This window comes from Anas acuta, chromosome 2 (genome assembly GCF_963932015.1).
Source record: "Anas acuta chromosome 2, bAnaAcu1.1, whole genome shotgun sequence".
NCBI classification, from domain to species: Eukaryota; Metazoa; Chordata; class Aves; order Anseriformes; family Anatidae; genus Anas; species Anas acuta.
In genome coordinates, this window is record NC_088980.1 from 85,148,690 (window position 1) to 85,270,585 (window position 121,896).

The window sequence follows — 121,896 nt, forward strand, 5'->3', positions numbered from 1 at the left end:
AATCCGTGTAGTATTCGTGATAATATGTCTTAATTCCATGCAATTCTAGGTAAATATTTCCTGTCTAAACTTCCTCTGATGTGAGCTGAGCTCTTGCAATTTTAAAGATGTGTTCTGCTGCCATTAGGAGACAGAAATGCATGAAAAATTTCTCCTCTCACATTGCTGCTGACCTGCAGGCAATCAATATGAACATCTCTCTTGCCCTTTGTTTTTCATGAGGAGGTACTGGTTTCATATGATCTCAGTAAGAAGTTACTCAGACTCTGAAAGTATTTGTCCTTGGAGATAACACTATTTAAAAATAAATACATAGAAAGATAAATAAAAAATAGTATACCTTACCTTAGTCTCTTCAGATGCTTAGAAGCACAATTTATATGGCACTCAGTGGGCTTCTCTGATCAGGACACTGCATGCTGCAAAGATCCAATACATGGAGAAATTACCCAGCATTCTGGTATTTTGAAATCTTACAGGAATATGAAATAAATATATATATAGAGAGAGAAAGATTTTTTGTTTAGTTTTTGTTGTTATTGTTTGTTTGTTTGTTTTTGTAAATTGAAGTTCATATGAAAACTTTCTTTTGTACTTTTAGATAAAGGCAAGGACAACAGCATAATTGGTAGTACCAGCCAGAGCTACCTGCAGGCTCTGCTGTTGCCATCAACCACCTGAATCTATCCAGTAGCCAAGGAATTCGTGGAGCATGGCTCAGGCCTGACAGCCATCCTGGATGTGCAGCACAGAGCAGAAAAACCGGGCCCCACTCAGGTGAGCTGTCATGTGTTATATTAATATATATCAACTGATATATATTAAAAAAAAAAAAAAAAAAAAAAAAAAAAAAAAGCTTTGTTAAGGCAGAATCCACATAAACCACAGTGAAAAGCAGAAAGCAGTGAAAGACACTTGCATTAAATCATGCAGAGAAAAAAACACCATCCAAATAAATGATGAAATGGGTTGACATTGGTGTGTTTGATGTTGCCTAAGATCAAGTTAAATATAGCAAAACCTTTACATTAAAAATTTATTGGTAGTTCCAAAACGTTTCAGGGTACTGCAGGTACCGATAGCCCTCAGCAGCACTAATCAGCTTTATCTGTAACCTCCACCCACCCCTTCTGTTCATGTATCCAAGCCCATTTAAACTTAGTCCTGGGTTGTAATCCCATTTAAACTCAGCCCGAGGGTGTCAGGGAAAAGCTAAATATGAAAACCACATTAGGTCTCAAAAATGACTCACCACCATGTCCTTTTGTTTCATAGTGTTCCTTAAAGCAAAACATTCATCCTCAAGAGACGCATTGGTCAGATCAGAACTTCTTATAGTAGTCAAGAAGTTCTAGATTAGAATTTTGAATACCGACAGAGGTCAGGGAGGAAGGTGCTTCTACTTTTGTGACATTGAAGGAGATTTTGAATACTGTGTGAAACTGCGCTTTCTGAAACTGGAGAGTTCTTCAAGCATAGAAAAGGATCCAGTGCATGCTTTGATATTATTCAATCACTTTTTTTTTTTTTTTTTTTTTTTTTTTTTTGTGCCTCAACCTTTACAGAATCTAATTGGTTAAAATAAGCGGACAGGCATCTCATTTACTTAAATATATATAAGCAGTTATTCTATATAATTTTTACAATTCATAACAGCTGCAAATCTAGTTATCGGGCAGTCTGTCCTTCAGTCTACATAGGACATGTATTTCTTTCACTCTTTAATAGGTAACTTTGTTTTTATCAGATGGCTCAGATGGTGGACTGTTAAGATTTACTGCTCTTTGCAGAAACCTGGCTGTAATAACAATGGAAAGCAAAACAGACAGTTTTCATTGCCTGTACCTGAAATCTTTTCTTCTTTTCTTTATGCAATTAATGTCAATCCTTCCTTATAAAAAATAGATTATTTGGACTGAGGAAGAAAATTATCTAGCTATTCTATTATCCTAATCTTCTGTTTTTAGAAGAAAAAAATAACAATAGAAAAAAAATCATATTTTTTTCTAAACAAAACAAGGTGGTTTCTATCAGTGCAATCTGTGAAGGCAGCATTCACAGTCATGGGATTCTTTACTGTACATGTTATTTCTTTCTCTGTACTGCACAGTTCTTTACTGAACTGTAATTTCTCAGTTTAGGATGACATATCCTTCTTTTTGAAGTAAAAATAGCAGCTGATAATATTTATCTAATGTTTATGTAATATTTATTTACAGTTTCTTCCAACTTTCTTTGGCCAACACCACAAGTAGGGCTGTGAGGTTCTATGTGATGATATTCTACAAAGCACAGACAGAAGTTACTGGATACATTCAGTTCACAGGATCCCATTCAAAGAATTATAGAATACTTTGGGACAGAAGGGACCTAAGAAGGGCATCTAGTCCAGCCTCGTCCTCTAAACAGGACTAGCTTGCAAGTTGTATCAGGCCTAGTCTCATCACTTTTCAGAAAGCTCTTCAGAAAGCTCTCAGGGGTTGCAGAGGGGAAAGTAAGGGGCAACTGTGAGCCAGAATGAAAACCTGTGGTATTGTGTAAAGAACGAAGCACCCAGCTGCCAGTGAGGAAACGCTTTGTGCAGAAAATCACTTTATCTCTCAGTCTGGAACCTCAAGGGAGTCTTACAAAACACTGTACACAGATGCACCTGGGAATTAAATGTGTAGCACCAGGACATCAAAACCCTTGGATTCAATAGAGATACTTGTTATGGCATGTTATAGCCTCTGTCTCCCCTCCTCCAACTTTTCTGTGCTCTACAGAATACAAAAACTCTCTCCCCCTCTTCCCCTTTCCCTCCAGCACTAATATCCTACCTACTCTGAAGAATCCAGATACATTTCCTTTTGAGGTTAGCCTGACAAGCAGCTGGCTTCAGAGTAAGTGTTCAGAATTCACAACAATATCTGAAGTCTGCTGCTCCTAGAGAAGGAAGTGCTTGCTCAAAGCTCATCTATTTTTTCCTTATTATACCACTTTAAGAAGATATTAATACCTATACACTGTATCTTGATTATATTTTAAGAACATTAGTTTTATAACAAAATGCAATATTTTGGGTTTTTGTTCATTTGTTGCTTTTGTTTGTTTGTTTGGCACCCACATGGGATGCAGCTGGGATGTCAGAACTCCATTTTTGAACAACGCTCTGATATTTTCCAAATTTGCTTATGGTGGGCAGTAGCCCAGTGCAGCAGATGATTTTAGGCACTACTCCCAGGTCATGCCAACTTAGTCTACCCCTGAACTTCTAAAATACTTCCAGCTACCTTGTGTACATATGTAGAAGTCTGGTTTAAAACTTTGGCCACACAGGAATATTGAGCGAGTACTCAAAAACAGAACCCAGACTCTCAAGTATCCAGAATATTATCCTTCAGTAGAAGAATTCCTTAATTATCTTTCATTTCCATGAAAATCTGTTGGATAACAAGTGCAGGAATCCTGTTGTTCACAGACAGTGAATTAAAGTGGAAAATAATACTCATTTGATACACTGAAAGGCACAAATATGTCTTCTTGCCGTTCACTTGTTTTATGGCTTACAAGTAACAAGTGAAACATTGTGTTTTCACTTTTGTTAATTTTATTTACATAAAACATTAGGTAAGATTTTTCAGTGATATTCTGACACAAGAAATGAAAATAAGGAAAAAACATACAGTGGTATTAATATTTTTGATATGCACTTTCTTTATGTATAAAGAAACAGCATGTGGTTTTAATATGAATCTTAATGGATCTAATTTAAAAATAAAAGAAATATGGATACCTTAGTTGTATTTATGATGACCAGACAATATGGGAAACCTACGGTACAAGTAATAGCTACTTTATTTACTTAAAGTTACCATAAGCCCAAAACTGAATGCCGATGTATAAATATGTATGGGAATTGTTGTGGTAACCTTCCTTTTTCTGAATATATGCAAAGAAACTACGTTAATAAAGAACAAAGCTTTCATTACTCATAAGATATTTAGAAGAACACTAATGATTTTATGATGATCCACAAGCAAGAAAACAGGAAAATCAGAGTTAAAGTTAGAAGAATTCCAAAAGTATTTCAGGATATGGTTCAAGTACCCACACTTCCTTAGCTGTCCTTTAGTGACTAGTTATGACAAATGAGCTTTAATTCTCAAGGAGTCAAACATTTTTCAGTGGACTAGGGTAGCAGAATCTGTTTTTTCCCATGAACCTTTTCACAAGTGGGAGCAAGTACTGTTGTGAGAAGGACAAGCCTGCTCACACTGCAACATTTGCAGAAAAAGAATAGCTCTGATATATTATATAGCTCTGATAAAAAATTCAAGAAACTCAGCCAACATTTCCTTTTGATGCTTGACATAGACCATGCAAACCATTGTTTTGATGATCCATCCTCCAGCTTCTTCATCAGCACAGAGACAAGTGGAAATGGTACACAGCTCCCTAAAAAATGGACATGTTTTCAAAGGTTTCTCTTCCGTTTATATATACACAGAAAAAGAACATATGAGACAAAGAATGATGACCCTATAGGTGCTTTTCAAATAGCTCAGAGGTTGAAAGAAGTTATTGCACTTCTTCTTGCATACCTTCTTTCAAAATAAATGTGAATGCAATCAACAGCCACAGCCCTATTTCAGGTTACATATTACTGCTACAGGTATCAGCAAGAAACAAAATTATGAACAGCAGCAAACCAAGTACCTTCCAGATTCATAGAAAACTGGCCAGGCAAACACAAATTTCCTACCATGAAACAAAATGAACAGTGATTAGGGAAGATAATATCAGTATAGGAGGTATTAGTGCACAAAAAAATCTCTCATAATCTTATTTATTCATGTCCATTAAAATTATTATAATATTTAGGGATCGTAGGTTTTAATTTTAACAGTGACATCAGCAAGTTACACATGATGCTGTTAAGCATTCAGAAAGGCAGAAATTAAGAACAGAATCAAAGGAATATTCAAAGATCTATCTTCCTCTCTAGACAGAAGTTCAGGAATGATACAATTAGGAATGATACAAGTGCTGTCTTACACTATTTGCTCAATTAAATGAACTTACTTATTCTACATGTCCATGAAATGAAACAAGAGAATCACCCTGTGCCCAGGTACTTCTCTCACAAGTGAAACCAATATAAAATCTTCATTTTACTGGCACTGAGAAACTAGAGTAGCATTCATCTCTTTCCTTCTTGTTTCACTTATCAGCTTCAAATACCACATATCTTAAACAGGCAAGTTTGTTTGTGAATGACATCTTTTGTTTCTTCTGTAAAAATAATTTTACAGTTAAGTGCACTTTAAGATAATATTTAGACAACTAATAGTGTTGATAACTTTGATAACATAGAAAATTGTAAAGATCCACAGTCCCTGATGAAACTGCAGTGGAGTGGGATCCTGGAGTGGGATCAAAGTAGTGTGGATTTAAGGGAGCCAATTCCCCATTAGTCTGTTTCTCCTAAGTCACCTGTTGCCAGAACAGAACCACGACGACTGCCTCTCCCCAGCTCATATCAAGCATGGACACAACAATTAATATAATAAATATTAAATATTAATATGTCTTGAATTTCCACTATAGGAAAGATCTAGTGAACAGAAGTTTTTCTTTCCTAAGGTGCCTTGTGGATGCAGAAGGAAAAGGAAATGGAAAAGAACACAAAACTTTAGGAAAGAGATGTGGACATGATACACATTGACTTTAGGTGTTTCCTCCCACAGCAATTTCATTTGAAAACTGAGGATGTGTACCTGGATGAGCAGACTCTTAAGTGGGCTTAACATAGTCAGGACCACCATGCTCAAGAGGCAGTGATCCACGTCCAACTGGAAGTCACTTGCCAGTAGCCAGGCTGAGCATGTACTTGAAACAGGCCACACACAGGCACATGTGTGTACGCCTCACACCTGTGTATACACATCTGGATGCGCAGATCAACACAGACACACACACAAACACAGGCAGCAGCAACAGCCTCATCCTGTTTCCCTCTCTGGTTGAGTGGGATGGAGGTCCACTGGTAAGAATATATATACACAGGGATGTATGTAGAATATATATCCTGTACATATACAAGAATATATGTATAGCACGGATGGCTCCACCACCTGGGCTCACTGGTAGCTGCCTCTAGATGCCTGTCTCTCCGTTATCTGTTGCCTGAACATAGATGACTCCAAGGCTGAAGCTGTGCTCCAGGTGCTGGTATAGATCCCCTCACATGTATGCACACCCCCAAAATGTGTCTCAAGGAGACCCCAGTACCCCACAGTCTCTCTGGCAGTTGGCCTGGACCCCTTGCTTCTCTCAGAAGCCAGATCCTCCAGTTATCCCACTCACAGACACATGGACACACACAGCTCCCAGACAGCGTCACCTACACACCAGGTAGTCCAGCTTGGTCTTCCCTAATTGTCACATACTCACTCATACACCCACACAGCTTTCTGGCCCCAGGCATTGCAGGCAGCTCCCAGACCCATGGTGCCCCAGGAAGGAGTGTGGGATAGGTCCGCAGCAGCCAGCATCAGCCAGGAGTTCAGATCATCTGGCTAATTTGTGTTGATGAGGCAGGTCTGAGGTTGAGCCACAAAGTCAGTCCACAAGTCAGGGTCAGGTTTGGTGAGGGTAAATAGACCAAATGGGGCTTCAGGGCTATGCTTGGAAACATGTCCCAGGTGAGGTTGGTAAGGGCCAGTAAGGTCAGTGCCCGCATGGCTCCTAAAGGAGGCTGAACTGGTGTTCACCTCTGGTGCCTTCCAAACAGTATTTTTGTGGTTCTTCAGAAGCATAGCAACTGTGGTGCATGGTTTCTTGGGGATAGCAGCCATATAGCCTCAGTCACCATTATTCCAAACTATATTACTGGAGTCATGAACCAAGTCAGAAAACCAAATTTCTCTTACCTTTCTTTCCATCCACCAAAGCATATGGAGAAGTGTAAAGAACCTGCCTAATCTGATTTTGATAAAGGAAATCTGATTATGTAAATAGTGAGTGCTTGCTAATGCAATCAACAATTCAAAATACACATGATTTAATGAGTAAACCCAACAAAAGGTTCTTAATTATGCTTTTGTGCATACACTCATCTTCAACTTTCTGTATTCCCATAGTCTCTGCAGTGTGTTTTCTGTCCTAATGTGTGTATTCTTTTGTATTCCCTCTTGACTTCACTGTGAACCAAGGGCATTTCATCATCTAACAGGGAAAAAAAAGAAACACACACCCCCCTCAAATGGCAACAAGGAAAAAAAGAAGAAAAAAAAATGAGAATTACCTAGTAAACAGTATGAGAAATACAATTTGGTTTTGGTTTCAGAGTAAAAATTGTAAGCACAAAGGAACAAAGAAAAAATAAATAACTCCAAGTGATTAACTACTCAAAACTATTGAGAGAGAAGGGAATTCAAATGAATGATGAGGATGTGAAAGCAAGATCTGCAGTGGTGCATGAAAGAACTTACGCAATGAGGGGCAAAAAGATAGGCAATTTTAGAGCTATGTGAAAAGAAAGGTATAAATGAGATATATCAACAAAATCCATTATACTGGAGAAAGGAAAACATACAAGGAGAACCAGGGGAAAAAAATGAAATACAAAAGAAAAAAAAGCTGAGAATTTACAGAATGAAAGGTGATGTACAATAATGAACACATATGTAAAAGTGAAAAGCAAAACCTTTAAAAGTCATAGGTGAGTAGAAAAGGCACAATGAAATTAGGAAATCATAATGAAAGTCAGTTATGGAAGAAGATGAGGAAGAAGTATGAGAAATGCAAAAGATATCACAGACTAATGTGTAATAAAAAAAAAAAAAAAGTAATCAGGAGGAAATGCATATAGATAGATTAATTCAGAAAGAGAGAAAGAGAGAGAGAAGGAGAAGGAGAAGGAGAAGGAGAAGGAGAAGGAGAAGGAGAAGGAGAAGGAGAAGGAGAAGGAGAAGGAGAAGGAGAAGGAGAAGGAGAAGGAGAAGGAGAAGGAGAAGGAGAAGGAGAAGGAGAAGGAGAAGGAGAAGGAGAAGGAGAAGGAGAAGGAGAAGGAGAAGGAGAAGGAGAAGGAGAAGGAGAAGGAGAAGGAGAAGGAGACGAGAAAACAAAATAACCTGGGAAAAAGAGTATTTAAAATAAGGTGGGAGGAAAAAAAAAATGAAATAAGAGATAAAAATGAAAAGTGAGATGTGCAATTTAAGAACTAATCAGTTATAAAAACAAAGCAATGTGAAGTAAGAACATATTTAGCAACAGGAAAACCTGAAAAAATATGAGATGATGAACAAATAGATGATGAGGTGAGAAAAGATCACATCTGGTCAATATGAGGCTGCTCAAAAACACAAGCAAGTATCCAAAAGTTGAAAAATGCAACATAAACAAATATGAGTATGTGTAAAATTACTGATTTTATGTGTCATACTTTAAAGACAAGATGTAAATAATGGAGTTGCATAATGAAATGTAGAAGAGCCATAAGCATTAAAAAGGGAGATGCAAAATCTGAAACATGTAATGTTATACATCTAAGGAGGTTGTGCATATGTGAAAAAATAGAACCAGGTGATCCATGCTAAGATGAAAATTTCTAAGTCACATTTAAACTTGGGAAGAGACAAAAATAAAAATTGACTCTGAAAGGAGAAATTCATAAAGAAATGCAAAACTAAAAATGTGTGAGAAAGGAGAGAGAGAAGAGGAAGAGAAGAGGAAGGGAAGGGAAGGGAAGGGAAGGGAAGGGAAGGGAAGGGAAGGGAAGGGAAGGGAAGGGAAGGGAAGGGAAGGGAAGGGAAGGGAAGGGAAGGGAAGGGAAGGGAAGGGAAGGGAAGGGAAGGGAAGGGAAGGGAAGGGAAGGGAAGGGAAGGGAAGGGAAGGGAAGGGAAGGGAAGGGAAGGGAAGGGAAGGGAAGGGAAGGGAAGGGAAGGGAAGGGAAGGGACAAGATCAGAAATGTGTCATGAAATACAGAATAAATCATTAGAAATAAGCTGCATAATCACTTGCATTGAGTAAAGTGCAGAAATAGCTCTAAAAAGATCAGAAAAAGATGCAAAATCTAAAGAGTAAATGTGTGAGGATTTGCAGATAGGAAAATGTATGATAAGAGGCCATCCCCCCAAACGTTGCAAAAATTACAAAAATGGAAGTTTGTTATGCATTCTGTAAATGAAAACTTAGTATGAGATACAGAAATGAAATTTGCAATTAGATGAAATCATTTAAATGAGTAATGAGATACAAAAGAATATGTTTATTGAGGTGAAAAAGAAAGACGGGTTACTCAGGTGTAAATAAATGATTTGAAAAATCATATGCTAGCAGGGAAATATGAAATATATAAGATGTAGGAAGTTAATTGAAAAACGTGAGAAAAGGAAAATGCACAGAGAAATCTGAAACCTCTTGTTCAGAATGCTGTGCATAATCTGTAATGGGCAACAAAAAGGAAATTGAGTAATAAGCAATGATACATGAAATTCCTAATTAGATCCAAAAGTACATAATGAGACATTGAAGCAAAACCAAGCAGTGAAATAAAAATGAACGTGCACAGTGAAAACCAAAACTGGAAACTGGAAATGAGATGTAAAAAAGGTCTCATATTGAGATGCAAAATCAAAAAAGTGGGTAATGAGATGTGAAAAGGGAAACTCATAATAGGGTTTGACATCAGAAATGCATAATAAGTTGAAAATTTGTAATAAGCGATGAAATACAAAATCTGAATGAGTAATGATGGGCAAAACCAGAACTGCACCTTAAGATCAAAGAGGCAAAATGAAATAAGATGCAAAGCTAAGTAGTGAATCATGTAATGCAATAGGGAAAATGCATAATGAATTATGAAAGATTAAATGCATGATGAAATGCAAAAGGGAAAATCCATAGCAAGTTGTGAAAAATCTGTTTTTAAGGGAAGTAAACCCCCCAGTGTATGGTGTAATATGAACACTGAAATCCATAGTGAGGGTCTGCAAGATGAGTAATGAGATGTGAAATCAGAAATATAATGATTTGTGTGTGATAATGATCATTCATAATGACAAGCAAAAACAAGAATTGAAATGCTAATGCAGCATGACATGTGAAATGCCAAAGGAGATACAACAGCTGAAATGCATAATAGAATATGGAAAGAGAAATTTATAATGAAGTGTGAAAAAGAAAATGTACCAACACAGGAAATGTTCATAATGAAACAAGCATAGCAAAATATGTTGACCTACAAGTACTGAAGCACATAAAGCAGTGTGAATAAGGAACAGTACAGGTGTTGAATTGCCAGATCTGAAGTACGTGTGAGGATCTGAGCAGGAATTTTAATCCAATATTTGAATGATAGGTTTAATTAGAAAGTCACTAACTGTTGTGGGCTTGTTTTACCTTTTTTCTTTGTTTGTTAGGGTTTGTCCTGCTTACATCCTGTCAAATACGGGAAGGATCTGAACCTCTGTTCACACATGAGCTCTTGATACTCAGTGATATCATATCATAATGTGCCAGCTGCGTTTTGTATGGCATCATCTCTTATCATGTCACAGCAATTGGCTCCACTGTCAGATTACGTAGGAGAAGCAGCCTTGGGGAATTCTGCCTCAGGCATGTCAAGGCCACCAAGCAGCTTATTAATTGCAGAACAGCTTCAGCCTTACGGCATTTGTGCCCAGGCCCACCAGCAGAAATATGGATGAGTTTGTTAGGTGCAGATTACCTAAAGAGAATTAGACAGCAGCTACACAGTGATTTTGTACAAGTTAACATATGTAAACAATGGGTTTAAATGCTTAAAGAGAGGCAAACTATTGCACTACATTTTTACTACCTCCTGCTTTATTCATGCCAAGCAGTATAGATAAAGCTAAATCCCCCATGCACCAACAGCACATTTGGCTTTAAGGCACTGCTGCAAGCCTTGAGAACGTGCTCTGCTGAAATGAGGAGTCTGCTTGGCCCTGATATTCCCTTCCAGGGTGCCTCCAGCCCACAGGCGGTCACCTTTCACCTGTGAGTACTAAATGCTAATGCATCCCTCTTCTCCAGTATGTCCCCCAAAGGCGATGTGACATCTGCACCATGCCCCTGGGGGATTTCTGTCCCACAGATAGCTCATTTTTTCAAAACTGCATGGCATGGGTAGGATGCAGGGACTGCTCATACACAATGTCCATACCCCTCATAGAGGATGCCTACAAAGAGGAAAACCTCTGAATCACAGAGAGGAATAAGACTTGGACCATACAAGACTCGGGCTAGAGAGGAGGCCTACACAGCCATAGGCAGGCTGGGAGTGTGCTTCACTTTGCCAATGATGATCAGAAGGCTCTCTGGAATAACCTTGGGATGCAGAAGCAGTAACCCCAGCTGGCCCACACAAGGCTATCTTACCTCTAAGCCAAATACTTCACACACAGATCACACACACCAGAAACCCAGTGTAGCACAGGCCAAGTCATCCCTGGCCTCAGGAGAAGTCACTGCTCAAAACATGTGCTGCCTTCCCTCTGTTGCCTGTCATCTCTGTCACGGGCCATGGAAATGCTACTGCTCAGAAAAGATCTGGTATCACTGTTCTTTCTATTTGGGGTAGGTTTTTGGAGAAAGGGTCTGAAACTTTTCCAGGTCTAACGTAGAAGAGGGCAGTGTTGTCATTGTCCTCACTTTGCAAAATGTCTCTGTCCATTGTAAAAATACCATGGCATGCTATAGTGTAAACCAGCTGAGTCCTCAGTTCTGACTGTACAAGGGATCACCGTGGCATCCTGGTAATGCTAGAGAAGTGTCACACCTGCCAGGCAGAGAAATCTACAAAGCTCTCACATAGTACCTAGAGTATTTCTTTGTTTTAGTATCTGGCACTAACAAGAAGTGTTCCATCATCCTTGCCCACCAACATGTAGGCAGAAATTAGATCATCCATCAACATCATCTTGATCAGAGTCCCATAGCATCATGAGTTTCCTCAAGTCATATGTTGCAAGTCTTTGGTCACCCATATCTCTAACTGTTGTCATATGCAGCTAGCTATGTTATGATATGATAAATGCTATGCCTAGGGTTACTGAAGGGGCTGGACACCTTTCATCTTTGCCATCACTTGACAGGGCCAGATTACTACTGAGGTAGTTGTTTATTGTATCTACAACATATAACAGGGAAATGGCCTTTGTCTTGGCCCCTCTTCCAAAGCCAGCTATGTCTCAGCTCCAGTCAAAAACAGGATAAGAAGCTTGACTTCTTGAAATGGTGGCTGAGGAAAGATAGCTACCACCACCAAGTATGTGTGAGCACCCTAATCTTATATGGCATTTTCCTCTAAAGATGCCTTGTGCTGTAAGAAGACTGAAGAGGACTATAAGGATGTTACGAGGCTGTGCAGAGACAAAATTAGAAAGGCCAAAGCTCATCTGGAGCTCAATCTGGCTACTGCCATTAAAGACAACAAAAAATCTTTTTACAAATACATCAGTGCAAAACGGAGGACTAAGGAAAATCTCCATCCTTTACTGGATGTGGGGGAAAACCTTGTTACAAAAGATGAGGAAAAGGTGGAGGTACTTAATGCCTTCTTTGTCTTCAGTGGCAAAAACAGTTGCTCTCTGGATACCCAGTACCCTGAGCTGGTGGAAGGGGATGGGGAGCAGAATGTGGCCCTCACTATCCAAGAAGAAATGGTTGGCAACCTGCTACGGCACTTGGATGTGCGCAAGTCGATGGGGCCAGATGGGATCCACCCAAGGGTACTGAGAGAACTGGCAGAGGAGCTGGCCAAGCCCCTATCCATCATTTATCAGCAGTCCTGGCTATCGGGGGAGGTCCCAGCTGACTGGCGGCTAGCAAACGTGACGTCCATCTACAAGAAGGGCCAGAGGGTAGACCCAGGAAACTACAGGCCGGTCAGTTTGACCTCAGTGCCAGGGAAGCTCATGGAGCAGATCCTCTTGAGAGTCATCACACGGCACTTGCAGGGCAAGCAGGCAGTCAGGCCCAGTCAATATGGGTTTATGAAAGGCAGGTCAAACCTGATTTCCTTCTATGACAAAGTGACGTGCTTGGTGGATGAGGGAAAGGCTGTGGATATGGTCTACCTTGACTTCAGAAAGGCTTTTGACACTGTTTCTCACAACATTCTCCTCAAGAAACTGGCTGCTCTTGGCTTGGACTGGCTTTGTTGGGTTAGAAACTGGCTGGATAGCCAGGCCCAAAGAGTCGTGGTAAATGAAGTCAAGTCCAGTTGGAGGCCGGTCACTAGTGGCGTTCCCCAGGGCTCGGTGCTGGGGCTGGTCCTCTTTAATATCTTCATCGATGATCTGGATGAGGGCATTGAGTGCACCCTCAGTAAGTTTACAGATGACACCAAGTTAGGTGCGTGTGTCAATCTGCTTGAGGGTAGGAAAGCTCTGCAGGAGGATCTGGATAGGCTGCACCGATGGGCTGAGGTCAACTGCATGAAGTTCAACAAGGCCAAGTGCCGGGTCCGGCACCTGGGGCACAACAACCCCAAGCAGAGCTACAGACTGGGAGAGGATTGGTTGGAAAGCTGCCTGGTGGAGAAGGACCTGGGAGTATTGGTTGATAGTCGGCTGAATATGAGCCAGATGTGTGCTCAGGTGGCCAAGAAGGCCAACGGCATCCTGGCTTGTATCAGAAACAGTGTGGCCAGCAGGGCTAGGGAAGTGATCGTCCCCCTGTACTCGGCTCTGGTGAGGCCACACCTCGAGTACTGTGTTCAGTTTTGGGCCCCTCGCTACAAGAAGGACATCGAGGTGCTTGAGCGGGTCCAAAGAAGGGCGACGAAGCTGGTGAGGGGCCTGGAGAACAAGTCCTACGAGGAGCAGCTGAGGGAGCTGGGCTTGTTCAGCCTGGAGAAAAGGAGGCTCAGGGGCGACCTTATTGCTCTCTACAGGTACCTTAAAGGAGGCTGTAGAGAGGTGGGGGTTGGTCTATTCTCCCTCGTGCCTGGTGACAGGATGAGGGGGAATGGGCTTAAGTTGCACCAGGGGAGTTTTAGGTTAGATGTTAGGAAGAACTTCTTTACCGAGAGGGTTGTTAGGCACTGGAACAGGCTGCCCAGGGAAGTGGTGCAGTCACCATCCCTGGAGGTCTTTAAAAGACGTTTAGATGTGGAGCTTAGGGATATGGTTTAGTGGAGGATTGTTAGTGTTAGGTCAGAGGTTGGACTCGATGATCTTGAGGTCTCTTCCAACCTAGAAATTCTGTGATTCTGTGATTCTGTAAGGTCAGGACAACATTCAGTCTTGGTTTGGAGGCAAACATGAAAGAAGAATGCAAAGTGGCCTTCTTGGCAGAGATTTGCAATGATTGCAGTCAAATACTTTGGCACAAGTTGTTCAGGAGTTTCTCTGGTGGAGAATGGCCAGAAGGTTTTCTAATAGGGAGAAGCTTGTATCTTCTGTTTTCCTCCAGATGCTTCTTTTCTTTTTTCCACGCAAGAACAATCTGACCTCTGATTTCTTTAAAAGGTCAACACTGGATTTGAAATGTCCAAACCCTTTCATCTTAGACCCATCTTCCAGAGAGGAGAAACTCCTCACAGAAAGCTGACTTTTAGCTAAGCCTCAGAGAAAACTCTAGCTGACTGCAAGAGAATTAGGATTTCACTAATAACTCTGCTTCAGAATCTCTGATCCTTCCAGCACAATAACCTGTAAAATTTGGTCTGACAGGAGGCAAAACCTTTAATGGCATTAAGCATATTAGACTCATTCAAAAGCAAAAGTAATACTGTGATTAGTGTATATTGTATGCATTAAGACCATAATGAACAAGAATACAATCTGTTGCCAGAAGCAGCTGGTAACTTGTCTCATGCTGTAGAGTCATCATTCCAAATTATTCACTGAATGGCAGAACACTTTAAAATATGCTGGTATTGTTTTGGATGAGAAATTACACAGAAATAAGATTCTGATAGTAAAGATAAAGATAACAGTTAACAGCACATAGATACTGAACGCACATATAGATTCCCTTATCTTTCCACTGCATCTTTCCCTTCTATATACCATGCACCCTTCATTTATACTATCTAGTAAGAAACTATTAAAACCATGCTCAGTCAGCCAAAGAAAATGCTCACAGATTATTTTAAATAAATAAGCATTCAGCAGAACTCAGCTTTAATGGTGCAAGAAGCATTTTTTCAGAGCTAAAGAGCAACATGGGGATTGTATATCTTTTATACAAAATATGCCATACAGTTTCTTGGTGTTCCACTTCATAGAAATTTTGAATAAGTTGTTCTTTTTGAAAAAAAAAAAAATGCAAAATAGTTTACTTTTTAATTAAATTAAGGCAAATACAAATATAAGTCATCTTTATGCATTCTGTGGGTACATGTTATTTCTGCTATAAACAAAACAGGCCCAAATCCTGAAAAGACACATGCACATCTCAACTAAACCTACAAAAATTTTAAGGGGCTGTTGCCATAAGATTCCTTTGCAATTCATCTACATCTTGCCGTTTTGTTCTTCATCTGTATGATACTTATAGAGCCATAGAATCACAGAATGGTTTGGGTTGGAAGGGACCTTAAAGATCACCCAGTTCCAACCCCCTGACATGGGCCAGGACACCTCCCACCAGACCAGGTTGCCCAAAGCCCCATCCAGCCTGGCCTTGAGCACTTCCAGAGATGGGGCATCCACAGCTTCTCCGGGCAACCTGTTCCAGTGCCTCACCACCCTCATCTTGAATAACTTCCTCCTTATATCTAAGCTAAAACTGCACTCTTTTAGTTTAAAACCTTTACCTGTTGTCCTTCTAAATACTCCCTTCTAAAGAGTCCCTCTCCATCTTTCTTGTAGGCCTCTTTTAAATATTTAGAGACTACTGTAAACAGTCTGTAAGCTCCCTGGAGCTTTCTCTAGGCTCAGTAACCCAAACTTTCTCAGCTTTTCTTCACAGAAGAGATTTTCCACCTCTTCTGTGTTTCCCCTCCAGGACATTGCTCGAGTGATACATTGCAACACTACAGTCAGCTGAGCACTGATCAGAAAGCTGCACATAGGTTAGATGATTCAAAAAAATCTGGAGTCTTTGGTTGGGTATTCCTTATTGAAATGTGAAATTGGCTCTTACCTTCTTATATCATGTTACCGTAACTCGAGGATGTTGATAAGAGGAGTCTGGTATTAAGCAGTATATTCTCTGATACATATGTTCCAAGTGAGCTTATATTGGCTGGTAAAGACCACTTTGAAACTGATTTAAAATGAGTATAAAGGGTTCTCTAGAGGTCTCACAAAATAAGTAAAAATTAGATTTCCCATTAGAAGTCGTGGCTATCACATTGCACATTGAATGCATCCATGAACAGTTTATTGGAAGTGGGGGCAGGCTGACTTTTAAATTTTTCATGCTTATAAATAAGTAACAAAAGGGAAAATTTAGCATGTATTTCAGATGTGCTAACATTTTTTGTTATAAATCTTGTTTTCTCCTTATTACAACTTCGTGAATCTTAAGCTGTTTGGGCTTGAGTTCTCTCATCTATGTGCTTGCTTCAATCAACGTTTATCTTTTTCAATTTTTAACTAATGCAATAGAGCTTTTTCTGTGACATGTGCCAAAATACAAGCTCCCCCATGCTGAAAATAATAAGAAAAAGAAGAAGAAGAAAGAGAAAAAAAAAAAATAACTTGATAAATATTTCTATGAAAAGCTTTAGTACTTCTGCAGATGAAGAAGTTACTACATATGTAACAGGGAGGCTCTTGATATTTCCTAATTACATTCAAATAATAATCCTTTGTAAATGAGAAATCAAAAGTTCAAATACACTTTAAAGCTTCAAAACTCTCAAAGGTTGTGGCCTTCAAAATATACATGTAGTCCACCCCTTCACCATTTTACTTATCAAGCAAACAGCATGCGCTCTGTGAACCACAGAGTGGGTCTGAATATATCTCACTTCAGTGCTGGGCTGCAGGGACTTTTCCTGCTGATCCTTCTCCCATCTGACAAAAGAGAAAGGCTCTCTTTGAGTTTCCCAGTGCTTCCTCTGATGGCAAAGAGCATGGGGCGACAGGGGGAGAGGCAGACTCCTCCTCTGCTGGTCCTTCTTATAATGGGAGTCCTAGAAATGGAGAGGTGCAGAACATGTGTGTACATTGAGTGACAGAAGGGTCTTTGCATTTCTCTGCAACCATATGGCAATGCCACTAGCCATATTTTTGGTTTGGTTTGGTTTTGTTCGGTTGCTTTTTTTTTTTTTTGGGGGGGGGGAGGGGGGGAGGAAGGCAAGTTCATATGCAAGCATCCCTTTTAACAAAGAGACGGAGGACTGTGCTGTGGCTCCTCAGGCCCCAGCCAGCTGATGACTCATGCTTTAAGGAGGGCTGAATTCTTTTTAAGTATTTCCCACTAAATTCTAAGGCAAGTCTAATTACACTTTATGCTTTAGCGCACTTAGAAGAACAGCATGATTTGGAAATGGCTCTTTTCATAGAATGGCTTTGTAGAGCACATTTGAAACTGACTGCTTCCCTAAATGCAAATGTATGAATTCCTCTAATTATGTAACTGGGGGAAAAGAGGCTTTTTTTAGACTGCCAATATCTGAAGAAACCATGAAAGGACAGGACAGCTTCTCCCATCATTCCTTTTTAGTATGTTTTCTATTCTAGTTCTAAATAGTAATAACCAGTGAGACTTCCAGCACTTTCTTTTGTTATTTAGTAATTAGATGTCACTCTTAAAAACACTTTTTTTTTTTTTAATTATTATTTATTTATTTGTTTGTTTGTTTTAATTTTAAGTTTCAGCTTGTCAATCCCAATTACACAACACTGTCACACTGATGTCAGGGAGCTCCTAATCACAGTCACATGGAGTTCAGAGAAGTAGAAGGAACGTGTCTGGGATTTCCTTTTACAAGTCTTAACTTATCTTTATCCTGGCAGGTAAATAACATCCCTGTAGTAAGTACAACATCTGATTGCATGAAAAAGCAGTCATAGAAAGTGTATTTTTAGTTTCTTTTAATGCAATTTCACAGCAGGAAAGTGGAAAAACAAGCATCCAAGCTGCATCTGAGCTCCTTTATAATGTGATTTAGAGGCTAAAACAGCTTCTCACCCTCACTGCTTAGAGGTGGGAGCATCCTCAGGACTGAATCCACACACACCTCTGCTAGGTTTTCCAGGGGTGGGGGGCAGGTTCCACTAAAACATCGATTTAGCATTTTCAATGGGAAAGATTTAGCTGCATTCAGTTGGCCCCCCACTTATCTCACTGACCATTCTGTTGGCAGTATCAGGCAGAAAAAGATGGTCTGCCAGTTTTGCTAGCTGCAGGAGCAGATACGGTCCGTCGGTATTAGAACTCATACTCAATGTATACCCAGTACATGCGTGTCAGAAGGAGATGTATCTGTTCTTTCCGTGATTTGTACTAGAGAGAAAGCCCTGGTCTCTTGGCAAGTTCCCAAAATGGCTGCAGTGGGAAGATCAGGTACAGAAGGGGCCTGAAGCTCTCAGTCCTGTTCCTACTTCCTCATCTTCCAGCTGCTTCTCTTCCTCCTGTCACATTCTTCACTGTCATCTATACAACAGAACTATAAGCATTCATCAAGATTTTCTCAGCTAGAAACCAAGTCTCTCCAGGTGCCCCTGTTAACCTTCTCTTGATTCTGCTACTTCATTACTTTGTAAGCAATAGGACAGAAGGCAGAAGAGTGAGAGGTTTGCTCTGCATCTTACCAGACCTGTGCTTCCATGGTAGATGGGGTAGGATTTGTTGTGAGGATTTCTTTTCATATAAGAGGTCACCTGGTAAAGCAATTGGCTTGGATAGAGGAAAATGATGTCTACATCACTGTGTATAGACTAAGTTTTTTTTTTCAAGACCACCCTGAGCAGATGAATTGACAGTGTAGCAGCACTGGGAGCACTGGGGAATACTGGTGAGTCCCAGAGGAGCTGTGGCAGGGGCAGTGCTGAGGGAGATGCAACTCCAGCCCCCCAGACCAGCACTGGTGTCATGGTTAGGTTCAGAGCAGAGCAGAAGCTCATCCAGAAACTGCTGTGACTCCACCAACTTCTACTTAGAATAAATTATTAATAAAATAAAATAAAATAAAATAAAATAAAATAAAATAAAATAAAATAAAATAAAATAAAATAAAAATAATTAAAAAAAAGACCTAGTGGCTTGGTAGGAAACCTTTTTTTGTTCTACATCAGTACCCTTCAGCTATTAAATTTTAATCTCAACTTACAACTCAGTAGATGTGCCCATACTTACCAGGAAAGGTGTATTTATAACATGGATAGGTATACCCTGCTTTGCTGCAGTAGGCTGAGAGATTGTTGCTCTGACTCTGTATCCTGACTTTAGCTTATTCTTTTCCTCTCCCTGCCAGTTAACTGAACACAATATGCTATATTGCATATGTTCCAATTCACAAGACTTTGATTCTTTATTGCTGTTCTGTCAATTACAACCATATGAACATGGTGAGTACAAATGTGAACTCTGAAGGACTTGCCTCTAAGAGAACATCCCTCTTTGGTGGCAGAGTGCTAGAACAGATAAGGCACTTAGAAAAAGACCATTTCACTCTGATGAACCCTGATTTCAATGGTGATAGGAGTATTAGCAGGTTAGGTTGCAGCTGAGTAGAGGGCACGTATATTAGCAGTGTAGGAGGAGGTTTGAAACCATGTCTACAGGATTGCATCTGTTTTCAGACGAACAAGTAGAATGTTTGTTGCTAGAATAATCCTTTGGGCAATAATTAAAATAATATTACTGTTTTGTGAACTCACGCTGTTTTACTCACTTGGACTTACCTTGGTGTTCCCAATATCTATTTTAAAATTGTGCACAGATTTCCATGTAGCTGTAACAACATGTTCCTTACGCTGATAATAATTTAGGGAAAAGCACTATTAAGACAGTAAAGGCATTGTATTAAATTCTTTGTTCTCAAAATGATTTCTCTATTAAGATAAGATTTAAATTAACATTTATAAATACTAAATAGGAACAATTCAGTTCACAAATAACTTCACAAGCAGCTGAACTCCAAATATAGTCAGAAATGATGAATATTTCAGAAATAATTACATGCTTATTTGAGAAAAAAAACACTAGATAATATAATTGTGATGAACTCTCCTTTTCTGGGCAATGGAAGAAAAGCTCCCAACACATTTCCACAAGTGAATAGATTTCTTACTAACATTGGGACAGTTTCTGTCCTATCTATTCTTCAGAACCATCTACAATATTGTATGGATTTGACACATAATTAGTGCTTCTTGTTATAGGATCTTGAAGTCAAACTGAGGTCCTGTCTTGACTTTGGGCCCACCACATCGCCATGAGCTTGCCTGATGATCTGGAGTCTTGGTTGGACCTGGCTTGTTAGCTCGTCTCTGCTGGAGATGATCACTGGGCTTTCTTTGGGACTTGCTTTCACCACCCTGCTTGCCTGCCTCTGATGTGGAGGGATAGGCCCTGGCTGGTGAGGCCCCTGACATGTTACCACACTCAGTTCCCCAGCCCCTGGAGAGCAGCCAGACATTGCTGCTCCCCGACATTCTGGGTCATCCTACAGACTGAGGAGGGCTATTGCCTACAGAAGAATGGGTTTCTTATGGGATACTTGTTATGGGATATTTAGGGGAGAAGGTAAAGATGGGGAAAGGAGAGGAACCAGGTGGTTTGGGGAGAAACAAGTATGGGAAAATAGAAGGAAAGGGGATAAAAGGTACCAGTCATGTGATCGGGTACTGTGACTGATACCTGAATGTGATGACTGCAGTCTGTCCTGTCTTACTACAGCATGTGTGTGTGTGTGTTTGTCACCACAGCAGCCTCCAATCTATAGGGTTGGGCCAGGACTGCCCCAGGACTCAAGGCATGCTGGATTTAGTAGTCTTCTGAAAGCAAGGATGGCATGCCCAGAACACCCTGTTTTGATGGCTAGGTAACAGGCTCAAAAAAATTATTTCATTGCAGTTTTCATGGAAACCTGGACTGTCCTTGATGACTTGTTCTATCCTTTTGTCTCCCCAGATCTAATACAAATAAATCAATCAGTAAACAAGTGGCATGCCAAAGAAAGTGGTGAGTAGGTACATTTTTCAATTTATTACTAGTAGAATTGATGGGACCAAAGATTCTGGGAAGTGCTGCATATTTGCAAAGAAATTGTGCAAAGGCTTTGGGTTTCAAGAGACAGAAGAAACAGTTTCAAGAGACAGAAGAGACAGTATTAATAGTGGAAAATCATCCATACAGACACTGCTTTTGACGTATTTTATTGAAGACAGGAAGCTATTAAGGGAAAGAATTGCATAAAAACTGCAGACAGATAATTGATACTGTTTGTGAGCTTGAAATCCTTGTTCTCTTTATCTGCATACCTGAAGCCAAAATACTGATCTAAAGCACATTTCTGTTTCAATGAAAAAGTCTTTGACCTATGTTGAGTCATGTTAAAAACAGAGAACTTCTGCACACACTGAATATTTTGTTTGTTTTTCACAGAGAGACTTAACGGACACAGGAACACCTTTTGAGCTGTAGTTACTACTGCAGTTTAAGACACTCAGATAATAATGTTTTGTATGAAATAGCCCCTGCTTACTTTGATTTATCACTGGTATTTTATAGCAAGAAATACTTCCATTTCATCCAGGATGGACCTTAATCAGCCTTGTTTCTGCCATTCCAAAGTCTCAGATAGCCAAGAAGAAGAAAGTATTGAGGTGTAATTGTTGAGAATAGGAGGTGAAATGTGTCAGCAACATGCCAACATTACCTTACTTCATAGCAACATAAACCCCTACATGGAAGACTACCACACATCATATCATCTAAACAAACACACCCTACAATCCTTAATCAAGCAAAAATTACTACTGAAGATGATTGAGCTAGCTCAGGATTTAATGTACTCCATTGACTCACGTTCTTTAGTTTCAAAAAGCTTAATTCCCTGTGGGAAAAAAAAAAAAAAAAATCATTATTCATCATGACATTCAAGCACACCACAATTTTCTTTCATTCTGGATAAATAAGCTATAGAAATGAGGAGATTTAGTGGAAAGGGAAAAAATTTTGCATGCTATTTTAGTCATTCAGATTTCTAACATTAAGACTTGGTTTCAGTTTTTATTTTACTTGTATTTGAACAGGTCACAAAGAATAAGCAACAATTGCATTTGGTTGTGAAAATAAATATGTGCATTTGTCAACACAGGGTTTTGTTTTTTCATCAGGACAAGTATGTCGTTTTAGAAAGCTCCCAGGCTTCTGTTGCAATAAAATTTCTATCTGTCTTCCCAAAGGAAGATATGTGCACACTTGAAGAGAAACATAGATTTAGAGTATGATGTAACCAAGTAAAGGGGAAATAACTAAATGAAATTTACTAAATGTTAATAATAGCTCTTTCTCCATCTCTTCCTCAGTGTTAAAAGATGATACTACTGACAAAAACTGTAGATTTGCTGAAGCAAATGAAGGTTTGGGAGAGAGATGTGGGAAAAGAAAATGAACAGGAAGAAAAATCTGGGGGAAAAAAAGTTATCTTCCATATGTTCTTCCATGCAAAGAACTTCTATAAATTCTTAAGATATGTAAGGTATCATCACTTTGAGTCTTTTGGTGGCAACATAGCAGGCTGGAAAGGATGTAGAGAAAGAGGTCTCTTCTTCCCTGTGTGGTTGTTATGCCCACCCATCAATATAATTATGGAGAAAATAATTACAGCAATAATAGCTGTAAAGCAGGAAGAATGGCTTTATATCTGCCAGTTTCTTTCATGAAGAATTTCACATTGTATAGAATGAAAAAGTCTTGTTAGCATCATGTTTACATGCTGAAAGATCCCTGTGATGGTGCAGGCACCACTAGTGCATCTAACTTGTTGTTCAGACTCTGCGCATTTGTGTCCAGACATTTGAGATACACTTTTGAATGCTCTTCCTTTGGAACAGGAACGTGAAAAGTTCTCCTTGTTACTTTCTCCCATGTGTACTTCCTCCACATACACTACTCCCTCCCTTGTGTCTTGTCTGAGGTCCCCATCCTTGAGTATAGTTCAAGATTTCCTCACTATATTGCCACATCTATACACAGGGATGTTCTCGTTATTGTCAGGTGGTTGCCATCTTCTACTAGTAGATTTTCATCTTCATCAAATGATGCACCATGATCAAAGAAACCAAAGCTTGAAGACATCAGACAGTCAACCCTGCAGTACAGTGGGGCAGCTGCAAAAGAAACACTTTTGCAGAAAGGACCTGGTGGTCCTGGTGGACAAGTTGAGCACAAGTTAGTTAGCAGCACACCCTTTCAGCAAAGAAGACCAACCACAGCCTGGATTGTATTAGCAAAAAATGTAACCAGCAGGCCCAAGGAAGTGATTCTTCCCTTCTCCTCAGCATTTGTGAGACCACATCTGAAATGTTTCCTCTTATTTTAAGCTCCACATTACATGAAAAGTATGGACATATTGGTTCAAAATAACTGAAGGCCATGAACATGGTGAAGCAGCTGGAGAGCGTGACATACAAATAGTTGAGATAACCTGGCCTGTTCAGGCTTGAAAAGAGAAAGTTAAAGACAGACCTTATTGTTGTCTATAACTACTTGATCACGGGATAAAAAGACAGATGTAGAATCTTCTTGAAGGTGTACACTAACAAGATGAGAGGCAACAAGCACAAGCTGGAACATGAAAAATTCAAGTTAGATGAGATTTTTTTTATTATTATTTTATTTTTTAACCATTAAAGTGGCCAATTGCAGGAACAGGTTGCTCAGCAAGGTTGTGAAATCTCCATCCTTGGAGATTTTCAAGACTTGACTAGACAAGTCTCTAAGCAGCCTGAAAAAATTAGGCCTGCTTTGAGCCAGGCATTGGACTAGGTGACTTTTGGAGATCCCTTTCAACTTACCTTATTTGACTCTAGGTTCTGCTGTGCTAGATGTGCTTTCTCTTACCCAAGTCCCTCTAGATCTAAAGGACTGAGAAAGAGGTAACATTGCCCTCTCCCTTTACCCAGGGTCAATCTTGACCTGCTCCTGTCTTCTCTGGCTCTGTGGCTGGTGCCCAAATGGATTAGAAACACAGTAGGTTGAAATGACTGGAAAATTTCAAACAGAAGCCTAAGAAACAGCAAAAATTGAAATGACATAGAGACCATCTTGCTTATTCAGTGAATATTTTTATTCATGCTTAGCTCTTACAGACTCCACAGTATTTGCAAAGGAATCACTTAAAACACCAGCTTCTGTCTCTGTGAACAACAGTAGGGCATGCTGTTTTTACTTACAAAAATATTTCCTGCTCTGGGAGGAAAGTGTGTTGTGATTTGGGTCAGGGGTATAACTGAGAAGAAAGATACCAAAAGTGGAGGTGCAGTTCAGGAACACCAGCCATTACATACTAATTTCCCCCAAATGCTTACTAAGGAATGGAGTCAAGTATCTGAATTTGTTTACCTCAGCCATGGATAACTATGTGTATTACCTACATGCAGCCTAGAAGAGATACACAGACCACTTCAGTTTACCTGGCACAGAGACAAATAGGTTGCCGCTGCTGTATGCACTGCCAGAAAAGGAACAAACATCTCCCTTTTACCTAATAATTAAATCCTGACACCAGGATTTAGGCCTGTCTCACCCAGCCTCACAGTGACTTTCTAATTGCTTGTCTACAGAGTTTTCTGAGATCATCATGGGAAAATATATTTTTCTAAGTGCCTTCTTACTGCCTCTGTTAATAAATCATTCTCTGTTCCCAAAATCTACATGACCCAGCTCTTGTTCTTTTTGCAAAATGAATGTACTTAATCGTTTCCACAACTTCCTGTACAATCTTCTATTCATTTTTTATTAGTTTCCTTTTTTCATTTTCCATCTGCTTTAGCAGTGCTTTGTCATGCTATTACTTACAACTTTCTCCTTTACAGACATTTTAATACATATTTGGAACTTAAAATAATTCAATTTATGAGAGTATGAGTGAAAGTTTTCCAGTCTCCTCCTCTGACTAACATCAAAACTGTAGCTATAACATGATTTACAATTTGGATGCAATTTAGAGGACATATTGCCTGTGATATTTCATTTCAGCAAGCAATATTTTACACAGAACTGAAATAAATTATTAGCACTTTTTAATGAAGTTAATTCATAATAAAATGAATTTGAATAAAAATCCCCAAATTGTCACTAAATCTTTTCTGCTACTGTGACTGCATTACAAAACATATGTTAATTGAATGCTCATGAAAGACCATGAAAAGATAAACTCTCAGACTGTCCCCTTGTATTCCTTCCCCTGGTGGATAAAGTGCATTGCCAGGAATCAATGCACCTTTTCACTGTTCCACTGCAAAGTTAGACAAGCCATTCAGGTGAAGAAAGAAAAATAACATTCTGTTTACATACATATTGAGCTTCCTGCCCTTATACTAAACTGTGAAGAATGTTCACTAAAAAGCAGATACAGAACTATAGCAACATACTCTCATTCTTAATATTAACTGAGTTTAATATTGCAGCTGGGAGGTGAAAAAAACATAATCTCATTTTTCATTTGAAGAATCAGATTTTTCAGTCAAAGGTTGTTTTCATCATTCTGCAGTGACTGAGATTGTGTCAGTCAGAAAGTGTAAGGAAAGGGAATGGAACACTTTGGCTGAAAAGCCCTTTCTCGACTCCAAATGTACCTAGTTTTACAGATGATTTTGCCTTGCTGATAGTTTTTTAATTCTAATCACAAGTGGTCTGACAAACTAAACATGGCCTGGATGTATGTTAATGATGTAAATTAAAAGCACAGCTATTTAGGAAATTGTAGTCTTTTAAAAGATCACAATCCAAAGGAATAACAATCTATATTAAAAATTAGCATCAAATTGATATTAAAACTAAGTAATCAAAACACAGAATTCAGACTTTTGATTGGGTCCATTCCCTTGTGTTGCCATGCTGAGCCAAAAACAGGATTTAACTGCTTCAGTATCCAAGTTGTTAGGATACTAACTTGGGAGAAGGAATGGAAAAACAGAAGCATGATTTTAAATTATCAGATAACACACCATCAGAAGAACAAAACAGAACATTTCAGTTCAGTAGAGTGCACATTCAATTGCAATGTCAATTACGAAGCCTTCAGATTGACAGTAGTGGAATCTGAAAACAAACAAAGCATTGGATTTCGAGTCATAAGTTTAATTTCTTCCCTGTGCACATCCACCACATTCCCTGTTGTGGTCTGTAATTTGGGAATGCCTCATTATTTTCTTCCCCTAAAATCAACACCTAACATTTCTGTGAATCAACAGAGCTATCACAATGCTGCATGTAAACTCTACTGACCCTGTGAGTACATTGACAATTCATCCCCCCAAAAAACTCATCCCAAACAAGGGGAGGGAAGAAAAGCCCATCTTACTATACAAGCTACTTTGTAAATCAATTTTGAGAAATGGTAGAAGATGATGTCTTCCTGTCATATATGATATGAACTCTATTGTAAGATATCTGACAGGAAAAGATTATGGAGGAGATACAGGAGAGAATTCATCAGTCCTAGAGCTGGAGAAGTCTGATCATCAATAATTACACCTCATACACAGTTAATAGATTTCTCTGCACATAAGCTAAACTGATTGTATGATTAATGCATGTAGTGATGGTGTGTTGGTAGACTTGTCTATGCCACAGCTTCTGTTAGAAGGCTTTTACTGTTCTCCATGGACGACATGAAACTATCACCTCTTTGAAGCAGCTAAAAGGAAAATTCCCTCTCTGGACAGAAGCTAAGTGGCAAAGTGGCTTGCAAACCAAGAAACTTAAAACTTACATAAGGTATCAAGAAAGCACTGTGAAAGGAACAAGGTGATTGTGGTGGAGGTGAATGCACAAAGACAGCCACATGTGGTGGATGTTCAACAGTTTCCCAAACACAATGGTGGGGTTAAGTAATCTTCATGGTGGTAGGTGAAGCATGCCTGCTGCTGGCCTAAAGCAGAAAATGGGTTCAGAAATGGCCAGAACTTCATGAGCCCTTTTTAATACTGGCACACAACCTCAGAAATTACTGACCAGGGAAAAGATTTTTTTAAACCATCCTTTAAAAAGGTTTTTATAGTTTTATAACAATCACCACTTTGCTACTAATAATGAAGTAAAAGCCTCCATTGTAGAACACTTTAACAGGACACTCAAAAACAAGATGTGGAGATGTTTTAGAGCACACAATCCTTTTTGCTACACTGATATATTATCACAATTCATAAAGAGTTTATAACCACAGAACTATCACAGCCACAGAGTCTGTTGAAGTGAAACCTTTAAAATTGGGGGGGAGGGAGGGGGGAGCTTACATTAAAATTTACAATTTACAATTTACAATTTACAATTAAAATTTTAAATTAAATGTAAATTATAGAATCTGCACCTTTCCTAAAAATAATGGAGACAATGTAAGTGTGTCTGGAAGAAAAGAGATATTTGATAAAGGTTATAAAGCATTCATGGATGAAATTTTCAAAGTAGCTAAAATTGTGAAAAGGGAGAGATACCCATGTGCTGCTCAATAGACCACAGTCACAAAGGAATCAAAGGACCATTGTACCTATCAAACCTCTAAAAGTGAATCTGGGTAAGGGTAGAGTCTACAAAATTGAGAAAATCATTACTACAAAAGGGACAAGAAGGAAAAAGGAGGTGCTGAGGATATGCTATGATTCACCCCCAGACATTCAACAGCTACACAGAAGCCTCCCAACACCAGGACATCTAATGATCAGGCTGGCATGATGGAAAAAAAAAGATGGTGGACAGTTGTTTCTACCTCTCAATACTCAGCAACACCAATGCCAGAATTTTCCCAGAGAACACAATCCTAGACCTCGCTGTACATCTGGAGAGGCCCAAAGAGCTCACTGAGTGATAGGTGGGGCTAAAGGAAATATAGTACCTATACACCTGGAATAACACCATTGATATCATGAAATAGCTCTCCTGTGGAGTAAACACAGAAGTGTACTTCATGGAAAGAAAAAAAAGAAATCACATTTTGGCAGGCATCATCAGAGGGTTTATCTTGTTCTACATCCACATGTATCTTGCAGAGTACCAGCGTACTGGGGACTTTTTGGTTGCATTATTGCACCGTGTTCCAACCAGCAGTACTAACAATGAGATCATTTCTGCCATGGATGATAAGCTGTGACAGCAAAGTGCCCACACATTAGCACAATGTTGAAATGAAGACTGACCAGAACAAGTACATCTTATTTTACTTTGGAAAGGCAATGTAAAGTATCATCTGCAGCCCTGCAAGTTCCCGATATTTCAATAAACACCACAAACACAGTAGAAATACCTTGTTACTAGGACTCAGCCTTGCAAATGAATTACACAGTCCAGGCTAGCAGTGGTCTCCTGGGTTTTCAGGGCATTGCTATTATGTACGCCACAGGCATAGGATGTGTATTTGGTAGCCTGCCATTTATTCTGTGCATGCAGGAGGTACATTACATATACTCTAGCTGCAGACAGGGTCTATCATTTTCACAAAGGGGACTGGAAATTTTTTAAGTCACATGTTGAAAGCACCACTCAAAACATTGCAAAAAAAAAAAAAGCGTTTGGACACATTTCCAGACCATGCTGTTAACACCATCAAATCAAGAAGAGCTTGTGGCCTGTTTATATTTGAAGAAAAAGATTTAATGACAGAGACAGACAGACAGAGAGAAACTTGTCAAACCTCCACGGGGATGGCCTGTGCCAGTCCTTCAAAAGGGAAAGGACAGGAAGAACCAGGTAACCATCTGTCTGGGAAAGAAAGAAATAAAAACATAGGCCAAATTGTGCAAAAGGAACTGAAAGCTGAGAAAAATGGGGCCTGTTCTGCCACTAGAGAAGGAGCTATATTTTAACAGGGTTGGCTTGTGTTTACAGCTGCTCAAAAGAATTTACCAAATCCAAGCTGGATTTGTCTGAAGTGCCCCCAGCACAGATGGGCATTGATAAAAGCCTCCTTACTGAGGTGCCTGCTCTTTCCACTGTTGGGCCCTGCACCTGTGGACTTTGCCATGGCTGGGAATGGGGAAGGCTCCAGGGATCTGAACAACTCTTCAATGCCTTTGCTGCAAAACTGTGACTGCCAATGGGCCCCCCCTCAGCACCAGCGAGGCCCTAGGCCTTTCTGCCCTCTGTTTACCATCAGTTAGGTTGGGAAAACAACTTATTAAGCAGAGCAGCTGTTGCTGCCCCTCCTGCACACTACTAGTGTCGCTGGACACTTACAGCAGCGACACTGCCCACACATTTCTCCATGGGGCTGCTCTGGAAAGTCCCAGCCGAGCAGCGGGGAGCAGAAAGCAGAAAGCAGCTTAGGCAGCTCTGGTGGCCCAGAGCAGGAGGACCAAATGCCTGGGACTGCTCCACAGCAACCTGTTCTTTCAAGACATGATTTTGTTGAACAGTGCAGATGTAGAAATTAAGCTGATGTACAGCAAAGACAGCATTTGTTTGATGAGCTCCCTGGCAACAGGGGCCTGCAGGCCGCTTATTGCCCATGTCTTGCTGTTTGTGAGGAGTGTGTGGATGGCACACAGTGCTTTTGGGACAGGCTGAGCCTTTATACATGGACCAGTGCTTAATACCTGGTTGACCAGGAGGTCATGAAAGCATTCAACATAACAGGCAGGCAGCCGTGTCAGCAACCAGGAAAATTTGTTTCTGGGACAGCTGCCCAAGCTTGTTGTTATTGTGTTCATGGATAATGATTCTTTTAGCAGCAATTATGCTTAGAAGCCTTTCAACTTTAAACACTAAGATATAAATTTTATGGCTCTATATGTGGATGATGAACAAAACCTAATGAAACCACCGCAGCTTGGTTTTTAAGATCAGCTGCTGTGTAAGAAAACACCTGCAGCTCGTACAGAGGATCAGCAGCCATATCAAAGATCACATACACTGTCAACTAATGGGGAAGAGTTCATCCATGTCTCTACCCAGTTTGCCTTTGACCTGTCTCCAGATCAGGAACGTACTGATCACTATTAATTGATTAAAATAGCACACATTAGAGCAAAAAATACACTTTGCAGGGCCTTTGACAACCACGGTTAATATGATCCTGAACAGCGTATTTTAAATGTGGTGGAAATAAGCCAGAGAAGATATTTAACTTTTTGACTAAAAGTGAGGACACACAGCTCTCCTGTATTGCTTGTTGTTTTGTTGTTTTTGTTGTTTTGTTTTTCAGCGGGCACCTATGCCAGAGAAACATTTCTAGTCACATACCCAACTGACTGATGATGGCACAGCCCTGAGTGCACTCACAGACCAACAGCTCTCAGAGGGACAGGTCACTCTTCAGAAGAGGATGATACATCATGGACCTAAGTTTGCCCAGACAGAAAGGCAGGATGTTGATCTGGGTCCTTCCTATTTAGCAATGAGTGCGGGTGGGTTTTTTCAATATGCAAATGGCCAGCTGCACTGGTGGAAAAACATCTAGTCCTTAGCCTAAAAGCCACTGGAAGCATTTAAGCTGCCAACCAGGTATACATACATGTATAGTGCCTAAGTAGCAATTTCAGGTCCTTCTAAAATGAAGTGGACCAGGGACACATCTGCCTGACTAAGGACACAACATGGAGCTTATCTCAGGTGTTCTCGAATACTACAACATGTTTTGTACTGAGGGCCAAGAACAGCTCTTTTTATCCTTGCAAAGTGAATATTCTGGACAATGTAGAAGATGATAAATTCCTGTAATAGTAAGGGCTTTTTACTTTCATTTCTTTCACCAGTTTAGTTGAATCATCAGCCACAATCATGTTTACTTTTCTAGGAGGAACTAATCTGTTATCCCAGAACCACAGAGTAACAGAAGTTGGAAGGGACTTCTGGATATTGTTTAGTCCAGCCTGCCCTGATCAGCCCCCAGGGTCAACTACAGCAGGATGCTAAGAACTTTGTCCCGATAGATTTTGAATATCCCTACGGATGAAGACTCCATAACCTTTCAGGGGAACCTGTTTTAGTTTTTGTCCACCCTCCTTGGGGAATAAAATAAAATAAAATAAAATAAAATAAAATAAAATAAAATAAAATAAAATAAAATAAAATAAAATAAAATAAAATAAAATAAAATAAAATATTGAAATAAAATTAGGTTTAAATGGAATTTAAATTGATTTTTTTTTTTTTTGTATTTCACTATGCGTCCACCATTACCTCTTGTTATTTTTCCCATAGTTGCTGTGCCTTGTCAGAATAGCACAGAAGAGGGATGTTCCTAACAGTAGTTAACTGACCAGTGGTGCAAAACTGGCTGTTTAAATGTTTATGTCAGAGAGCATTTCCACCTCTTCTGAAAGGTCCTTGTTTCTGTCATGCCCTTCTCTTTGTTCTGGCAACAGAGCACTGCTCTGCCCTGATCTTTTCAGGTACATCAGTGTCTGGATTTATCTTGTAGATCAAGATGAGGTCCCTTAGCATCTCAGAATTGGTGTTTGCTGCTTGTTGCAATTACAGTATTGCCTTCAACTTTTGTACACACTGCAGGAAGCCATAGGATTTGGATCCTGACAATGCAAATTCAGTAATGTGCTCACTTGTCAGGTTGCCTAAATAGTCACTGAGCAGGGATGTTCCAGTCCCCTGAACAACTCATGAAATCTGAGTATGTGTTGTGATTAAGTCAATGGTATTACAGGGCACATAAGAGACCATAAAACTTCAGGTATACATATGCAGTGGTGAACCAAGCTATAAAATGTTAGTGCTGTGTTCCAGTATCACACCTCCTTTGGTGTGCTTCCATGAGACACTGGCCGCATGCCCATTGACAGAAACACGGGGACACATCACAAGTCAGGAAAAAGAGGTAGCCATACAACTCCTCTGCTTCTCTCACATGAGTAGTGTTGGGAGCATTTGCTGAGACCAGCGCACAGTAGGACATCAGGCTGTCAGAGCTCTCCATTTTGGGAAGTCCAAGACAATATTGTTTTGTTGTTGAAGTAATAACAATTAGTAAAGCCATAGTAATGTATCTTGTCATCAGCTCTGTAATACAGGCAAAAGGCATTTGTCCTGCTGCCCAAAAGCACACCTGTGGCAATCAGCAGAGCTTGCTCCTACAGCAGCTCACTCTTACCCCCACACAGATCCGATGCAAAAGCCTGCTCTCTTTGGGTGGTATATCTTTTGTTGTGTTGTGTAACACAAATACCCAAAGGTGGCCCCCATGAGGGGGTGTCACTCATTTCCATGGCATCATTTGAGACAACTGGGGGAAAAGCACCCATTAAATTCCAAAGCTGTCAGCACCTGGCTGTTGACTACATAGCCATCCAAGATATTAGGCAACCACTTTATATTTTCTTCTTTGTAATGTATGATGGATTTTAGTATTTTGGCCATGTACGTAAGTCACTGAACAGAAAGTGTGGAATATTTCTTTCTCCTCTGATGACCTCTGGATGGAAGAGCATTACTCTCTTAAGTTTGAGGAGCATAAACCAGTGTGTGGACATGCATTACAAGCCACTGTAGTACACTGTGGTATACTGAGAGGCAGTGTACCACCTCCCCTTTTCGCTCTTTCTGATAGAAGATGTGACAGATCAGCACCACAATCTCTTTCCTCTGTGATCCACAAGCCCCCCTCAAAATTTTGACATCTTGTTAGCAATAACAACTCAGCTCTTTACAGGTCAGACATATCCTCCTGATTAGCTGCATGCCATGCCAAGATTTGATCAGGGACCTAAGAGCACTACTAGGCCATAATCACAACAGCTTCGTCTGGGGCCTCCACTCACACCTGTGGCTCAGGATCTCCATTTAAGCTCAGGACGGGGAGATCAGTCCCTGCCTGAGCTATGTGGTGGATTTGCCTGTCCCAGGTCCTATTCCTGGAATGTTGTTTGGATTTCCTGGCTTGATCATGGACCTGTCTTGTTGCCTTCCCTCTGCCTGCTGGTCACAGTACAGCCAGTGCCTGTTGAGGTCAATGGGTCTGAAGATCACTAATTTCTTGATGGACAATAGTTTCTGGTTAGGTCCACTACACTTGCCTTAACCTGTATACAAAGCATGAAAGAGAAATATATATATATTATATATATATAAAAAAAAAAAAAAGCTAAGGCTAATTGTCAACCACAACAAAGCTCCACTATTTATGGTACGTAGCATAGATGTTGCTTGGAATTGGTGAGGCACAAGTCACACAAGTATTTTTAGCCACTCTGCAATGAAATAATCTATGGAACAAGTATGGTTTGTGGCTGTTGGAGAATCATGATTTCAGGAGATTTCCATAAAAATCAAACCAAGAAAGGACTTCACATGCCAGCCTGAAACAGTGCGAAGATCGATACCCTAGAAAAAACAAGCTCTAAGGCAAGGATTAGAGGCAAGTGTGAAAGCTGTCATAATTTGCATTAAATGACTTTGGGATAGCAATTTAGGAAAAGATTGTGGGAATATGGGAGCCTGCTAACTGATACAATTTTAAGTCATATTGGGCGCCATGACAGCTAGCATGATGTCCAAGGTTTAGGTAAGACTAAAATCACTTTCTGTACAGGCTCTTTGATAGCAATATACACACTTACCAGTCACTTGAAATGAGAGAGGCCACAGTAACCTTGCTGAATGCATTTCACCTCAAATTTTATTTTGAAATCTCACTATGCACTTTAACCTTTTAATGTCAGTCTTAGACTTCAGGAACACAAACTGAACATGAGCCTGCAGAGGCCAGCATCATGTGCTCAAAAGGGATCCATACAGCAGTCCACTTGCACATTTTTATCACCATCTTTCATAGCATGGAAGATGATCATCACCATATTCTCATTCCTGTAGCCTATCAAAATTTTCACCTCTTACTGGCAATAACTCAGTTCTTCCTTCAAGTCAAAAGTTTTCTCTCTAGCTGCTTTGTGCCATCCCAAGAACTCTTTTTTCTCTTTCTCTTTTTCTCTTCAGGCATTGATCAGTGGGCTCTTGCTTCTTGACCACAATGCCACCCCGAAACCCTAACCCTATAATAATGCAAAACAAAGAAATGGGTCCTGGGATATTAGAGATTGTCATCTGACAATGTTGAGAGCCCAAAACCATTTTTCCCTGCACACATCATCTGGATATATACTAATGCATAGCAGATTCTCAAACAATAGAATATCTCTTAGCATGGTTTTCCAATTCATGGAGCACCCCCATTGGTATGAAACTTTGTTAAAACTTTAAATTTTAAAACTTCTACATCTTTCAGTTCTGTCACTGCTTAGGGCTCTGTGAGACTACCATCAAAACTGAGATTACTGTCTCTGATACTTAGATTACATAGTACTGTTTCTTGACAGTAATCTTATAACTGAGGATAGACTGTGCAGCATCCCCATCTGCTTCTAGAACAGCAGTAGTCAAAAAAAAAAAAAAAAAAAAAGTGGATTAAAAAAAATATATGTTTACTGACCCATTTTGAAAATGTCCCTGCATTCAGATTGCTTAAATTGATTGTGGGGGAATATAACAAATCATGCATGCTGACAGCTTCAGGTCAGAACTGCTCAGAAATTCCAGGTTCAAAAAAATTGCATAAGCAGTTGGATATTTTATATATTACCCACACACCCACCATCACTTCATAAGTATTGTGAAACAATACCTGACCGAAATTACCAAATCTGTATTTGTCTATATGTTCTCTAACCATAACAACCGTAACTGTAATAATAATTATAATAAACAACAATTGTGGTGTTTTTTATGAGTTTCTTAATTATGGCAAGAATAAAGGTGACTTCCTTTTTGTCTATAACTATACCTCTAGTGGAACAGCAAGAGGTGGGAAGGATCCATCAACCCATGCTGTGAGAATGTCCTCATCAGAAGGGTACTTCTCTTCATGTAAGGGGAGGGGGCTGGATCAAGCATCTGATGAGGCTGCTGCAACTCCCTGTTTGATTCTGCAAATCCTGAGCCCTGCCCTGCAAGAGGATCTGAGAAATGTCTGTCTTGTACTGGTGATGCAAACCTCCACACACAGCATGTGAGAATCATACGCAGACGTCTGAGCCTAGTTGGCAGAGCAAAGGCGGTGAAGGGCCGCAGGTGTCTGAGGGACATGCAGGAGGAAGGAGAAGGTGAAAACAGGTGAGGCTGCTGCCCAAGGCTGCTTTGAGACTATGCTGAAACTGTAGGTTGTGTCTGCACGGGGTTTTGAGAAGAGAGAGAGGGACAGAGATTTGCCACATTAGTTCTTCCACTGAGTTGGGGTACGTCTATAAGTCAGCCACAGAAGTTGCTTCAATGAGCATGGTGGTGAAACTTTGTTCTATGGCCAAGATAAAAAACACCCGTTTTGGTGTTTTAGTGTTTATGTGCTCTAGTGAGGAAGGAGATTGCTGGAGTGCACCAACATGGGCAGCGTTGTGAGTCTGGATAGGAAGACAGGTGCCTGAGCATGTTTCTAGCCACTGCATTATTGTTTCTCAGGAGACAGCACTCCATTCTGTGAAGTATCTGGTTCCTATTCAGCCCAAATCCCTGGCAGCTGCTGCATCATCTGCTGTAGTTGCCAAGGGAGACTGTGATTTGAGGAGGGAGATGGTAGCTCTCCACCATCTCCGAAGGCCTGTGCTGTGTTTCAGCACAGGTTGCCCATTCTCACCAAGCATCTGATGTTAGAAAGGGTCCATGTTCCACCACCCCCCACTCCTCCCAAAAAAAAAAAAAAAGTGTAGAAACTTCACTTACACTCCATGCAGTTCTATTCCGGCCCACAGTTCACCGATGGCTGGGGCAGCAACAGCAGTGGTTATCTCCAGCATCATCTTTCCTAAGAGTTTTGTCAGCTGGGATACTATATCTGGAAGACGTTTCATATTCATAATGCCCCATCGCATATGCTTAGGAAGATTCATCTGATGCTACATGTACCTTCACACTCCTTGTCCACCTTTCCACACAGGGCCACCAAAATTGGGGCCTTCATTTCTCCGTGATACCGGCTGGCCCTGAGCTGTTTCTCTTATCAAAGGCTCAACAACACAGCCACTTCTGGCAATAGAGCTTTAACAACAAGATGCTAGGGGTGCTTTTTTCATGATGCGTTGGTCTATGTGGGCGCACAAGACCAAATGGAAAAGATCTGGAGGACTGAACCAAAAGGAGTGTGCCACGGTAGCATGACCTTTTTTATCTTGGACACTAGGAACTTTCCCTGGCTCACACTGTGACTGGGGACATTTGTAGGTGCAGTTTAATTCACTAATACGGTCATAGCCTAAGTGCCTGTACCCCAGACTTATATTTAAATCCCCAGCAGGGATCAGTACAGGGACATCAGCAGTTTCGAGAAGGAAATGCACAGTGAAGTCTTCAAGGTTCTGAATGATACTTCTTCAGAGGACCAGAGACCGGTTTAAATGTGGGGATTGTTTGTGAAAATGGCCATCATTTGCTTCCTGTTTTTTAACCAGCTTTAAAACTTTAAGACAGTTTTTCCTTCAAACCTGTGCCAACTTCATTTGTATCCATATGGCTGTCTCATACTCCATTTATCCAATATAAACACCTAAAAAGGATCCTGAAGGCAAAAGAGCAGAATAGTGTTAGCTATTAGGTGCTAACACACACCCCACTGCACAATCCTACCATCTTGCCCCTGAGTCGTGCCAATCAGCTCTCAGCTTCTTTCCAGTTTGTGTAGCTTTTTCAGACAAAACTATTCTCCTTAAATTTTTGGTTGTTTACTTCTCTCAAACAGGCATGTTTTAGCAAGTAAGATATGTAAAACTGTCTTCAAAACTGCTAAGTTCTGCCCTAAATACAGACTCAACCTTTTGATGATGCTAAATTTGCCACAAAATTACCTTGTTCTAATTCAGTGAATTTTGACCACAACTCTTTAGAAGCGGAAAGCTGTCAGTGAGTGCTTCTCCTTCCCTTGTATTTCAAGCTTGCCTCTTTTTAGAAGAGGTTATATGTACTTGTTTGTGAAATCTTTTCCATGAGGCTCCAGGTTGGAGGTCATTGTCTGCAGCCCAGTCCTAACTGCTTGAAAATTGAAGTATTAATTTTCCATTCTCCAGAGCCTCACAGACAGCAACTGGATCATGAAAAAAACAACTATTGCTTCTTACTTAATTTTCCAGGCATACATATCACCCACAAGGAAGCTTGGGGCTAAGTGCTGTGAGACTAAGTTATTTGTCTTACTTCTGGGACATATAAACAGATCCACTGTGATTTATTCCTACTGACAAACTAAATGAAATAGATAGGGAATTTCCATCTATGAGGTACTAAAAAGTGCAGGAGCAATGCACCAATGTGTGAATAATAAAAATGATCTATCAAGGTAGATTGTATGATGTAAAGGCAATTTGTTATTTAGTACAGTTAAAAAATCCAAATGTTTTCTTTCCTTTTTTTTTTTTTTTTTTCCCCCAGATACCTTTGCAGGGTAAAAGATTCAAAAATCAACAAAGAAATTGGTCTTTATCTTGATTATCAACTACATTTTTGACTGGATTCTGTTCTGCTGAACAATCCCATTCTTAGCTCAAAAATAATGTTTACTTTCTTAAGAGAGTTTGCTAGCAAGATGTCATTGAACAATTTCTTGCCTAGTTCATCACTGTCAATATACTGTATTTCCTCTGGTATTCTATGTCTGTTCATATTTTTCATCTCTATTATTGCCTTCTCTTTCTTCTGTGTATAGATGCTTTGAAAAATCCTCAAGCCTTAGACTACGCTTTCAATCTTGGCATCTATGTGTTTTTACCATTAGTTTAAAATTAAAAATATTTGCTAAGGTTTATTTGTTTCTTCATCTTTCCTGTTTATATGCAAATCCATCACAAAGTGTGATTCTTTTTGGAATACATTTCAACTCTTTGCCAGGTGTATTTAGTAACTTTTACCCCTTTAAGCATCCATTTTTCCTTTTCTATCAGGATCTAGCTGACATGCTCACCGAATAAAGTTGTCTTCTCAACCTTTTCCATGAGAAGGTGGTGACAGAGCAAAGGCACGCAGCTAAAGAATTTGGAACTATGAACTTAACTGTTGTCTCAAAGGGTGCTTCCAGTCAACCCACCCATTCACAGATTGTTTAGATGACGCCAGAAGACACTAGAGATATTGCTACATGTAATGAAGGGTATTTAGACTTTGACTATAGAAACTGGATGTGTGTTACATGCTGGCACAAAGTGCCATTTGGGCATGGGCGTACCACTGATCTGTTATCTTTAATCCCTTTTATTTCTTCCTCTACCTATGTTACATCCACTAATACCAGATTGCAATTCCAAATTCTCTGAGCCTGTCTGTGATGCTTAACTCTTAGTCTGACTGCACTCCTGTTATAGATGACAAGCGGAGAGATTTCCAGGAGGCATAACTCAGACATCCAGACTAGGAACAATGAATTGCAGAGAAAAGATTGAAAATCGAAACACTTGTGCAAAATCAAAAACTACACCAAAATCACCAAACTACAAAATGCATAATGAATTTTTCATCTCTTTAGACCCTTCTGCACTCAAAGTGGTGGGTTTGTGTGTGTGCGTGTGAAGCTTTGAATACTGTTAAGGAGATCAGAGGCCTGAAACACAAAATCCTAATGCTTCACATTCACATTGGCTGGCTGGATTTTGTGGGCCATGGCAATTCCCTTACTCCCCAAGTTCTAATGCTTCACATTCACAATTCACAAGTTTAAAAAAAAAAAAAAAAAAAAAAGGAAAAGGGAAAAAATTTTGTTCTCTCTGCTCTAACAGAAAGAGGTTGTTTTTGTACAGACAGCACAGCTGGAAGGCAACATATTCCACCCTGCCAAGAGATACCATCACCAGCATCATCTTATACAACAGGAAACACCATGCTGGCTGGGGTTATTACAAGAACAAAATATCCTACTACCTGGTAACTCCTTACTTGTAAGGCATTGTTTTAACTAACACCTAGCTGTAGCTGGAGTCACAAGCATTCACTACAGACACTGCTGTTAAGGAAGAGGCACAGTTCAGGGCTTGACGAGGACTCCGGGTAAGTAGACAACATATGAGTGGGAAAGAGTTTTTGGTCAGCAAGGGGACTGCGTGTGTCAGGCCTCTCTTAAATCACAGTTATAAAACAGTTCAGAGCTTATTTGATAGGATATTGAGGGAGTTTGCTGGAAGAAATGTCCGTCAGGATGCATAATCAGTAAATCCCTGGGTAAACTACTAATTCCCAAGGTTTTACATGTGGCTAGTTCTGTAGATTCAGTTTTTATGATTTTTTTTTTTTTTTTTGTCTGAATGTATATATGAACAACAAAAAATGCAGCATTACATTAAAATCTCACTTGGTAATAAATACACAAATGTAAGCTTAACTCCGATTAATACCACTCTTCAGCTTGTCATAACAAATGAAACTGTTAGGTCACATGCAGTCACAGGAGTTGAAAATTAGTCGTGGAAGTTGAAAATTAGTTGTGGATATGTAGATGTCTGGCATTTATGCTAGTGAGTAACTGAAGTAACTGAATGCTTCTTTATGTTGCTCCTAGTCATCTTTCCTCACTAGAGAGTAAAAAGAAGAGGTTGTTGTGGTCCTTAACAAGTAGAACATTTTGTTTTAATATTGAATAATACAGTTTTTCATTATTCTGCTATTTTAAATGTTTATTACTTCACAGTTTTTCATTTCCCTCTGAATTAAAAAGGAATCTCTCAACTGACCATTAAAATCTTATTTTCTTGCCAGTTTATTATATATAATCTCTTCCATCTATGTCATCTTCATAACTAACAGCATACATTTGGAATCCCTAAGGACATTTAGGGAGAGTGTCGGAGTAGACACTGTTTAGCATTGTCCTAGAAATGAACCATAGCTTTTGCATCAGACGTACGGAATAATTCGTCCCTTGCGGATAAATAATAAAGACAGATAGGCAAAGTCAATTTCTGAGCATTTTTGTTTGTGAGCTGAACAGTTGGACTACTTCAACCTAATAAAGTCATAGCTTAATAAAGTCATACCAGCTGTAGTAACTTGTTTGAGAGATACACAGAACAACAAATGGAACAGTAATGGAAACATACTCTACATTTGAACTCCTCCACTTTGAACTGCTATACGCACAAAAGTTCATTTCTATTTTGCATTCACATAAAACTTCAAGTTTAACCTGGAGCCTTGTTCCGTTTCACTACAGGTATTTTTACCAGCATCGCAGACAGTGTGCGGAGAAGTATTAACAATGTTGTAATTTCCCATCTTATTTCCCTAAATCCAACTGCAAATTATCTGTATGTATTCAATTTTAGGAGGGGGAAAAAGGTGATTTCTCTTTTGCTTCCTGATGGATTGCCTTCATGATAGCAAATGCAATTGGGCTCTATTTTAATGCAGCTGTAGTAACTATCAAGACAAAAGACATTTCCTCTTTGTCCTTCCTAAGGTCAGCAGTTTAAGAATCTCCATTTTATAAGCAGCATTTATCAAGCTGATCATTTATAGACAGACAAACACTTGGTAGAGGAAACAGAGGAAGGAGAGAGTTTTGTACTGCCAAATTGCAGTCAGCTATGTACAAGGTGCTGGCTGTATGCACAGAAGAGAGCAGTGTGCACGGCACTGTTTCATCAGCATATGTGGAGGTGACAGGTGAATCAGAAATCATGTTCTTTTCCCTACCCAACTCTATAAAATTTCCAGCTGCTGTCCAGCAACATCCTAGTCTGTTTGCAGGTTAATCAGAAGGTTACAGTAGCTGCCAGCAGGGGACAGAGGAAGTCAATGGGTGTATTTTGGGATGACATGGACACTGCTCAATTCCTCATATACAGAGAGAAAGAAACAGTCTGGAAAATCACATCAGAGAATTGCCACACCACACACACTCTGCAGTCTGCCTTCTGCAGGTGATTAGTGTGACACTACTCTCTGCCCCTAGGTCAGATATCACTGACACCAGCATTTTGTAGGTCATTCTATGTGGAGTTCTCCTCCAGGAAGTCCTCCTGGGACATGCTCTATTAAAGAGTCATGTGAAAGAGAAAAATAGAAGACTGGACCCTAGTAGTTACACCTAAGTGTGCCAGGAGCAGCGGTCATCCTAGGGCAATACTTCCCAGTTCAAGATTACAGAAATTATAACCTGGCAAAAGGGCAGCAGATTGGCTTTGAAGTCTGCTGTAATCCGTAAAATAATTACAAATTGTTATGCAGGCTACAGTTACAGTAGACTGAGACCTCTGCTATGATTAGGAGACAAAATAATTTGTGTTCAAGCATTTCCTTTTTGAAGCACCATAGACACTCTAATTAGGTGCTGAAATAACAAAAATGTCAGCAAAGCTTCAGTGTTAGCTATAGTAGCAAGCAGAGCAAGAAGCAGGTGTGACTAGCAGAGCAAGCAATGAAGCAAAACAGGAGCAAAACAAAGAGAGCAGAAGCTGCTCACAGCACAGTCTCCATAGCAGATCTTCAAGCCATGACTGTCAATCTGTAAACATAATTGTTGCACAAAGAACATCCTTCCCTTCATTTTGAACTGGATTCCTACTAGCTTTAGTAGTTTAGGCCTCTAGTTTTTGTATTGCAGGGCACTGAACAGTCAATCCCTATCCATTTTTCCTTGTTACTCAGGTAACACAAGGAAAAACAGATAGGGATTGACCCTTGTTATATCCCCCCAGCTTGCATGGTAGGTGATTACATTTGTATTAAGAAATAATTATTTTTTTTCCTAAAAAAAATCACATTTGATGTGCTTTTTAGACACATTTTTAATACTGAGACAGGGAGTTCTCTAAGTTCATATTATGCTATATGAACAAAGTTGGTCGTTCATAGTGGGGAGCACTGGGGATAGACCCAAATCATTGTGACACAAGCCAGTCTTTGGTAAATGGTCAGGGATCACTCTGTAGTGTGATGCAATAACTCTACATATGTGTGCATACACATAGAATTATAACAACATGTAAGTATGCCCAATATGTACTTTAAATATTACTTTTTGAAAGAAATATCTAATCACTTGATAGATATTACTTATTAATTGATCAATAAGTAATAGTGTAATATTAGTAAATATTTGTGTATTAAATTATTCATTAAATAAAAAATCATTGAAAAAATAATCTGTCAGGAACCTCCATACCTTTTTGTATCTAGCTTTCACACCGTACAGAAACTGTCAAGACTCATACTATCATATAAAGATTGCAGATGCCAATGCAGGAAGGATACTTGGAACCAAAGAGCAGCTTCTCATCAGGTATGAATGAATTTAGAAAACCCAGGAATTTAATTTCTGTTTTTATCCTTCTCAATCCAACTGCTTCAAAGTTCCCAATTTTTTGAGTTGATGGCAGCCACTGTTGCCACTGTGAGGAGTGTGATAAAGAAAACAGAAAAGAAGAACTTTTCATTTGTCGTGGATTACCCAGATCCTCACATATTTTATAATAACAAACAAAATGACAGCAACAACAACAAAAAAAGATTCTTTTTTTCTTTCTTCTTGAAAGAAAAACAGTGCGTTGAAAGAAACTTAGAAACTTTTTTTTTTTTTTAAACAATGTAATTCAAGTTATGTGGTTGTTCCAAACAAGAGTTTGGAAGCAAATTCTCCTCCAACTTACATTTTGCAAACTACATTTTAGGTCTACTTTCCCAAAGTATAGCAATATGCTGTATGTAATTGCATAAGACTGACAGATGCTGTATAGAAACAGACCAGGCAAGATTTAAAATAGATTCTTGAGAATATGTGAGGAGGGAAATACCATATTGTCACAAATACTGAATCAATACTCCTCAGACTCAGAAATGTAAAATAAATTAAAAAAAAAAAAAAAAAAAAGAGAGAGAGAGAGAGAGAGAGAGAGAAACTTGGCCTTTGTTCTCAGCATATTATTGCAACAGAAGATCTGTAGCCTTGCTAGCAAAGGGCTTTGTGTAAGATTTTTCATTTCTCTTTCTCTCTTTTTTGAAAGGCTGAAGAAAATTTTGGAAAAACATTTTGTCGCTACCACTGCTATGAAAAAGCAGCAAGTAAGCTTTGTCTTCAGCTTCAACATGACCAGTGTGTATCACAGTAAACTAAGACAGAACAAAACTGTTCTGGTTTTATAACCACAGAGCCATTGTCGTGTTAAATTTTCTTTCTACAGACAGTGCTGGGAATTGGGATGCTTTGCTTGGGTATGCCTACATAAATTGCTGGTGTGATACACTATTAGAGAAAAAAAAAAAAAAAGAATAAAATCATAAAATCTGTCAGCAGAGGTATTCCCAGTAGATAGGAAATTGCTCTGATCATCCATCATCTCAGTGGTGGGTCCGAGTTTGATGACCTGTAGTCAAGAAAGAAGAATCTTACAAGGTATATGGAGAAGGCCTACCTGAGAGATGAAAGAGCGGGGAGTCTGCTTTAAGAGAAATTCTGGGAAAACGTTTGCTGTTTGTTTCCAAGCAATCTTCCTCTAAAAGGCAAAAATTATTCAATGCATGTTTACCTATACATATAATAGCAGATATGCGAGTTAACATCAGAGAAGAAAATGAACAGTTATGTATGAGGACAAATGACTATTAATGAGCCATGAATAAATATCCATTTGAAATGAGAAGAGGATATCTAGACCATTAAGGCAATCATGTTCCAAAATTGGCTTTTGAGAAGAAGAGTAGGATCAAAAACCTCAAACAGTTTAAAAATGTATCTTAGTAAGTTCATGCTTGCTATACATTTGGGCAATGAGACATTACGAGCACTATGACACCATGGTATCAAAACCAGTAAGGCAAGAAGCCTCCCTCAGTAGATAGATAGACAGATGATGAATTATTCAACCAATGCTGAAGGAGGATGGGCTGAACTAAAAGCAAGTCAGGGTGTTTATATAGCATAAGTACAGGAAGTAGCTCTACAACCCAAGAACTATGCTATTTGCTTCTTAAAGAGTTCATGCTATATGTGGCATTTTTTGCAGGCTGACATCGTGGCCATTAAACTGACAAGGTCAGTTCACTGCGATAGAAGTAGTGCAGCACCCAACATGTGATGATGCTAGCAGCCAACAAGACACCATCCTTAGGGACTACTGTTTTTTTTTTATGCATAACTCATGGGAGGAACAACAGATCTGAAGAAAGTTAATCAAATCCCAACTTACTGACTGAAATGAATCTAGATGATCTGGAATGAAATTATTAATAGCTTGACCACATAGCTCTGTAATACAATACTGCCATTGGCCATAAGCTTTGTATCAAGTTTAAAAGGCAGCAGGCACCCCCTCACAAAGAATATACATTTAAATGTATACGATTTAAATTCTAGGCCAGAGGTATGAGTGATAACAGTTCATCACACACTAACCTAATATGTAATAAGTAATCAGGGAAAAAAAAAATCCTTACTGATATTAGCAGAAATAATTACCACAGTATGTTTGCTCTCCTATTTCCTTTAAATCTGACTCTGAATGGCACTGATAATATTTAATTAGCTTCTTGTTTTATCAATTATTGTTCCTTTCAGAAAGAAAGTGCATTTTTCAACCATTCAAAACCTGTATGCGTTCTGGCTAGCTAAATACATTATGAGCAGTTAAAGCTGACCTTTCGGTACATTCTCTCAACTAAGTCAAATTTAAAACATGCATTTTCCACTTGTTAGAAGGAAACCTTTTGTTTAGCCTAAACCTCAAAAATATTATGGGCTGGTTCCCTCCCCCGCCTCTTTTCCCTGAAATTCTTTTGATGACTACATACTGTCCAAACTAATAATCTTGCTTGTTTGGCTGCTCTTTTGGCTTATCTGACACTGCAGTAGAGGTTCTTATCAATGATAGAGAGCTGCTTCTTTTCTGACCCTGTTTAAGCTCTTCACTTCACACCATGGCTTGGGGGGGGAGAATTCTACCCATTAATGATGCAATTGAAATATTTCAATCATATCACAGATGTAACAAGCTGTCTTCAGAAACAGCAAGGATTTAAAAAAAAAAAAAAAAAAAAAAAACATCATTTTTTTTTGTCTAAAATAACTATATGAGGATATGTGCATAAAATGGGATACAGCAGTCACCGTATCTCAGAACGTTTGAGACATATAGCAGATTCATACACAAAAAGGTAATCTCAAGTAGAAATCCAGAGACAATCTCCCAGGCTTTTCATAATTAAGTGAAGTATTTTAGCGAGAAATAGGGGGATTATTCCTGATTACCCAGGCTGTTTCCTTACTTTCACAATTTGGGAAAAACTTTCAAGAATGGCTGTAAGAGAAAACAAGGCTATTTAAAATGTCAGTCTACAACATTGCAAACACTCCTACTAAGAGAATTAGTTATGATGAGAGAATCAAACTTTAAACCAATAACTCATTTATAAATAGTAGTATTAGGAAACTAATGGCAAATTATATTAATAAATATTAAAAATGTTGATGAGGTAGGAACAGAGATGCTTAAGTTCCTTGAAAACCCTTGCAAGAGAAAGTGAAATACCAAAGCACAAACAGCTTTCTTCTGTTCATCTTGCACAGTGGTCCTGTTTTAACAGGAGAGTTTTCCTCACTTCCCTTGATCTGCTGTGAGTGTCTGATGGGAAGTAGGAATAGCTTCCCCCACAAATCTTTCCAGTCTGCTGCGATGGAGCGAAACAAAATCTGTACCTATTTTTATTATAAACAAAATGCAGCATTGTTTTTAGGGGAGCAGGAGGGACAAAAATGTAAAAGTAATTTCTGTTTTATATATCCTTGTGTAATATTTCATGAAGGTATGAGGCCAGCCAAACTGGACAGAAAAATGGGATTATAGGGTAGCTCAGACCAGCAGGGACATTGGAAGGTCACCTAATACAACCTGCTCTGAGCAGGGTCAGCTAGGCAGCAGACCACATTACTTAAGGCTTTATCCATCCTGGTCTTGAAAACTCCTAACAACGGCGACTGTGCAAGCTCTCTGGGCACCCTGATCAATTGTCAGCTGTCCTCATGGTTAATAAGCTTCTCCTTACACCCAGCCAGAACCTCCCACATTTCAATTTATACCTGTTGTCTGTTATCCCACCAGCCACCGCTGTAAAGAGCCTGGTTCCCCCTCCTTGATGGGTCCCAGCAGCTGCTGCGAGGTGGTCATATCACAAGAGACACATGAGGAGCTGGGATCGAGGGCAGGAGACAGAAACAACACAGCCAGAAGAGACACAAACTCATTAGTTCTGTCGACCATGAAACAGCCTGCTTCTATTGGGTTTTGTTTTCTTCGGATACAAAATTCGATCAAATTATGTAAGATATTATGTAAGTAGCCCTTTGAGCATATTGCTTCTGCATGGATATTATGATTATAGATCTATTCATTGTTCTCCTCTTTATAGTTAAAAATGGAACATGAAGCGAGCAGGTCGGCTTGAACAATTTCATTCTGCATTGTTCAACTGAATCCAAAGGTGACTTTTTCAAAATGATAACTGTTTTTCGGTTTGAGAACAAAAGTAACTTTTGCAAACTGAAAAGAATTAAAAAAAAAAAAAATGAAAATGGCTTCAATTGTTTCCGCTGAATGGATATACAGTAGTTATTCCTGGTAAATTACAATCCTGTGCATGGACATTTTTACTTTCTGGGACTCCCTGAGGTGAGCTGTATTTTTTTAAGGCTATCATCTCAAATAGTGAACAACTTAATTAGCAGCAGGATTTACGTTCTAAGAATACACAGAATGTACCTGCAGCAACAAAGGAGACAAATTTAATCAAAATGTTCTCTGCTTACAAATCTCGATATGTCACACATGAAAAACTGTGGTTCAGTGGGATGCAAGATTGATGAATGTGTCTAGAAGACCATATTTTTAGCTGGGTTTCCTAAGAAAATGAAGCTTATGCAATTCCATTTTCCAGCCATCCATCTACACATCTTCTATTACAAGATTTGACTCTGTTGGCCAGCTTTAATCAGGCTTGAAAGGGGTGAATATCACAAAGATGACTGAGTTACACAAACGTTAGCAGTTTGGTATAGGACAATGAACCACAGCAGTGTACTTGAGGGAAAAATGCAGAATTCAGCTCCTGCACACTCCATTTGTCAACCACTGAAGATGTAGGCATTCAATTCTTCAACAGTATTGCCCTCTCAGATTTTTATAAGCATTTGTTAGTTAAATATTTTGTTATTTTACACTTCTCAAGACATTTTATGAACATTAAATCCTGCATTATATTAAAACTCTTGGGAGTGATTTCTTAGCTGCTGTAACTCAGCTAATGCCACAGGAGTATTCTGATATATGCTAACAGAGGAAGTATCCTCACAGGAAGTAAAGTGCTACTGAATTGCAGATAAGGACACAAGAACTGGGGTGATACATTCATTATACAGTCTATGCAACCTGTTTTCTTTCCATACAGGAGCATACTGAATGCTTTTATGAAGAAGTAGTAAAAGGCAACCGGATTCCACCTCCCAAAGTTAATGTGTAAGTGAAATAATTTCTAATCCTCACATGTGAAATCATTGGATTTTCATGATTAGGGTTAGATGTAAAGTACAGGAATGTGTGTACTTCTAGTACATACCATGTAGTGCAAACTGCATACACACAGAGGTCAAATTTAAATAAAAAGTCTTCTTTAAAAGCATAACTGGGAGATTTCAAGACAAGTTACCACAGCTGTCAGGCTGCCCTAACCTGTGCCCAACAAGAACCTCCAAACTGGAGGGCAGAAATTCAGTGTGATTAAAATAATCAGTAGAGTTTTGAATTAACAAGGCACAAATTACATGCAAATGACAAAATAGGCTTCTACACACTGGAGAAGGCTTGAATTCAGATATATAAATACATAAGCCTTATTAATATTTACCACAGAAGCCATTGGCCTGAATCCCATGTGCAGATAGGAGCAAAGCAATACTAGAAATCAGATCAGCCACACCACAGAAAGGTGATAGTGACTGGCAAAGGTACATCAGAGCAGCGGTGAGTTGTAGGAAATACAACAGTAACCAGAGGCTCTAGTACCACAGTATTACATGGTAGATGGCTAAGTGATAGAAGGGGGCACAATGGACCAAAAAAAAATTAAGGCCCCATAAATGTCTGCAAATTAACTCTTGTTTTATTCTTCCTCTTTTTCCTCACCTGCCACGAGTCCCTCTGGTCTTTCCCTCCATTCCTCCATCTCCAGTGCCCATGTGCCCATGTGTCCAAGAGCCTACTCTTCATTTTTTCCTCACTCTAAAGCCCATTACCTCTCTCCAGAATTCTGTGCAGCTGGAGAAGCCATGTCACCAGCCCCTTTTAATGCAATTTTCTTTAATTTCATCTTTTTATGCCTTTTACCAGATCCTTTTTATTGCAGAAACCCCTTTTCTCTTCTGTCCCTTCTCAACTCAAACCACTTGCAGCTTATCTGAAGACTGCTTACCTCACCCTCAGGCCAACCAAAGCTCTGGAAATGGCTGCCTGCCTCTGAGGGGAAGGAAAACCAGTGTAGCAGGAGAGAGATCCCTCCATCTGGAGCACACAGCTGCCCCTTGCAAACCAGCAGCTCAGGAGGATGCATCCAGAGGTGTTATCTTGCATTTAATAGCCCTGAACGGTTTTTCTCCTCTTGGTATTTGTCCAACTGCTTTTCAAGCTCAAATAAGATTTCACATACAAAATCTTCTGGGAAGAAATTCTGCAGCTTAACCAGGAGTTACAAAAATTGTTCCGTTTCTTTGCTTTCAAACTGCACCTACATGCTTTGCTTGGTGCTTTTTAACTGTTATTAGAAGAGACTGGCGACTATTCCCTAGCTATTTTAGACCCTCGTCATATCCACATTTACTTACCGCTTACTAAAGGTGAAAAATCCTAACGCGTGTATTTCATGTAGTCTTAAACATATATTAACTTAATGGTTTTCAATCTACACAGGAGACTACTCTCAGCCTCTCCAAATCCTGCCATACTTTGAATAGATGGCTCTGAATAGAAGCATGGATGTAATGACTGACAGTTGTATGGAAGAAACTTATGTGGAAAGACAGATATACAGACTGGGCTGCATCGCTGGAAGCTTTTTAAAAATGTATGTTGAATTCCTGGTAAGAAATACAATACCAAACCAGAAATCTATAATATTGAGTGAAGCTCCAGCACGCAAGTTTTGGCATACAACAAAACTTTAATGCACACCAGTGGCAAACCATTAATTTTTCTGACAGCACACTAATTATACAGCAGAGAAAATAGTTGGAGAGAGAAACAGGCTCTAGGAAAGATCTCCTTCCATAAGAAAACTCAAGACCCATCTGCTATTGTCAAGCAAATGCTTACGTTTGATAGTGAAAGACAAGAGGCTCTGTAAAACCACACATTTTTCATGGGGTTAATATAAACACAAGACAAAGAAAGTTTCAGATGCTCCCACAGTCTAAGCTGGAGGCAGTACCCCAGAAAAAAGGTACAAGATGACAAACATGCTAGCACACATCTCTAGGAACCTCTTGGGATGGGTGAGAAGGCAGATGAGAAAAAAATGGCCAAGAAGTGCTTGGGGTGGAGGACATGGGGAACCAATTGGAATAATTAAACTTGGGGCAAGAAAAGAGAACCTTGTGAACAGCACAGCTGTGTTTAGAAGTTTCCTAATGGAACATAAGATCCTATTAAATACAAGGTCTCCTGATTTGGCCTGTTTTACTTGCAATTTCTATTTCTCTTTAAAAGCACAGAATTAACTCTGTTACCATCAGCTTAAGATTTCCTGAACACAGCATGGACTACAAAGAACTGAATGAAATCCTAGCTTGCACAGGCCTTTACTCTGTATTAGAAACCATGTTCCTATTTATTACTCCCATGCACACTTAGTGACCACAAATTCATCATGATTGCTGATATATTACTGACTACATATTTCAATATAACTACTCTTTAACCTTTAGAAAATAATGTTAGCAGTAACCTGAACATTGAACCAAAGCTGGGTAACACAGGAAACATCCCTACCTGTTTATGAAGCACACAGACTCCCCAGTCTGAATGATGCTTGGAGCTATTTCCAAGAGTCTCTTTTACATCAGTGCTGAGTATATTCTATTTTCAGCAGACAACTTAAACTTGGAGAAGAAAAAAAAAAAAGAAAAAAAAAAAAAAAAAAAAGAAAACAGCCATTTTGGGCTAGCTAGAGCAAACCTGTCAGTGTCACAGCTCTGTTCCCATGAGCACACAGTAATAAAAAATAATCTCCTCTGCATGCTAAAACAATTAGGAACTCATGCACCTGAGCTGGATTTGCGTAGTTAGGGGACTGAGAGATCCCTAAGAAGGAAACAACATTTTATCATCAGGAAGAATTAAACGTTGTGTTAGTGGTGTAACAGTGCACTGCAAATCAAGTATATGGTTTCCCAGGCACAATTTTGATTTGAAAAAAAAAAAAAAAAATCCCTTGTCCAGTGATCCATTACTTATTAGGAATAAAATGTTCTGAGTATAATCCATATGATAAAATCAAATTATATTTGAAGCTACCCTGTGCCTCAGGAAAGATTTTTCAGTCAAGACAGCACCACCTCTAAACCAGAAACGGGTGAGCTGAGCAGTTTATTTCACGGTGGGACATAAGAATGGTGCAAGAGCGCACCCTCTCTGCAGCCAGAGTAAATTGAATTTAGCAAACTGCATTTACCTTATTAACAGCAGAAAATCTTGTAATACCCTGTAAGGAGATAACTAAAAATAATCCCACACTTGAGTCAATTTAAAGTCTTATTTCTGGATGAGCAACATTCAATTCCAGGACTCCGTGGGGACTTCCACATAAAATAAAATTGCTAAAAAGCTCTGCAAAAAATGCACAGGAAAAAAGCTCTCCCTCCCCCAGATTCAATATTTACCTAGAAGAAAATGAGGACAAGCAAATTGTGAAGTAGCTACTGACAGAAATCTGCTTAAACAATGCTGAAAAAATCAATTCATGTTCAGTGCAATCCTTTTCATAAAGCATCCTTGGAAAAATCCCGCTGAGCTCTTTCTACCTCCTGTGCATCAGAAGGGTCTCAAATTTGAATGTATAATTAAATGTATATTTTGTCTTGGTAATTCAAATGACATTCATGCCTAGAGGATTACCGTCCTCACAGTCTCAGGTGCCTTCCCAGCCTCCCTCCCCCATGGTTCTCTCTCTTCTCAGAAGTTCATATGAGCCAGAAAGAACAGGTTTTCGGTTCCTACCAAAGACAGATTAAGGGCAGCAGCAGAGCGGAGAAGATAGCTGTGAGATGGATGAACAGGTGAGTCACTATGAAAAGTTTATTCACTTTTTCCTTCTTTGAGATTTGGCTGACATGACTGCTTATACCCTCGCATACTCCTGGCAGCACACTACATGTTGGGGTATGGGTATTTACAAGTACTCCAAGCAAATTTTTACAAGCAATCTGAATTTGTAAATTTAAGATTTACAAGTAGATTTTACAAAATTAAGATTTACAAGTAAATTTTACATTTTTTTTTTTTTTTTTTTTTGTAAATTTTACAAACAAATTCTGTAAATTTTACAGGCAATTTACAAGTACTTAGGGTACGGGTATATACAAGTTCTCCAAGCAAATAGCAATCTTAGCACTGCTCCAAGGAATGCAGCGACGCACTTGAATGTCTAAACAGTTCCATAACGTGTGATGAAGGCACACATGGACTCCCCAACAACCAGCTGTTCCAAACACATCGGAGGTGGAGATATGTCTGAGGAAAGTTCCACCTACAGCTTGTGCCTTAGTGAAACATGCTCTGATGATCAAGGGACACCTTGTGGTCACAGCATGATCACGCAGCAGACTTTTATCACGACCTAGTGTGCCACGTTTGCCTGAACTACAGCTGCATAGGCAGTGTTGACCCAACATCCTGTCTACTGTAGGTACAGTATGGGGACTGAGACATAGCCCCATGAACATTAACAAATTAGATCTTCTAGATATCAAAGGAATTTCAGATATCAAACAGATATATAACTTCTAGATATCAAAGGAACTTCAAAAAATCATCTGTCCTGGAAGCCTAAGAAAAAAATCCCAATACAAAACATATTTTAGAGAAAGCTACATCAGATACTTGAAAGGACTGAAAGCAGGAAACTAAGAAGGATTAAGATTGAGGTCAGACCTGTCATTAAGTCCTGTATCTTGACTCTTTCTGGATGATGTGCAACACCCACCTAAAATTCTGTTGTATAAAGCCACAAGAGTATGCTACATTCTAAGGATACACTCATGGCAGATTTTTAAGCATGGAATTCATTAATTTGTTAAATTGCTTTTAACTAAGTTAAAGCAAATAAATTAAAACATTGAAGAAGAAAAAATACTTTCAGGTCAGTAAGACTTGACTGTACAGGAAGGGACATTGGAGGGGGAGTTGGGAAGGAGGTGAAGAAATGTATTTCATTTAGACCCAAGAATAGTAGTAGATCTCTCCTTCCCTGTGCAAAGACCCTTCGTGTTGATGAAGAGCCATCAATGACAAGGCAGGATCTTGGATGCCAGGCTAGGTCAAAGGGTGTCATAAAAGCCCCCTCCCAATTTATCCACTGAGACGCTCAGAGATATTGCAGGGGTCTGTGATGTGGCATGCTTTTTTCTTCCAGATATAACAAAAGCATTTCACAGGAAACCCAGAGTAAAACAATATGCATTTCTCCACCAAAATTGCATAAGAGCTGGCTATCTCAGTCATTTCCGTCTTCCCCAACACATCCAGTCAGATCTTTTACTTGTAATCTATAAATCTGAAATGACAGCCAGCTGGTATATTCAGCATCCCCAGGAGGTAAGGCACTCCTGCAAAGCCAGAGATCAAGTTTGTCAATACAAGAGCCATACAAACAGATGCAACATGCTGGGTGATGGTATCTGTCATCCCTTGTGCTTCACATTATTTTGACATATTATAAAAGTCAAATTGAGCTTTGATGAATCTCCTGATGACGTAGATCCCCAAGTGACAGAAGATTCAAATAAACCTGTTTGTGTCTGCAGTTCCTGCCATAACTGAATACAGAAACAAGATTACCCTTTTCTTTACGCCCACTTCTTCCCCAAAATGAGAAAAGCCACAGGAAATTTCAACAGCAAAGCTGTGGACTTGTGCTAAAAGAAACACTAATTGTACTACAGTTCATCTGATGCGTCTTTGGTTCACACTTACTTTCTCTGAGACAGATTGGTGAATTATGTCATTTTCAACTCATATTCCCAGGTGTTTCTCCTCTATAATTACTAAGTCATAAGTCTTCGCTGTTTCAAAGTAGCTATAAATTCTTAATTTCTAACCTGTTTCATCCCATCTCTCATACTCACTACAATAATAATAAAATAATAATAATCTAACTCTATGCATTGGCCATGCTTCACATATTTGTCACACCCATAAATCTAGTCAGTGCATGACAATTCTTATATCATGATTATTAGCAAATAAGGTCAAAAATAATCTGGTTCCAAAGTTAATTTTCAACTAACTGCACCAACCAGGCCCAAAAATTTGCACTCAGCGCCATCTATTGATTCCTTCCTGGTAAAGTAGAAGGTAACACCCTGGCTAACTTTGTGGTACTGAACCATGTTTTACTGAACTGTTTGTTTTTTGTTGTTTTGTTTGTTTATTTTAATGCAGCAACACTGGGTCAGGCATTACAAAACACTTGAGAAATCAGTGTTAAATTTCGACTTAATTTCTAACTAACCATATTCTGCTTTTCCATAGAAAGATTTATAAAGATGAAATACTGACACAAGTTGCCTGAATAATGACTTTGAGATGCTAGTATCTTCGAGATACTGGTTCTTCTCCATATATCACACTAGCACTGCAGGCTTTTGTTGGTGGTAGTTTAAGTTCTTATTAGTAGATTTGCAGCTTGGCAAGTAATAATTCCCATTATGCCAGGATAATTATTTTATATATCAAGATAGAATCACTGAACTCTTAGATTTTACTTCCTTTTCCTTTGTGGAAATTTTCTTTCCTCTACACCCACTCCTTCTCATTCCTATGTTGCAAAATAAGGTACAGCTCTGACCTAGACAGATATGACCTATATGATCTGGAGTCACTCAGGTAAAACTTGGGGTAACTTCAGCTTTCAAGTCTTACCTATAGAAATCCTTTTCACGATGCTGTCAGTTCTATCAGTGCTGTTTTACTACTCTTAAGGCATGCAGCACTGTTAGTGTAAGTAATCAAACTGCAGAATTAAGGCAAATAAGCAGATTTTCATTATCAAAATCTTCCATGAGGAACCTACACAACTCCCACGAAAAATAAGAAATATTTCAGTGTATTTTGATGATGTCCTACACAAACCGTATCTTCCACACTTGTGGATTGTGTAATCATCTCAAATAAAAATTGAAATCAAAGAGAAAAAATATGTTTATCAATAATAACACAATAAAGACAATAAAAAAGAGTTTAGTCAGTAAGATTTATTGATTTACATCTTGATCAGTAATCTATGTGGGGGCTGTGCGTTTCCAGGGATTATGGATTTCAGAAGACAGCACATACTTACCTGTTTCAGCCTACTAGTCCTAACATTTGCAGAGGTATTTTATCAAGTGCAGGACAAAGAAAAAAAAACTAACAAACAAACAAACTATTATTGACTCCATTAGAACTAAAGCTAAAAAAAGTTAAATAAATTGAAAAAAAAAAAGTTGTTTCTTTTTTGTAATATTATATTAAAATTCAGATTAGGAAGAACCCTATTGAGGTCATGTGGCCCAACGTGCAGGTCCAGCAGGGCTAACTTTGAAGTTAATTAGGTTGCATGAAGCCCTGAGAGAATAAAGATCACTGGACATTCTCTCCCAAGATCAGCTTGAGTACCACTCAGTATATATCTGTTATCACTGGAACAGGTAACTCTTGACATGGGTGAGATTTCACCTACTCATCTTGGCACTCAAAATTAGCCAGATATGTCTAAGTGGACTGCTGAAGAAGGTGAATGTAGCCTATCAGAAGATTCAGCTTCTCCTCTGTGGAAAAGAGGAACATGAAGAGAGGAATCTTCCTGCAAAGATCAACACAAAAAAAGACATCCCTCAAGTGGATCAGTGCCATAGTTTTTATTGATTGCAAGTAGTTATTCTGACACAGAGGTTACAGGCATCCAGTTTAAATACAGGATTTTCTGTGTGAGGCTGAAAGCTGTGATGCCGCTTGATTTAGGTTTAAAAATAAGTCAGTGAAGCATTTATTTGAAACATGTTTCTTACTGAGCCAGTAAATCAACTTTGTGTTCAATCAACTCTTGTAAGTAACTTACACAATAAACAACTTGCTGCACAGCAAAGAATTCAGAGCAGGAAAACGTGTCATAGCAACAGGGCAGGAAAAAGTAGGTAGGAGGAGATGCTCTTTATGCCCATAATCCCAGCATAAGAGATAGGAAGACAAAGGCTATTAACAATACCACCTGAGAAAGTTTTCCAGATCTGAAGCATAAAGACATTTATATCCACAATATGAGAATGCACCTGTGCTATTTCCTGAAGAATAAAATCCCTCCATTCATAATTTCTATGTTCACACAACAATTGCTTGATAAAAAAAAGCAAGCAGGAGAATCCCTACTTGATTTAATGATAAAAGGCTGCTCTCCCACAGGCAATGCTGTCTCAGAACTTTTATGGTAGTGTTATACTTAGAAATGTCAACAGAGGTGTAGGAAGCAACTTTGCATATTTCAGGTACAAAGATGTTTCACAAAAGACGTCCTTATCCTTTCACTGAAATACAGCTGTAGCCTGTGACCATTATTTTCACCAATTATAACAAAAACACTGCCACTATTCTAGTAAGAATCCATGGTTAAAAACATTTTGTCTAACAGATCTCTTGCAGATGAGCTGTTCATAGGTATCCTTAAGTGATCTCCTACTACCAGGAGTAAATGAAAGACTTCTGCAATCCAACGAGGCAAGGCGCCTCCAGGATTGAAACCTCCACGTGGTCTGTTGGAAGTAAAAACAAACAAGTTAATATTGTAGTTGAAAACAAAGCCAAATACCATCTGAAGATTTGTGGGAAGGTCTTCTGGCTGTGAACTTGAGGTTCAATAAATAGACTACCGTCGTTCTGATACCATTGGCTGTTATGGGTAAATTGAAGTAAACAATCTGAATAGCAGGGCTTATTTACATACCAACACGAGTTTTTATTCTAGTTTTCACTCACCACCATTCAAAGCAGCTTACGTGCAGAAGCACAATACATCAGCCACCTAATTGATGTTGCTCATGTCTCTTAATTGAAGAATTCAGGACATAAGTTTTAGTCCAGATGTTACTGAAATTTATAAGGACACTGTCAGCAGTAGCCAGACAATAGGCTTGTTGTGTTTAAGAGCTCAAAAGTTGTTTGACACAGATATGTCAAATGTGTGTGGGGAGTGTAAATCCGCGGCTGACCATTCACAACTTTATTGTGTTAAAGTTGTATTCACAACTTTAGCGCTTGGTTTTTCCCCACAACTGAGGAAAAGATCACATTGCTTGAAGGTTTCAACACTGCTTGTTGGCCGACTGGTGCTGTGCCACTTTCTCTTCCTGTGCTCAAGAAGCTGTCCAAAGTTGTTCTGTGGGGAAAAAAAAAAAAAGCTCATGAACAAGCAACATAGCACCAAGTCTCATACCTGTATCTTACCCTACCTCAGTGCATAGGTGGATGCAGGAGTGAATTACAGAAGTCCAACGCAACACCAGTGCTGAGATCTCTTGAAAATGGCAACAGATAATAACTAAGTTTTATCGTTTTATCTAAAACATACTCTGTGGATCCTGTTTGTCCACTCATTTTGCAAGTCTCTTCCTTCCACATCTAAGGACCAAGGCTAATTTTGCCCATCAGCACAGTACAAAACCAGTCAGCAGAGGTTCGAGGGTTCAAGGGAGCATGGTGAGACTCCTAGAATATTAACAGGAGTAGATACTAACAGGAGTAGACTAACAAGGATAAAAATGGGACAGAACAAGTGGGAAGAATAAAGCAAAGTCATCTGGACAGGAAGAGGCAAAAGGCTAGCAGAATGAGTTCCATAACTAATGCTATTGCTATTATCTCACCTGCACTAAAATCTGTGCGTCTACAGAGATAAATCTGTGTGTCTGTTGATCCCCCTATCAGCCATGCCGCACTCGCTAACTGACCTGAACAGAAGAACGCATGCTTATAGGTTAGCCTTCTGTCCCCTTCCCCCACACACACCTTATTCTCCATTGGATTCTGTGACCACATATTGCAGACTTCTCTGGTTCTGAATCATTAGCCCCTCATTACTATCATTAGTATCATTTAAATACAGTTCAGTTACCTTTTCTTGGAGTTCAGAGTTATGTAGAGTCCCTTCCAAAGACTCGATTTCTGAAATTCTGAAGTTGAATCAGTTACTGAAATTCAGATGGTTAATAAAAAAAAACAAAAGACGAGATGTATCCAATCTTTGAAGTGGCTAAAAACTTAAAAACTGGACAAAGGTTTTGAAAGGAATTTAGAAATTACAGGAAGGAATTAAAAATTACATGGAAAGTTAATGTATTTCAAGGGATCAGTTAGTCAATCTCCTCTTTTAAGAACATGGTTGGGGACTACCTCCAGCTCCTTTGAATTCTCATATTATCAGGGGACCAAATCCACAACCATGAAACCAACAGCCATATTCATTGCTCGCTTTATGAATACAAAGTACAGTAAGCAAAGGGTGTCCATCTGCCTTCCAACCTCATTCTGAAGATGTTTGGCATTAACACTGAAGCTGATGTTCAACGCACCTGTCAAACAATGGGATAAGGTCAAATATTACTTCATCCATTATATTTCTCATAAAAATGTACAGAAAAGTGACTGGTCTCCAAAGTTTATTAAAAATCAAAGAATAGAAAACTTTACATAAAAATATGTCAATTTTAGCTTCCACATAGTTGTCCACACAAAAAATTTAAACATGATTTTTTTAAACCTGTAGCACATAACCACAGTGATAGCCAGGCCAATTTATTTGGTTCACCATGACTGAAGTGTTACATGATACCACTTTTCAAATGAATTTCGCTTTAAAATGGACGCTAGTATAAGACACCAACTAAAGCCTTTGAAGGCTCTTTAATGTAGTTATGCTCAATATTGCTAGTGTGTGAAGACTAAGCAGTACAGGCTCATGTAACAGCCCTTAGATATTATTTATGAATCAGCTCACAATTTTTATTTTTATTTAAAATTGTGATGAATCTGAGCATTAAGACAAACTTTTTGCAAACAGATATGCACTACTCTACTTTGGAATGTTGCCCTCTCTCCCCTCAAAGACCTGTTTTGTTCAACAGATTCAGTAATAACATGAACTACTTCTGCTTCAAAGGCATACAGCGTATTAAAAAGCTTCATGCTTGACACCTCATTTTAATAGTCAGATATCAGTTTTAAAACCACCTGTATCTGTACACAGTATAGATGTCCTGTTAACAGGATTCTTCAGCTTTCTCTGCTAATGGATTTATAGAACTGATCTGTAGTTTTCTGTATAGTTTAAGAACTTTCATTAAAAAAATGGGAAGTCAGAGGGCGTGAGATGTGACCTACTCCCAGGACAACTGTGGTGCTTTAAAAACTCAGGGTTAGGCAGGATGTACATTTTTTCAAAAAGTTAAAGACAGTGTTTGTCATGGCAATACACACTTGCATAGTATACCTGTATGCATCTGTAAATTAAGTGCCAGCCACTCATACTGTGTACAACACTGGGCTGTGCTCTCCTGCAATACATTAAAAGATACTTCTCATAACGCTTAGAGCAGCTGAAGTACTTTTTATATATTTGCTCTTAACAGAACTAATGCATACTGCTATACAGATTCCTTAATGGAATCAACATATTTCCTTTCTCCACATTCCTTAAGCCGGGTACCTCTGTTTAATAACGTTGTTTGAACCCAAACATTAACAGGTTACATTACTAAAATGCATCAAAGCGTGTAGTTCACAGCTTTTTAATTTCACCATCAGGACTTGAACCAACCTTCCCCCCCTTCCCCAAAAGTTTTCTTTCTGGTACTAAGAACGCTGGATTTGTTGTCTAGTAAAAGGAATAAAATTAAAACTCATTGGTCAGAGCAAGACAACTGATAGAGGCCAGACAATGAGCTAAAAAACATAGGGTCGAAATGCTTTGGAGCGTAATACCTTCTTAAAACCATAAGCCAAATCGCACTTTCATTGTGAATCGAGAAGCCTCAAATATTACCAAATGTCATGTTTGTAACACTGCTCAGACAACCTGCCAAAACTATGAACCCAACTTAGATAATGCAACCTGGGAAAGGATCTGTAAATTAAAAAACCTCTTCCCCTTAAATATAACTTATGTGACAATATGAAATTAAATTAAAAATTCCAAGTTATTGCACAAATTATACCTCCAATATTTACAGAGCAAAAAATTCTGAACTTTGAAACAAACAGGAGAGCAGCAAATTTATTTTTATGAATTCCCAACTTGATTTGCTGCAAAGAAAAAAAATCCAAGGGGCTGAAGTTTCCTTCACTTCCAAAATAAAAGAAAACAGAACCCACAAAGGAACAGATGTAGCCACAGCAAAAAAAGCCACAGCATTTGTAGATGTCCTTGCAGTTCCATTGTCAGAGCTGCTTCGGCACTGTATGAACCATTGTGGGAAGGCAGAAAAACAAACTTCCACATTTAATAAGGCTTCACAGATAAGCACAACTACTTCTTGAAGATGGACTGAACCACCACACAAAGAAACATGCAAAGAAGTCAGCTGCAGATATTTGGCAACACCAATAAAACGATGTGCTGGACGCTGGTCTCCATCCCCCAAGTCGAGTGGCACTCGCTCAGTTTGTCTGAACAGGGAAGGTCATTTTGGCATCTGCCATTATCTGCTCAGACTAATAGGCAAACTGTCTCTGTGTTTTTTTCTTCTCCATATATTACGATTGTATTGGTGGTGTCCTCTGTTACCAACTGGTTGCCTCATGCCTCCATTGCTGACTGGGCTGTAGCTGTTGCCTTGATTATGAGTTCCTTTCATAGAAAACTTCATTCCACTGTGCTGCTAAAAAAAAAAGATTCACTCAGTTTAGACATATAAACAAACAAAACAAACACATATCAGTAGTATTTCCTCAACATACATCAGTTATTCCCACTGAATGTTGCTTGACACAACTGATCTTTCCATGTTTGTCTATTTTTAGCTACTCAAGTCCAACGGCACTAACAGTTTAAGTGTTTTCTAAAGTAAATGTCCTGCAAATGAAGATGTATATTTAAAAGCATCCTTAGAAGTATTTTATCTCAGTATTAAATATGCTTACTATGCATCACCCTTATAAAAACAAAAGGTCTTCCATATTAAACACTAACTGTAACAGTCATGTCTATTTTAAAGATCCTTAGCAAGAGCATGACCAAGTGAAATATCCAATAAGACTTTCAGGAACATTATCATTAAGGAACGCAGGAACATGATCACATGAGCTGATGCAGACAAAGGACAAGCTCATTCTACCAGTAATCTTACTGAGCTACAGGTAAATTAGCTATAGCTTGTAAACATCTGGGCCTATTCTGATAAATCTTACCAGTCTGATCCATACACTACACCCAGACCAAGGCAAAACAATGATCCTCAGTATAGAATGACACTTTTTCTTTGGGAGAATGTGGGAAATTGGGAGAAAACTAACTTGGAACAACAACTGCTGAAAATGTTTAATAGCATACATCTACCAAACCATAAGGTACTACAGTTGTCCCTGTCACTTAGCACCACAGTAAGTTGTGTTAGTATTTGTGTACTTAAGATAGGTACAAGAGTTTTGAAAGATGAAATTGAAACAGACTTTCCAAACACTTGCAACTTCAATGCAAGCAACTTTTTCTGATGCCTGAAGGAAATAAAGACAATTGACTACTTTTAACAAAAGCTAATACACCATTTTGTCTACCTGAAGTGGTTTAACAGGGACACCTCAAAGCTAACATGAGGGAACTGCTCAAAATACTAAGTATACTTTATTAACTCACATTTCCAAACTAGTCTGGAGTAGAAAGAAATTATGAAAACAACAAACCATCATTAAAACTATTTAAGGGATAGTGCCATGCACAGCTTTTTACTGTAAAAGCATAGCCAGATGAGACACTGAGCATCCAGAAAAAAAAGCCAGTGAAGACTAGTATTGAGAAATAACTGCAGTTAACTGCAGGGCAATAAAAATAACTAACCTTTTTTCATTTGTAGGAAGTGCCCTGTGGTGACCTACCTTATCAGCCTCCAATATGCAACTTCTAAAACTCCCAAGACAGACATGCTAAGTGCTTTCCTCAGGCTAGCAACGGTAAAATAATCAAGGATGAAAAGGAAAAGAGATTAAAGAGGAGAATCCTTCATTCTCAGGAGGCAAAATTACTCCAAACTTATTTATTGAAGTATGTTGCCAAAATACCTACCAAAAGCTATTTATCAAAGTCAGCAAAAAGAGACTAAAAAAAATATTTTATTTTTGGCAAGTGGTCCTTCAAGCTAACACCATTTTTCACATTCTTGTGCAGCAAAGTTTTCTAATTCAATGTGTACATCTATCAATTATATAAGCAGACTGTCAAGCACCTACAAATAAGTATCAAGTAATTCACCATGATTAAATGAGGCCAAATACTAAAAATGATCCTACTACAGTCAAAACACTAAGAACAGCCAGTACTCATCAGTTATTCTTGACTATATGATGAAAAAGAGACATAACTTTAGCTTTGTTATTGTAAAACCAGTATAAAACTGAGTAAAGCAGATACAGAACCTAAGCAAGCCTATCATCTTCAGCTGGAAATGAACAAACTGGCAACTTAATCCTCAATTTGAGTGTTCAGCAAAAAAAAAATTACTGGGGTGTCTTGGCAGACAATGCTTCACTCAAATCACTTCAGCCAACTACCACTGCAAATACGATGATTAATCCCTACCTGCCTGTATCCTAAAAAGAAGTTATATCCTTGGTTTGTTCAAGAGGTAATCAGATTTCCAAATAATTGCTACTAAGCTAGCCAGAAAGCCATCTCTAGCTTTTCATAGAACACTTTGAACGTCTTCTTAAGAGCAGAATCTCAGTGTTTAATGGCTCCATCAGTTGGTGCTTAAGAAAGAGACATAAGAGGTCCCTGAGCCAACTGAGTACAAAGGTGATAAATTTATACCTAGTAGGTCTCAACTAGCTATTGTTCTTTTTTTTTTCCTCATTTGCAAAAGTATAATGTGCATCGTCTTTAATTTGAACATATTAGCTAATGATCTTTCAGCTCCTGAAGTAATTCATTTCTTGTCATTCTATTTCTTTTCCATGCTGCTGATGATTAGAGAGATCTTGACCATGTACCTCCTCATTCTCTTCACCAGACTGAATCATTTGTTTTGTAGAGAACCTATTCCATATTTGATCACCCTTGACATCCCTTCCCTATTCTCCCTTTTGTATTATAGCTTTCTTCCAGTGTGAGAGGCAAAGTTGTACTCATTATTCATAATGTGGGGATGCACATGAATTTTGCTGTGATGTTTTCATTCCCATTCTTTATTCCTAACAATGCCTAAAATCTCGTTTGACACTCAATTCTCAGTAGGAAATCATGAAAGCATTATCAAAGCAGTTTTCTGCAAAAACGACAAGATCTCATCTTTGCAACAAACTATCAGCCCAGGGCATACCACCCTTTACAAAGAGTTAAAACATTTCTCTCTCTTTCCTGATGGACCCCTTTGAAAGGGGTTAACTCTTCTTGGTTGGCCCTGCAGGAGCTTAACTCCACCTGCAAGCTTTGCCACACATTATTCATTGCCTATTAGATGTTAGACAACGTAAGACCCAACACAAACAATGAACTCCATTTACTATGAAAACCTAATCTTATTTAGATTATAAAATATAAGACATAAAAGATAAGATAAACGTATCTAACTAGTTAATTGTTTACAAGAGGACATGCTTCTTTAAGTACTCCAGAATCTTTGGTAAAGGAAGTTTAACGCCTTGTGGAAATTCCAAGAGACCGTCTAATCTTATCCACACATTTCTTGATATCCACATGATTAAGACTACCATTATCACTGAGACATGGCATGTCTAATCACATGATAGCTAGAAAGAGATCCAGTAACCAAAACAATAGCCCTGTATCCATGATCTGACAGACAAATCTTTACATGTCTTTAGTTTAGATGTTTTCACTTCTTTAGATCTATTTCCCTTGACAGAACATATGACCACTGATTCAACAACTGATAGATTTTGTTTGTTTTTGACAAGCATGTTCTGAACTTGATCTTCTACAAATAAAAGCTGCTAGATGTAGAGGAAAACTTAAGAAACTTGAGTCTAAAACAAGCTGGAGAAAAACCTGTAACAAGTTAAAAAAAAGTTTTCCAGATGTTTTAACAGAAATTTAAGATAAGTGTGTTCCTAGCCTTTACTCCAAAGGACAGAAAACCAGGGGAAATTGAAAAGCCAGGTAATTATTTGCTAAAGAAACTAAACTTTTCATCTTAAATACTGGCAAATTTACTACATGAAACTGATGACAGTCAAAGACTCGGTATTCAGTCAGAATTTCTAGCCAGAAGTCACCTACACTTCAAAAACACAAACTACATAATTAACAAAGCTGCAGTCTGAACAGTTTCTAAACCTTCTCTTTTTGCCTGTTATCTCTAAAATAAGGAGAAAAGGGAGAGAAAGCAATGGAAATGATATATCAATACTCTTAACTTCAGAAGAAATGACATTATGCATACAGCACTGAATTTGTAAATAAGAGAAAGTTTAGAAAATAAGAAAATAAGTTCAGAAAACCTATTACAATTACATTGTTAATGCTATGAGATTAATGGCCATAATTGAATCCAGTCTGTAGCCAATAGGAATTGTGATCATTCAACTTGCGTATTTCAAAACCGTTTAACATAAAATATTAGTGCAGTATGCCACAGAATTTTAATGCACCCTTAACATTTTAAGTATTCCCTTGAATACCTAACTATACATCCTCAAAATGTTTCAAAGTTCTTTTCAATTTCTCACAGTGTTTCCAAACTTTATTTCAGGCCTATAGCAAAACCCACAACCCTTATTTTGAGGATCTACATCCACTTTCCCATAGCATCTGGAAATACGCGCTAAAAAGCATTCTGATAAAATGTAACAGATGAAATTTAACTCTTATTCTTTATAGAAAACACTGTTTTGTAGAGAAACAATCTAACCGATATTTTAACCATTAAAACCCTACTGGATAAACCAAGTACTAGGCACTGGTTCATTGACCTCATTACTTTTAAACTAAAAAGGTCATACAATGAGCATACTTGTACCAGCTCTTTGAGCATACTCTCCATCTATTAAGATTTATGTGGTTTATATTTTTTCAGCTGAAATACGGCAAAAAAAATCTAAACAACTTGTGCGAGAATTGTCATCTGTGGAAATAAGGGTCAAAGCACTCAAATATCAGAGATGCTTCCCCTCCTTCTTGACCCCCCCCCCCCCCCGTTGTTTGGGCCTCCTGGCCAATTTCATCTACATCTGACAAGATCATGAGTCCTGGACAAATTTTTACAAAGCAAGCAAAATCTCATTTCTGTTCCTATTAAAGAAAACAGCATTTATGCAACCAGTTCAGAGCAACAGAAAAAAACTGACATGGAGACTAGAAAGAAGCTCAAACAATAAAAGTTTCACAGAATCACAGAATTTCTAGGTTGGAAGAGACCTCAAGATCATCGAGTCCAACCTCTAACCTAACACGAACAGTCCCCACTAAACCATATCCCTAAGCTCTACATCTAAACGTCTTTTGGATATGGTTTCATTCTCTATTATCTCCTAACACCAGAGAACCAAAAGACTCAAAGCCACAAGGGAACAATTTATATCAGACCTTCATACTTTATCCTACTTTGTGCATTTGCTCTGCCAGTAGCCTGTAAAAACAAACGGAAGCTTTTGGTTCTCCTTCCCTTTTAACTTGTTAGGCAACTAATCCTCTGGGTAGGTCAAAGATAACCTGGTATTTGCGAGATCAGAAGGCATATTTCCCTGAGTGACTGAGTAAGAGAGTACAGAGTGAAGTTGAATCTGACACACAAAATACAAATACTCTTTGATCTTTTCATGTCAAGTTTCAAAAATTGGAGATGAATCAAAACAAAACTACCAGAAGACAGAATTCATACTCCAAGTTTGATACTATTGTGAGATGGCCTGTGTGTTTTTACTTGAATACTTATCATTAAGTATTCTTTGTCCCAAGTAAAAGCTGAGAAATCTCACGAAGATTTGTCTTTAAGGTCTAAAATTGCCAGTATTAAGCTAGAAAATCTATTTCAGTGAAAAGGCCCAAAGCACTCTCCAAATGATGAGTTCGTGCCAATATGGCAAATACGAAAAGTAGAGGAAACTTATATGCAGTGATTACAGTGACATTGGAAGAGAAAGGCGTGCTAGGCAAACAAAAACCAGGTAATAATTCTACATCATCTTACGGATTCTTTTGGTGGTTGTTTTGTCTGTCTAAATTTATGGAGAACTCCTGTTCCTAGAAACTGGTATTTACCCTGTGTCAAGCATTTGGGAAGCAGCTGCCACTACAGTGGTGAGACTTTAGGTCATATAAGCACGGAGGTTGGAAAGAACCTCTGGAAACCATATAATCCAACTTCTGCTGTAAGCAACAGTCTTACAGTAGGTCATCCAGGATCCAGTTGCCTAATCCAGTTTCCATACATGGAAGGATATGACCACATAAGGACTACCGATGTAAATACATGACAGTCTCAGTTAAAATATTTTGAATACTAGTTTCAGTTGAACTGCCTCTGAAACTATCATAATTGCCCAACAACGTAACCCCATCAACAATTGTTCTAGGTAGGAGCAAGCTCTGAAGCAAAGTATTTTAGTCAGTGAAGTGCCTGTAATGCTATTAGTGCTCTTTTACATTGCTTTATATGGCCAGACAAAATATATATATATACACACATTCTTGTAGAAGTAATTTAGATTGTGGTATTTTAGCACCAGCATTAAGATTCCATTTCCTAGTTGTTCTCTGTCCTCCACAAATGCTAGCTCAATGCTAGAATAAATAGTGCCCTTGGACAGAACAGACACACTGGAAGCCATTGCAGCAGAAGGACTGGTGTTCACTACTTTTAGATTTATTTTTTTTTAAGATACATGTACTTTTGAATCAGAAGACCACTCTTTGGGGGGAAAAATTAAACTTGAAAAGTTAAAAAGTTCTGAACAACTACATTTCTTCCGTCTTCATTAGTGACTTTTCAAGTGACCAGCAGCAATCCAAGAAGAACGAACTGAACAGAGCTTGTCATCCCAACATGACATTTCTCCTAATGTGAAGTCACCAATTTTTCTCCCCTCCATTTACCTGGACATGCACACCAATACCTTATCTTTTGCTGATCCCAGTGGACAGCTAGTTAAGATGAGACTATTAAAAGTGATATACTAGTATACAGGATGTTACTGCCTCTCCAGTAACATCAACTGCCAAGAGGAAAGCTATCAATCTAATGGAGTTCTATCATGCTCCAGAGAGTTGCAGATGAAAAGCATACATTTATAATATTCTGTGTAGAATGATTTCAGTTCCCACTTCTGACTGGGCTGGTCACAAACTTTATCTAAAAATAATGTTTCTACTACATAACACAGCTTCCACTAAATTCAGTGCAGAAAAAAAAAGCCATCATCCCATCACTGTAGATAGTGAGAAAATCCTGATTTAGCATGAATCCAAAGGGCACATCCTTGTCAAGCAAAAGTCACAGAAAGTTTCCCAGTTTTAGACATGTACAAATTGTACATAATCGTAAAGGACAGCCAAGTAACAGTAAGCCAAATAAAATGCTGTAAAACAGTTGTTTTCCAAGATTCCAAATTGCAACTACAGTCCAAAATTCATTCAACACATTGCCTCTTCATAACCAAGTCAACTCAATGCCAATTTGTTTTGTACCAACAACTGCATGCTTAAAAACTGGATCGTGTTCTGATGTAATTTTGATGAAGTTAAGCTCCAAGATACCTCTTCAGAGAAAGAGTTGTTCAGGAAAGAACAAACTAGACTAAGCTTGTATCTCATGTGAAGTTTAGCATAAAACTAGAGAACTATTTTAAACTTCAGAAATTTCAGATTGTACACTCATGTGAATACTCGATAGCAGAGACTAAAATAGCAAAATATGGTTCTATTGGCTTCTCACTAATACAAAAGAAAGTCCTGTTTAAGTAAGCTGTTTCTGCCTAGGTAAGACTCAGCCATCACAAAGGACACGTAAAGGGAAAAAAACGGAGAAAAATCAGATTTATCATTCGGAAGATTAAAACAAAAGGCATGCCTTAAGATACAAATGGCAGCTAATTAGACGATTGAGGATTGCTGAGGGAATAGCTGGGGACAGCATGTGATGAACAGTTTTCAAAGACTGTGCCCCTTCTATATTAACCTGCCTGCAAGGAACCAGTGGAACACAAGCAGTATGCACTGCAGTATGACACTAACCTGGCCTAAATGAAAGAAGGGGATGAAAAAGATTTCTGTAGAGTGGCTAATAGGAAAATGCTTGTGTAGCAGCTATGAAGAATATGGATACTGAACTATATAATATGCCATAACTTGATGCTATTACTGAACACTGAAAAAGCTGTTCAGGTGAAATTTCTCATTCATCTGAAGTTCCAATTTTTTCAGCACTGGGTTTAAAAAAAGGGGGGGGGGGGAACCTATATAAAGTAGCAGTTGCCTTTTCTAGAAATAAAAATCAAACTCACAAGCTGAATGAAAAGTATACCCTTAAATCCCAGGCTCAAGGTATTTTGACCAGCACCACAGAGTCCAGTTAGAAGTCAGTAACTAGTGGTACATCCCAGCTGTTGATACCAGGGCCAATACTAATTAACAACTTCATTAGTGACCTCAATAATGTGACAGTAACCACCAGCAACTGGAAGGAGTGGCTGATACATAAGAGTGCTGTCGTAAGAAGGGAACTCGCCAGGCTAGAGAAATAGGTTGACAGGAATCTTATGAACTGTAAGTGAAATATTAAACTCTGTCCCTGGGAAGGAATAATTTCATGCACCAGTACACCAGCTGGAAAGCAGCTTGGCATGAAAAGACCAGGGATTCCCAGCAGACATGTTGAACATGAGCCAGCAACATATCCTTGCATCAAGAAAGGTCAACAGCACCCCAGGCTGCATTAGGAAGGGTATGACTGCAAGGCGGAGGGAGGTGATCCTTCCCTTCTACTCTGCACTGGTAAGGCCACACCTGGAGTGCTCTGTACAGGTCTGGGCTCCCCCTTATAACACAGATGTGGACATACTGAAGTGAGTTCAGTTGAAGTCCATGAAGATAAGACACTGAAACATTTGTCATACATGGAAAGGACAGAAGAGCTGGATTATTTAGCCTCAGGAAGAGCTCAGGGCAGGAGGGATCTTACAGATGAGCCTAAACAGCTAATGAGGGGCTGTAAAGTAGATGAAGCAACACTGCTCTCAGCAAGACTGCCCAGTAAAAAGTAAAGGAGCAGTGAGCTTTAGCAGAAACACAGTATGTACCACATACATTTAAGATTAAACTTGTTAAATGCAAGCATGATCAAACACTGGAACAGGTTGCTTGGAGGAGACCCGAGGAGTTGCCTGTGGAGTCCTCATCCTTGGAGATATTCAAAACCTGACTGGACAACGCCCTAAGCAACCTGCTTTTTGATCAGGAGTATTGGTCTAGATGACTTCAACATCCCTTTCAGCCTCAACTATTCTGTTATTTCTCAAATATTTGAGAGATCTCAAAACTGAAACAGATACATCTTGTGTCATGTCCCCTCCCTAAAAGTATTTGAGGCCCGGCTGGATGGGGCATTGGGCAACCTTATCTAGTGGAAGGTGTCCCTGCCCATGGCAGATGGATTAGAACTAGATGATCTTTAAGGTCCCTTCCAATTCAAGCCATTCTATGACTATGACCAAAATGTCATGGCAGTTGTGAATCAGATCAAAAAACAAGGTTATTACATTAAAAATGTCTTGGTCCTACAATCTCACAAACTGCAGCAGGAGGATTGAGAGATCATGCAAAGACCTGATCAAAACTCATGTCAAAAAGTAACTCATTTCGTTATCATAGACAATGTACTACCCACAGCTTGCATTAGAAGGCCACGAGGCACCTGTGACTAGTAGTTTTAATAATAAAAAATGAGTACTTTCCCATAGACAGAAGCACTGAGGCTGTCAGGAAAAATTGAGGACTTTTCTTATCTTTGCACTATAATAGATGTGTTAGCTACAACACCAGTTAGATAGCACACAGTATTCCTGCACATTTAAACACAATATTTAGGTAGAATTCTTGGACACATGCCTACTTTTTTTTTGTTCTCCCCCTAAAACATGTTACAAAAAGTTACAGGTATAGTCAGATCTGTTCTAGCCATTTAAAATCAAGGCCACTAACCACACCTAGACAAGTCAGAAATATTTCTTCAGATTCAAACACTAGCTTACAGATGTACCACCTATGAGAAGCTTCTGTTTTAAAAACAGGAGGTTAAACAGCCTAGAGATCCGTAAATATCCCACTAGTTTAGGCACCATGAGCCTCAAATACAACTTAAAGAGAAATGTCTAACACTCCAATCAACATTCCTAGCTGTCAGTGAGCTGTGGAAGGGCTCCAAAAATCTCAAACACAAACATTTCCCACCCAGCCTTCTTCCCGCACTTCTGACATGGCAGATAAGTTTTATGGTTACAAGAGATTTAGCACATGCTATATGAAGAATATCTTCAGAGGTTTTTAGACTGTCAGCACAGCACAAATGATCTACACTTCTGACTGGATCACTTCCTCAAGAAAAAGTTGCTCCATTTCGTTGGCTCATACCTGATTACTGGCGGCCATTATCAAGGTTCTCGTAGGCGCAGATTGGGGTTTACCACTTGGCATAGGCAATACGGGTGGTAAACTGGCCATAAGTTGAGTCGGTGCTTGCAGACTGAACTGGTAAACATTAGGAGCTGTGCAAGGTGGTGTATCAGAATCCTTTTGGCAGAGAAAAAGGGGAAAAGAAAAGCAACTTTACAGAAAGTACAGCATATACAGACTATGCATGTGAAAATGCAGCCAAATATCAACTCATGTGAATACTGTAAAGTTTAAGATTTTTTTCAGTGGTAAAAAATAAAATACAAGCCAGCACTATGTTTATTTTACACATCTAGCAAAAGTTTAATTGAGCCTGCATCAAGGAAACAATGTCAACAGGTCTATCACAATCATAGATCAGTTCCAGTCAGCTCAAACTAAAGCCAAATAAAATCTCTTCAACCAAATTAGAATTAAAAGGTGGGAACTAAGGCTGGAGAAAAATGTAATAAGAACAGTGACACTAGTAGTGGTATGATGACTACAATTTCAGCTGTCATGACAGAACGAGTCCTCTGAACAGCGTTCTGAGTTGTACTTATCCGTACAGCAAATTACTCACTGTAATTGTTATAGCCTCCCATTCTACCCAGCAACAGCAAAGTTAAGGCTCCACCTACCAAGAAACAAGGAAATGATGGTCTGCTGGTCAAGACTAGTATGTAAGCACCAGTTACCCACTCAACTGCTAGTTAGGACTTCTGTTCTCATCACTTTTCTTTTGAAGTCTGCATAACTGGGGGGGGGGGGGAGGGGGTAAGGACTACAAGACTGATGTAGGATTATGGAAAGAAATATTATAATGGAAACTTATTACTGATTTTCTTAATCTACTTCCTGCCTGCCTTACCAACAGCAATTACACATGCTTCGTACGCAGAGTCATGCTGATGTTAACATTATGTGTCTGGAGCGCTCAACACCAAGGAGCTAAGCACAAATCTCAGAGTTTTCATATTTCAGTAGTTCCCATAAACACCAAAACTGACCGTCTCAATTCTTAAGTGACCAATTATGTCTTAAATTGAGAAACTTGAAGACTACAGCCTTTTAATACAACTCTGAACACAGACCACATAAAAAGGTTTTAAACCTTAACACAGTTGTAATAAAAAGGTACGTTTCCCTACCTTTTACTGCTGCTTTTTACTTTCTTGCCTCCTTAACTCCGAAGTATTCTGAGCTTGAAAATAATGGAAAGACTCACCTCTTAGCAAGAGACACTTGACTCATTAGCAGTTTAGGAGTTACCAAATTAAAAGACATTATTGGCTCCGATCATCAAGGATGATTAACTGATCATCAATTTGATGTTAAGTGATTACTGAAATGTTCTACTTCTGTTCCTCCAACAATTGATTGCTTGGAAGCAAGAACTCTTCACTTAAAACAAAGCAAACATTAAATAGATGTCCATTACTAATACTTGCCCTCCTATGGATTTGCAAATGAGATTCTTCAGTTAAGAGAACAGACTGTCTAGGAAACCATTTTAAAGAACATGAACAAAAAAAAATATTTTAAGGCTCTTTCCTGGGGAAAAACACAAGATCATTTAAGACATACTGATAGTTGTGAATACTAAGCAGCTGGAACAACAAATTACTAGAAAGCAAAATTTACATCCTAACTAAATTCCCACAGTAGAAACAGCCCCTGGTAGTAGTATCAGCTATTAGAACAATCACTTCTTCATTGGTCCATATAAAGCTGTGCTCTCTAAAAACTTAAGCTGTAGAAAGAAAGGCAGAAAGGATCTCTCTTCCAAGCTCAACTGGTGGTAAAAGCCACTGCATGACTTTGTGAAGTGCTTTGATATTTGCGTCATGAATGCACTGAAAAGACAGACCATACAGGTAATAAGAATCTGGGCAGAAACTTAATTCTTATTTAAGAGAACAGATGTTTACCATTCAATATGTTCACAGCAGGCAACTACATCCTCTCGCAGTATTCAAAAAATTTAGCTTAGTTGTACAAGCAAAGCAAAGTGCCTATAAGAGCTGGCAATATTTTGCCCTCATCCTACAGAAGATTAACCAGACTAAGGTCTCTACAAAGAAGTTTATCATGTAATTAGCTAAGAATGTTTTCAGAATTAGGTACAGGGACAAAAACTTAAGATTTCTACACTGATTTTTTTTTATACCTTACTTGTCAGGAAGCTATTAAAAAGTTTACAAAATGAGGGAAAAGAGGGATAGTCATGTTTGATTAAGTTCTGAGAATATGCATAGTAGCCATTAATGAACAAATGGGGGGGGGGGGGGGGGGAAGGGAGGAATGGATCTTATTGTCTGTCCAAGTCAATGCATTAGCTTCTGTGACGCAACCTTTATAAAACTGACCAAGCAGCAGTTTCACTCTCTCCAAAGAGCCTCCTCTATCGTTCGCTTAGATGCCATTAGGCCCTTGGAAGAATCACAAAGAAATATTTTAAATGGGAAATGTCCCATATGGGCAGTTTTCTGTCCAGCAAGAAGTTCTCCAGCATGGAAGTAGCAACAGATAAGAGTCACACGGTTTAACTGGGACTACATAAGCTTTGGTACAAGGCAGCTTGTGTTGCTTTCTTACAATTTTGTAACAGGTATATTCTTCTGCCTAAGTGTTGTTTCCTGAGACATATCCCATTCACCTAGACTATATTGCTATTTTAGGTCATCTTAGGTAGCTAAAAGAATTACTACAGGAATCCAACAGGCCAACTTACCAGCATCAAAATCCTTGTCTAACGTAGAGCGTTACCTTTCTTCCTCAAAGACTAACCTTCATGATCAAAACTGATTTTCACATTCATCACCAACAGGTGATGGGGATTAGTGGTCTTCTGGACAGAACTCTTCAGTGTAATGCACAATCCCAAAGCATTACGCAAGCTCAGAAACCTAGAAATAAACACTCAACGCTTCAGATTCACTTTGGGAAGACAAGAGCTCTGACCCTTGCCAGCATAATGGCTACAAAGATGACACTAAATATATGTATGTAAAATAAAGGGATAAGCTCCCTCTATACTGCTTTTACCAAATTATATAGGGATGAAGCTACAATGGCTGTACTAAGAGTCCAGATAAGTTCTTGATCTCCTGAATATTACTACGAATGCCAATCAGATCCCCTCACCCTGTAAGGAAAACACCTAAAAAGATGCTTTTGGAAACACAAAATGCCAGGGAAGTCTCTGGAACTTTAGTGGGACGTTTTCATTAAAAAAAAAAAAAAAAAACTCTGCAAATAAATTTCATCTTCTTAAGAACACAGTATCCAGAAGGAAGATTTCTACTATTCATAGTCTTGATTAATGAGGACTCTTCAATTTACCTCACTGGTGGTAAGAAGATATAGAAAAGTCCTGGAATTGCAAATGTTACTGATGAACTCACATTTAACCACAACTTGCTCGAGTAATACAATCCCCAGCTTTCTGTCTAGAAAGAACCTGAGATATGTGAAGCTTTTGGCTTACTTGCAGAATCTGAAGAATTTTCTGGTTGTCTTCAATTTAGATTGGGCTTTGAGCAGCATGGTCTAGTGGAAGGTCTCCCTGCCCATGGCAGGGTAGGTAAAACTAGATGATCTTTAAGGTTATTTTCTATCCAAAGCATTCTATGACTCTAAGGAACATACCGAAGATGAAGAACTGAAGCAAACTTACAAAGCAAAAATGCAAGCTTCTTCTCCTGACAACAGGAGAGAACAATTTCGTTGTAGTACAGAATGCAGCTCCCCTTTTAATGGCCCAGGACTTCATTAGCACGAGAATATTTACTTTCCAGAAGTCCCTTACTACTTAGGTCTTGCCATAAGAGCTTATTTAAACTCTGTTTATAGCTCAATTAAGATATGAGGTAAAGTTTATAGGTACCTCCATCCATCAGCGTAATAGTTTTTCCTCTAATTTCATGTGCATTAAATTATACTCAAAAATATCATTTCCATGATTCTAAGCACATGATAAAGTAAAGCTTTCTGCTTTGTTTCATGATACAGTCTGTCAACTCAAACTTCCCAACAGCTACTATTTTAGAAACTTCAGATTTCCAAGATTTCTTTAAAGTTGCCATGGCCAAACAAGATTTGTGTGGGGGGTTGTTTTTGTTTGTTTTTTTAATTGCCCAGAGTTAGAAGTCTGTAGCTATCCTAGAAGTCAACATTCAGAAATCAAAAGCGTAACAGAAGAATGCAAGTTTCTTGCTACTGTGAGAGATTCGGGTTGTCCCCTCTACACATCTGAGAATGAAGCACTGAGATCTTGGCAAAGATGTGCTTATGGCTCCCACTCTCCAACCTTCTCCCAGTAGTTAAATTTCTTTTCTTTCCCACAACATTCAGGAACTGGAAGCTATGAGAACAATTGCTAGTTCAGTAAAAATTGATCCATCTTTGAAAATAAAGGAACTGAAAGTGAGAGAATAGTTTATACTATACAGATTTTTCCACATGCTTCTCTCAATGTGCAGTTTTAACAGTACAGCTGAAGTGATTTTATAGGTAACTGCTGTCATTCTTAGATCTTTCACCTCTTCTTTTGTTGTTGCTTTCTCCATTGTATCTGCATTAGTATCTGACATTATGAGCCAATTCAGAGGTGAGCCACAGAAACAGCAATCTCCTTTTTTCTAGCTTTACCTTCTGAATCATTTCACCAGAAGGTTAGGTGAACTACCAGGGGAAGAAAACAGGAGCAGCTACTGAAAGGGATCAGCCCTAGCAAGAACATCTCATTGCTGAGCCACTCTGCTAATTAAACACTACACTCCTTAGAGCAGAAAGTAACACCAGAAAAATTCAGACATTTCACATAAGTTCAGGCAACAGAAGCGAAACCTCAATGCACACTCTTTGCTTGAATAGTTTTAGCCCGGCATACTTAACTCTGCTTGACAAACCCACATACTTCCACTAAGGTGATTTCATGGATTTTACACCCCCATCCCATTTCTTCCGTGCAAGCTTGCGCCATTTCCCTTCTTGGTAGGTGGAGCCATAACTTTAGTAAACTGGTATAATAAAGTAGAATGGAGATTAACAAAATTTCTGTGTCTACAGCAGGTCACAGTATAGTGAATTTGCATCAATGAAGTCACACCATTTCCATTTGCCAGCCTATAAACAGTACAAAGCAGCCTCCAGTAAGATGCAATCAGTTGATTTTTCTGCCTTCAGTTATAGTGCATTACAAAAGCAAAATACTTTGGTCTTGCTAACAAGATTGGAAAAAATTGAAAGAATAAATACACAACACAAGCAAACTGAAAAATATGCATCCTCCAAAACCATTAGTGTTTGTTTTACAAACAGACAACTAAGATGTTAAGCTAATTAGCATCTTGAAGATTAAATACAAGCACAGTGCCCCTTTAACCTCACCACATTATCTTCTGCCAGGTCTGACTGTCAACTTACTGCTTGTTTTTATCAATATTTGCTGTATTTCAAATAAACCATCTTAAACACAATATCCCAGAAACACTTTCTTTAAAGCTTCCTTTATTGCCTCTAATACTTCCATTTCACAGGCTTTCAGTTGGTCTGTACTGTTTGGAGTAGAGTAATATTTCACATTTTGCACATTTTTCAAGCATTAAGTTATAAGACTTGTTAATGCAAGTTGAACATAGCATATTAAAATACAAATATTCAATTTAGGTTTTCTTCCATCCTAAATGGCTTTGGCACCTTTTTTCAGGTGAGCTAATATTAGAATATGGCAAGAATACAATTAGCCCACGTACAATTAGCCCACGGCATCAAAAAGTAGTCTGAGGGTTGGTTTTTGTTTTTGTTTTTTTTTAATTAATGAAGTTATGCGCTTCCCTTTCCTTACCTCGCTGACATCACAGCAGTAAAATCCAATTTTACTTGTCAATTCACACATTCCCTCTGCACCCTGTGTTGCTTAGAGTAAATTAAATGACTTTATAATTGTGTTCAAAACTGTGTCTCCTGCAGCATTGCACAAGTTTAGTCTTACCACGTATATCCACTTGAAGTAAAGACTGTTTAAGCTACTGAGACAGAAGAACTGAAGGAGAGCACCAGACAGTATAAAACAGCACATAAGACTATGGATTAAGAAAACCAAAACAAGGCATGGGACAATATGATGAAAAGGGAAAATAAACAGGCAAGAGCAGCACTGGAAGTCTTTTTTCCTCTCTGATCTAGAAGCTAGCAGAAGCCTGCACAGCAAGAATAGGGAAAAGAGTAGTTTTAAGGGATTTAGGAGGGAAGGGGGGCAGGCACTGTTGAAGGTTGCTGACTGCTTTATTTGGAAACTTAAATCTTTCTTGAAAGACTGAAGATAGAGTTGCCTACTTAAGAGGTCTTGCCACCATTTATTTGTTCAGGAAGGAGAAAGGACAGTAAGATAAGACACACATTCTACCACAGGATGGTCAGCTACGCATACCCATTTGAATGGTTGTTTCAGTTAGGGCATGAGAATATTCACAGAAGAAGAAAGGTAGAATAAATACGTTTGTGCAGCTCCTGCTCTTAGACTGAGAATTTTTTTAGGCCACCCCCTCCTGCCCACACATTTTTAATTGGAACTCTACAAATCTAATCCTAGCCGTTAAACAGATTTTCCAAGGCTCCAAGAAGAGCTGTCACAGTAGCTGTTTTCAAGTGTCATCAGTGTCTATCCCTCTCCTGCAGATAAGCACATACCTTACACCTGCAAAATTAATCCCTTTCAAAAAGCAACATTTATCAGGACAGAATGTCATGTTTTTTCCCACCTCTGTCTGAAGAGTGAAAGACAACAGCTCCTGTCAATAAGCTGAAATTCACAGCCCTTGACTAATAGAAGAAAGAGGAAATGGCGATGCTTCATTAAACAAGAAAAAGCCACGAACACTGCACAGCAAGTGACTGCTCCAAAGTCAGCATGCATCTTGTATGCATTGAGCAGAATGAGAGCAGTAACGAATATCAGTCTTATCAGTCATTTACATACTATTCTCAGAACTGTATCTGATCAGTACTGAATACTTAATACTTGAAGACAGTGAAAAGACACGCTCCACAAAGCAGTTAAGGAATTGGTTGGCGTATCCCCTGCCAGGGGCAGAACGCTGGGCAGATCAAGCAGTGACACTCTGACAGAACGTTATTATAAAGCCTGAACAGCAACTGTTAAAGCTAACATTTCAGGAACAGTATGAAAGAACACACGTAAAAGCTAAGAAAAAAAAGAAAAAAGCTAAAAAAGAAAGTTAAACAGACTACACAGGTACCTTGTTCACTGGAACTTCCACTATCTTGGCATGACTGGATGGTCTTGAGAAGTCCAAATTCTTCATGAAAGAATCTTGTCATAGAAGCCCAAAAGGTACCACCAGAAACACTCTGTGATAAGGTGTGTGAGATTTCTGGGATCCAAACTTCTAACCAAACTTTGAGATTGTACTGGAATGGATCTGAGGTTGGGTGTCCATTAGACATCAAGAACAGCTTTAAAACTTTCCTGTGATCAGTTACTGATGTGCAGTTACCACTGTTGCATTAAACGCTAAGCTTTATTTGGCACAACAGCATCAAAACTGCAGAGCATATTTAACACCAGGTTATATCAGCCTAAAATGAGACTGGAGAAACATACCTCTATTTTTACTTGGCAGAGACATGTTGATCGGGCAGACGTTCTCCAGCATAACTATAGAATTTCCCTGAGCTAATAAAAGGAGGCTCTCCACAATGCTGACCTGGATTTCCAGTTGCAGTTTCAGAGTACACATCCAGAACAAAAAAAGCACCCAGGAAAAAGTAAATTTCATTTTCAAGAAGAATTTGGTTACTGTTCAGGTTCTCAGACCAGTATCTGCAACTAGCTAGAACTGGCAGAAATGCAAACACAAACATAGCTCACTTCATCAGGTTTCAGGTTCCCATAGCAGTCACTAACTCAGTAAGAAAGTTAAAGTAAGACTTCCTGATGCCAGATGCTTATTTTATATTGTGGAGCAGATTGACTTGTGCTCCCGTAGAGAGGAGGCTCACACTTTATGCTGTCTTTAATGGCAAAGATATTTATAAAGCATCTTCAAAGCAAAATCTATGTACAACCAGCAGAATTATTCACTTCAACATTGGTTGGGAATGTGTAGTATTTTGAAACTTACCTGTGGGCAAGAGTAAGAGTGGAATACATGCTGCCTTTTTACCAGGGCAGCATATTGTATTTTAAATACCTGCACAGCAGAATCCTTCATTCAGGAAAAGACATACTGCACAGATCAGTTTGATAATTGAGAGAAGCCAAAAAAACGTGCAGCTGAATATGTTCTGATAACCAGATTCTTTGTGTTCATAGGTTCATTGCCAGTGTTCCTCATTTTGCTCCTGCTCAGTTCGTTAATATTTATACTGTACACAGAGCTGAGATAATAGAATGGGAACTTCTGTACTATTTCTCAGTGAAGTATATTAGGAGTGTCAGTGAGAGTTAGAGGTCTGTATTGACATGTGTAGTGTGACAAATCCATAAACTGAACAGCTATCCCTGATAGCAAGAGGGATATCAGAAGTCATATTTCACTACTAAGCAGACTTGCATCTGAAATTCACTACACCTTATGAAAGCTTTTTCTTTAAATGACAGATTTCACGGTTTGCTAGGACTTTTAGGAAAGACAAAGCAACTAGAATTTCATCAGCCAGACATTGCTAGCCTAAGGCATTTTGTAAGTAGCTTTTTCTTCCTTAGAAAATCCATAAAAGATAACTTTTGAAAAAAAAAAAATATATGGTTTAGTCTTATTAGGTCCTGTTCTGAGTTTTGGGCCTTGTAGACTGGCAAGCTAGTCCTGGTCCTGCAGAGATAAAAGGAATCATCCTTCTGAATTTGAGAGAGGAAATGCATATACATCTACAATATACACAAAGAGAAAGCTGTCCTTGAAGGAGGCAGTTCTCACATTTCTCAATGGTACATAAGCTCTTATCTGAGAGAGGTTATTATCAGTATGGTTCTATCAGAATGGTTCCTGAAGGAAGGGTTCCTGAAGGAAGAAAAACAGCAGAAGGAACAGAAAGAAGACTGGGTAGTAGCTTTAAGCTTTTATATCCCTACACTAGGTGAGTACGTACAAAATTAGAGGCTAATTTCTAAATGTTAACTCTGATCTACACTAATCCAGCCTCTAGAAAAAAAAAAAACTGCTCCTTTTTATTAGCCTAATATTGTTCTGCTGCTGAAACAAATCTATAACCCATGTTATCTCAACTGCCCATAAGACACCAGAAGCTCTGACTATTCAGCTGCTGAACTGTATTTATGGAGTAAGGCAAAGTCTGTAATGCTGCCAAAACTTCAGTGAAGCAAATCCTTAAATGCCATACACCATATGGTAATACAGCCAATAGCTGTAGGTAAGATGAGCTACAATTTTTAATAAAAAATTCTAGCAATACCACATGATTTGATAACCCTTGAATACTTGACATACACTACCAATACCTCTTCCAGGACACATTGATGAGTATATGCAAGGTCTCTAGACTTATGGTCAGCATATAGAGGAATGTGATAGCTGCAGAACACAACTATCTCTGTGCTAGAGTGGATGGCTGGAGTATTCGACTTTCATTAGAAGATGAAGTACAGAGAGAGGCAATCTTACCCAGTAATGCCACAAATAGCCAAGTTCACTTCCTCTTCCTCGACATACAAAAGGAGTTGACCTCTATAATATTGCCACACAGGTCCCAGCAAGATCAAGGTGCAGCTGGTCACTATAACCAATCAACTCTCACAGTAGAGAACAAAGCAAACAGACTTAAGTCCCTCTAATTTGATGTCTAGTCTCTTATAGTTGATAAACATTAAGTTAGCCTGCAGTCATGCAAAACACATCTCCAGAAAACACTTCTTGAGGCAGACTGTACTTAAGGGAATAATAGCATCATAGGGATGGTTATCTTGCTATTGAAATAAAATCTTAATTTTGGGGAAGAGATTAAAACGTCAGTCTAGTATCTCCTTATCTCCTGCACTTGGTTTACAATCTCCATCTTCTCAGTCTTCAATATCAAACTTAAAAGTATTTAACTTTAAATGAATACAGAAACATCCCTGAAGAACAATTCTCCACAAGATCAGATCTAATATCACACATACCTTTAACAGTGATGCACAATATTCCCTCATTCTGAAACTAGTACCAAAATTCACTGCATCATACCTATTTATAGCATGCACCACAAGTCTTAGCACAAATGTTACTTTCACACATGCTAGATGTTTCTTTGCTGGAACTTGGGCATAGAACTATACCAGATCACTCAACAGAGCCTCCTCAACTCCAGCAGAACAGGTTTCTCTTCCTGAATTAGGTACCGTTTAGAACTGCTCAACCAGAACTCGTTCATCCTCACATACTTGAGTAGGACAGACTCATCAGTTACTTGTCAGAAACCTGCCATTCCACTGCAAACTAAGATAATATGCTGGTAGTCTAAAGGTCATAATACTAATAAATGACCAGGGCTTAAAATATGAACTGTCACAAGCACACAAGCATAAGGCTATTTTTCTAAAAAGAGTTGCACTTACATTTACTTCTGGGACACCTAAAGGGAAAGTCTTGACTGTTCACTCCCCCCTAGTTAGGTTTAGAGTGCAAAATATTAAGCAAATATTTGCATTTTCTCATAAAACTTATCTTACAGCAATATATTCTTCACTGACATACTCAAACCAGGAGCATGGCTAACACTATCACTGCCCAGCATCATCCTGTTTTTTGGTTTTTTTTTTTTTTCTTTTTTTTTTCCCCATTTGTCAGATTCTGCAGCTTATGCATTTACCATATTTACTGGAGGTAGAAAAGACAAATCAACACAGAAAGTTCAGGAATGTTAAGGAATTACAGAAAGTAACCAGAATATACAGTGAATGCATTTGTCCCTCAGAAGTTTCTTCACTGAATACAATTCCCAACTTTTAATTCCACGTTTGACCAGTTTTTGAAATCAGGCAAGAAAAAAGTACTTGGACCTCTCTTGGCATCATCTACAGTTACTGTTGTACTTAACTGTCTATCACGTCTTCTTCCAATCAACACCTGTACCTAACACAAAGTCATCCAGTTGATTTATGAGCACCTCGTGCAATGCACGTTTGCGCTTTATAATCTTTACAGCCCAACTTTGTTGATTTAAATCCATACAAAAGAAAACACCTGACAGCCTTAAGACTCTAGGAACATACCTAGACTACTGTCCGTCTTCTCTTTCAGAAAATTATAATAAGCCTAGCAATCACTTAAACTGCATGTTCCAACAAGGAAGCTGGTATCAAAACTTTCCACATTAGGGCCTCCTACCACTAAAGCATGAACTGAATGCTCAGCTGAAAACACTATGGAATATTATTCACCTTCGCAGCAAGATATGGCGGTCATATGTTCAATCTGAGGTGTGGGAAGAAAGGACTGGAAATTGTCAATGAGATTTTTCTTGATAGGAAGATTTATGAAGAGATTATTATTCCACTTAATTAGCTACTGTTAACCTGGTGCTTTATATCTTATTACATCTAAGTACTACCACAAAGGGTACCGAAGGTTTAGGATGGAATTAAGACACATTTCATTTAATGAAAAATATTTAATTTCAGTAATTTTTCTGAGCAGAGGAAGTTATTAATTTGCTACAGCAGCTTAGGGACAGTATCATTAACTGTTGTTGTTTTAGTTGAGGTTTTGAATGGCATGATAATATCTGCTTAATAGTTTAACAAATTAAAAAAAAACTTACAATGTCACTGCCGGAGAGCGATGATACAGAAGACGCAGATGAGCCAGAGGATAACTGTTGTGTATTAGCTAGCGACAAAGCCAAGCGTTGGTTGTAAGATGGTTCAGAGTCTCTGTTCTGCTGCTGTTCTCCATTGCACGGAGCTATCTGGTCTCTTATTTTCAACCTATTATCTGTTGACAGAAAACATAAGCATCAATCAAAACCACAGAATACAATATATGAACCCTGAAGTCTAAACTTCCATTTAACAAGCCAACAAACTGAAGAACAGCCTCAGAAAATGTCTTGGATTAGAAAGTTACAAATCCCTTTTATTTTTTCCTTACATACCTGAAATAGCAATTAATTTCTAGGCATGGGTATTTTGAATTGCACCAAATGCAAGAAAAAATGATTTAGTTGGTTTCAAAGATTTCTGCTATACCTACCAAGTTCAGGTGATAAATTAATTTTGCTCCCCCACTTCTTTTTAATCCAGGCCCTGTAGTCAATCACTTCTTGGGTCACTTTGATGATTCTACCTAATGTGCTAAAAAAATTTTTAAATTAAGTATTAAAGACTGTTGGTTACATACTTGCAAGCATTTCAAAAAGCAATAAAATTACATTAAATCAGTTTAAGATATTCCTAACCAAAGAATTTTTGAAGTTTTGTTTTCTTAGATCACCATTTGGGCCTCTGAAGAATCACACTTTTAAACTAGAATATTACTCATCTTCCACCCTACTAACATGCAAGCACTGAAACAGGTAAGATTTTTACTCTTTCTAAATGGAAAGCATCTTAATTATCAAGAATATACATGCAGATAATAGTGTATTTGATAAAAGCAATTTACATGTTCTTGCATTTCTCCAAACAAGAAGTATTTTATCACTGAATCTCAATTGGATGTTTTTGGATACACTGAAGACACTGATAACCCAGCCCCCTCAAACAATCATCACACTGAATAGAAAGACTCTCAATAGTCCTTCTGTAAAGATTTACAAGACGTCTTCAAAGATCCACACAATTATAAAGGAAGTACCATGGATCGTGAGGTAGTGGAAACAAGACACTGGCTCCAAAACCCAAATAAGTTAGAATTTCCTTAAATTCTCAAAGGTACCTTGTTCGGAGAAAAAGCTGACCTGGTCCTATTACCCTCTTAACTTGTGACCAGTTGTCAACAAGTACAGAGCAGTATTTTACAGTATATTTTCTCAACTTTCAGATACGTGAACTGTACATCATTTTGAGGAGGATCTGCGTCCTGATTTAAGGATTTAACTTCCAAGCTTTCCTTTCAATGGTGGCTGGCAGCTGAAATAATTTATGAATTCCATGATCAAGATCCATGAAGGACTGACTAGCATACAAAAGGAAGCTGTGAAAAGTTACCGACTTGGAGAGGTAAAAGTTATTTTAACTCTAAAAATCTTCAACAGTTGTAATAAAGCTTATTCTTCATTTTGCATCATAAAGGTACACTGTACCTTTATTGGAATTTTCATTTGAGGTGTGTAATGGGGGGGGGCATGCATAGTCTAAATGCATTTACACTCATTTACACTACCTTTACTAGGTCATTTTAGAGTAACTCTTTAAAAAGGAAGAGTAGTTCTCCTTCTGGATTAGGGATTATAAATTCATTGCAAGACCAAATACTACCTGTTCCACATTTAGACTTCCAACTTTGAAGACATCAGTACTGAAACAGGCAGCCCTGCCCTTTAAGCAAACATTGGACAAAATGACATTATCTAAGTTATAACTCCAATAGGTGAAGGCAATCCTTATGGACCGAATGAGTATCACCTACCGTTCTCCTATGTAACACAGATAAATGAAACAATGCATGCTGGAAAACCATCTTGAATTTTACATGCAGAATTAAATGCTTTGACATGATTGCCACCATTGGGAATTATTTGGAAACTACAGCTCATTATTTAAGTAGAGCACGTTTAAAAAGGAACAGAACAAAACAGTAGTATTTTGTCAACGTACAATCCCACAACATAACAGCATTTTAAATACTTAAAGCAATTCTGGTTTCTTAGTCTCAAAAAGTACATTAAACCAGAGGAGTAATTTTGAAGAACTGAAGACCAGCACGACCCATACTACGAAGAATCAGCTGTGGCCCTGAAGCTGCAGTTCCCCAGACAAACTCAAACATATAAATGCTGGGGAGCTCTTTAGCACTGGGATAAAGGAGGAAATCTCACGCTGTTTCATCTGAGCATGCCTTCAAGCAGACTTAAGCTTTTCTGAGCTTTTACTCCAGGATGGCCCGTACGTTTCACAGCTATTACCAGCAGTGGTCTTCAAAACAGAAGAATGATAATGGACCTAATAACACACTTATGGAAAAGGAGTTTGTCACGCCTGAAACATCTTGGAGTACATTCCACCTAGTAGTTTAGTAGTCATGCTTTCATATACTAGAAAGTGAGTAACAGAAGATGGCATTTTTATCTATTTTTTTTTAATCTGTGGAAGACTGCTATACAAAAAATGCCTGGTATCACAGGTGTAAAAGGTGAAACTAGGGCTACGCCAAGAACTGTGGCAGAGCCTGGGAATTTCTTTTCTCACTAGCTCCTTTTGCAGAGGACAGAGCTTGAAGCCCCAAACTCTAATTTTTTGGAAGCAAGTCAGAAAAATAGTAAATTTACTTATGTATCAAGAATTTGAAGGCTGATCCATACTACATTACTTGCACACTAAAACTAAGTGTTATGACACATCAGAAACTAAAAGCTGATTAAGTCTACACTGCCATATACTTAATACAGAAGCAAAAAATGAAAAAGCAGGTGTGATCAGAACAGATACTTTTCCATTTCATTACATATAGGACTCAAGCACACGTATATAAGTGTTTAAAAACTGTGCTTTTATCTGATTTCAACACTGCAAATGCTTAGGAACAAAGAGTAGCTATTGACCTACCCAGCCTCTAGTACAGAGTAAATTCCACACTCCTTTTTGCCTGAGGCCAGAGTAAGACATTCCCACAACTATACAAAGATGTTTGTTTAGAAAAGGGGGAAAAAACGCCAGGTTAGCTGGTTGGACAGCTCTCCCATGAAAGATGCCCCCTTACACTTTTTCCCTGATTATCATCAAATAGTAAAAACAATGACAAGCTATTTGCATGCCCAGTTTATTTTAAAAGAGCCTAGAATCTCCACTTTTCCACACCACACAGCTTTGTCACACTAATGCTGATTCAACTGTAAGCCCTGAGTTCACAAGGACACTTTCTAGCTGTCACTAAGGCACAACCATGATGCAAATCGATCTTAAAGATCTCTCTTTAAAGGCTCAAGTTGCTGATGCAAGTCTCAATGAGATCCAGTATCTAATGCTCCAGCCAAGCTCTACATGAAGTCCCTCAGCAAGAAAAAAACATTGCCTGTGAAAGATGAGTCAAAATAACTTTTCAGTAGGCCTTAACTTAGGAAACATCTCCCTGATACTAGAAGAGTAACAATCCAAAGCAGACTAATAAGCATCTGAGAAAGACCTGCTTGAGCAGAAGGATAAGAAAAAGCTAAAACATTTAGCCAGACAAATACTCTGCATAGGGAAAGCTGATATTGCTGATACCTCAAGAGACAGCATGCATTCTAGGAATGGCCACCACCCAGCATTCATGACATGAAGCAGAGAAAGAACTGTTTCAGATAGAAAATGTTCAGATAAAACTATCAGCAGATCTAGTAGATAAATTTAACATTTCCTTTGACAGTACCAGGAGCTATCTTGGCCAGCCAGGAGCAAACCTAACACACAGGCCTGCAGCAGTTAGTGGACCAAGAACACACCAAACAGCTTTCAAGCACAAAGCTAGAAAAAACACTTTATTCATGGCACAAGACTATTGTTACGATTGTCACCTGCAAAAGACAATTCCAGACACAGAGCAGCAAAACCTTGCCAAGGCTTCCTGCAACTCTGTCCCATTGGCTCAACAGTCCCTTTCCCTCATCCACCACTCATACAGAATCACAGAATTTCTAGGTTGGAAGAGACCTCAAGATCATCGAGTCCAACCTCTAACCTAACATTAGCAGTCCCCACTAAACCATATCCCTAAGCTCTCCATCTAAACGTCTTTTAAAGACCTCCAGGGATGGTGACTCCACCACTTCCCTGGGCAGCCTGTTCCAATGTCTAACAACCCTTTCAGTAAAGAAGTTCTTCCTAAGATCCAACCTAAAACTCCCCTGGCGCAACTTAAGCCCATTCCCCCTCGTCCTGTCACCAGGCACCATACAGCTCCAGTATGAAGAACTGGTTAGGAATCTAGAATCCTAGAAACTGAAGAAAAGTTTCAGAAGTCTTAGTATACTGAAAGGCCACATCACAGCAGAATCTGACTTCCATTTAAAGTTCTATTAGAATTAAAGCCCTATTAAAATTAAATTTGGCCAGGGACATCAAAGGCCACAATAAAGGCTTCTATAGGTGCATCAGCAATACAAGGAAGACGAGGGAAATTGTGGGCCCTCTCCAGAAGGAAAGAGGAGACCTCATTACCTAGGATATGTAGAAGGCTGAGGTACTCAGTGATTTGTTTGCCTCAGTCTTCACCAGCAAAAGCTCTAGACACATAGTCCAGGCCCCAGAAGGCAAAGTTAGGGACTGGGAGGATGAAGGACCACCCCGTGTAGGAAGAGACCAGGTTCAAAACCACCTAAGGAACCTAAAGGTGCACAAGTCCACCGGACCTCATGAGATACATTCATGGGTCTAGAGGGAACTGTCAGATGAAGTTGCTAAGCCACTATCCATCACAGGTGAGAAGTTGTGGCAATCTGGTAAAGAACCCACTGACTCAAAAAGGAGAAACACAGCCCTCATTTTTTAAAAATGGAAACAAGGACGACCCTGGGAAATACAGATCAGTCAGTCTTACATCTGTGCCCGGCAAGATCATGTAGCAGATCCTCCTGGAAACTATGCTAAGGTGCACCAAAAATAAGGAGGTGATTGGTGACAGCCAACATGGCTTCTCTACGGGCAGATTGTGCTTGTCTGACTTGGTGGACTTCTATGACGAGGTCGTAGCATTAGTGGATAGGGGAAGAGCAGCTGACATCTACGTGGACTTGCATTTGACACTGTCCCACATGGTATCTTCATCTCTAAATTGAAGAGACATGGGTTTGGTAGATGGATCACTCAGTGGGTAAGGAATTGGCTGAATGGTCACACTCAAAGTCACAGTTAACAGCTCAATGTCCATGTAGAGATCAGTAATGAGTGGTGTTCCTCAGGGGTCAGTATTGAGAGCTGCACTGTTTAACATCTTTGTCAGCAACACAGACAGTTGGATCCTCATCATGTTTGACAGTGACACCAAGTTGTGTGGTGCGGTTGACATGCTGGAGGAAAGGGATGCCATCCAGAGGGACCTTAACAAGTTTGAGGTGGACCCGCGCAAACCTCATGAGGTTCAACAAGGTCAAGCACAAGGTTCTGTTCTTGAGCCAGGTGAACACCAAGCAAAAATAAAGGATGGAAAGAAAATGGATTAAGAGCAACCCCAAGGAGAAGGACCTGGGGGGTACTGGTTGACAAGAAGCTCAACAAGAGCTAGTAATGTGGCTTCTAACCCAGAAAGCCAATTGCATCCTGAGCTATGTCAATAGAAACACAGCCAGCAAGCTGAGGGAAGTGATTTTGCTGTGCTCTCATGAAACTCAACTTTGACTATTGCATTCAGCTCCGTGGCCCCCAGCAAAAGAAGGACATGGACCTATTAGAAAAAGTCCAAAGCAGGGCCACAAAGATGATCAGTGGGATGGAGCACCCCTCCTATGAAGAGGGGCTGAGGGAGTTGGAGTTGTTCGGCCTGGAGAAGAGAAGGCTGTGGGGAGACCTTGCAGCAGCCTGCTAGGACCTAAAGGGGGCCTACAAGAAAACTGGGTAAGGACTCTTAAGACAAAGAATATTGGTTTTAAACTAGAAAAGGGTAGATTTAAATTAGGTATTAGGTTGAACTAGATATTAGGAAAAATTTTTTCCCATAAGGGTGGTGAGGCCTTGGCACAGGCTGCCCAGAGAAGCTGTGGATGCCCCATCCCTGGAGGTGTTCAAGGCCAGGCTGGATGGGGCTTTGGGCAACCTGGTCTGGTGGGAGGTGTCCCTGCCCATGGCAGGGGTGTGGAACTGGGTGATCTTTAAGGCCCCTTCCAACCCAAACCATTCAGTGATTCCTCATCTCACGTGACATCTGCTCCCAAATATGGAGGCATATGGCTATGCTGCTGTTTAGAGATGCAGTCTGAGCACACATTTATACCTCAACCATATGACAAACTAGTATGTAAGCCAGTATCTGATCTACAGACACGTTATTACTGCAAGGATGAATTCATGTCACATCCAGATATTTATTTCCAGCATAATTTATGGCTATCAAACAGAATATCACTCTTCCATCTTATCCCAAATTCCTCCTGCTTCTCTTGCTTCTGATCTGCCCATCAAGTAGCCACAATGCAAACTGGATCAGCTTCTTGAGATGATAGAAATGCTGATGTATTTGCTTTCATTCAGACCAGGGTTCATCTGACTTACAGTGATCCTGCAGTCAGAAGGTACCTAACTCGAGGCAAAAGTCAGGAATATGTAGATTGAGAAGGAAGAAATTGAGTTCATAACAGGATATAGTCCATGTGTGTGTGTGTCTGTGTTATACCTTGTCTAGCCTATTTCCTACTAGGAAAACCTCTCCTTACAAGATTATTGGAATCAGATTGGTCTAAAAATGTTCTGTCTAAAAATCTTCTGATCCACTGACCTCTCCCTGAGGCATTCTAGTAAAATAATGTGTGAGGATGATTAGGGACAAAAAGACGTTAAGGTAATTCCTGTGGCTTTGAATCACTACCTTCAGGACTCAGCTGATTAGTGTTTCCATTCAGTGTAGAACCAAAACACAATGAGAAGGTCAGACAAATGATAGCTTTCATCTCCCAGGACACTTCAAATATTGTATTTGGAAGCATGAGTAGGACAACTGAGAGAGTAATTTGAATTCGCTGTTCTGAGGGTTATGTTAGTATAGAACAGACAAGAATAAGACCTATGCTGAAGGATATAAAGTCTGACTTTTTTTTGTCTTTTTTGAAATAGAGAATAATAGAAGCAGCAGTTGACTAAAAAGCCCTAAATTACCTTAGGCCTGTGCTCCTTTGAGTTGGACTGACCCTGAAAAAGGGCAGTAATGATCACTATGAAACATTTGAAAGCTACTGAGATGACCATCTCCAAAACAGGACTGCATACACGAGATGTACATAGAAGTTTTCCCTGGAAAGAGTTGATATGAATTGAAACCCACCAGGCAGTCCAAGAACAGTTCTTCACGATTAAGGGAAAGATAGCCCCAATTATGACAGCACTGAAAAAGTCAGCCTTTGCATTTAGTATCCTGCAAGTTCCTACCCTTTCAAGTGTTCATTTAGTATTTATTGATTCTTTTAGTAAAATGTCACATAGCTATCACTGCTCTTAAAGAAATTCCCCGGTTTACAGTTTAACCTGCCACTAACAAGCCTAGAAAAAGGAGAAAATAGATCATAATAAAGGGCTCCTGCAGGGCTAGGGCTTTAGGTCAGGCCACTGGAAAAAGTCTTTATACCAAGCCTGGACAACTCTGCCTAACAGGTAGAAGAAGGATCTGAAAAACACCTGGGTTGCCCAGACACATTCAGTTTAACTAAAAACTGAAACTGAACACGGAGTGCTGTTGAGTTTCTACAGCAAGCTTGGTACTGAACAGCACATCATCCACCTACAGGTCCCGGTGCTAGGGAAACTACTTGAAACCAGGACTTCATTGAGAGCTTCTCCTCTTATGGCACCATTCCTTCTGATAAAATAGCAAGTCATGCATGTGACAAGCTCTGAGACAGGTATCACAAGCACAGACAGCCCAAACTAGCAGAAAAACATGTCAGATGTACAGCACCTGCTGAAACACAGCTGCTGAGACTTCTCAAGTCTGAAACTGTGACAGAATTCAAACATTTCTCTAAATACAGGAAGTATACATGTTGATGACATCTGAGACTTGCATTAAATGCACTTACAAACATACTTTCTGATATCTAATATAAATACAGGCACCGCATAAGAGAACGACCACATCCTTTGAAGAACCATAGAGAAGTTAATGAAGACTAGGGCCCGAGACAAGCAAAACTTCAGATATCCCTAGGTTGTTCTACCTATACTTACATAACTATTTGTACAGAAGGTTAGGATTAAATATCACATGGTAGAGCAGATACATGAATGAAAAGGCATGTCAAACATGTTCTATTTGTTTTCTTTCTCCCTCTCCTTCATCAAAAAAAAAAAAAAAACACAAAGTTAGCAAAGGTGAAAGCTTGAGAGCTGAGAACACAATAAGCAGTACAGTGTTTCTAAGACATGAAACTGTGCTAAAAATGGCACATCTAGAAGTATTCTTTTAATGGTAGTTCTACCATTATGGCCAAACTGAATTGATTCTAACAGCTTACTACATGTCAAGCCTTTTAGAACAATTTATGGGAGCACGTATTAAAGAATAAGATAAGTTTCTAGTCTTGCCTAGTTTTATATATAAAACTTGGTTCACACCCATTTCTCCGCCATAGGATAAACAGAGAAATCATACCAAACGTTAAAACCAGCAGCCCTTCCTTTGAAATATTTTAGGCAGAGTGTTTGTAGAAAGACCAATTATCCTTTGGGTCCCTTTCACACCAGGAGAACCGCACGCTAGAATCATCCTGTTTTGTCATGCTGTCTTTATTTCAGGGCTGCACATGAAGGTATTTCACTCATAGCACTGGGCCAGCCTAAATTTCTGGGCAGACGTCAATACAGCTGCAGTTAAATATTAAATAGCAATATACCTTTTATTGATTAGACCCAAACAATTCCTAAATAATTACACAAACAAACAATATTCAAAAAGTGAACTAATTACCTCTCAGAATCTCTATTTGGATATGATCTTGCAAGTGGTGATACTGCATGGCTAAGAACAATGTAGGCATAATCAAAAACTTGTTTCACTTGCATGGCACCGTAAGAGCTTCTGCCAACGTCGTTTCCTGAAATAATGTAACAGTGATCAGATCATTTTAATAAATATCAGTAACCGAAAGTTATTAGCACTTAGAGCTCAGAAGCCTTAACAATACAACTTAACTCTATTTAAACTGGTCAGCCCCTTCTATTCATGTCAGGAACAACTAAGTTGTGCCAATCTCAATAAGGGAAACTAGCCTTAAGAATGATGCTCAACATCATGCATTCAATACAGCATTTGTAAAATGTACCAGAGCCTGAAAGACAGAAAAGGTAACTATAAAAAAAGCTTTAAGCTGATCTCTAACAGGGAACATACCAAGGTCAAAGCATGTCTCACTTACCAGTAGAGTTTTTGCAGACCAAATTCAGCTTAGAATTCCACTTGTGCAACCACCTTATCTTCATATGGCCAGGTATATTTATACCAACCCTACTTAAGCTTTCCAAAGCTACAGCTGAATAAAATACAGATTGCTTATCTCCACAGGATAAACCAGTTTCTCAAAATCTTTATCATCCAGGATTTCCAGAATTTTGTACAGTATTGTTTTTGATCAAGTTAGCGGTACTTTTTGACTGTCCCTCTTTAAACAGGGGTGACTTTTATAGCAGAATTCCTTCCAAACCTCCACCACTACTCGAGAAGAACTGCAGAAGTTATGATGATGCTAAAGCTGCTTTATCAGTGACATTGCACAGGCATCAGTTTTCTGTTTGATGCCTAGAAAGATCTTACCAGTACTAGCAAGAAATCATGTGGGATTTTTTTTGTAGATATATTTGGCACCAGACACCAAAGCTTCACTGTCACCACTCAATTTAAGGAACACTTAAAAACAACTTCCTCCAAATTGCATGTGCAAAACACAGATTAGATCTTGAGTGGGTAGAAAGCTGCTTACAGTAAAAGGTTCCCTCCTTCAGAATGATACTTGAAATGCTGTGAGAACACTGGAAATGGATGAACCGCTAAAAGTAGTTATTTTAAGCTTGCAAATCAAATCAGGGCCCACAAACAAGTTATAATGAAAAATCCTCTTTTAAAATTGATAGGTAAAGGATTGAGTCTATCCTTTGGAGACTGAATTTGACATTAGAGGAACCCTTCGCTCACTGAAATATTTTGTCCAGCAAGCCATTATAGATAAATATGCCAACATCTGCCACCCAGGGTGAAAAGCAGCCTTGGCTTTACTACTTGACAACACATATTAGCCCTTCAAGATTCTCCAACAATGACGCCACTTAAATCGGAAAGGGTAATCAATGAAAATAGATGTGGAATATAAAAGCATTTGGGGAAGACAGAATTTCTTCGATAACATATATTGTTAAGTAGAAGTTGATCAAGAAGAGACTTCATGTTTACTGAAGTAACTGAGTATCTCACTCTGAATGTCCTGTCACAGTATCCAGCAGCTGCTAGACTCAAAATTACAGAAGTCTCTTTAAATGGCATATTTACAACTGGACTCTATCCTGAAGTAGAAGCAGAAGCCAATGTAGGCCTTGGAAAGTGAATCTCTGAAGAACTACACTGTAGTTCAGTGTTTCACTGCAAAGTAGGCATCGGAGACTTCCCGAAGGATTTTGTCTAAAGACAGCTAAATAGAGACAAGGGAAGTTCAGTGGTCAAGAAACCAAAATATGAACGTGTTAATACAACTAGAAAAAACAGACGAATTCAGTACAAGTTTTCCAGGGAAAGAACCGTCCTGCAACAATACCACCTTCCACTTCCACACACAAAAGGTACATACAAAATAGAACTAAGTTGAAAAGCAATAAACAGAAACAATATTTACAAGTGGCTAAACACATGCAATTGCACCTACCACTCAATTTACATAACAGGAATTGAGAATGCACTGTCAAATTGCATTAGTGTAGTCTAACATAGTGCTAAGGCAACTACATTTGATGTGCATCATTAAAGGAGCTACACTAAAATGAAGACACTACTGCTACTTATTATTGCTTTTGCTCTTCTGCCAGCAAAAGAAATCAGAAACCATTCCTCATCCACTTACAGCAAACTCGGACAGTTTAGTTTAAACCACCAAGCTGTGTATGAATCTTGATTGAAGCAGATATGAGTAAAGGCAGGATAGCTCATGCCAAAGCATGCACAGGTTCTTGGATTGCCTCATTCTCCGCCTGTAATTAGTTCATTAAGAAGTCTGAATAAGAAGTTTTATTCAGTTATAGTCCGTAGGACTTCTGACTTGCACTGCAGCTTGAAAGCAGATATGGAAGCCAAAGCTACACAAGCTACTATGAACAGTACCAGTCAAGCCTGCATAGAAGGTGACCCTACTCAATCCAGAGAGCAACATATTAGAGAAGCCGGAAGATCATGCATTTAGCAGTTCTGAATTCTAAAAAATAAAATAAAAGAAGAAGATTCTTTAGGGAATAGGTTTTCTTTGAGAGATTGTTCTCATTAACACATCACCTTTACATACGTAGGCAGCCTTTCAACACAATCTAGACCGAACAATTAAAGCACATACTCAAATGCTTTCACTCTTAAAAAGCCAGCCTTCAACTCTGATATAAACATCAGAGGATATCAATGGTGTATAATTCCACATATAATTCAATCCTTTTTTTTTTTTTTTGTGTGTGAAGCACGGCTTCATCCCTGAAGGAGCAGGTCTGAGACTTCCATCAGTAGCTATCAGTATTATCACTATCAAGTGATAATTACCTTCCATTACCTGAAACAGTTTTAAGGACATAGTCTGGAAAATCAAAGGTAAGACCATGAGCTAGGACTGAAGCAAATTTGTTTGTGTTAAGCTCTTACCTACTATACACCTTTTTGCAACATTCATGAAGAGGTTGTTTCAGCTGCTAGCCTCAAGGTATTTGCATATTATTTTTTTTTCCTTTATATATGTATGCACTTTATACACACACGCATATATTCACAGGTTCTAATGACAAATAACAGATACTGAAAAGCTGTGATGAACGTCTTTGGGCACTCGCTAAGGCTAGAAAAGAATCCCAACTGTTGTTGCTATCCCAAAGCCAGTTACTTCCTGCATTTGTGGCCTATCAAAATGCAGAAGCAAGCAACATGAAGCATAATTAGTCCTGTAAACAGTCCCTTCAAGAAAACCATATAAAAATTAACATTTAGAACTTTACTATAGGCACTAGTAAATTCACCACCCTTCTCTTGAAGAGAACAGCAGAGGGGAAGCTCATAGTCAGACAATGACAGCTATACTTGTTGCTGCCAATCTGAACCAAGATCAAAATCACTTCTGTCATGAGCATCAAAAATGGGACTGAAGAACCTTGACGTTCCCTTCAGATAAAATCACAAACTAATAAGCTTCTCTAATAACTTGCTGAATAAATTCAAAGATTGTTTTAAAACCACAGATGAAAGATTTGAGCTACAACCAGAGTCCTGTATTCCAGGACAGGATATGGGTGGATCAATTCCATACATACGAGCCTCTTCTAGGATGATAGCACCTACTCTACTCCAACATGTGCCCATGAGCAGACTTCCTGAGTGCCTGACTCTGCAATTCTCCTAAAAGGATGCTTTTACTTTTTACACAAAGGATGACTGTTTCCAGAAACTGTAATAGTAGCAGTTAAAAGATGTTTACACAAACTCGTTTCCTTGGAGAAGAGGGAGATATTTTCATCTCATTGCCCTGCCCTAAGACACTCCTAACTTGAGATGAAGAGCCTTGAGGTATTTAAGAAGATCAGATAGAAACTATCGCTAAATTGCATCACAGGATAGATAATTCTGGCATCTCAAATCCAAGTTTCAACAGACTTCCCACTTCAAGCGTTGACTCTCAATGTCTTTCTTGGTGTCTCTTTGATCTTAAATCAAAGAAATTATAATCCTCTAGTGCCCAATAAAGTCTTGAGGCTCTCAAAGAAAACTCTGTAGCACCCAGGAGAATCTTTTCTGAGTTAAACCCACTACAACCAGAACTGATGTCTGTTCCTTCTAGATTTAGAACAGGATTTCCTAAGCAGGAAGAACCAAACTATGACATCTTTTATCTGTTAGCCAGACATCAGTTTACGCTAAATGAAAAACAATTCCGCAGACTTAAATGAATTAATCTCATTGAACTTTATCCCGGCACTCCCTACAGCTATACTACCTTTCACCACCCTACTGCACAACTTATGCCTACACCCATAAGAGGGCCTTTTAAACTGTTTAGATAATCTAAATAAATTGAAAGGGTTTTTTGCATCCCTGTATTTTGTCTGACTTCTGGATTAAGAAGTCACCTTGCAAGGTCTTCTTGTAGAGCTTAACCAGAACTTTACAGAAAGCTACAATCAAGCTGCAAAAGGACTCCCCAAAAAGATTAAGAACTAGTGCATGAAGTGTATAAACAGATTTTGGGGAAAACTCCACAGCAGCTTATGTTAACCTAGATCAAGGAACAGCTATGTCCTCCCTTTCTCAAGATATTTGTTCCTTTCTCCTTTTCAGTGGCAACAACAAACATCACAGAGTTAGCCACCGAGCAGATCTGAGCACAAACTAACCAAGCAAAGGTGATGACCTGTCAGCTGGGCAAGGACCTGAACCCTTGGGAAAGGGTTTTGTACTGAAACAAGCAGTTACAAGACTAAAATAAAATCTAGATGTTATCTACATTACCTTACACTCAATAGGTACTTTGAGACACTCTAAGAATAGGTAAATACACCTAAATCAAAAGGGGCTGTATTCATGAGATCCGATTCGAAGTGCCACCCCTACACGTTCTGTAAAGCTTTCCTCCTAGTTCCATCAGGCAAGTTCTGCAGCTCTATGGTAGCTACCAAAAAATATCTGACCACTGTGTCCCAAAGGGAACATTTATTTCAAGTCATCCACTTCAATCTGCCTTGCCAAAACACTTTCTCCTAGAAAAGCAACATTATCTCAGCTAAAACGTAGTTCTTACCAGCTCTTTGAGAGCACACAACTATGTATCTTCCTTACAAATCACAGTTCTCTTCCTTTAGTCTTCAGCCAGTAAGACAGGACAGAACTGGAAGTCCAGGTAAGGGTTTTGGTTCTAAAGCAACATAGTCATGCTGCCATCAAAACTGATTTTCAGGCAAGTGCACAGCTACTGCATGACAACTCAGTGTGATACAGATATTCTCCCAATATCACACTTATGCCTGGCCAAGTGCAAGAGTCATGATGGACACAAAATCAAAGCTACATACCCATCAGACGTAGCTAGAAACACGAGTATCTTAGCACACAGCCTGTTCTAGAGAAGCATGAATATTCAGTACACAAGTATTTAGGAAGGAGCCAAGCTTCAGCTCCTGATCCATGGTATTTGCTTTAAAAGTGCTATACATAAGCAGTCTACCCACAAAATGTGACAGTCTGGAGTTTGAGTGCCAATTACATCCCAAAAATACTAAAGCTGAAGTCCAAATTAACCAGAACTTGATTTTGTTAAAAAGCCATTCTGAAATTCCAGCCACTTAGGCTAGTCTCAGTAGAACGCAAACTGAGCACTACTAGTTGGCAATTTACAGGAACTTAACCAAAATTAATCTTTATTACTCTGAACATTCCTGAACCAAAAGCAAAATTTCAGGAAAAAAGTATTTTAAATTACTTTCAAATGTACATGCAACCAAACCTGACTTTCTCTGAAGGTCCCTGTGCAATGCAAAAGCCAGTTTTGCAAACCAGACTCTCCACACCAACATAATACTCCAGCCATTCCCTGGCTACACATTTATGGCCATGTGCCCATGTTTCTGTGCGGTCTCCAGTGTACTGCCCTGCAGGGTAGGTACTTCATCTACTGCATTTCATTTCCATGTGGTACAATATATCTGTAGCATAGTACCATAGACTGCAGCAGGAAAAGCTACACCTTCCTTTCTCATTCTTTTGTAGCAAAGAATGGGGAATTGTTCCTTCCAACAACTCCCCTTCCAGGATTTCCTGGACCTCTTTCCTTCATTACCCCTCAGCACTGCTAGAGAACCTTATTATAAGCCCAACACATTTCTGAATCTCCTATGCATTATTTATCTGCACTGTTTGTGTGCAATCCAGCTTACTCAGGCTAGCAATCTTTACAAAATTCAGTTCCTTATCCCTTGGCTCACCTCCACAGCTGTACCTCACCAGCAGGAAGTCTTTTCTCCAAGCAGATTTAACACATTTAACAGACTTCAGGAACTCTAAAATAAGTTTGAGAGTACGAGTTGAGCCAGAGCTCCAGAACAGAGCAAGAAGTGCAGTCTTACCAGGCAGCAGAGGATCTTCAATACATAGCATGGATGGTCTGTATCCATTAGTCATGACTTTCATGATTTCTTCTTTGGCAATATAGGCACCTCCATTTTTTATTCTAATACCAGTTTTCAAGTAGTTAAAATTCCTTCCGTAGAGTTCAAAGAATTCTATCAGAAGCATTCCAAGGTTTTCATCAGCTCTTCTGGCATCAATTCTTGGATGCAGCTGTGACAGAACAGTTACTAATTATTAAAAATGTATGCTTGTCAGACCATAGCAGTACAACAAAAAGCTCTCATTTAAACATCCAAGTATAATCTCTTTACCCCAGTCTGAATTAAGTCATGTACTTACACTACTTTCATGTAACCAAAAGGGGGCAGCACTTCAGCAGCATATAGAGGCCAAAAAATTCTTTCTTACCTCCTCCAACTTTTTATGGATTAGTAAATTCTTGTTTCTAAGCCAAAAGCAATAAAGCACTACATGCCACATTAAGGCTTAGTAACAGAGTAATAGCTGATTTTTTTTATTTTTTTTTTTTAAAGAAAAATCCACCAGGCTTAATGCTTTCAGAAGCGTAAGAAACATCTACCCCAACTGAACCGGGGTTCTTTCCTCAGTCTTCGTATTATATGTTGTATATAATCTGTAGTTGTATTTCATTTAATCACTAGCAGCAGTGATACACAGGTTTTTCCATTATCAGAGGTGTTGAGACATTAACATTGTACTTCATACTCCCACAAAGCTTACTGTAACAAAAATTGATTGGAAGTAGTAACAGCTCATTAATGATCTCAGGAGTAATTACCTCAAATACTTGCCCGTTTTAAGCATGTTAAAGCTTAACTAATGAACATAATTAGAAAACGACCATTTAATTTCTTAATTTTAACAAGCATCAAAATCAGCTACTATCCACGCTCAGTAGCAGTAGCCTAAGGAAGTAACAGACAAACTGTGTCCTACCAGATTTAGCATCAGTAATATCATTCAGCGTTAGGACTGGAATAGACATGGGAAAGCACCGTAACCCTCATGACATGACCTGTTATAGAAAGCAATGCACCACCTCTATGCTGTTAACAAGTCTCCTGCTGCTGTCTCAGTTCACACAGTGAACAGATCTTATGTTTGAGAGGTAGTCTATAGGAGCTGTCAATGATCATACACCTAGAATCATAGCAAAATAAGGCTGTGCATTGCTATGGCATTGTAAAGAAACAGCATTTTCCATAACAGGGCCTAGTGACAGAAACAGAAATATTTTAAAGAACATAAGCAAATAAGAAACAGACTTACCTGCAGGAAACTAATTGCCATTAAAATTAGGCTGTAAGAGCTAATTCCACCAGTAAAAACTTCATTCAAGTCCCTCTGAAGTAGGAACTGTTTTAATACTAAAATCAAATAAGGCAGCAACGAGTATTTCTGCAAAGCAAAGTAATTCTTATCAAAGATAATGTCAAAATTCCAAACCAAAATACTAAACAATCTCATCATAAGATTAATCTAATACAAAAATGTTGTTCAGTAGCATGCTATAAAACATTTCCTCAGGAAGAAAGAAAAAAAAAAAACAGGCTTTTTTTATTCTAGAAACTGAGACAAATGGTGAAACTCATACTTGATCAAGTAGCCTACACAAATTTAATTCCCTCATCTCCTCCCCAACAGGCAGACTGTTACATCTTCATTGAAAGCAAGTGTCATTCAGTCAATGCATTTCATCTACACACTGCTTTTACTGCAGAGCATAAAAGTAAACTTGGTTTAAAGTACTTAGGTGCAGAATTGTTCTTAGACATTGCTTAATACGGCAACATCCACAAGCAAGCACTATTAAAATTCAATGTAAGTAAAACTTGGGACAACCTTGCTTTAGAAGCACAGTTTAGTACCCATCTCCAGATGGAAATACAATTGCGCAAATCCTTTCAATACACACGTTTATGAACAAACACCTAGCATTCCACTATTAGTAAACTATGTAACCACATTCAGCTTCAGTGCTTACAGTTTCTAGTTCACAAAGCTCAAGCTTTTAAAAAATCTTAGTATCTTTCTACCAAGTAAGGCAACACTGAACAGATACCAGCAGAAAATCAATTAAAACATTCATGTTTAATTAGTATTATTAAAATAGTCTTCAACAGTAAGTTTTCAAAAGTCTTAAGCCATACCAAAAAAGGTTAGCTAAGCATCTAGCGTATCCTTGGTAAGTAGTATAACATTCATTGTATTGTTGATACCTTCATGTATTCCTTGATAAATCGAGCTGCCTTCACACCAGTTTCTACATTAAAACTGATGTCAACTTTCACTTCTGTCTCCTGGTCAGTAAGTTTTATTATTGGTACCTGAAAAGGTTAAAACAAGGTTTTCTGAGACCCCAAAAACACAACACCAGTGCTCCTCCTCCCCAGCTACTTCACACACATGCATACTATCAGTCCAAATGAATGACTAGGGAGACAAGAAAAGGTGTTTTTGAGAAAGGATAACAATCCTAACTTGGCTGACAAGTGAACGATTTTTAGATTTTTAGTGAGGTGATTAAAATATTGGCGTGTACGATCACATTAACTTACAACCACTCATGTACATTCCCATAGCTGTTAGCTATCTGCCTCCATAGCTGCAATATCAGTGTTGTAAGAACTGCATTCATCTGACCCAGCAGTGCACCATTCAGCTTGCTAAACCAACAGAAGACTTAGCCTAGCAGAAAAAATAAAGAGCTGCCTGTTGGCTTTATCAAGCTGAACTGGTTCACTGCAGAGTCAAATGAAAGCCAGAATGGATAAAAGCAAAGCAGGAATAGCAGTACTTCCTCTCCTGGCAGCAATAAATCATTACAGAACTACAGAATATGCAGTTCAGTCTCACACCACCACCTTGAAGACATTATCCAAAAAAAATGGTATTACAAGCATGTTATCTCACAATCATAACCTAAACTTCAGCTCATACATTTATTCTGAATTGAGCTTCTTGCATGTATTTTTCATCTGAAATGGAAAGCAAAAAAAAAAGCTGAATTACAGCATCATTTTCTACTAACAGCAAAGGGAATAAAAGAAGAGGCTGGTAAAATTAGTATACATATTGCCTTTCTCCTTTGCTACCTGGTACTAATACTGAAAATCCCACTCTCACGTAAACCAAAGATTACCAAAACTCCTGCTATGTATTGCTATTCCAGCAGAAGCTGTAGGAATCTTCTGGTCCTAAAAGTCACTATTTTCAGAAAACACAGAAGGTAACAACCTACTAAGAGAAGTCTGCAATATTCTGCTTAGTCTCCTGGAGAAAACAACCCTGGTTTGGTAACGCAAAATTCTTACATGAAGTTTTCAGCACATTCAATGTTCGATCCATTGTGCTCACAAGACAGATGCAAGAAATACTACATATCAAGCAACGCAACAACTCCAGCTACCAGTCCCTGTCTAACACAAGTTCACTTGAAATTCAGTGGAAAAACATGATATAGTTAAACTGTCTTGTATTTTGCAAATACTGACTCTCCTTGACAATAGGAAATCATTCTGTATTGACAATGAGCATAAAAATGGCCTTCCAACAAATGCAGTGTACAATTAAGGTTCTCTGTGTCAAAACTTCTCTATGCTATTGCTAAAAACATGCACGTTCTACTAAAATCTTGCCCAGACAAAGTAAAACAAGATAACATCATTGTGCTTAAGACATCAATTGCTTCATGAATTAATTTAAATAATATTCATTTATCATGTCATATCATATTAAGTAGTCTAAACATTTTTCTGTTCAGTATTCCAATGATTGTTACTTACCGTAGCTTTATCAAGTACTTTAATGGAATATGGCTCAGCCACGTTGTGTTTTCTTAGTGCTTGCTCCAGCAGCTGTAAAGGGGGGCGTTCCCATTTCCCAAAAACAACTAAATCAATATCACTAGACAAAAAGAACACAGCATGAAATCCACTGAGTCTTAGATGAGGTAGTCCATAAAGAAAATTGCCATTCTAAATGTCACAAGCCCTCTCAGATAAACATTTTGCAACTTTTAGCAATCCAGGTTTCAAAGAAGCTTGCTTTATCAATGTTAGAGACAGGCTAGGCTGCTTTAGGACCCAAATTCAGTATTCTGGTTCCTTACTTCCAGTCCTCTGATGAGTTCTTTAGATGACTCCTCCCTTTTTTCTTCCTTGCTCCCCCATTCTGACTGCCACAGCCCAGTCCTGTCCCTCACCTATCCATGTTGGTAGGTTTGTTAATAGTACAAATAAGTTTGTTTCGTTTTTTAAATCAGTAATTGTTTTTCCACAGAAATTCCCAGTGCTTATTGAAAAGGTAAAGATGATAGTCTTTAAGACACAGCTACACAGGTTTCCCGCTGACTTTGTAACCATCAGAGTATCTATCGAACTTTAAGTGACATAAAACACTGAATTAAGACACAACAAGAGTTGGGAAAACCCTGCTATGATGACCCCACCAATTTTGCACAGTAACTGTGACACACAGATTTTTTTTTAACAAAACACAAATTTTACATAGAGTAAAACTGGCAAGTTTAGTACTTGCCATCTTGAAAACACAGCCCAAAGGAAGAAACAGTGCTTCACCAAAGCATTGACAAGTACCTAGTGCTGGCACTGATATACCAAATATTAATCAAATCTAAGTCAAATAGCTCTTCCCTTGGTCACACAGGACACTAAGTAAGAACTTTGCTGGAAGTTTGATAGGTTTACAAGTTACAGTCTAAACTCCCCTTTCAGTTTTACCATTAAACTGAAAGACAAGCTTTATCTAAAAGTAAATCATTACTTACCTAGTTGGAAGATAAAGCCCTGTACTAAAGCTGCCAAATATCTGGACCTGAAAAAAAAAATGAAATCACTTATGAATGCTCACTTTTAAGATTTGTCAAGATTTTTCTGGACCTGTTAAAGATACAGCCCAGTAAAAGAAGTTACTGGGCTTACATGTCAGTATACAGACTTTGCTGTATACTGTCAAGCTTGTACAAATATACCTTCTCTTAAAGGTTCAACTTTATGGGAAATTGTATTTTTACAACATGAAATGACTACCAAGCCTGAAAGCCAGACAGCATAAATTTTTTAAAAGTCCTTGTATCTATTTATTTCATTCTACGGAAGTATAAACTGCTATAGATTTCCTTCCTCTGCCCTCTTTCCTCATAGGGCTACTTTACTAATTTTTTGTTTGTTTAAACGAATTTCTTTTTCCAATTCTTATGTTTAACAAGTGCAACTAAATATTCAATTCATAAGACACACAAGTACTCCAGATTTTACTGTAGGGATGACTGAAATTGTACTAGATGTTCAGGGGAGAGAGGCATGCACCAAGAGATTACGCTGAAGAGACATTCACAGTCCAGATCAGATACTTTCACTATACGTCCACCCTAGAAAACTGAGATTTTCTTCTCTCTCATTTACAGCATAATTCGCAAGTTTACTTCTTTGAAGCGACCCATAAAAAGGCTAGGCCATTTCACTGACTATTACCATTCCCATGGTCGAGAAAAATCTTATTGCTAAGAAAAATTGTAGGTGAAGATGAAGACGGGCTTTACAGTGTATTTAGCTCAACATTGTGCCCATAACCTTCACTTCTGGTCATTAAAGGCTATGAAATCACAACGGTCTGAAATTTATGCTTTTTAATAACAACCCTGCTATCTGTAATTAGAAGGGTAAGGGGATACAAGCAGAGTAACAGAGGTAGAGTTTGCATTAAGTTCTTTTTGGATGTTTTTTTGTTTGGAGGAAGTTTGCTCTTTGGATAATAAACGGTTTGAAAACAAAACAAATTTGGTTAGAAGATGCTTCAAAAAGTAAAGCGCAACCTTCCCACTAAAGCTGAACTAAGGTAATTCAAAAAACGTCAAATTTGCGAAGTATGCAAAAAAAAAAAATGAAGTTTGGTTTTGAAAATGTTCTTTTATGAAGTATTTGTATTTACAAATATCCACGTGGTCAGGATCCACTGTAGAAGTGGATACATAGGCTCATTTTGATATTCAATTATAATTTTTTTCATTTCTTAGGTAAGAGCTATCAGTAGCCTTCGCTAGCCTCATATCTATCTAGGTTTTGAGTTTCCTCCGCTTTTTAAAATAAAATTCTGAAAAGTTGTGATATTTATTCAAGTCAATCACCTTAAAACGTATCTGTTCACTTCTCAAAAACAAAAGATAGCTTCATGAATCGAGCTCTACAATCTACTGGAGAAGCAAAACAGTACTTGATTTACACTCACATCAGCTGTAGGCCAGAGATCTTTGATGACCGTTTCTATTCTTTTCACCACTTCTCTTCTCATAGCTGCTTCTTCTGGACGAGGGGACATGAAGTCATAGAAGTCAATTATTTCTTCATGTAGTCTAAAAGAGAAAGTAACATCAATTATTATGATGATTTAACTATTACAATAATTTCACGCACCCTCAATAAGGCCATAGGTTTTATTTAATATCACTTAACCAAAACCAGCAGTGCTTTCAACAGACAGGTGAGCACCACAGAAGTTAGATTTTGGGTGGCAAAGCCAGACAGTTTGGTGTCTAGGATCAGCAGAGAGGCAAGGGCCTCAAGATGTATTCATACTTTATTTCTATGGCAGCACCTCACAGTAATCTCAGCAATGCCTACACATCAGCTCCCACCACATTACCTAACTGCTAAAGATGTCAAATAACAGGACACAAACACTGGTAGACGTTTGCTAACCTTCCTACATGCTCAACAGTGAAGTTACAGGCCACTGGCATTGAGTTTTTGCAGAGGGCTATTAAGAGGGCCATTTGATTACTCCTTGATACAAAAACATACACTTGCACAGATGGGGATTTCCTTAACAATTCAAGTCCTTTACAAGCCATCTATTCATACAGGAGATGACCTTTCAACTGAACTACTCAAAGTAAGGACTGTAACATTTTCTCCAGTGTAAAATACGTTAATACCACCGTTGGGTGAGGAGTTCTCACACAGCATCTTTCTATACCTGTTAAGTGCTTTCATTTCCCATCTTCCTTATATTATAGGATACTCACTGACAATGTGAACGAAGATGAATTTAAGTTTTCAGATGAACATAAATGCTTGCTTACAATGGAAAACCACCAAGCCACACCAGACAAAAAATACAGTTTTTTGAAACAGGACAGTAACTGCTGCTGTGGTATTTTAGCAAAGATCTTCTTGATGTTGATATATAGTCAATACACTTAGCTTTCCAAAATGAAAATTTTGTAAGTCTAACAGAACTCTAAACTACTTTTATATTTTCCTGAGACTGTTTTGCAAAACATTTTACTAGAGAATTCCTTCCCTATCAGATATCCTTTGACAGATCATATGCAGAAGGCACTGCCCACTTCTTAAGTGTCTGGATTCCTTTCTATACACAAAGATTTCAGCAGCAAAACATAAAGACACTACTTTTAGAGAGTATATATTTAGAATTACCATGTGCCTTTCCAATTATCTTAAGCTGCTGATCTGCAGTTGAACACATACTGCTGTGTAGTTACACAGCAGGCAGATCAAACTTTTCAATTTGTGGGTGGAGGTAATTGAGTTCAGAGCAAGACAGGAGGTACAAACCAACATGCTCCTACCTTATTCTTAGTTTGTTTCTAGAAAGCATGAATTTTTCCCCCCTCTCAAAGGTTAAAAAAAAAAAAAAAAAAAAGGAAATGAAGCAATGAAACCCAAGTAAAGACTTCCCATTGTCCTGTCTGTAAAAACCAGCATTAGGCAGATATAGAGTGAAAGCAAGAGAAGACAAAGCAGTTATCCAACTCTCTTGCAGCAATTCTTCCAAGTCTACAGTAATTCTGACATACTTTTGGGGCGGATACCAAACATGATCTGTATTATCTCAAAAGACTTTTCTTCCACTAATTTTTCCATGTCTTTTTACTCCATTTATGCTTTTGTCATTCATGACATTCTATGACAACTTAAATATGCATCAGAGTAAGGAAGTGTTTTATTTTAAACTCCTGCCTGTGAATGAGTCTACTTGATGCTCTTTTTCTAGGAAAAATAATAATAATAATTACTGGCAGCTCATCTCCAAACAATGTTTTGCAGACTCTGCATTGACACTCACCAGTCTCTATCCACCAGTTTCCTTCCCCCTCAAGCTAACCACCCTCATCTGCTTCTCTCCCCTGACACAGGAGCAGGTCCAAAGTTTGATCAGTGCTGACTTTCCTCAGCTTGTTTTCAGTTGCACCACACTTTTGGCAGGTGGCCAGAAAAGCACACAGTCAATATGTAATTACACCACTTAGCCCATGACACACCTGCTATTTATTTTTTATTGTTCATTCCTACTGCTACTAATTGCTATTTGAGGAGCAGAGCATATAGCTACTCTTTAAAAGAAAGCATTTTGAAGGAGCATTGAGATGTTTTCTGAACAATTGCCACCAATTGCCCACCCACTTGGCATGTACAGCCTGAGTTATTTTTCTTCAGATTTTTGTCTCCATGTTTACTAGCATTTAATTTTACATGTATCTGCAGTTTTGTAACCTACTGAATAATGAACTCTCATTACAACTGTCTGCAATCAGCTCTGGCTTTCTGTTTCTCTTGGTGTTCTGTCCTTTTCCCATTCACTTCTTCCCTCCAGGTATTTCTGAATATATTGTGCAGCCACATCTTGAGTAATTCCACCAGTACCCTTCTTTATTACAATGTAAATCATTTATTCTTTCCCTTTGTTACTTCTAAGCAGTTGGTAAACCCATAAGCACAGCAAGCCTATGACTTTTTAAAAAGCCTTCAAAAAAGAATCTCAAAAACATTTCTCAAAATATATATACATATATACATATCCTACAGATCTTTGTTATCATAAAGACCACATTAATAAGGGTTAACAGTGAATCCATTAGGATACCAGCCAGGTTCAACCACTCCTTACATCCAGGCATCCTGCAAAAAGCTGTGTTTGCAGTTGCCATTCAGTATCAGGAAAGGAGAAGGCAGAGCAAGCACTCACTCACACACTCTCCCACTGCAGTGTCCCAGTGTCCCAGTCTGCTGAGACCAGTAAGCGTGGCAACCCTTAACCATATTATCAACAACTCAACATTTCCTTCCCTGATCTAGTTTTTAACAAGTCAGCTCCACATCTCCACTCTTGCCCTGCCAAGAAAGCACTTAACGCTTCAGTTTGCACAGGACAACACCACAGGAGTTAGATAATCAGAGCTGTTTGCAAGTTGAAACTAGATGCTGTGGTTTAATGGGGAAGTTCCTCTTGAATTCCTAAGCACATGCCATCAGACGCGGCTGTATACGAGTCATCGTCCTCCGGATTTAAACATTCCTTACTGAAATTCAACATGACAATTCCTCAACACAGTCAAAGTCAAAGAAAGTGCAGATGAGAACTCCAAGTCCCCCTCTGGCAAAAATAAAAAAATAGCAATGCAATTAGATCATTTAGGGTTTAGAGCATGATCTGACTTCCCCTTGGTGCCCTTTCACATCTCTAATCCTGGTATAAACCCTGGCCACTCCAGCAAGTTCCTTGCTTTTGATGCATATGGTTTCCAGTTTTTAATGCACTTCACAAAACAGAAGATTTGAGAACTGATTTAACAGACTTATTTTGTTCACCCCTCTTTCTACTTTCCTTATTTCAACAGTTTCTATTTCTCAGAAAACATCATCAAAACTCTTTGGTAAGAATCAATGCTATCGTCAGAGTCAGCCTAAGACAACACTTGATCTTAATGGCCAGGAGGTTAAATACTTGAAAATGCTGCATTTCTTTTAGCTTCTTTCTAAAGAAACATCTCAAAAATGATATTAAAGAAAAAAAAAACTGAGTATTATTACTGTTGATATTTTCTAAGCCTCTTTGCTCAGATGAGATTACTGGAATGCTAGTCACATAAAAAGTAGCTCTGATATACACAGCCAGATGCTGTATGCTGCTCAGGACTAATCCCAGAGTAACTTCTATATTAGCTGCAGGAATGATTTGGTGTCTAAAAACAGGCTACAACATGACATTCACCCAGCCAATATATGGATAGTTTCCAGTTAAGTATTTTGCTCATGTAGCCTCTCTGATCTTCAGAAGCACTTGTCACTTTCTTGGTCAAGACTGCAATGATATCTTCATCATTAAGAACAATCTCAATTTGTAGTACAGGAGGTACTAGCAAGCAAAAACAATTTTTTCATTTTATTTTTTTTTTAAATAGAGCTTCCTTTAACATACAGCACAAGCTTCTTAAACAACTTAGGCTATAAGAGCATCCTATTACATACCTACTTTCTTGGTTTAAGACTCCTGCTATACTGCTCTCTTAAAGCTGGGCATTTTAATTGACCTCTTAAAAAGGCAGTTTCACTATATTAAAATATTGGAAATTAGATTTGTTGGTGAAGTGTAACTATACTGCTAATGGAGGGTGGAAGAGATTAGAAATGCAGAGATGCAGAAGAAGGGCTACTTGCACTTAAACACTATTTATCTTGCTAATTTTAACACCCTGGAGGAACCAACCGTTCACTGATGCCATTACACTAAGCACAGTAAGCATCTGCTGCTTGCAGGCTGAACTATGCAACACGATAAACACCTTTGCTTACCAAAAAATTATCCCTTTTACTGTTTTAGGAAAGGCAGAGATACACTTCTGGGCTTCAGGTTAAAATAAGACCAAGGAGATAAGTCCTTAATCTTTTGTCATGTTTTTCTTTACAGGCAGGTTTCTAAGAGAGATCATTTACTTTACTCATTACTCACTGTGTCTGCATGTACTATTTTATACATAGCTCATTTGTTACCTCAAGGGCTGTCTTCAGTGTATTGACATGAATTCTCAAACTGCACCAGCAAACTAGAAAGTGAATGAAAAGCAACAGAGTGTTTGTTCCCTCCAGTAAGCATACTGTTTGTCTTCAATATTATGTCTGTGCTACTAAGCTCACCGATTTATTCTTGGACAGAAACATGACTGCACCATTTACATGGAACTGGTATTTCTTAAAATATATTCATTACTACATGAATATTTTTCTAATTAAGAAAGGTATTTTCTAATAACTTGGCTAATTTTCACATTAGCCAAGCATCCCTGTTAAAGAATAGACGCCTCAGTTACAACACGTGTTTAATACCAGCACGGAACAGGAAAGGCAGCATTTTGAGAGCTTTGTTGAAATAAAGGTTACAAACAATAAGCTAAGTTCTCAGTGAAGTATGAACTCTGAAACGTGCCTGAAGACTTGGCTGTCTCAAGCTTAAATGGTAAAGTCCCAGCAGCCATTGTGTGTATTTCTCAAGTCTGTTGAAATATTTTACCTTCACCTACTACTACAGCAAAGCACAACTTTATTATCAAGGAAATGTAAGCGAAATCTCAAAAGCTACAACAAAATGCATTCAACAGCTAACACCAGCGTTGCAGACAAACTGAGGAACAGCTGAATGAAACAAATGAACATGCACAACTGAAGCAATAGTATATTCCAAGATGCAGACTTTTACCAATATAATTTAAAATGAATACAACTACAGAAGTAGCAAAACTAGAACCACGACCCAGAAGAGGCCATCAGCTCCTAGTTCTTCTCCTCCTACCCCACTCAACACCCACCAGGCACCTGCACTTCTGTGTACAACTAGTGCTCAGGTAACAGCACCCTGTGCCCTATGCAGTATTCTAGGCTTGCAGATCAGAAAACACAGCGCTGCACTCATATGATATTGCTGCAAACCAGTCTCACAGGACTTCAGACAGCAATTACTTTTGTCTCTGTAATTGTATGGAAGGCAGCAAACTCTGGACAGCAGTGGTAAAATCTCAGCCTAAGCGAACTTCAGGGAAAACAGAAGAAAAGAACTTTTGTTCTCATCCACTGAGTGCAGAGGGCAGTCTAAGATTTATTGTACCTTTTCCAGAAGTGGTCTTATCTCTAACCTTTCTTTGCCCCAAGTCAGATCCAGTCCTAATTTCAGATCAAGCTTGTGGTCAACTGAACTTTACATTTTAGGAGCACTCATAAAACTAAATTCCCTTTCCACTGTAAATGAATCAATTTATGCCACAAGTTTCCAGACTTATGAGAATTTGTTTGTATTTTGGAAGAGAAAACCAATCAAAACTGATCTGCTTTTCAAAGTTTATCAGTCCAATGAAACCCAACCAATTAGCTTCTTAATGACCTTAGAAAAGCTGCATTATACTAAAATCCAGAAAAGAAACTGATATATTAGTATTATCTCCAAGCTGATACATGACAAAACAGATCTGCTATGCAAGCTTCTGAACAGCTGTACGTGGCTCCTGACAGGCTGCTCATCTTCACCACACCACCAAGAAAACATCACATTATTATTTTGTTGCATCAATGAAGGAGGATACCATATGTTAAACCTTGGAACTGGATCAGCGAGCTCGCTATGCCAATAAATAGAACCGCTAAACACTGAAATTCCTGTCTTAATGCTATTCTTTTCCAAATGCCCAAAGATAGCAAGCGATTAACATCCCAGACAAGTCAGAAAGGTTGCAACGACAGAAACATCAGTGACAGAAACTATGCCTGCGCAGCAGCCATGCATCACATCACAGTAGCCACTGCAAATTTTCAGAGAAGCAACTCAATTTAATCTTGAGCAGCAAGCACACAGCCGAATTCAAAAAGTATCAATCTGAACATCAACAGCGAATCCTACACATCAAGTCTCTCTGCAGGGCAACAAAAGGTTTTTTGGATTTAAGTATTGCTGCAGTTTGCTACATAGAAGAAGCAGCTTCTTAATTTAAGAATTTTAACCAAAAGAGGCAGTTTGAGAGAATATCAAAGATATAACACCAGCTGCTTAGCAGAAGTATGCATCACTAATCAGATTTTAGGGGAAAAAGATCTTCCACTACCTTGTAGTAGGATTCCATCAGAAGATGTCTTCAAAAACCCAAAGTCATGTACAAAGCAGGAAAAGAGGATTTGGAAGATTAAGGATATTAAAAAGGATCACGAGGAAAAACATAACAAGATACAAACCTAAGCTTAGGAAAGGATAAATTAGCTCACAAGCCAAAAAATGCTTCTGTTAAATGAATTAATTGATCAGAACAGAGAAGGTTAAATGACCACAATGCAAGACAAGCTAACTTCCTCTCTCTCCATCAGAGAGGTTTCCCTAATCCCTACTTTACAGTGAGAACTTGCCCCAAATTGACTTCTTAGTTGGAAATACTTCACAGCAAAATCTATTCCTGGCAATCTGGTATTCACCAAAAGTAACGTTCAGTTCTGCATTTGTATTACAGGAACATTAAGGAGTAATCTTTTTTTTTTTTTTAATTAAAACAATTAGGTTTGACATTCACTATAGTCCAACTAGTCAAAGATAAAAATCAGTGCAACCCATGAACAGTTATGGCTATGTCCAGATGTAAACACAGCTTTCTCAGATGGAAGCAGTGTCTTAAAGAAAACCACTGGGAATTATTTGCCCGAATCAGTGAACCACAAAGGAAATCCTATTATCTACTTTCCAGCATCTGATAAATCCACATCCTTACAAAAACTTACAAAGGAAGTAAGCTGACATAAAATTGGAAGTGAAGACCTTCTAGTAGAGAAAGAACTGTTTCTAAATGGAAAACAAGCTGCTGAAACTTAGTTTTTCTATTGAAGGAAGGTCACAAGTGAAGCCCCAACGAGTCCTGTACTATTCAACATCCTCTGAGCAATCTGAAAAATGGACAAATAGTAAAGCAGAAAAATCTGAGGCAGCAAGGTTATCAGGAACAAGCTAGCTGAAGAACTGCAGGTGGACGGTAAAAGACTGCACAATGAATAATTATCAGGCAGAATTTGAGATACAGCCTTCTCATAATCATCTTGTGCTTTATACTTAGCCTGTCTCTACAAGGATACAACGAGGGGCTCTGCACTGACTCTCAACACTGAGAATCAAGATCTAGAAGTAAGAACTCTGCAAAAGTCTGTTCAATACTCAGTAGCCAAAGAGAACAGCAAAGTCCAGTGCTGGAAAACAGAACAAGGTAGAAAGCTCCTGGATGCAGGAATACGGTGACACTATTGCACACAGGCCTGGTTTGTTCAAGTTCCAGAGATAGAGCAGAACCGTCAAGCATGCAGAGATGATAAACATTTAGAGGCAGGGAACAACTTCAGCAGAAGCGATTAAATAGAGTGAAAGAAAAGTTTTATCAAGCCCAATAAAAGAGGCACACATTGCCTGGATAATACAGGCATGGCTGGCAGCAATTACACCTCTAGTGATAGACTCAGGACAAAAAATAATGGTTCTTTACACAATGCTTAACTTATCTGAGGAACACCATGCCACGGGATGCTGTTCAGCCCAGAAGCTCAATGCATTTTGAGGAGGTACAAATTCATAGTTAAATCCACAATAAGCATGATGCACCCTCTGCAGCCCTGTCAGTCCAAGAGCCCCATATCACTGAAATCAGGGCTTTCTCCAGGAAATACCACCACAGGCCCATGTTGATAGGTTCTTCTCCCAGCATTTGGCATTGACCTCCAATGGTCTCACCTAGTGCAGCTGTTTATACCCTTGGTGCCAGTTACCTCTAGTGCCAAAAACCTAGCCACCAGGAAAATCACCACGAGGCTGACACCAAGATTAAACTGCTCCAAGCAGGTCTTGCTTTCCTTTACACAGACACAAGCATCTCTTAAGCAAACCCACCTTACATTACACCACTGCAGAGCATCCCTTCTGATCCCTATCTCCACTATGTTCTACCTCAAGTCTACTGCTGCCATAATTTTCCTCTCATTCTGTTACCAAAAGCAGTGGTCTAACGATGCTAGGCATCCACCCTGCAAGGAAAGCTTTTGAGTTTCACTGACTTTGCTTAGTTGTCTGCAGAAAGAGAACTGCACGCTTTGACAATCCATCCAGCAGCTACCCTTGAACTCTGCTGCATACCAACCTCCAGTTGTATAAGGAAGAGTGAGAATACCACGTCTGGGAATCCCATAAGGCCCTTACGAATGCTGGATGCTCCAGCGCAGACAGCAAAAGCTTCAGTTTCCAAAGTTTACATTTCTTTAGCTCAGCCAAAATACAAGAGAACGTAAATTTGCAAGAAAGGCTGTCCATATGGCATCCCTACACATTAACTTGCAGCGTCCAGCTCTAACAGCAGCAAAGTAAAAGGCAAGAGTTGACAAATACACAATTGGAGCTCTGCTAAGTCCTGAAAAAGCATCTTCAACAGTCAATCTGCACAGCACAAAATCCAGCTGAATTTCTCTTGGTCAAGTTCAGCAATAGATCATAAAAGCAAAGTAAGCAAGACAGGCAGAAATGCTTCGGCACAGGTGAAGAAAAAACCTAATGTAAGTTTGATATACAATATGACCACCACATCCCAGTAGCTACAGACATGAATTTCAGGACATCACTTTTGGCAGACAGTATCCTTCAGCTGCTGAAAAGGGAAACAAGTGGTCAGGGGAAGCATCTTCATAACCTTACTCTGTTTGTAAGAACTCCTCCTAGGCATGAGCCTCTGCCAGCTTGCATCCTCCTTCAGGCAGATCACACGTGGAGGTGTCTGCACTGGCGTGCTCCAACAGAACAGTTGCGTCTCTCTCTAACGAGACAAAGACAACTGGTATGGGGGTGAAGTGGATGCAGTTTTGCAAGCTGCCAGCTGCTATGCACGGCTATCACCACACGCAGAGCACCATTTCAACACATCATCGGGCTTCTGGTACCCACGCTGGCCCTCAACAAGCCAGGCCTGCTGTTTCTGCACAGCACTGCAGCGTACCAAGTAGATATGCCAGGTATTGCAGCACTAATCTTATTCAATGTCTACAATTAATCTGAATATTTTGAATTAAGTTTCAAGCAGAACAGGCTTATACAGTTAAATCTGTCAATTCTTTATTCACTTGGTTAGATTCATATTAAAAAGAATTAAATCAACTATGACTTTATACTACTCACAAGCTATTAGCTACATCTTAGCATCTTAGGAGAAATTGCCATATTCCTGTTTACATGAGCAGTGCAAACTTAGCAGCAGAGTGCTTAAGAAGTTCACAATAGCTTAATTTCACATTCTGAAATAAACTTTCAGCACCCTCATGCTCTCTGAATGCTAAGATATATTTATATTATACGAAACATATTTAAAACATGTTTCAAATGTTTTAAATACATACTTTATAGAAACAGAAGCTATTACTTTGATGTACAAAGAAAGCCGACTAAGACTGTAGATCTAATTTAACGCCACTTAAGATGTACTTCAGACTAGCAAGGAATCACCTGTTGTTCTGAAAAGTCACAGAAGTTTGAGCTAATCTAGTCACATATCAAGACGCTTGTCTGCTCGCATCTGAAATCGATCATTTTGTCTTCCCTTCTCTGCTGCGCTCCTAATCTAAACCCAGGCACTTTGGAATTTACCCTGGTGCTAAATTAATCACTCCACTGAAGCAGTGGAACAAATAAAGCTCATTCTCCTCACCATCTTCCAAACATCTGGGAACAGACATACAGGTCAACCGAGGGCAAGCTAAAGCACAGCTTTAGGATGAAATCTAATCAAGCACGGCTATTCTCACACTTTTGTTTTATGAGAGAGACTATTTCCTTTACAGCACAACCACTGGCATGCTACTGTCAAGAGGTGGTGAAAGCAATAGATGAGTCCTCTAGAGAAAAAGGAATACTGTACATAAAATAAAGCAAATCAGAGCCTTTTACAGCACTCTGCATTGCCAAAAATCACTATACTTACCATCACTGAGCCTCAGAATATGATCCCTTTGAAAAAAATGGCGATGCCATGCACTGTGACAGACCATATCCCGCTCTGAAGGAGAAACTGAAGAAAGCACGGAACTACCTCAAAGCACGCAAGTATTTCACCAGAAGTCCTACTGCATATCCTAGAAGAGTGCAAGCAGGGCCTACCCATTCCTTGCCTCTTACCAAAAGAGGCTACAGAACACCACGAGCTTATTGTTTTCTCTACAACACTTAAATGACATTCTGCAAAGAACAATATACACAGCAAACCACGCTCTACATCATTACCAGGTTCATGCCTATAAGGAGTATAACAGCATCTATGATCGAGTCCTTTTTCCTCCTACCTATGCCTAATGCAGCCTGCAACTGAAGATTGTAGGGATTCCTTTTTGTCTAGACAGTTTCCCACAACACTTGGGCACACAGAAGATACTCTGTCAACAGACCACCGCAGTTAGGGAAGTGAAGCTTCAGAGCTGAGCTGACAACTTCAAGTAATGCTGGGCAACAAATAAGGAAAAATGATCCAGAAGCAACTGCTGTAAGGATCTGTTCCCACACCAATCTTCCCAGTACATTATTATTTGAACAGCCAAACTATATATATTTGAACATACACTCCACCAGCCTGGCTTTGGGAAAATGAAATTAAACCCATCAGCAGCCAGGAATTACTGCAGAAACCAGACACCTAAAACCACTCTATCAGTGACAATATGTTTGTATTATTTCCATCATGAGTACTTCATGAAAAAATTTTCAACACCAAACAGAAAATTGCTCCAGAAAACACATTTGTCCAAGATTCACCCTTAGTAGCAGAACTGAAAGTTTAAGGCAAGAACTGTTTCTTAGATAAGCCTGTCATCTCAACTTCCATGCTGTCCTCCAGGACTAGCTCCCTGTTGCTCTGTGAAAAGCTTCCACATAGTTTTGTGAAGCTTAATGATTTGACAAATTAATAGTGAGACCACGAAGAACCATGGGATAATACGCTGCAGTTATCTGCCCTAGTGACCCTGTCCTAGCATCAGGTCTCAGTGCCAATAGCACGGATTCTGGACAGAAGATCAGGAAACAGCTCCCACTTTCAAAAGATACTTAGCCAACAACTTGGCATCAACTCCTCAACTAAAGAGCAACCTGTATTATGCAACTGAATAGTGCAAATGAAGCTTGGCTAAACAACTTCATTGTACGTGGATTCTCTACGAGCTTCCCTAGTATAAGTGGTGTAACCTTCACTAAGGGAAAGCCAGCAGAAAACAAAAGGGCAGAAGACAAAAGACAAGAAGGGTACGTGGGTAGCAAAGGTGCTGCTGCCTATAGCAGCAAGAGAACAGAACTTGCAGCATCTGGATTTGATTCCCAGCTTCACCACTGCCCTGCCTGATGACCTCAGGCAACTCTGTTACCTGTCTGCCTGTAGCCCTGCCTCAGTGGCACAGACTTGTCTTACACTGATTAAGATGTTAAGCAAGCATTCTGCTGTGTATCTGTGGGAATAAAGCAAAGAAACTTGAACTGTTTTTGAGATGCTATTAGAATTTTAAACACACATCTGAGCTTCCTGCCAGCAATTTTCATTTACAGCGTCACTTTGGGAATAAAAAGAGTAGTCAAATCTTGACCTCCACCAGGAGAGGCTACAGTTTGCAAAAACAGAACTCTAAATACATGTATTTAATACTCCCAAATAACTTCAGTGCACCCAACGCCTGACAGTACCGCCCAAAAAAGAAAAACTCTGTTCCTCGGTCAAATTGCTCAATTTCTCCAGCTCTGGAAGTGCACCCTGTTATCTATTTCCTTCCACAGATACATAGCGCCTTTACTCCCACTTGCATCCAAGAGCTTTGGATTTTAGTAGTTCCAAGAGAATATTTTCAAAATGACATCAGAAACCTTCTACAGTCCATCAGTGCAGCTAGCATTTTTTCTGTGACTAGGATAACCTTAAAATTAGAAAGCAATGTTATCCCTTGCTGACTGAAATTTGACAGCTGAAAGACAAGTCTCACAGAGCACCCCAGAGGTGCTTTCTTCAACCTCCAGTCCCTCCTAAATACTTCCACAGCAGGCTGAATCAACTCCCCAGCTATCCATTCATACAGGAAAGCGATGGTCCTGGAAGAGGAAAACCTTTATAAAAAGGTGTTCTCACTCTTCAGGAAGGGAAGATTTCAGTTTAGACATCAGCTGGCTGGGTCTACTTTAGATGCAGCATGCTTCCTTCAAAAACGCTATAGGACCACACTGACTTTTGCCGTTTATTTCATCCAGAGCTGGGCATTTCCCCTATAATGGATGCTCTTAACACTCTCCTGAGCTGCCAATCTGTTCCAGCCTGAGCAGAGGCATTTAAAAGCTACTGCAAAGGCTTCCTTCGAGGTCCTGTCAACTGACTGACGCCTTCCACTTCACCCTTGTAATCTGAATCGACCCCTAGGAGATCAGAAAAGCTTCTCCTGCCCATTCTACACTTGCATCCTTGCGGGAAGCACTCCACAGTGGCCTGACACCTTCACTTCTCAACTTCCCCCGAGGCAAGGCCTAACCCGCTGTGCCTCTGCTCCAGCCAGGAGCCACCCAGAGGCGATTTAAGCACGGAGCCCGTTTCCTGCCCCCACAAACCGGCCCGGGAGCAGCCCGTGCCACCGCTGCCCACCCTCCCCGCAGGGGCTGCTCACCCCTGCACGCCCGGGCTGTATTTCCTCGTCTTCCAGGGCGTGCCGGGGCTCTGCAGCGCCGGCTGAGGCGGCTGCCGCTGCTGGTGCGGGGAGGTGTTGGCGGCGACGCCGCGGCTGCCGGAGAGCAGGTAATTCATGCCATAGGTGCTGGCTTTATTCTCCCGTTTCCTCCGGCCCGGGTGGTACTGGTGCTGCTGGGGGGAGGCCGGCGGCGGGTGGTGGGGCCCGCGGGCGAGGTGCGGGGGGGGAGGCGGGTGGTGCCCGTTCACACTGTTCGCTTTCTCGCTCTCGTGGAAGTTAAAAAACTCCCCGGGCCCGGCCCCGCTGCCCAGCAGCCCGGGAGGAGCCACGGCCGCCCGGGGGCCGCAGGAGGAAGAGGAGGAGCCGCCGCCTCCGCCGCAGGAGCCCGAGGAGGAGGAGAAGCCGGGGCTCTCGGTGCCGGACTCCACCGACGAGCACGACGACGACGACGACGACACCGACGGCGACTTCTGCAGCCGCCGCCCTCCCTCCCCGCCACCGCCGCCACCACCGTTGGCTGGGGCCGAGGGGTGGGGGGGGGCAACGGCGGCGGCGGGGCCGGCGGTGGCTGCGGGCAGCAGCCCGGCCAGCAGGGCCGGCGGCGACGGCGAGGGCGAAGGCGGCGAGGACGAGGAGCAGCAGCCGGCGCCGGGCGCCCCGAGCCGGGCGCAGCCGTGGCCGCGGGGCGGAGGGGGCGAGGAGGAGGCGGCGGCGGTGTTGGCGGCGGCGCTGCTGGCGGCGGCCGGGTCCAGCGCCGGGGAGTTGAGGCAGAGGTAGTGCGGGAAGCCGGCGCCGCCGCGGCCCCCCACGCCCTGCGAGGTCTCCCAGATCTGCATCCAGAGCGCATTCGCGGGGCCTTTCTGCTCGGGCTGGATCCAGGCCACGCGGGGATCCATCCACGCGCTCCGCCCGCAGCTCAGCGCCGGGCCGCGCCCGCTGCCGCTGCCTCCAGCCGGGCCGCGGGCACGGGCATGGGGCCGGGCACGGGGACGCGCACCGGGACGGGCAGGGCACGGCGGGCCCGGCGCTGCCCGCAGCGCTCCCCTCGCCGAGCCAATGTGGCGGCCCCCGAGGCAGAGCCAGGCGCCGCAGCGCGCATGCGCCGCCCCGTTTAAACCGGCACCCCCCTGCCCGTCCCCTTGGCCCCGCCGCCCCGGCAACCGCGCGTGCGCGCCGCCGGGGAAAGGGGGGGGTGGAAAGGACGTTGCGATGCTTTACACCCCCCCCCCCTCCCTCTCACCGCGCATGCGCGGCCGGGAGGGGGCTTCGGAAGGGTTCGGAAAAGATCGGGAGGAGAGGGGGGAGTCCGAGCCGGCCGCGCATGCGCAGAGCGGCGCTGCCCCGGCAGGGCGGTGGACTGTGAGGGGAGGGTGTAACGTGCGGTGCCTCAGGCGGCTCCGTTCCCTTGAGGGGAGCTGCACGGAGCCTCCTTATTATTTATCTTATTTTTTTTGGAAGTCAGACAGCAGGACGTTCGCTTCTTTTCCTGTAGAAGCAGAGCTGCCGTCAGCAGTAACAGACTCACCGCACGTAAAAGCTCGCGGTGCACTAACCGCAGCCCGGCCATGGGAGGGACCGTTGGTCCTGTCACACCAAGCACCTTCACCGCGCTGCCCGCCCCGTGAAACCACAGCGCCCTTCAACCCGGGACACAGACCTACAGCGCTGCTTTCAGCTGCTCGAGCCCTTGGTTGTACAGTTCATCTCTCCAGAGGGTTTCGGATAACTTTAATTTAACCTGGAGACACGCAAACAGGGCTGTCACCTCTGTTCCCATATGTGTGCCATGAGAAGTCAACCACAAAATTACACTCTTTTATCCCTATATCCCCAAATACCTTGCATCCTCGCCTCCAAGATGGCCCAGATTTAGTAAGAGGTCCTGGGGATCAGCAACATCGCCACACGCCTCTGCCTGTGCTTGCTTTGTAGATCCACTCTGAAATACCCAGAGCCAGGACACCACAGAGCCCAGACCTTGACCCCTTTTAGCCATGTACTGACTTGTCACACAGTAGGTAAAGATCACAACTTCAAGCTGCCCTGTTAAAAATCTTAATGAAGAAATATTGTTCAGTGTTAAAAACAAGCAACAACAACAAAAAAGCACCAAATGGAAGCAATTCCAAGCTCTGCTGTTTCGTAATCTGTCTGTATTTTATTTTATTTTATTTTATTTTATTTTATTTTATTTTATTTTATTTTATTTTATTTTATTTTATTTTATTTTATTTTATTTATTTATTGTTTTCTTCCCTGCCCTGCCGATACCCTTAAAAACACAGCACCTGATTTCCCACCTTGCTAAAATTATCTCCACCTTCATTTTGAGGCTTAACTGGCAGAAACCGCTGGCTTGAAGAAGCAATAACTCAAAAGCAGCATTTGACCAAGAAGAAACACATTATTCCAGGGACTCTCACCAGTCCCCATACTGTTTTGGAAGGACCAGGCTGTTCCCTGAAGTAGCTACCATCTTCTCTGAAGGGCTTGCTTCTCATCGGTTTTAATTGTGTTCCTCTATTCAGAATTTCTGATGGTACAATGGTGTTTTGTCAGTTCTTTCTATGCCAGCAAATGCCACGTGTAATAGTGGGCATGGGGTAGAAGTTTGGGGCACAACCTACTCAAGGTTCATGACCTACTCCACATTTTAAGAATACGAAGAAGAAAGAAGTCTCCTCTGATAAATCTGTAAGCAGTGGTTTATTAACACGCCAGTCCACTGATATATCTCATGATGATTGAAGGTTGCAGCAGGCCAGTGAAACACCTCTGCCGAAAAGGAGGAGACATTTACATGCTTTCTTTTGTAAGTGTGTAATATGAAACAACAGTAGCCAATTGCTTCTCATGTCACAAGGACAAGGAAAATTATCATCTTTTACCTACTCATCAGCTCTTACTTTCCTCTGTTTCTAGACTCTCCATTAAGAAATCTGAATTTTTGATTCAGTTGTTTAAAGTTATCTTGCATCCATAACATAATCTTGCATATAACAGACCACGCTCTCACATAAATACAGTAACCTGTTATTACGGCAGTAGGAAGAAATTAATGTCTTGCTTTCTGTGTTCCTTCTGATCAGAAAAGGGAGAGATGACTCATTCTTTTCCCATTTGGGGACACTGGGACATGATTTTGGAAACAAATATAAGTGAATGCAATTGATCAAGGTATTTAATGAATATACCTTGAATATTGTATGAATATGTTAATATCTAAATATACAAGGCGGTTGCACTCTGGAAAACAATCTTCTCATGATATTACAGCCTAAAATACATTTACTACTTCATATTAGCATACAATTTTTCTTTAATAATTTAACACTCTTCAGTCAAAGTAATTGTTCTTGTTAAAATTCTGTTTAGAGAGATTCCATCAAAATCACAGCTTGGAAGATAACTTGTTCATGAATCCATTGCTAGGTATTGCAGTTCAAGATCCTCTTTTGGACCTGGACCTGTGGAAGGAACAGTGTCACTCTAAAAGAATTTAAGAAATCTGTCGTCTTACAAAATACCTGGAAGTCCATGGAATAGGAAAGAAAAGGAGGAAAGGAAGTGACGGGAAAAAAACGTATACTAGTTTAGTGGTTGGATCAAAAAGATTTCCAAGACTATATGTAAAACAGGTAATCAAGGAAAGCATGTTTCACATCTTGTCTCCTTAAAATGAGACATTCCCTGTAAAGGTGGTGAGAATTTCCTTTGCAAGGACTGATTTTTATAAAAAGCCTGATTGATTTTAATTCAGTTGTCTTTTACTGAATGAAAATATACACTGAAGGTAAGACTCCCAGAAAGTATGAAAGTCAAATGTAGTTTTGATTGTCAGAAAAATTTGCTTTTTTTTTTTTTTTTTGAAAGATCTTCCTTCCCACTGGTGAACTTGTAAGGACCTGGATAATGAGAATGAAATTATGATCCTAATCTGAGGAGGCTGAATCCCTTGCCTGCTGTGGGGAAACTCACATGCTTGATTCATACTATTAATGTCATATTAAAATGCTTCACACCAGCGCTGCCTGTCTTCATGCCAGTACCACAATGCTCCCATATCTGCTCTTTCCAGTGACTTCTGTTTCTTTAAGGTAGAATTTGAAGGCAGTAGTCAAAGTGATACAACTAATGACTAAAACTGTGGTTTCACTACTTCTGAGGCCATTTAATTAATCTGTTATAAAGTGTTTCAATCTAGCTGTTTTTCACAGGAAACACAACCACACAGCTCCCTTCTGGATGAAGCTTGTATTTTGGTTTCAACTTCAGCCAAATACATCTTTGATTTGGCAACAGTGACAGTGCTGGAGTCTTTGGTAACCTTGTGGTTGATGACCTTGATGTCCTGATGACCACAATTCCAATTCTGTGAATAGTTCATATGATTTAGTAAATAATGGCAGCTGAGTTGGCTACCTAAATGGAATATGCAAGGCAGTGTTGCCCAATGCTCGCTATTAATCTGTTTTTAAACAAACACTCTGAACTCATTAATACAGAGATAAATAGGTAATGTCTCATACCTTTAACATGGCTCAGTTTACACCCCTGGAAATGATGAGATGAAAATGCAACATACCCTTATGATGCAACCTTAATTCCCTTCTCTGAAGCTGGCAGTTGCCACAGGTGTGATTCTCTCAGGGCAATGCAGCGGTTGAGAGGTGACCGACAGGTTCTCCGGCAGTTCACGCTCTCCAGCACCACTCCAGGATGTTGTCCCGTATGACCTTCATTCTGGCCATCCACAGTCTCTGCAAGCCTCTGACGCATCGCCTCCTTCACACTCACCGGCTCTGCTCCTCTTCCATAGTCTTTGCAGTCCACAGAATACATGGAGAAGACACAGGGACAGGCTCAGCAGTATTTCTGATCAGACCTGTATCTACCGAAGACAGAGATAGTAAAGAAAAGAGCAAACTATTTTTTGTAGCTGGATGGAAGCACAAGAGAAAGGTTGTCTAGCCAAGGAGGTGCATCTCTAACCCTTGACCCAGAGTGCGCTCGTCACCAGGAGACAGGGGAGGAGGTAAATGGGAGATTGTTT

The 121,896-nt window shown here is 39.5% G+C and overlaps 1 protein-coding gene and 1 long non-coding RNA gene across 5 annotated transcripts in view; both read right to left on the bottom strand.

Moving 5' to 3' along the window:
• The window catches only part of LOC137851759 (uncharacterized), a 2,457-nt gene extending 1,652 nt beyond the window's left edge, over positions 1 to 805 (bottom strand). The window contains exons 1-2 of the long non-coding RNA XR_011093438.1: positions 649 to 805; positions 346 to 419 (exon numbers count right to left, since the gene is read on the bottom strand). This is a non-coding gene — a long non-coding RNA (uncharacterized lncRNA). The remainder of the gene's footprint in view (positions 1 to 345; positions 420 to 648) is intronic.
• A 57,173-nt stretch (positions 806 to 57,978) lies between these two features.
• TENT4A (terminal nucleotidyltransferase 4A) lies at positions 57,979 to 117,991 on the bottom strand. 4 transcript variants are annotated; one of them, XM_068671033.1, is made up of 12 exons: positions 116,823 to 117,991; positions 103,576 to 103,699; positions 102,116 to 102,162; positions 101,112 to 101,232; positions 99,546 to 99,653; positions 98,596 to 98,724; positions 97,302 to 97,515; positions 90,925 to 91,051; positions 82,369 to 82,469; positions 81,938 to 82,110; positions 70,130 to 70,288; positions 57,979 to 60,209 (listed from the first exon to the last, which is right to left on the bottom strand). In XM_068671033.1, the coding sequence occupies exons 1-12, from the start codon at positions 117,737 to 117,739 to the stop codon at positions 60,033 to 60,035; spliced, it is 2,397 nt and encodes a 798-aa protein (XP_068527134.1). In that variant the 5' UTR covers positions 117,740 to 117,991; the 3' UTR covers positions 57,979 to 60,032. The 4 variants fall into 4 exon arrangements, with proteins under 4 accessions (XP_068527134.1, XP_068527133.1, XP_068527136.1 ...); XM_068671032.1 differs by having other exon boundaries at positions 57,979 to 60,212; positions 116,823 to 117,990; XM_068671035.1 differs by lacking the exon at positions 70,130 to 70,288 and having other exon boundaries at positions 116,823 to 117,990.
• Positions 117,992 to 121,896: the final 3,905 nt, after the last annotated feature.

What these genes read in the sequence shown, in the direction of transcription:
- TENT4A (XM_068671032.1), bottom strand. Translation starts at nt 117,739, where the DNA reads ATGGATCCCCGCGTGGCCTGGATCCAGCCCGAGCAGAAAGGCCCCGCG. An exon ending in TTATCAAGGAATACATGAAG is followed by an intron (nt 98,725 to 99,545) that starts GTATCAACAATA and finishes TTTGCTTTGCAG; the next exon opens with AAATACTCGTTGCTGCCTTA. An exon ending in TGAAGATCCTCTGCTGCCTG is followed by an intron (nt 91,052 to 97,301) that starts GTAAGACTGCAC and finishes ACATTATTTCAG; the next exon opens with GAAACGACGTTGGCAGAAGC.